The sequence below is a fragment of the Bos mutus genome, chromosome 11, assembly GCF_027580195.1.
Source record: "Bos mutus isolate GX-2022 chromosome 11, NWIPB_WYAK_1.1, whole genome shotgun sequence".
In the NCBI taxonomy this organism is placed as follows: Eukaryota; Metazoa; Chordata; class Mammalia; order Artiodactyla; family Bovidae; genus Bos; species Bos mutus.
In genome coordinates, this window is record NC_091627.1 from 57,709,060 (window position 1) to 57,853,238 (window position 144,179).

Consider the following 144,179-nt stretch of genomic DNA (forward strand, 5'->3'; position numbering starts at 1 on the left):
CCAAGGTTTCTCGCAGCCCATTTCCAACCTGGGCCCCAAACTGCCTGCATGCCTGAATTCAAGGCTCAGATTACAGCCCACATGGGCTTTCCCACCACATGGAGCCTGAGGTCTTGCCTCCTTCTTGCTAGAAAAGCTTTATTTCTCCTCCTGAGGGATTCTTTTGAACCAGGGAATAACTGGAAGAAGCCGATAGCTTCCACAGTCATTAATCAAAACAAACACCAACAGAGCATCTTTAGAGAAATTACAAATAAATGAGTGGCTGTCCTTTTGATCTGAGTAGAGGTCACCTCCCCTGACTTTTGACCTGCCCCTCAGCGAAAGGTCCTTTCACCTTTATCCAGATTCCACATGCCTTGCCTTGGGCCTGTTGGGACACCTCCTTGTCCCCTCGTGGCTCTGTGGCTTGTCCCTCCAACCATCTTGCTGGCTCGACTGTGGGCTACTGGAAGGCAGAGAATAGGTCTGTCTGTCACCACATTGCAGGACAGTCCTAGGCCCTGAGGCCTCAATGTACAGCCTGGGTTGGGAGGGCTCCTTGGGGTCTCTTTGCCCTGGTGAGAAGCTACCAGGTGAGCCCCAAGGGCCCTGCCCATTCCACTCCAGCCCAGGATGTCTGGCAGAGCCCCACAGAGATGCAGGCCAGGGAGGAAGTCTTAACACCGTGAGAGTTCTTAGCAGGAAATGAATAATGAGCGGGAGCCGGATGGAACCCACAGGGAAGGGAAACTGAGGTTCTGAGTTCAGTTCAGAGGGTTTAAGTGAAATGGTCACACCCACAGGCCAAGGTGTGGGCTTTCGTTCCTCCCAGGGCCTGTGTGCCGCTTCCTCCAGGTCCTGAGCCCACTGAGACCCACCCTCTCAGACCTCAAGGCCCCTCCCCATGATCAGGAGGAGTCTACTCTGCCAGAAGCCAGGCCTCTCTCTCCTGTGAGAGCCCACTGGCTTCCGGTGTCTCCTGCTTTCCCCTCCCCAGCCTGGTTTCCTCAGTCCATGGATTCAGGAGGCAGCGCCGTTTCCCAGGCACCCCCTCGGCACGCACAGGTGCCAGGGGTCCTGATGCTGCTTCTCAGCCCTGCTGCTCACTGGATGCTTGACCCATGGCAAACACCTCCCACTGTCTGAGCCTCAGTTCCTCCATTTATAAAATACGTGGTTCATGGACATGATGACTTAGGCCTCTTCCAGCTAGATAATTCTCTGTCCAGAAAATGTCACTCAGCCCCAGGGTGAGCTGAAAATCTGTTTCATTTCTGTTTGAAATTCACCATTTTTAGCCTGCCCTGTCCCTCCAGGCATCACCCACAGCAGGAAGGAAGAGGCATTTCATAGCATCTGCTTTTCTCACTCAGGACAGACCTCCGCTGGCCTCTCCCCAGCAACCCCCGTCCCCTCCACCCCCACCACCCCGGCTCCTCACAGGGCTGTGGCCTTCCTCTGGCCTGGCCCTCGTCAGGGACTCATTTCCTCCTCCCTGCCTTAGCACTTTTCCGAGGAGCCAACACCAGTCCCAGCGTCCTGGAAGCTTCCTCAGAGGCAGGACTGAGATCAGGCCCCACCCGGCAGCTTGGCAAGCACCGACTTGCTGTTGATGGGACTTAATTAACGCAGGGATCCGCTTTCCTCCTAGCCGCCAGCCCTGGGTGAGAGGCGGCCTCCTTGGAACTCAAGGACACAGGGCCCTCTATTGTTCTCCAGAGACAGCCAGCTGCTCCATGCAACGGCTAGTCGGGCTCATCAGCTGCTGTCCTCCGGGTTCTCTTTGCTCTTGTGGTTCTTTCCACTTCCCTGCCCGAGGGGCTTGTACGAGTGCCCACCCTCCGTGACAGAAGTCCTCGGTCAGGGTTGGGCCAGCCCATCTCCTTCAGGATGTTGGTCCTTAGTTCTCATCAGACTTGACCTGTCAGCCAGCACACTGGACACAGCCCATCCGTCCCCCTGTGAAACACAGCCAAATCTCCCTGGGTTGCCCCCTACCTCTCTGGCTACTCCTCCTTAGCCTCCTTTGCTGGTTGGGATGCCCTGGGGTCTGGTCCTCAGTTCCTGCTATCTCCCTCCCTCCCGCCCTCAAGACTGCATGACCCTTGTAGGTTGTTGACTTCCTAATTCTTGTTTGCATCCCCGAGATGGCAAGATCCCACTCAGAGTGAAGCCAGGTCCTTGCAGTGACCTCCAACTGGCCCACCTGCCCCATTACCTCCCTGACTTCACTCTGCTTCTCTGACACAACGGACTCTGTCTGCCCCTTGGCCTTGGCATCAGCTGTTTCCTTACCTGGAATGCTCCACTCCTAAATAGCCCCATGACTTGTTTCCTCCCCTTCTTCAGTTCTTTGATCAAATGCCACCTTCTCAGTGAGGTCTTCCCTGATTGTTCTATTTCAAAGTGAAATAGAACCCTTCCCCCACCCCCCACACACTCTACTTCCCCTGGCATTTTCTCCGTCTTTCTTCCCTGTTCTGTTTTTCTCCATGCTACGTCTTTTAAGTGTATCTGGGGTGGGGGTTGGTTTCCTTTGTTTTTTATTATCTCCTCCCTCTGAAAGGTAAACTCCATGGAATCAGGGATTTTTTTTGTTTTAGTCACTATATTCCTGTGTTTGGCACATAGTAGTTAATCAACAAATATTCATTGAATAAATGAGTGGGTATTTCATTAGATGTCCTTGTATGTATGTCTTTGTGTTCTGTGTTTTGTTTTTTTTTAAACTTTTATAGAGAAGATCCTGGAAGTAGGGTTGTTCTGACAAATGTACACACAGAGTATTTTTAATTTTCATAAACAACTCTAGATTACTTTCCCAAGAGGCTATAGCAGTTTAAGCCCATTGCTCTTACACTTGACTTCATGCCAGTATGCTGAGGGAGGGGAAAATCACCTCATTGTTTTAATTTTCATTTTCCTGACTGATTAGAGAAGAACATGCTTCTTAATTATTTACTTGTGAATTTTCTTGTTTATAACCTTTGCCCTTGTTTTGTTGTTGTTGTTGGAGGTGGGGGAGATTTACCTTTTCTAATGAGTTTGCAGAGGGAACTCTCATTTCTTAAAAGAAAATCCCATACAATTCTGATACTTATGAAAGTGTTGGAGCGATTGTTCTAGAGTGACCATCCTCCTGGTTTGCCACTCCCTGACACACAGCACAGTTCCCCTGTGCATTTTGGAATTAAAGATGTTTTAAAGATTTTTTTTTTCTTGTTGATTTTTTTTTGTCTCTTCTACAATGTACTTGTGTTAGTTTAAAAAAAGATATTAACAAAGGATCATAGGAGAATCCTTGTGTTGTAATGCCAAGTGGAAAAAACATTTACAATTAGGATATACTTTTGATGGCAGCTACAAAAAAAGGCTCTCTGTATATAGAAACTCTAGCAGTGAATCAGCCAAAGTGAAAAGGGTGGGATTATGAATAATTTTTCCCTACTATGGGAGACAGGCAAGTGAGGGGAAACGGGGTGGTAGTGAGTCCCTAGCGGAGAAGAATAAGCTGTTGAAATCATGGTACTTGGTTTACAGCACTCTCCCCTGGGCCTTGGGAGACATCACTAATCATTGCTTCAGTGGTTCCTCCCAAACCCAGACTCAGCCTTAGAACTTTTCTCAATGCAAGAGTCCAGGGAGGGACTAGTCGTAGATCAGAGCTTGCAGGCAGATTAAACCCACTTTCCCATCCTTGTCCAGTGCCGTCAGCATCAGCCCTGCAAAGGCGCTCTTGCTGGGGCAGTAACATGCTCCCCCGTGTCCTCCTGGTTCCATCATGGCTGCAGTCTGGTTGGCTGTACCTCTTCAAAAATGTCCTGAATGAGGTTCCTGGGGTCTTTACAACTTGAATTGGTTTTCAACCCATCACTGATACCAAGCATCACTTTCTGAAATCTCTTTTCCCCTTGTTCCCTTGGACTCATTGGAACTGTGAACACTGTCCTCAGCATGGACACTTAGATGCTTTGCCCACATCCTGGCACATCCCCTTGGGCACCACACCTTGGCTGTTTCCACTTTTGGACTGACTCTTTGTTTTGACTTCTGTTCTAAAGGCATGCCCCCCACCCCCTACTCAGCTGCGATTTCCAGCCCTGGTACTATGACGACTGGCCCATCCTCACTGTCTAACCAGACCTCTGGCCCTGCCCTCCTGCTACCCTGTGCTTGGCTTGCCTCTGATCTGATAGATTACCCAGCAAGTCTCATTGCAGGACACCCAGGAATTTCTCACCAACATTCTTTCTAGACCAGCTTGGGGAGGTGAGTTGATTAGAAAGGATAGCAAGAAATACTGTGTATGGTTTTTTTTTTTTCCTTTTTCTGTTTGGGGAAAAACAGTAAATGATATAGAAAAATGACAGAAATGTATGAAATGACTACCAGTAATTCAATCACCTGGAGAAAACCACAATGACTGGGCTGGCAAATATCCTTTCAATCACCTCTCAGCCTCCGCGCCCATTAAGATCTGCGTCTATCAACTGTCTTGAATGAATTCATGCTGTTATTCGACCTGTGTTTTTCACTCATCCATCTGTCATGAGCATTTTCAAGGATGCCAATGATGAGAAACATGTTTTCCTTTTTCCAAGAACGTAAATTATATTCCACAGCGTTCTTTTTTCCCCCACCAGCGTATCTGTGCATTTGCTTCTTTGGAGGCAGAAACTTTACTCCTGCACCATTTCCCTCCCATAGTAACAGACCACCCATTTTTGGTTGGATGTCCAGCCACTACAACAAAAACGATACATCCCAGCTCCCCTTGACTGTGTGTGGTCATGTGACTGAGTTCTAGCCAACAGGGGGTGAGGAGAAGAGGAATATGTGCAACTTTTTGGATGTGTCCTGTGGCAGTTTCACATGTGTTCACAAATTCTTTCACATTCATTTCATTAAGGTGAAGCCTAATTCCCACCCCTCCCTTAGATATATGCTACACTTAGGAACTTGTGTCTTTTTTTCCCTAAAAAATTTTTTAATTGAATGGAAGATTGTTTGAATTCTATAGTGCTTTACAATTTTCAAAAGTTTCACACACATGATTTCATATAATCCCATAATAACCCTTTTTCCCCCTACCCTTATACTGCCCTTCCCCTCTTCTTTTCCCCACTGGTAACCACTAATTTGTTCTCTACATTTGTGAGTCTGCTTCCTTTTTGTTATATTTATCAGTTTGTCGTATTTTTTAGTTTCTACATATAAGCAATATCATATAGTATTCATGTCTTTCTGTGTCTGACTTGTTCCACTTAGCAAAAGGCCTTCCAAGTCCATCTGTGTTGCTGCAAATGGCAAAATTTCATCCTTTTTTTATGGTTGAGTGTGTGTCCTATCTGTGTGTGCATATATATATATATATATATATATATATATATAACACACATATATATATCACTGCATTTTAGATTTATTTTATTTTTTGTTATTGAAGTACAATAAAGAAATTTCTTTATTGATTTATAGTGTCCCAGTCCCTGCTGTACTGCAAATTGACTCAGTTACACACTTACAGATGTTCTTTTCTTAATATTCTTTTCCATGTGGTTTATCTCTGGAGACTTTGATATAGCTCCCTGTGCTATACGGTAGGACCTTGTTGTTTATCCATTCTAAATGTAATAATAAACATCTACCAATCCCAAACTCCCAGTCCCTCCTTCTCCCTCCCCCCGCTCCCCCTTGGCAACCACAAATCTGATCTCTGTGCGTTTGTTTCTGTTTTGTAGATAGGTTCACTTGCGCCATAGTTTAGATTCCACGTATGTGTGATGTGATATAGTGTTTGTCTTGCTCTTTCTGACTTAATTCACTGAGTATGGTAATCTCTGGGTCTGTCCACATTGCTGCAAATGGCATTTGCTCTTCTTTTTTTTTTTTATGGCTGAGTTCCCTGGTGGCTCAAACAGAAAAGAATCCACCTACAATGCAGGAAACCTGTGTCCAATCCCTGGGTTGGGAGAATTCCCTGCAGAATGGAATGGCAACCCACCCCAATATTCTTGCCTGGAGAATCCCATGGACAGAGGAGCCTGGTGAGCTACAAAGCCTGGGTGGCAAAGAGTTGGACACGACTGAGCAACTAATACTTTCACTTTCAACAATCTATTGTACACATGTACCACATCTTCTTTATCCATTCATCTGTTGATGGACATTTGGATTGCTTCCACACCTTGGCAATTGTAAGTATTGCTTCTATGAATAATGGGGGGCAGATATCTTTTTGAATTAGTGACTTGCTTCTAAAGGGTAGAATATGGCAGAAGTTGTTGTGTGTGACATATGAGTTGAGGAGGCAGAGGGCTTCCTCCTTGTTCTCTCTTGTAATAAGTGCAATGGGGAAGCCAACTGCCAAATCGTGAGGACAATCAAGAAGCACTATGGAACTTCCCTGGTGGTCTAATAGTTAAGAATCTGCCTTCCAATGCAAGGGGCATGAGTTCCATCCCTGGTCCCCACATGCTCAGGGCAGCTAAGCCCGTGCTCTAGAGAGCTCGCATTGCAACAACTGCTGAGCCCATGCACCCTACAGACCGTGCTCTGTAACAAGAGAAACCACCACAATGAGAACCCTGCACACCGCAACTAGAGAGTGGCCCCCACTTGCTGCAACCAGAGAATGCCCATACGCAACGATGAAGACTCAGTATAGCCAAAAATCAATTTTAGAAAAAGAAGCCCTATGGAGTGGCCCATGTGGCAAGCACCGGAGGCTTCCTGCCAACAGTCATACGCCGGAACCGTTTTGGAAGTGGATCCTTAAGCTTCGGTCTAGCTGGCATTCGGAGGACCTTGGTCTTGGCCAGTGCCTCGACTGCATCCTCTGATCTCCTGACTTGCTGAAACTGAGACAATACATGCTTGTTGCTTTAATTAATTAAGTTCTGTGGTAATTTGTTATGCAGCAACTAACACACCCTTAAGAGGATGGCCTCTGCTTCCCCTTCACCCTCTCTCTAGATGGAAGGTGGGTGTGGGGTGTGCCATCCTGGATCTTTCAGATGAGGGCAGTGTGTTAAGGATGGAGGAGCAACAATACAGATGGGGTCCAGGCCTTTGATGGCTTCATAGAGCAAGAGTCAGCATAACAACTCACTCTTCAATCTGACAGGGAAGTGAATGTCTACCTTAATAAACTCAAAGCTTCCCCATCAAAGTTGGGCCTCCCTGGTGTGTGGGTACCAGGTGTGTGAAGCTACTGATGATCTCCATCCTTGGTCCAGTGGAGCTATATACTGGGCTGGCCAAAAAGTTCATTCAGATTTTTCCACACAGCTTACGGGAAAAATCCGAATGGACTTTTTCACCAACCCAATAACTGTTGTCATTTTCCCTGAGTGCCAGGATGGGAATACAATCGAGAAAGCTTTGGATCTTGATCACAACAGCTGAATTTGATCCTAAAGAAGACTCTGCAAAGTGAGCTGATACTGAGTTTGACACGTGCTTCTCTCCTTGATGGGCTCCTGGGTAGCTCAGGCGATAAAGAATCCACCAGCAATGCAGGAGACTCCGCTTTGATCCTGGGTTGGGACAATCCCCTGGAGAAGGGATAGGCTCCAGTCTTCCAGGATACTCCAGTATTCCTGGGCTTCTCTGGTGGCTCAGATGGTAAAGAATCCACCTGCAATGCGGGACACCTGGGTTCAATCCCTGGGTTGGGAAGATCCCCTGGAGAAGAGAACCCACTCCAGTATTCTTGCCTGGAGAATTCCATGGACAGAGGAGCCTGGCAGGCTAAAGTCCATGGAGTCGCAAAGAGTTGGACACAAATGAGCAACTTTCGCTTTCTCTTTGATAAGCCTCACCTCCCCGAGTGGTCATGTCCTGACGGGGTCTCTCAGACCTTGGCAGGAGAGAGCTGGCCCCACATCTGCGCAGGGGGCCGGCTCGGCAAACAGGAATGTCCTCCCTTCCCCGCCTCAGAGAACCGCTCTCAGGTGACTTGACTCCCCCCCCCTCCCCACTGAGCAGTCTCCACACCCCAACCTGACTTCTCTTCAGGCTCAGCTTTTCTCTTTCCTGCATCCTTCTTTTATTTGTCCTTTGTGTGGTGTCTGTCATCAAGTACTGACTGGCAAGGTGCTTCATCCTGTTCTCCTGGATGAGAAGGGGAGCTCCCAGGCTGGAGTCTGAACTGGAAAGATATGTCTCATGGAGTAGTACCATGAGAAGACTCTCTCTTTGGTGATGGGTCAGAAACGCTCACAGTTACCCTCCACTCCCACATTTTGTAAGCCTGCCTAACATCATGCTTTGTTTTTTTTTTCAATATGGCTTCATATTGCTTATTTGATTTAATTCAAACTCTATGATGTAGGCTGGGTGTCAGTAACCCCTTCTCACTCCGAGGAAGCTCAGGCCCAGGGAGGTGATGAGTCTTGCCTGCCCAGGAGGTCAGTGGTGTCATTGAGACTGGATGGAGGCACCAAATCCAGGAATTCTATGACCTCATCAGGTGTCTTGAAGGTATCAAAGGTTTCAGGCTCCCTTGTTGCATCGTCCTGCCTCCTCCTGCCATGAGGGGATTGGATAGAGAGATTAGGTTTAGAGAGCATGGACAAATGGGGAAGAATGAACAGCTCTTCCCATTCCTCAGCTTGTGGCAACTACAACCTTCTTTTGAGCTACCATTAGGGTGAGTCTGGTGCCCTCAAGAGGCCAGGGTGGGAAAATGGGCTGCGTCGCCTTCTGGGCTGCTGCTGCTGCTAAGTCGCTTCAGTCGTGTCCGACTCTGTGCGACCCCGTAGACAGCAGCCCACCATGCTCCCCCATCCCTGGGATTCTCCAGGCAAGAACACTGGAGTGGGTTGCCATTTCCTTCTCCAATGCATGAAAGTGAAAAGTGAAAGTGAAGTCGCTCAGTCGTGTTCGACTCGTCGAGACCCCATAGACTGCAGCCTACCAGGCTCCTCTGTCCGTGAGATTTTCTGGGCAAGAGTACCGGAGTGGGGTGCCATTGCCTTCTCTGCGCCTTCTGGGAACTTAAACCTAAAGCCCTGGGGCTCAGGAAATGTGCATCAAATTTTATTTTCTAGGTACTTCAGAGAGGAGCTAAAGCGAGGATATGGGGGAAGGCCTGTTCAGGGAAGGCCCCATTGGGTCCTGCTCAAGTACATATCCAGTAGCCAGATGTGCCTAACAAGCAACTTAAACGTGGCCATCCAAATGAAGGGGCTTCCCAGGTGGTGCTAGTGGTAAAGGACCTGCCCAGAAGATGTGGGTTCAATCCTTGGGTTGGCAAGATGCCCTGGAAGAAGGAATGGCCACCCACTCCAGTATTCTTGCCTGGAGAATCACCATAGACAGAGAAGATTTAAAAGTCTTAAATCATGACTTGATTTTTGTATCTTTAAAGTAAAATATCATTAATGCATTTTTATATGTTAATATTCTTATTGTCTTTCAGTGAAAACATGCCTAATTTTAATATAGTCAAATTAGAATCTTTTTCTCTATGACTTTGTTTTTGGCATGTTGTTTAAGGAATCCTACCCTGTCTAGAAAATAGACATATTTTCCTATAGCATCTTCTATGATTTAGTTTTGGCACTTATATATATATATTTTTTTTTTTTTAATTTTTAATTGGAAGATCATTAACTCATTTTATATTGATTACATGTTGAAGTAATGATATTTTGGATATCTTGGATTAAATAAAATTGAAAAAGAATAAAGCTATAGGTCTGGAATCCTTCTTCTTACCTGTGTAGCTTGCTTTCCTACAGGAAGTGCCAGTAACTGCAACCTTTTCTGAGAAGGTTTCATGCTCATGGTTGAAACATGATGTGATACAAAGAGAATGCAAGGAAAAATCTTTTCTCACTGCTGTCACCAGCAGCTGGTTCCTTTCTTAGAGGCATCAATATTTTCTACTTTTGTATATCTTTTCTGAGAAATGTTTTATATATATGTGCAAATACATATATTCACATATGTGTGCATGCATACATATGTATATGTAAATATATCTTTGCTTCTTGTTTTATTTCACAAATAATAGCATATTATACATACTGCTCTGTGGCTTGCCCTTCTCCACACTCCCACAATATTTCAGAGTAATAATAATAAATATTTATTAAGCAGTTACCATGAACTGGGTACTGTCCTAAGAACTTGATATCTATTAATTGTCTTAATTTATTTAATCCTCACAAAAACCCCATGAGGTAACGTTATTATTTTTTCAACCCTACACATAATGGAAACCATGCTAACTAAAAAACACTGAGATAGTATTTTTCCTTCATCATGCTATTAAAGATCAAAAAGCTTGCTAACATACCATGTGGGAAAGGGTGTGGGGAAATTGCCAGCCCATAGATTGTTGGCAGGAAATTTAGTAATATTATTCAAAATTATAAAGGCTCATATCTTTGGCCCAGCAATTCCACTTCTAGGAATTTTCCCTGCAGATACACTTCACCAAGGCTGAATGACTTGGGCACAAATTGTTCATATAGCATTGTTTGTGAAAGTTTGGAAACAGCTTAAATGCACATCAGTAGGGACTGGCTAAATAATTATGATATATTGCCATCCATTGAGTGAAATACTAGGTTGTGATTTTAAAAGTGAGCAAACTTAGCTCCCCTGGTGGCTTAGTGGTAAAGACTCCGCCTGCTAGTGCAGGAGACAGGGGTTCCATTACTGATATAGGAAGATCCCACAAGCCGCAGAGCAGCTAAGCCTGTGCACAGCAACTCCTGAACCTGTGTTCTGGAGCCTGGCAGCCTCAGCTACTGAGTCCATGTGCTGCACCTACTGAGGCCTGCACCCCGAGAGCCTGTGCTCTGCAACAAGAGAAGCCACTGTAATGAGAAGCCCGTGCACTGCAACTAGGGAAAAGCCCTGGAGCAATGAAGATCCAGTATAGACAAAAAAAAAAAAGTGTAAAAGGCATCAAAGTGGACTCTACTTATTTAAAAAAAATGAGCAAACTCTTTATGCATAGAGGTGGGTTGCTCCCCAAGAGGGAGAGTGTTTTAGTCTGTTGGGGCTGCTACAACAAGATACCACAAACTAGGTAGATTGTAAACAACAGAAATTTATTTCTCACACTGCTAGAGGCTGAAAAGTTCAAGATCAAGAAGCATGCAGCTTCACTGTCTGGTGAGAGCCTGCTTACAGTTTGATAGGTGGCTGTTTTTCCCCTGTGTTCTCACAAGGCAGAAGGGACTAGAGAGCTCTCTGGGCCCCTTTCATAATGGCACTAATCCCACTCATGAGGGCTTCAGCATCATGACCTAATCACCTCCCAAAGGCCTCAGTTTGAAATACCTTGGCACTGGGGATTAAGTGTCAACAATTGCATTCACAGAGAGGAGGGGCACAAACATTCAGTCTGTAGCAGAGGGGCAAGGCAGTGCAACATAATGGTTAAAAATCCATCTATGAGCTAGGCTCCTAGGTTTTCATTCTGGCTCTGCTGCTTATCAACTGTTCAAACTTAGACTGTCACTTTACCTCTCTTCACCTCTGGTCTGAAAAGTGAATAACAACTTGTGAATAACAACTTGTGATACCCCCAGCCTACTCAAAGACAAATGATGAATAAGTTGTTCAGTTGCTCAGTTATGTCTGACTCTTTGTGACCCCATGGACTGCAGCATGCCAGGCTTCCCTATCCTTCACTATTTCCCAGAGTTTGCTCAAACTCACGTCCATTGAGTTGGTAATGTCATCCAACAATCTCATCCTCTGTCTTCCCCTTCTCCTCCTGCCTTCAGTTTTTCCCAGTATCAGGGTCTTTTCAGCTCTTCCCTTCAGGTGGCCAAAGTATTGGAGCTTCAGCTTCAGCATCAGTCCTTCTAATGAATATTCAGGGTTGATTACCTTTAGGATTGACTGGTTTGATTTCCTTGCTGTCCAAGGGACTCTCAAGAGTCTTCTCCAGCACCATAGTTCAAAGGCATCAGTTCTTTGGTGCTTAGCCTTTTTTTTTTTTTAATTGTCCAACTCTCACATCAGTACATGACTACTGGAAAAACTATAGCTGTGACTATATGGACCTTTGTCAGCAGAGTAATGCCTCTGCTTTTTAATATGCTGTCTAGGTTTGTCATAGATGAATAAGTACTTACAGTTATATGCCACCGGGATTTTGTGGGTGTTTGTTACACAGCATGATTGCAGTAACAGCTAACTGATACAAGCACATGGTGGGTGCTCATTAAATATGCTTAGTAGGAAACCAAGCAGAGAAGGCAATGGCACCCCACTCCAGTACTCTTGCCTGGAAAATCCCATGGACGGAGGAGCCTGTTGGGCTGAAGTCATGGGGTTGCTAAGAGTCGGACACGACTGAGCGACTTCACTTTCACTTTTACTTTCATGCATTGGAGAAGGAACGGGCAACGCATTCCATTGTTCTTGCCTGGAGAATCCCAGGGACAGGAGAGTATGGTGGGCTGCTGTCTATGGGGTTGCACAGAGTCGGACACGACTGAAGCAACTTAGCAGCAGCAGGAAACCAAGCAAGCCCTTTCCTCAGAATGGGGAACTTCACAGTTTACCTGAAGAGTGGCTCCACACAAGACCCAAAGAGGAAGCTCGCAGTTAATATCCAAAGTATCACCAAAGCACTGAGGTTTTATTTATTCAACAGGCTGTGTTTTGAGTACTAGCCACTCTGGAAGCTAAGGTACATACAAATAGAGTAAGGATTGGCCCTTGTTCTCAGAGCTCACAATCTCTGGAAGGAAAGATTTGCAAACAAGTAATTATAAGGGGAAGAGCACTTGCTATAACCAAAGTGTGGACAAAGAATGCAAAAGAGAGAAAAAGCGCATTAGACCAAGGTGAATGGGAGGGTGGTGGTGGCAGAGGCGGCTTAGGAGGGGGATGGTGCCTGGTAAGGAGCGAAGGGATTTAAAGCTGCAAAGGTAAACTGAATCTAGGGTGGGAAGGACCTTGAGGGCTCTGGAAGAGCATCTGAGTGCCATTCTCAGGGTCCGAGAGAAGGCGGTAGGCTCTGGGGCAGAGTAGTGCCATGCTCAGGTTTGTGTTTTGGGGATGGTAACTCTGGAGTGGGTGTGAAGGGGCACCCCTGGATGTGGGGTGCTTAAATCTTCCTGTTGCAGTCGGAACTGACTGGGGACAACTTCTGGGGACTGGATTGATCTGGGGCCATGTAACCTCAGGTGAGGAAAGGGGAGGAACGCAGGGGTTGATAACCAGAAAAAGTCCTTTCTTCCAACTCCCCTGCTAGGAACTGTACCAGATAGGAAGGTACAGGGCTGCAAGGAGCAGGAACCCTGGTTATAGAGGTTTACACACACAGGGGGTCTTTTTCTCATAATAAGAAACCAGGAGAAAGAAATCAGAAATCAGCGATAACATTGCTGTTGTAGCTCAACCATTCTGAGGTTTCTTCTGGCCTTAATTATTTGTTTAATTGATTTACAATGCTTAAGGTGTACTGTAAAGTGATTCAGTTAAATATATGGTTACGTCTTTTTCATATTCTTTTCCAATATAGGTTTTTATAAGATATTGAATATAGTTCCCTGTGCTATACAGTAGGGCCTTGCTGTTTATCTATTTTTATATATAGTGGTGTGTAACTGTTAACTCCATATTCCCAACTACCCCTCCCTGCTCCCTTTCCCCTTTGGTAACCATAAGCTTGTTCTCTAAGTCTATGAGTCCGTTTCCATTTTGTATATAAGTTCATTTGTATCCTTTTTTTGAGTCCACATTTAAGTGACATCATATGATGTCTTTCTCTGTCTGAGTGACTTAGTTCACTTAGTATGTCCATCCATGTTGCTGCAAATGGCATTATTTCATTCTTTTTTTATGGTTGAGTACTATTCTCTTGAATATGTATTCTCATATATACCATATCGTCTTTATCCATTCACCTGTCGATGGACACTTAATTTGCTTCCATATCCTGGCTATCGTGAACAGTGCTGCCATGAACATTGGGGTGCATGTATCTTTCCAAGTTAGCCTTTTCATTTTTTTCTGTATATTTGCCCAGGAATGGGATTACTGGATCATATGGTAACTCTGTTTTTAGTTTTTTTTTTCCAGGAACCACCCTACTGTTCTCCATAATGGCTGCACCAACTTACTTTCCCACCAACAGTGTAGGAGAGTTTCTTCTGGCCTTTTCTTTGTGGTCTTAGATGACTGGTATAGCACCATTTCCCTCTCCAGGGAATCTTCCTGACCCAGGGATCAAACCGGGGTCTCCTCCATTGCAGGTGGATTCTTAATCTACTGAGCCACCAAGGGAGCACCCTAGGTATCATGCCCACATTCAAAACAAAACAGACAGAAAGATGAAAAGAGAGAGGTCACACCAGCTGAATCTGGCCCCTTTTATTAGGAAAGCAGAAGCTCCTGGACTTGACACTGTGAAATCCACCGTGTCTTCCCACTTCTACTCCAGAGACTCGCTGCAGTGGGTCCCAGCTTGTCCCTATCTCCCCTTAGAGGGGCCCTTAGAAGTAGATCCAGCTGCTGTGTGACTTGTGCTAAGCAGCGTGGGGAGGGCTCCCCGGGTCACCTGACACAGCTGCTGAATACCCTGTGGGCCTTTTCCAAGCTGAGCTGGTGCAGAGGGCCTGTGGACTGCTGCCATTCAGAGTCCAGTTTCCTAGGAGCAGAGAGTTCTAGTAGCAATATGCTCTGGGGGCTGTATTGTCCATATAAGTCTGTGGCTTGTCTCCTTTCCTGGCAAGTCCATTGTGCCCTTATGCTGAAGTGAGGGGCCCTCCAAAGTCCGACTTGGTGGCTGTATCAGTCAGGAGAGGATGAGTTAGGTTGTGGTAACAAATGCCCTTAAAAGTGTAATGGCTTAGGGACTTGCCTGGAGGTCTGGGGGTTAAAATTCTGCACTGCCAATGCAGGAGGCATGGGTTCTATCCCTGGTCGGGAACTAAGATCTCACATGCTACAAGGCTCAGCCAAAAACAATTGAAAAAAAAAAGTGTAATGGCTTATAATGGCTTAAACACAAAGATTTATCTTGTTCATTCTAAAAGTCCATCATGAATCCACTCAGAGCTCTGTTCTATTTCTCCCCACTCTGGGATGCAAGGAAATCCAACCAGTCCATCCTAAAGGAGATCAGTCCTGAGTGTTCATTGGAAGCGACTGAACTGAACTGAACTGGGATGCAGGCTAATGAATGGCCACCATTTTGAACTTGCTGGTTGCTGGAACAGAGAGAGAGGAAAGATCTGGAGGGTCCTGAATTTGCATTTGAATACTTTGACTTGGGATAGACTCATATAATTTTTACTCACAACTCACTGGCTGGGACCAGTCACATAAGTCAGTTCAGTTGCTCAGTCGTGTCCGACTCTTTACGACCCCATGGACTGCAGCATGCCAGGCTTCCCTATCCATCACCAACTCCTGGAGTTTACTCAAACTCATGTCCATTGAGTCAGTGATGCCATCCCAACCATCTCATCCTCTGTCGTCCCCTTCTCCTCCTGCCTTCAATCTTTCCCACCATCAGGGTCTTTTCCAGTGAGTCAGCTCTTTACATCAGGTGACCAAAATATTGGAGCTTCAGCTTCAGCATCAGTCCTTTCAATGAATATTCAGGATTGATTTCCTTTAGGATGGACTGGTTGGATCTCCTCTCAGTCCAAGGGACTGTCAAGAGTCTTCTCCAACACCACAGTTCAAAAGCATCAATTCTTTGGCATTCAGCTTTCTTTACAGTCCAACTCTCACATCCATACATGACTACTGGAAAAACCATAGCTTTGACTAGATGGACCTTTGTTGGCAAAATAATGTCTCTGCTTCTTAATATGATATGTAGGTTGGTCATAGTTTTTCTTCCAAGGAGCATCTTTTAATTTCGTGGTTGCATTCACCATCTGCAGTGATGGCCCCACCCAACTACAGAGGGACCCCTGAGGTGTGATTCTACCACATGCCTGGAAGAGAGAGTGGAAATGGCCAGTGAACAGCACTCATGATCAACATAGTAATTTGGGGAAAGCAGTCTAATTTCTCCAAGCTTTCTTTACTTCGTCTAAAAATGGAGCTCCTAAGGCAGAAACTGTGTGTGTGCTCAGTCGCTCAATCATGTCCAACTCTTTGTGACCCCATGGACCATAGCCCGCCAAGCTCCTCTGTCCATGCGATTTTCTAGGCAAGAATAGCGGAGTGGATTGCCATTTCCTTGTCCAGGGCATCTTCCCCACCCAGGGACTGAACCCGTGTCTCCACAGACTAAGATTGTTAAGTGTCAGTTCAAATCACCAAATGAGTTCTGTTCAGTTCAAATGCAGCCCTGAACATCACACATGTGAGAGAGGGAACTGCAGAGCAGAGACTGTGGAGGACAGGCTGAAATCCTCCATGCACAGATACCCATGTGACCCGGGCTGTGTCCACAACAGATTGCTGTGCTCAGGGTGCGAGTGACCCCTGGAAGGCCCCTGACTATGAAGGGTCCTCAGGGATCTCTTTCTGGCCATGAGACACATTCCCCACCCCCCCAACCCCTCCCTCCCCCAACCCCCCCAACCCCCCAGCCCAATGTCACAGCCCCTGGGGATGGGGATCAGACCTCTCTTCCTCAGATGGGCACCCAGCCTGCAGCCCAGGCAGCTCACAATCTCCTGGGACCCTAAGATGCTGAGGCTGGGGCTGGCAGAAGCCTGAGATGGAGCCACACCAGCTCCTTTTCACAGGTGAGGGAACTGAGGCCCAGTGAGGGTGAGTGAGTTGTATAGACACACACAGCCAGTGAGGGAAAGAGACTGAATGATTTCAGACTAAGGTGGAGGTGCTTGGGGGCAGATATAAAAGCAGGGATTGGACAAGGCTCCCCGCCCCCGCCTCGGGTACAGCCTGGACCAGCCCCTCAGTCACGGGGAGCCCTCCCCACCCCCATGAAATGAGAGAGGTTTCCAGCTCATAATTTCTTCCTCCAGGCACCGTGGGAGGGGTGGGGGGCGGTGAAGCTGTGGGTCACGAAGGCAGTCGGCCCTCGCCTCCCGCCATCAGCGCCCCACACCAGGGCTGGGGAGGGGGCTGGGGGGGGGCTGGGGGAGGCTCGGCGGCCCGGGCATGGGCGCCCTCTGCCCCCCAGGGACCCCCGCGGGCGCCCCAGCCCTGTGTGGGCTGCTTTGACTCTGCGCCGGGAGCCGAGCTTAGGCAAACCACGCCGCACTGGACGCCATTCAAGCTTTTACAGGCCCTCAAATTGGGGCTGGAGCCGGAGAGGAAATACTAAAATCCTGTGTACACAACTTCTGTCTGCGCGCGCCGGGCCCAGGCGCGGGACACATTTGCACTGTTTTAAGGGTTCCACGCCTTTCCCCCTGTCCCGCTTTGAACAGGGAGCGGCTGATGTGTAGCCTAAAACCTAGACTACTAGGCATGGACCTGGGGAGGGGTCTGCGGGGTGGAGGTGGGGGTGGGGCGCGGGCGGAGAGGGGCGGAAGGGAGCGGGGAACTGAACTTTTTCTCCTACTCTTGCATTCAGGCCCACAAAGCTGGGCTCAGAATCCCAGGATCTATGAGCCACAGAGACCATGGCCCAGGACCTTTCTCTGGCAGCGGAAAGAGATGGTGGCTTAGAAGGTCCCTAGAACCAGGCAGGTGGGGGAGGGATGAGGAGATATGGGCCGAGTGTTCTGGGCAGGGTGTGGAGCCAGGCTCATTACTTTGCTGCTCTGTGACTGTGACCATCTTTCCCCATCTGTAAAATGGGTGCAGGCATGGTACGGTGATAGTACCTCTGAGGTTTCCTGTGAAGGTTAAAGCGTAGAAGATAGGGAAACAGCTCAGAGTCTGGAGCATCGTATTGCTGCCCAAATAGCTATTGCTATTATTTATATGCTGTAATAGGCATTTGCTAAGTGCTGCACACAGTTGAATTTATTTAATGCTCACAGTAGCCGTCATACTTGAACAACATTTTAGGTGAGAAACTAGGACACCAAGGAACCCGATGACTCACCCAAGGTCATACAGCTAGTGATTGGCTGGGTTGGGACTTGAACCCAGGCAGTCTGGTTCAGAGTCTTAGGTGCTCTGCTGCCCTCCTGAAGTGCTGGTCAGCTGTATGTGCCTGTGGCATCCTCAGCCTGACATGTAGCTCCCCACGCTTGCCCCCTGCCCGCCTTCCCTATTTCATCCCTGACAAGCGCCTTCGAACATTCCCCACCACCACACATTCTCCTGATTCTGAACCCGGGCCCCTCCTCCCACCTCTCCGCCTGGGCTCAGCCCCTCTCCCAGCGCAAGGCTCTGTCTGCTGATCATCAGTCAAGGTGTTAGGTCCTCCCGGGCCCTCCCCACCAGACAGGGTACCCCAACACTCTCCTCACCTTCAGGTCTCCCATCCCCTTGGCCTTGGGTCACCTTGAGCTGTGAATGTGTTCATTTCCCTCATCAAAACCCCTGCACGTCTAACCCAGTCTCTTGTGCAGACAGGGTTTCCCATTTGGGGAATTGAATTTTCACTGATGGTAAATCTGGGCTGCTGGTTGACGTCACATTGGTGACCTCCGAAAGGGAAACAGAAAAGGGCCCGAGCCAGTTTGCTTGGAGGAGATGGGGGACAAGGTGGGCGCCAACTGCCTGTTGCTGCCATCAGTTGCCAACCCAGGATCAGGACAGTGAGAGTGTGGCCTGGGCTCCCCTGCCCACCCCTGCCTTTAATTTCCCTAATTGTCCTGTCATCAGGGCCTCCCAGGAGCCCTGCTCAGCCTCAGGGAAGGACAGACACCTCACAGGGTCTGAGCTGCTTCTGACGGGGCTGCCCCAAACAAGCTGCCTACAGTGGGCATCTGATCTCCAGGCCCGTCCGTGCTCCACATGACGCCAACCTCAGCTTGAGCTATGCCAGCCTGTACCTGCACAGTGCACCTTCTAGACCTCTGCTAGGCAACTAGAACCCGCGCCATCCTGCTTCCCCCAAACAGCCCAACCCCCCAGGACCATGTTCAGGAGACTCAACTCTGTTGTGGAAATCACGTGGCCTTTGGAATCCAAAGAGGTCTGGGTTTCAGTGCAGTTCCATGAGGTCTTGGCAAGTCACTTTGCCTCTCCTGTGTCAGTTTCCCCACAGGATGATGGTCTGTATCTCCTTTCTTTGAGATTAAGTGACATGAGGGGTCTGAGTGGGCCTGGCATACTATGGGAGTGGAATTGATGGTGGGGTTGAGGAGTCACACGGTTGTGGTGACCTGGATCCCCCAGAGAGTCTGGAAGCTGGCCTGAGTGGAGACCCAGTGACCCGGTCCAGGGGATGAGACAGCGCCTCTGAAAGGGGGATGGATGCTGGATAGCACATCTGCTTCCTGCAGCTGTGAGGGCTGGGGGCCTCCTAGAGGTGAGCTGCCGGTCCTGCAGGCTGAGGCAGGAACAGTCTGCATGGCATGGCAGTGCCCTCTGCTGGCCAGACTGGGCTGGCACCGGCTGCTCCTCGGTACAGAGAGTGACTCTGTACCACCTGCAGGGCCTCCAAACCCTGGACTGGGCAGGCGGGCCAGACCCCGGCTTGGAAGGGACCCTGGTAGGTGTGAAACCCATTTCCAGGCGAAGTGAGGTAAATTGCTGTCAAATGGCTGAGCCAGACCTGCCCTGCAGTGCTCTTGTTCTATTGGTGGTTCAGGAATAGAATTCTCAACTCCCACCCTGCAGTGCTCTTCCTCCTACTCCAGGAACAATCATTTAATGTAAATATCACAGGACTCAAACACTGGAAATAGTGCCCTTCCCTATTTCGTTAAAATCAAATTAGACCTGGGGTGGGGGAAGGATAAATTAGGAGGTTGCGATTAACATATACACATTACTATATATAAAATAGATAGCCAACAAGGACCTACTGTATAGCACAAGGAACTATACTCAATATTTTGTAATTACCTATAAGCAAAAAGAGGGACTCCCCAGGTGGCTCAGTGGTAAAGATCCGGCTGCAGTGCAGGAGGCTCAGGTTTGATCCCTTGGTCGGGAAGATCCCTTGAAGAAGGAAATGGCAACCCACCCCAGTATTCTTGCATGGTGAATTCCACGCACAGAGGAGCCTGGTGGGCTACAATCTATCTGGTTGCAAAGAGTCGGACACGACTTAGTGACTGGACACACATGCACACATAAGCAAAAGGTCTCAGAGAAAGAATATATACATAAGAATATATATATATATATATATATATATATATATATATATAGCGACCCCATGGACCGTAGCCCCTTAGGCTCCTCTGTCTATGGGATTCTCCAAGCAAGAGTACTGGAGTTGGTGGCCATTTCCTCCTCCAGGGGATCTTCCCAAACCTAGGGATTGAACCCGGGTCTCCTCCACTGCAGGCAGATTCTTTACCATCAGAGACACCAGATTGTAAATCAGCTATACTTCAATTAAAAAAAAAAATTAAGTTAGATCTGACTTCACCTTGCCAGGGCTGAAGAAGCATTCACTGTTACTTGTTTTTGGAGGTGGGGTTCCTCCTTCCTAGGCCTGTGCAAGCACCCAGGAGCCTAACGGGATGCAAGAAAAAAGGGGAAGGGGAGGCAAGGGAAATATTCAGTGTGTTGGAGCCACTGTGAGAGCTTCACATGTAAGCCTTCAGGAGTTTCTGCTGCTTCTTCGCCAAGATCAGCAGCCCCAGGGCCTGGACCCACACCCACGTGCTCCCCGGACGTCCCACACAGCTTACCCTTCCAACCTGAGGCTCTGTCCCTTCTGGTGGGCACTGCTACTCTGGACCACCACTCTCCCCAAACCACCTCTTTCTCCTATCCCTAAACCCCTAGACCACTTCCCTTAAATTGTTCAAGATCCTGAAAATAAAAGCAGGAAAGGTAGGTTGAATACAGGGAGGAAAACAGATTAAGAACAAAGGGTAAATGATTATCTCGGGAAAAACTCCTGCCCCTCTAAACTCTGCCGGGCAGCAATTTGTGCCTGTGGGAAAATGCTATGTACTTGAGTGACCTTTTTGCTGCAGTTGAAGCCAACAAGACGTGGCTCCATCAGTGAGCAGGTTCTGTTGTGTTGTTAGTCCCTCAGTTGTGTCCGACACTTTGCAACCCCATGGACTGTAGCCCGCCAGGTTCCTAGGTCCATGGAATTCTCCAGGCAAGAATCCTGGCTGCTGCTGCTGCTAAGTCGCTTCAGTCGTGTCCGACTCTTTGCGACCCCATGGACTGCAGCCCACCAGGCTCCTCTGTTCATGGGATTTTCCAGGCAAGAGTATTGGAGTGGGGTGCCATCGCCTTCTCCAGGGGATCTTCCTGACCCATGGTTGAACCTGGGTCTTCTGCACTGCAGAAGAAGATTTTTGAGAGTCCCTTAGACTGCAAGGAGATCAAACCAGTCAATCCTAAAGGAAATCAGTCCTGAATATTCATTGGAAGGACTGATGCTGAAGCTGAAGCTCCAATACTTGGGCCACCTGATGAGAAGAACTGACTCATTGGAAAAGACTCTGATGCTGGTGAAGATTGAAGGCAGGAGGAGAAGGGGACAGCAGAGGATGAGATGGTTGGATGGCATCACCAACACTATGGACACGAGTTTGAGCAAGCTCCAGGAGTTGGTGGACTACAGGGAAGCCTGGCATGCTGCAGTTCATGGGAATGGGGTCACAAAGAGTCAGACACAATTGAGGGACTGAACTGAACTTCTGCATTGCAGAACTTTTACATTTGAGCCACCAGGGAAGTGGGTGAGCAGGTTGACTGAATCCAACTGAAGAAGCCTGGGGGAGGGAGGGACTTCCTTGGTGGACCAGTGGGTAAGACTCCATGCTCCCAATGCAGGGAGCCCGGGTTCCATCCCTGGTTAGGGAACTAGGTCTCACATGCTGCAACTAAAGAGCCCACGTGGTACAACTCAGACCTGGCAGAGCCAAATGAATACTAAAAAAGAAGAAGAAGAAGAAGCCTGATGGAGGGGTCATGAGGAATGGAGCATGTTAACTCATGTTCCAATTAAGCCAATAAAAGTGAAAAACGAGGTTATGGAAAACTGGGTAAAGGGTTAAATGCCTAGTGAGCCTAGGTTGCAAAGCCATTTCTATCTGAAAGGGATGAACTTGGGGGCCTCTGCTTGTCATCTCAGGGTTTCCCTTGTGGCTCAGGAGGTAAAGAAGCCACCTGCAATGTGGGTTTGATCCCTGGGTCAGGAAAATCCCCTGGAGAAGGAAATGGAAACCCACTCCAGTATTCTTGCCTAGAGAATTCCATAGACAGAGGAGCCTGGCGGGCTACAGTGCATGGGGTGACAAAGAGTTGGACACGACTGAGTGACAAACACTTGTCATCTCAAAATATACAAAGAGCCTGGTGGATCCAAACTGCAGCCCTTTGGACTCTGTAGCTTCTAGATCCACAATTCTGTCTTGAAGTTCTGACCAAAAAACATCCACCACTTGGCCATACACTATCAGCCATGTTACCAGTTCCCTGAGGGTGGTGCCCTTGGCCTGCTGGAAGCAGTGCATTCGATTCTTCAAGGGCCCTTTTCCAACCTGGGAAAGTTTAGGTTTAAACATGAAGATGATAAGATAAAGTAAACCCTAAGGATCAAACTATTAAGTTTAGGAGTAACCCTTGTATTTATTGTAGCCCACGAGACTCCTCTGTCCATGGGATTTCCCAGGCAAGAATACTGGAGTAGGTTGCTGTTTCCTTCTCCAGGGGATCTTCCCAACATAAGGATGAAATCCGTGTCTCCTGCATTGCAGACAGATTCCTAACCACTGAGCCACCAGGGAAGCCCAACCCTTGTATCGTGGTTTCTTTAAAGTATTATAATAGTTAAGAGATTCTAGCACATTGAAGACTGATAGATCAGCCTGATGCATTTTAAATATGTAATAGTATTTAGACTTTTGAGTTTCAGTTGGAAAGGGAAAGAAAATTTGATTCCATTTTTGTGAATATTATGAGATTTTAAAGAAAGCTGGTGCTTCACTATATTAATACATCTTATTTCTTAGGCTTATAAGAATTTGTTACTTGGAGATATTTTGCTTTGTTAGAGAACCAAAGCAGAACTGAATTTTCTAGGCAAGAATACTGGAGCAAGTAGCCATTCTCTTCTCCATGGGATCTTCCAGACCCAGGGATTGAACCTGGGTCTCCCACACTTCAAGCAGATTCTTTGTCATCTGAGCCACTAGGGAAGCACCATGGTAATTTATTACTTGGAGATATTTTGCTTTGTTAGGCCACCAAAGTGTTTACAAAGAAAATACAATATATTAAATTTATGAATGCAGTTCAAAGTGTTTAGGGGAATTTAATTAAGTTTGTAAATGAATTTTCAAAAGAGCTTAGTGTCCTCAAGTTAACAGATCATTAGTCAAATAGAATTGAAAGACACTAGACTCATGTTGCCATATTTATAAACAGAATAACAAGATTTGTAAACTGAACATAACAGCTTGAGGATAACTAGGTAATTTCTATGTTATGAAGGGAATATTAATTTAAAATCTAAGTAGTCCTTTGTGGTCTACTGTCAGACTTAAAAAAATAATTCACAGAGATGGCTATTAATGCTAATAGCTAATATTTATGGAGCACTTTACGCAAATGATCTCATTCCATCTTCTATTCCAGATGTTGTTGTTATTCAGTCACTCAGTCCTGTCCAACTCTTCATGATCCTAAGGACTGCAGCGCTCCAGGTTTCCCTGTCCTTCACCATCTCCCGGAGTTTACTCAAACTCATGTCTATTGAGTTGGTGACGCTATCTGTCATCCCCTTCTCCTCCTGCCCTCAATCTTTCCTAGCATCAGGGTCTTTTCCACTGAGTTGGTTCTTCACATTGGGTGGCCTAAGTAATGGAGCTTCAGCTTCAGCATCAGTCCTTCCAATGAATATTCAGGGTTGATTTCCTTTAGGATTGACTGGTTTGATCTCCTTGCTGTCCAAGGGACTCTCTAGAGTCTTTTCCAGCTTCACAGTTCAAAAGCACGAGACCATGGGAGGTCAGGAACTTGCTCAAAGCCACACGTCTAGGAGGTTGTACAGGTTGGACTTGAGTTGTTTCTTCCAGAGGCTACACTGTTAACCACAGTGCTGGATGATCTCTGGGGCCTGGGTTTCCAGGGTCTGCACTGAGGTTCCTGGGGAATGGCTCACACTTCACTAACCTTTATATCAGTGAATGAGAGCTTGTCTGCACCCCCACCTGCCCCACTGCCTTGGTGCTCAGCACAAATAGGGAAGGGGTTTCTTTTTTTTTTTTTAAACATCTATTATTTTTTTTATACATTTACTTCAAGTCCAATTTTCCCTTCAAATGTATGTCTTCAGGATTCTTTTTTAAAGATATTGAGATATAGTTGATGAACAGCATTCTTGCCTTGAGAACCCAGTAACAGTATGAAAAGGCAAAAGATATGACACTGAAAGATGAATCCCCAGGTCAGTAGGTGTCCAATATGCTATTGGAGAAGAGCAGAGAAATAGCTCCAGAAGGAATGAAGAGGCTGAGCCAAAGCCTAAATGATACCCAGCTGTAGATGTGTCTGGTGGTGAAAGTAAAGTCCAGTGTTGTAAAGAACAATATTGCACAGGATCCTGGAATATTAGGTCCATGAATCAAGGTACACTGGAAATGGTCAAACAGGAGATGGCAAGAGTGAACATCAACATTTTTGGAATTAGTGAACTAAAATGGATGGGAATGGGTGAATTTAATTCAGGTGATCATTGTATCTACTACTGTGGGCAAGAATCCCTTAGAAGAAATGGAGTAGCCATCATAGTCAACATAAGAGTCCAAAATGCAGTACTTGGGTGCAGCCTTAAATGTAACAGAATGATCTCAGTTCATTCCCAAGACAAAACATTCAACATCAGAGTAATCCAAGTCTATGCCCCAACCACTAATGCTAAAGAAACTGAAGTTGAATGGTTCTACGAAGACCTACAAGACCTTCTAGAACTAACACCAAAAAAAAAAAAAAAGATATCCTTTTCATCATAGGAAACTGGAATGCAAAAGTAGCAAGTCAAGAGATACATGAAGTAACAGGAAAATTTGGCCTTCAAGTACAAAATAAGCAGGGCAAAGTCTAACAGGGTTTTGGGAAGAGAACACACTGGTCATAGCAAACACCCTCCTCCAACAACACAAGAGAAGATTCTACACATGCACATCACCAGACGGTCAATACTGAAATCAGATTGATTATATTCTTTGCAGCCAAAGATGGAGAAGCTCTATATAGTCAGCAAAAACAAGACAGGGAGCTGACTGTGGCTCAGATCTTGAATTCCTTATTGCAAAATTCAGACTTAAATTGAAGAAAGTAAGGAAAACTGCTCGGTCATTCAGGTATGACCTAAATCAAATTCCTTATGATTATACAGTCAAAGTGACAAATAAATTCAAGGGATGAGACCTGATAGAGTGCCAGAAGAACTAGGGATGGAGGTTTGTAACATTGTATAGGAGGCTGTGATCAAAATCATCCCCAAGATAAAGAAAGGAAAAATGCTTATCTGAGAAGCCCTTTCAAATAGCTGAGAAAAGAAGAGAAATGAAAGGCAAAGGAGAAAAGGAAAGATAGACCCATCTGAACACAGAGTTCCAAAGACTGGCAAAGAGAGGTAAGAAAGCCTTAAGTGATCAACGCAAAGAAATAGAGGAAAAAAATAGAATGGAAAAGACTAGAGATCACTTCAAGAAAATTAGAGATACCAAGGGAATATTTCATGCAAAGAGGGGCACAATAAAGGACAGAAATGGTATGGACCTAACAGAAGCAGAAGATATTAAGAAGTGGCAAGAATACACAGAAGAACTATATAAAAAAGGCCTTAATGACCCAGATAACCATAGTGGTGTGATCACTCACCTAAAGACACACATCCTAGAGTGTCAAGTCAAATGGGCCTTAGGAAACATTACAACGAACAAAGCTAGTGGAGGTGATGGAATTCCAGTTGAGCTATTTCAAACCCTGAAATATGATGCTGTGAAAGTGCTGCACTCAATATGCCAACAAATTTGGAAAACTCAGTAGTGGCCACAGGACTGGAAAAAGCCAGTTTTCATTCCAATCCAAAAGAAGATTAATGCCAAAGAATGTTCAGATTACTGCACAATTGCACTCATTTCACATCCTAGAAGGTTAATGTTCAAAATCCTTCAAGCTAGGCTTCAACAGTATGTGAACTGAGAACTTCCAGATGTTCAAGCTGGTTTTAGAAAAGGCAGACGAACCAGAGATCAAACTGCCAACATCCATTGGGTCACAGAAAAAGCAATAGAACTCCAGAAAAATATCTATTTCTGCTTCATTGACTATGTTAAAGACTTTGACTGTATAGATCACAACACACTATGGAAAATTCTTAAGTAGACTATTCTACTTAAGTACTATTCTTAAGTAGAATACCAGACCACTTTACCTGCCTCCTGAGAAACCAGGACAAGAAGCAACAGTTAGAACCAGACATGGAACAATGGACTGGTTCCAAATTGGGAAAGGAGTACATCAAGGCTGTATATGGTCACCCTGTTTATTTAACTTATATTCAGAGAACATCATGGGAAATGCCAGGTGAAACTCAGCTGGAATCAAGATTGCCAGGAGAAATATCAACAATCGTAGATAAGCAGATGACACCACCCCAATGGCAGAAAGCAAAGAGGAACTGAAAAGCCTCTTGATGAAGGTGAAAGAGGAGAGTGGAAAAGCTGGCTTAAAACTCAACATTCAAAAAATTAAGATCATGGCATCCAGTCCCATCGCTTCACTGCAAATAGACGGGAAAACAATGGAAATAGTGACAGACTTTTTTTTCTTGGGCTCCAAATTCACTGTGGACGGTGACTGCAGCCACGAAATCAAAAGATGCTTGCTCCCTGGAAAAAAGCTATGACAAAACTTGACAGCATACTAAAACACAGAGACATCACTTGGCCGACAAAGGTCTGTATAGTCATAGCTCTGGTTTTTCCAGTAGTCATGTACAGATGTGAGAATTGGACCATAAAGAGGGCTGAGTGCTGAAGAACTGATGCTTTTGAACTGTGGTGCTAGAGAAGACTCTGGAGAGTCCCTTGAACAGCAAGTAGATTAAACCAGTCAATCCTAAAGGAAATCAACCCTGAATATTAATTTGAAAGATTGATGCTGAAGCTGAAGTTCCAATACTTTGGCCACCTGATGCAAAGAGGGACTCATTGGAAAAGACCCCGATGCTGGGAAAGATTGAAGGCAGGAGGAGAAAAGGAAGACAGAGGATGAGATGGTTGGATGGCATCACTGATTCAGTGGATAAGAGTTTGAGCAAACTTCAGGAGATAGTGAAGGACATGGAAACCTGGTGTGCTGCAGTCCATAGGATAGCAAAGAGTTGGACAGGACTGACTGAACAACAACCTCAGCACTGAACCCATGCGCCTAGAGCCTGTGCTCTGCAGCGAGAAGCCTGTACACCACAACTGGAGAGGAGCCCACACACAGCAACGAAGACCCAGGGCAACCAAACAAAAAAAAAATTTTAAATAAACACATTAATTTTAAAAATGTGCCTAAAATAAGAAATGATGATATCAGCATAACAGTATTGTTTCTTTTTTTCTTTATAATACAATGAGCATCCATGTACTTTAAATTTTTAAAAATTAACTAATGTATTTGACCGTGCTAGGTTGTAGCTGGGGCATGCCAGACATTCTACCTTCCTTGTGGCATGCTGGATCTTTAGTTGCAGCCTGTAAACTCTTAGTTGTGGCATGTGGGATCTAGTTTCCCAACCAGGGATTGAACCCAGGCCCCCTGCATGGGGAGTTAGCCACTAGACCACCAGGGAAGCCCCTCCAGGATTGTTTCTAGGTAACAGATAATTCAGGTCAGATTGGTGATTGAACTAGAAGAGAAATTAACGTTGCCCAGAGATGGAGGCAGTGACTAGGGGAAACTGGTTTCTAATATTTTGTGGACAGAGTGAGTGTGTCCACAAAAGTGTGATGATGGTTGCCTCCTGCTGTCAGGGTGTCATGATCACTGCCACTCAGAAGTTTAAATATGGGTTGTACTGGGCTTCCTTCATAGCTCTGTTGGTAAAGAATCTGCCTGCAATGCAGGAGATCCAGGTGTGATTTCTGGGTCAGGAAGATGCCCTAGAGAAGGAAATGGCAACCAACTCCAGTATTCTTGCCTGGGAAATTCCACAGGTAGAGGAGCCTGGCAGGCTACAGTCCATGAACTCGCAAGAGTCGGACATGACTTAGCAACTAAATCAATCAATCATGGATGCTGAGGAGCAAAGAGGTGGGCTATGCTGGGTCACGTGCATTGTCTCCTGATTGCTTGTCTAGACCATCATCTCCACTGCAGGGTCTGGAAATCCAAAAACCGTAGTCCCTGACTCTCCTGCCTTTCTACCTGTGAGGTTCTGGTGATGACGGGAGGCAATGGAGGGAGACTAGAAGGGGAAGATGGGAAAAGCTTTTTGGTGGGGTGGGGGAGCTACTGGGAGCAGCTCTCCAGGGGGCAGTGGTGGTGGTTCTTGTAACACTGTTGCTCTTGCTTCCTGCAGGCATGAATCTGTAAGTAGCTTTAACCTCCACTTTGTTCCTATAGCAATCCAACCCCTTTATCACTAATGCTTTGTGTTCAAGCCCCTCTGTTTAAAATATTTCCAGTGCTTTCCATTTTGCCCATTGGATTGACAAAGGTCTTGTTCTTTGCTTTTTGTGCTCAGCTCTTTGATTTGAAGTTAGATCCATCTTGTAGCATCTACATCAGGTCTGGTTGCCTCTAACTGCTATGTGGTACTTCGTGGGGTGTACATGGACCACACTGGACCCATCTGCTCCTCCAGGGTGGACACCTAGATTGCATCCACCAACATGCTATGATACATATTTTTATACATGTTTATAAATGATGTACAAATGTATAAATGATATACATTTTTATACATGTTTCCTTTTTGGACCTGTGTGAGAATTTATCAGCAATTAAATTATATACCCAGGATTGAAATTGCTTTGTCATAGATCAAAGGTCTCTGCTACTTTTGACTAAGCATTGTAAGATCATGATCTTGAGTAGCACACTTCCCTATTAGATAATATTAGATAATTAGAATATTAGATAATGCTACAGATGTTGCTGTTTAGTTGCTAAGTCATGTCTGACTCTTGTGACCACGGACTGTAGCCCACCAGGCTCCTCTGTCCATGGAATTTGCCAGGCAAGAAGACTGGAGTGGGTTGCCATTCCCTTCTCCAGGGGATTGTCCCGATCCAGGGATTGAACCCAGGTTTCCTGCATTGGAGGCAGATTCTTTACCATCGGAGCCGCCAGGAATTTGTTACCTGTGAGATGTTGCCTATCAGTTGCCTAAACTGAGTCGTTTAGTGGAAAAGCCCTGGAATTTTCTGCATTTGGAGTCTGAGATCCAGACTAGCTGGGGAGGAGGTAATATCCAGCAGGAGACAGACATGCTAGGCTGTGGCTCTGAAGACTTGATGGGGAGGCCCCACTGCAGACCTGGGTGTGGGAGAAAAGAGAGCCAGTGTGACCTGCGAGAGAGGATGATTTCTCAGGAAGAGATTACAATCGAAGGGGAAAAGAAGAGAAGATCAAGAGCAGAGACTTGGAAGGGGGAAGGTGAACCCAAGGAGAAGTGGTCAGAGATAGTGCAGGAAGGAGGGAAGTAACCCCAGCTGAAGAAGAGGCCTGACCTGCACAGGAAGGGGGCCAACCAGGAAGGAGGGAAGTAACCCCAGCTGAAGAAGAGGCCTGACCTGCACAGGAAAGGGGCCGACTCCCTGCTCTGGAAGCCCAGTGCTCTGAGAGCTGCCATACACCATATAGACACAAGGTGGCGAGGTGGCACTGCGGCCCATTCTACCAGCCACTCCTTTTAGTGTTGGGATTTTCTCCCTGTTGGGCTTCCAAGGTGGTGCAGTGGTAAAGAATCCGCCTGCCAAGGCAGGAGGAGACACAGGTTCAAGCCCTGGATTGAGAGGATCCCCTGGAGAAGGAAAATGGAAACCCACTGCAGTATTCTTACCTGAAAAATTCCATGGACAGAGGAGCCTCGGAGGCTACCATCCATGGTGTCACAAAAAGTTGGACGCAACTGAGCAACCACCCACAATTTCTTCCAGGCTACAATCCGTGGAGTCGCAAAGCACTGGAAGTGACTGAGCGACTAACACTTTCAAAGGGAAATTAATGTGTGCTGCCCTCCCCACAACCCTCCCTCCCCATGCCCTCCCCACAACCCGCCCTCCCCATGCCCTCTTTTTTGTTGTTCAGTTGCTCAGTCATGTCCAACTGCAGCACGCCAGGCTTCCCTGTCCATCACTAGTTCCCGGAGCTTGCTCAAACTCGTGTCCATCAAGTCGGTGATGCCATCCAACCATCTCATCCTCTGTTGTCGCCTTCTCCTGCCTTCAATCATCCCCTGCATCAGGGTCTTTTCCAGGAGTCAGTTCTTTGCATCAGGTGACCAAAGTACTGGAGCTTCAGATTCAGCATCAGTCCTTCCAATGAATATTCAGGACTCCTTTAGGATTGACTGGTTTGGTCTCCTTGCAGTCCAAGGAACTCTCAAGAGTCTCCTCCAATGCCACAGTTCAAAAGCATCCTTTCTTCGGCGCTCAGCCTTCTTTGTGGTCCAACTCTCACATCCATACATGATGACTGGAAAAACCATAGGTTTGACTAGACGGACCTTTGTCAGCAATGTTTCTGCTTTTTAATATGCTGTCTAGCTTGGTCATAGCTTTTCTTCTAAGGAGCAAGCGTCTTTTGATTTCATGGCTGCAGTCACCATCTGCAGTGACTTTGGAGCCCAAGAGAATTAAGTCTGTCACCATTTCCGTTGTTTCCCCATCTATTTGCCATGAAATGATGGGACCAGATTCCATGATTTTAGTTTTTTGAGTGTTGAGTTTTAAGCCAGATTTTTCACTCTCCTCTTTCACTCTCATCAAGAGGCTCTTCAGTTCCTCTTTGCTTTTTGCCTAAGGGTGGTGTCATCTGCATATCTGAAGTTATTGATATTTCTCCCACCAATCTTGATTCCAGCTTATGCTTCATCCAGGCTGACATTTCGCATGATGTACTCTGCATAGAAGTTAAATAAGCAGGGTGACAAGATGCAGCCTTGACATACTCCTTTCCCAATTTGGAACCAGTCCATTGTTCCATGTCTGGTTCTAACTGTTGGTTCTTGACCTGCATACAGGTTTCTCAGGAGGCAGGTAAAGTGGTCTGGTATTCCCATCTATTTAAGAATTTTCCACAGTGTGTTGTGATCCACAGTCAAAGTCTTTAGCATAGTCAATGAAGCAGAGGTAGATGTTTTTCTGAAGTTCTCTTGCTTTTTCTATGATCCAATGGGATGTTGGCAATTTGATCTCTGGCTCCTCTGCCTTTTCTAAATCCAGCCTGAACATATTTAACAGATGAGAAACCCAGAAAAGGATGTAGTTTGTCCCAAAGCATACAGGGGTGTCACGGCCAAAGTAGGGCCGAGTTACTCACCAGGCCCAACTCTCCAGCACCACCTACTTTTCAGTCTTACCAGCCGTGAAATCACCTTTCTTGGTTTTTCCCATCCTTTCTGTTTCAGGGTTCCCCACCCAACCCACCTCCATTATCCTTCTACCTGCAGCCAGCCTCTAAGACATGCTTCAGTATAAACTGAAGCAGGTTGAACACACCACGAATACCCTCTGGTGGTTCCATCTCACCCTGATATTCATCCTACCCTGGCCCACAGGGCTTCCTGCCTCTGGAAGCTTGAGCCTGAGTCTATCGATGCTTGCCTTTTGGCTTTGTTCTGATAAAGCTGGTCGTGCGGTGCCACCTCCATCAGTCTGTTTGCTCTGTTTCCTGGCTCTTCCCCTCTCCCCCACCGACCCCTTTGGTCTCAGGCTGACTCCCTGGGCATCCCCTACATTCTCCACAATGCCCTCTCCTCTGCTCTACTGCCTGTGTCGTCATGTTCGGGTCTTTAACGTTTCCTTCCCCTCTAGACTCAACAGTGGGGTGGGAGGCCAGGGTCCATTCTGCAGCCTGTCCGTCAGGGTCCAGTCATGGTGCTAGGAAGGCTGTTGCACTAAGGGTGACTGTGCTGGCAAAGCAGAGATAGCTGGCACCAGGTGTCACAGGACAGGATCATCAGGGGCAAGCCCATTGAGTACTAAGATACAGCCAAGAGCGTCTGTCTGGAACCATGAGCAGAGCATCAGCTGTTTTCAGCATTTGACCAAATGGTGTTCAGTACAGAACAGTCTGCCAGAGTGGTTAGCCAGAGCCACAGAATCAAGTCAGCAGAACGACCCCTCACTGTTGGTCTCACTTTTGTATTCTAGGAGCTGGTATATTTCAGTGTGTGTGAAAAACAAACAAACTGAAACTTGGTTTCAATCCCAAGTTTTGGAGAATTTGGGGCTGCATCTGGAGCAGGTAAGAGTCAACATGGCCTTTGTTCTGACTTGGTCAGACCCTCTCCCAGAGATGGAAACAACAGACCCTTGACCCAGACAATGACGATAATGTGAAAGCATGCCATTGCTTGTGGACACACCAACTTTGGTCTGTTGGCCCATAGGATCAACACTTCAAAATATTTCCCTCTTCTTCCTCTCATACAACAAGGCTGGGAACTTTCCTGGTGGTCCAATGGTTAAGAATCTGGCTTCCAATGCAGGGGATGCAGGTCTGATCCCTGGTCAGGGAACTAAGATCCCACATGCCTCGGCGCAATTAAGCCTGAATTGCACAACTAGAGAAATCCCACACACTGCAACCAAGACCCAGTGCAGCATCGCCCCTCCCTCTGCCACCAAAAAATAAAAATAAAAGAGCTGTATCAATGTGTGTTAATAGAGGTTTTACATTTCCTCAGTGCATAAGCCAGACAGCTGCAGGGTTACCACAACACAAGTTTGTTATGCAAAGGTCATACACAGAGACTTCAAAAAGGCCAAGGAAATAAAAAATGATCTAAATTAGCTTTTCTTCTATTTCATATCTCAATGCTAAATGATATTTAACATTGTTTTTTTATTCTTCCAGAAGTATCCAAAATTGGACAACATAAATCAGACAGTCCTTTGTTTCTACAGGAAGTTTTGACATTTGACAAACAGAAACAAGTCTGTGGTTTTTAAATCTGGCTCCCCACTCCAGGCCAGAAACTCCTCAGTTGTCAGCCCAATTCTGCCAGCTTCCTGAAGAGGAAGGATTCTTTCTAGTTGGAGAGATGCTAAATCAATGTTCAGTACAGGATGTGAACAGGAGGTGGGGTGGGCAGAGGAAAGGGAAGACAGGAAGAAAATCAGGACGAGCTCTTTATAGAGAGAGGTTTGGGGAAAATTCTGGAAAGACTTTGAAGCAGCTGCAGGCTGAGATGCAAGGGTCAGGAGAACCCTCTCTGAAAGTTACTCCAAATGTCTTGGCATCAGTACTTTGTGTGTGTGTATGCTTAGTCACTCAGTTGTATCCAACTCTTTGCAACCCATGGACTCTTGCCCACCAGGCTCCTCTGTCCATGGAATTTTCCAGGTGAGCTACTAGAGCCAGTTGCTGTTTCCTATTCCAGGGGATCTTCCCAACCCAGGGATCAAACCCAAATCTCTTGCATCTCCTACACTGGCAGGCAGACTCTTAACCACTGCACCACCGGGAAGCCCCATAAATACTTTTTAAAAAACAAAAAATAGGTCACAAGGAATAAGTATATAAAACAATGAGTATGGTGATTATACTGTTTAAAGTCAAAATCAGGATATTTGATCTGCTAATTGGACAGTGTAATTGGAACTGAGACTGACCACCCCTTCCAGATGGGGGGCTCCAGGCTGGCATGCATGCATGAACCGGAAATGTTTGGCTGTAGAGCAAAAGGTCAACCAGATGGTTTCCTGTTCCTGATTAGGCTTCCAGATCATGCATGGTGGTGGTGTTGAGAGCAGGAGAGGTTAGTAAGAGGACAGAGGGTCTGTCCTGACTTCTCCTCAGCTCACCCATCAGGACCACAGTGCACACTGTGTCCCTAAATTTAGGTCAGATTTGCTAAGAAAAGTGACAAAAATGAGCCATGGGCAAGACAGTGAGGAAAAGACCGCTGCTGGGACATTCCTCTCAATCTTTTCTTTTGGGACAAGACTTTTGGTTTACACTGGAATCTACAGTTTTGCTTGTTTGGAGTATGTGTATGCATGTATAATCTGAATCTCACTCACTCTTTATACTGAAAGAGGAAGCAGCTCCAGAACAAGACCTGAGTTAGAAAGCACGTTTGTTTTTCTTTTTTTTGGCTGCCCCTCATGACTTGTGGGATTTTAGTTTCCCAGGATTGAGCCTGGGCCCCAGCAGTAAAAGCACTGAGTCCTAACCACTGGACAAACAGGGAATTCCTGTGTCCACCATTATTTTAAAGACTGCCCAGTTCAAAATGCGTCGTATCTTTCGCAATTTTCTTTTTTGTATATATTTATTCATTTGTCTGCCTCCAGTCTTACTTGTGACATGCCAGATCATCATTATGTCATGAAGGATCTTTCACTGCAGTGCAGGGACTCTCTAGTTGTGGTGTGTGGACTCAGTAATTGTTGCTTGCTGGTTTAGTTGCCCCGTGGCATGTGGGATCTTAGTTCCCCAACCAGGAATCAAACCCAAGTCCCCTGCCTTCCAAGGCAGATTCTTAACCACTGGACCACCGGAAGTCACTATCATCTTTTAAAAATAATCTTTATCGAGTAAACCATATATAGTTTGTTTTTTTTTTTTTAAGAGAAATGTGTAGGTAAAATAGAGATGTATTATCTTGGTTTCTAATTTCCATACAATAAACTCATTAAGATTGCCTTGACTGCAAATCATAGAACCTTTGATTCAGAAATTCCTGTTAAGAGTCAGAAACCCCAACCCACACTGTGATATATATCTCTCGGTGGGTCTTTGAAAAGATAAGTTACACAGATTAAACTTCTATTTTAGAAACTTCTGCAATAAATTGGTTTTCAAAAACATATGGACATAATACAGCCATTAAACAGACCTAATAAGCTTTTACATGTTCTTTAAAATATCATTTAAATCGTTAGGATAATTATATAAAGAAAAAGTGATATTATAGAACTCATGTCCAGCTGTTTGATGCTCAAAAATCAATATATGAGGACTTCCCTGGTGGTCCAGTGGAAAAGAATCTGCTCACCAATGCAGGGGACATGGGTTCAATTCCTGATCTGGGAAGATTCCACATGCCACAGGACAACTAACCTGTGCTCCACAACTACTGAGCCCGTGCTCCAAAACAAGAGCAGCCACCACAGTGAGAAGTCTGAGCATCACAACAAAGAGCAGCCCTTGCTCACCGCAGCTAGAGAAAGTTCAAGAACAGCAACAAAGACCCAGCATAGCCAAAAATAGATATTTAAAAAAATCAATAGGCAGGACAGAGTCAAGTGTTGGTAGAAAGGAAAGTTACTTTTAGTTAGAGTGCCAGCCGTCTGGGGAGATGTTGGACTCAATTCCACCCCCCAAACCATCTCCAAATGTTATGCTTGGCCCTGAAAGTTTTTAAAGGGAAAAAGGGAAAGTAATCTCAGTTAATCACTGAGATAGGGGGTCAGAGTCCTTGCCATCCCCCACGGTGTACAGCCTTGTTGACTTCTTGTGATTTTCCTTTAGGTGCTCTCTTGTTCACACAGTCTGTTCTCAAGATTTCTGCTTCTTTGATCAACAGAAAGAACCAACACGTTAGGTTGATCAAAAGAACTGAAAGGTGTGTGAGGGCTTGAGGTGAGAAGAGCATGGGTGGCGCCTGGTTTAAAGTTATTGCCAAGGCACCTCCTGCAGAGAGCTCTTTCCTGCCCAAAGCGCTTACTGTGACCACATTTATTGCATTAATCACCTGTATTTCCCTTCTTTTCAGCATAAAAGACTTCCTTAACCCAGCTTATAGACCGAAGAGTTCACCGTTAACAATCTTAAACCATCAGCTGTCTTCAAATTCCATCCAAGATATCAAATAAAATCAAACGTATTTGGACTTCTCTGTGGCCACTTGACAGTGCAGGGGACATCGGTTCAATTCCTGGTCTGGGAAGGTTCCACGTGCCTCAGAACAACTAAGCCCGTGCCCAACAACTACTGTGCCTGTGCTCTAGAGCCCTCGTGTTGCAACTGCTGAAGCCCATGTGCCTAGAACTCCACAAGAGAAGCCACCGCAATGAAAAGCCTGAGCATCACAACAAAGAGTAGCCTTTGCTAGCTGTAGCTAGAGAAAGCCCGTGTGCAGCAATGAAGATCCAGTGCAGCCATAAGAAAGAAAGAAAAATCTTAAAACATCAAACATATTTAATGCCTACAATAGGCAAGGTCTTCTTGTGGGTGCTATGGTTTAGTCGCTAAGTCATGTTCAACTCTTGAGACCCCATGGACTGTAACTTGCCAGGCTCTTCTGCCCATGGGATTCTCCAGGCAAGAATACTGGAGTGGGTTGCCATTTCCTTCTCCAGGGAATCTTCCCAACCCAGGAATTGAACCCGGGTCTCTTGCATTGCAGGCAGATTCTTTACTGACTGAGCTATGAGGGAAGCCCATTGAGCTATGTGGGTGCTATAGATGGAATAAAGTATAAAATTCTGTCACTAGAGAGTTTATAACTTAGTTCCAGATGTACTCTCAAATTCTCATTGCTTTAGGACTGATAGTCAATTTCTTCCCACCCCAAATGAGTCATCCTGAGAGGATATCTGGATATGTTATAGGTAACAAAATGAAACTACTTTTGAGTTTGACTTTAGTCATTAATTGCTCTTAACTGCACATTCTATCTCTGCTAATTTGTTACCATCTGGTAGTTTAGAGAGGTATTTCATATCAAGGACTTAACCAACATTTTATGGGCTTCCCAGATGGCTCAGTGATAAAAAGAATCTGCCTTCCCATGCAGGAGACTTGGGTTCCATCCCTGGGTTGGGAAGATCCCCTGGAGAAGGAAATCGCAACCCACTCCAGTATTCTTGCCTGAGAAATTCCATGGACAGAAGAACCTGGCAGGCTACAGTCCATGGGGTCGCAAAAAGAGTCAGACAGGACTTAGCAGACTAAACAACAACAAACCAATATTTTAAATGAACTCACTGTCTTTATTGTTTGTTTTGGCCATGCCTCAAGGCTTGCAGGATCTTAGTTTCCGACCAAGGATTGAACTATCACCCTTGGTAGTGAAAGTTCCGAGTCCTAACCACTGGACAGCTGGGGAATTCCCTCTTTGTCTTTAAAACCGATTTTCTTGAAACTGATTTTCTTCGCTAAATATATACATTTATAAATTACATATATGTGTGTGTGTGTGTGTGTTTTGGTTGTAGGTAAATACAGATAAATTCCCTGTTCTGTGAACACAAAAACAGGCTAGAATGGCCTTGGGATGTAGGAAAGAAGAGAAATAGACTGAGAAATTTGGGTCAGGGTGTCTGGCCCTCCAGGGAAGGGCAAGAAGTGCATTGTGTCCTCAGTCCCTTCCCCTGGTGGTCTGTGCTTTAGTTCAAGAGCGGAGCATGTGGTCCTTCTTGAGGGTCAGCATCTGGGAAGCGGGTGTCGGTCCCACAAGCAGCTACCCAGGGACCTTCATTTGTTGTTGTTTGGTCACTAAGTCGTGTCTGACTCTTTGCGATCCCATATACTGCAGCTTGCCAGGCTTCTCTGTCCTTTACCATCACCCGGAGTTTGCTCAAACTCATGTCCATTGAGTCGGTGATGCCATCCAACAATCTCATTCTCTGTCGCCCCCTTCTCCTCCTGCCTTCAATCTTTCCCAGCATTAGGGTCTTTTCCAATGAGTTGGCTCTTTGCATCAGGTGGTCAAAGTATTGGAGCTTCAGCTTCAGCATCAGTCCTTCCAGTGAATATTCAGGGTTGATTTCCTTTAGGATTAACTGGTTTGATCTCCTAGCAGTCCAAGGGACTCTTAAGAAGTCCGTGGCTTGTCAGGAACTGGGCTGCACACAGGAGATGAGCAGAGGGCGGTTGAGCGAAGCTTCATCTATACTTATGGCTGCTCCCCATCACTTGCATCCCCGATCCGTAGAAAAACTGCCTTCCACGAAATCAGCCCCTGGTGCCTAAACGGTTGGGGACCACTGATTTAGAGCATGTACTGCCTGCTAGAAATGAAAAGTTGAGAGGCACAGACCCAGGGCTGACATTCGCTGAAATGAAAGCTGGAAAGTGCTGGACAGACTGCTTCCCAACGCTGGTGCAAGGCAGGGGCACAGGAGATCACACACACCCATAAGGTGGTGCACACAATACTTGGAAAGCAGTCCGAGTGTTAGGCCCTAGCTGCTTCTTGTCTTCTTATATAAACATCTGGGCTGCTTTAGTTTCCCAGCTGGCTCAGAGGTAAAGAATCACTTGCCATTGCAGCAGACACAGGAGATGCGGGTTCAATCCCTGGGTTGGGAAGATTCCCTGGAGAAATGGCAACCCACTCCAGTATTCTTGCCTGGAGAATTCCATGGATAGAGGAGCCTGGTGGCTACAGTCCATGGGGTCTTCTCTAAGTAGCCCCTGAGGATGATGGGGTGATGCATGGTGCAGGCCTGGACCGATCTGAATCACAGGACAGATGCTGAGTCTCAATATTCAAAGCTAAGTCTCACCATTAAATATATATATATATATATATATATATATATTTATATATATATTTGTGTGTGTGTGTGTGGCTGTTGCTGAGTCTTTGCAGTATCGCAGGCTTTTCTCTAGCTGAGGCGAGTGGGGGCTACCCCATAGTTGCAGTGCTCAGGCTTCTCATTGCAGTAGCTTCGCTTATGGGCTCTAGGCGTGCGGGTTTCAGTACTTGCAGTGCTCTGGGCTCTAGAGTGCAGACTCAATAGTTGTGGCACACGGGCTTAGTTGCTCCAAGGCATGTGGCATCTTCCCAGACCCGGGATCAAACCTATGTCTCTTTCATTGGCAGGTGCATTCTTAACCATGGAGCCACCAGGGAAGCACTTAAGTCTCACCATCTAAGGGGTGAGATGTGTCTTAAAGAGTAGAAAGCAAAATCCATAGAAAAATTTTAAGAAAAGACACAAAATCAGAGAAATGCTATTTTGCTACTCGGGCCCTTCTGAGCTTGGCCCCAGGACCCTGGAGATCTGAGGGACTTGTTCAAGGCTATGATCCAGCTCTTTGCCTGGCCCAGGCCGAGGAGCTGGCAGATGTGGGAGCCACTGGCCTTGGCTGGGGGTCAGAGCTGCACCAGGGCTGTGGATGACATGAGAATTGCAGGGGGAGGGGGCAGCAGTACCCAGGGAGCTGGAGAAGAGAGAGACGCAGGGGTAGCGGGAGGTCCCTTCCTCCCCTCTCCTCTGTCCCTATGGTGAGGTCCTGCCCGGCAGCAGCATCCAAGAAGGACATTTTACTACACTTATAAACTTCTTTTCTTAAAAAAAAAATTCAAATTAACTAGCTCGTAAGAGTTCCTCAAAAGCTTTTATTCTTTTTTTTGACCAGCACACTGCCTGGTACACACTGCCAAATAGGCATTCAAGAAAAAATTTTTTTTAAATAGGCAACTTATAACACTGGGAAGACTTCATTTCAGTGTTTCGGAAAACATTCCTAGAAAGAGTTTACTCCCCTATGACTCTGGAGAACAGAGGTTTTGTCCTAATTTTTATAAGCCACCTCAGAGAAGACTGTGGAATAATTTGGATGAACACTTAAGTGTTTGGAAGGGCAAGTTAAAAACTCCCAGAAATCTAAGAGTTATCTTAATTGCAGGGAAGATCGTGGCTTCTGCCACCCAAGGCAGCTTTGCAGAACTCAGAGGACACAGAGAGTGTCTCAGTGTCCCTCCCTGACCAGGGGCCTCCAGTATATTTCTCCTGCTTGCTTCCTCTAAGACTTCTGGCGGAAGGCAGATCAAGAGAGAGGGACCATGAATTCTCCAAGTGGCCCAGGCCTCACGCACTAGCTTGGCCCAACCAGTGGTTTAACTACCGAGCATGTCACCCTGAAAGTGCGTCCGACATTCGTCCCACCAAATAGACTAACAGAGAACCAGAATCAGGCATTCGGGACTGTCATCAAAGGAGTCACCTCCCTTCTTCCACTTAATGACCTGGGATTCTGTGTGCAGTAGACAGGAACAGAGCTTTTACAAATTAAATAACTTCCTTACCATACAATAAAACATCATGACATACAATTCTCTTTGGAAAGTCTTTCCCATTCTCAAAATTAACTTACAAAATTTTGTGCAAAAACACTGGCCTCAAATAAATAGGGGGAGAAAGTGGGAAAAGCAGAACTTTTGTGGTTGCTTTTGTTTTTTAAATTAAAAGTTAAAAAACACTGGCTGCACTTCAAAGTACTTGCAGGATGAGATTCATCAAGAAGGCTGTGAAAAACAGCCCTCTGGGTCAGAGCTGCATTTTTTTCTTTTTTGGCTGTGCCTCACAGTATGCGGGATCTTAGTTCCCAGAATGGGGATTGAACCCGGGCCCCCAGCATTGGAAGCACAGAGTCTTAACCACTGGATGGCCAGGGAAGTCCCCCGGAGCTGCATTTTCAAGTGAGGTTTTTTGGGTTCAAAATTCACTATGGATGCCTCCGCTGAGATCTCTCACCACGCCCTCTCGGACCAGCTTCAGAAGGAAATTGGTCTCTGTGGTCACATTGTGCATGGTCTGAAAGTTCATGGCAGCCATGCAGAGATTGTCGAAGTAGTGCAAAGGGGTTCTGGGTTGGTTGAGGGCGTAGCTGAAGCCCGCCAAACTGACTTCATCGCACAGATGTGTGGCTAAGACGACGGCAATGACACCAATCGTGGGGACATTCTGCAAAGGAGAAGAGACAAAGAAAAAAGGTCTTAGCACAAGTCATTGCTTTCCAGGTTCGCTACATGCTATGCAAAGTAATGCAAATATGTACTCAGGACTGCAACTTTATATATCACACCATTTTACAGATCACCCAATTCTAAAGTCTGACCTGCCATCCAAGTCAGGAATCTGGACTCTAAAACATGGTCTGTGATGTGAATTCTTCTTTTCTAAAGTATTTATTTATTTGGCTGCACTAGGTCTTAGTTGCAGCATGTAGGATCTAGTTCCCTGACCAGGGATTGAACCTGGGTCCCCTGCATGGACTTCCATGGTGGCTTAGATGGTAAAACATCTGTCTACAATGCAGGAGACCTGGGTTCGATCCCTGGGTTGGGAAGATCCCCTGGAGAAGGAAATGGCAATCTACTCCAGTACAATTGCCTGGAAAATCCCATGGACAGAGGAGCCTGGTGGGCTACAGTCCATGGGGTCACAAAGAGTCGGACACGACTGAGCGACTTCACTTTCCCCTGCATTAGAAGCATGGAGTCTTAACCACTGGACCCCCCAAGGAAGTCCCGATGTAAATTCTTTGAACATATCAGCGAAAGGCAGCCTGGCGGGTCCTTTAAGCACCAAGCTAAAAGGTATTCTTTCTCAAACCTTCACCCACCAGCCCTACAAAGGATGACCATAATGGCGAATCAACCTCATGTCCTCTCTTACATGAGAAAAGTCCACATGGGCTGCTCTGGGATAAGTAGCCATAGCCCTTCTTGGGACATGGATTTTGGAGCCCATCCTGTCCTGACTGGCTCCTGGCTCCATACAGCCTCTGCCTGAGAACAGAGGGGACTCAGAACCTGCCCTGTGAAGACTGTGTTCACCCCTTACCTGCAGGTTAAGGCCCCCATCCGTTTTCCCGGCAAATAACGTCCCTAGGTCATTTTCACATGTCCTGTTGCTCAGTCAATTTCTGCTTACTCTCTGATCAAGCAAATACATTTTTAACCTCAAATTATGGGCTTTCACATTTGGGTTTTTTCCCCCTCAAATGTACCCTTACTGGCTTTGGGCTAGAATGCCAAATGTCCAATTCTGAATTCTGACTGTATCGCAGTTCCCTCTTCATGTCCGACATCTTGCCGCTAGTACACCTGGAAGCATGCTCTCTGAATTTCCAATGCAGTTTGTAGATAAAGGTAACACACAGGGTGGCAGACAGGAATACAGAGAGCCCTCCTGGAGGCTACTGCCCATCTACTACTTGATATTCTTTTGCATCTACTAACATATTCATCTGAGCGGAGTCTGTGGCTTCTATAAGCAACTGCCCTTTTCTGTCAACCAGGACAACAGGGAACCCTTCAGAGTTCACAGATGAAGGTGGGATTCGGAAACATCCAGGGAGCCCACCATTCGGTAAAAACCGCTTCCTGGTCCCCAGTGTGCCGTGTCGACTCTCAAGTCAGCCTCCCTTATTATAAAGGAACTCAACAGTCATTTTGCAGGTTTGCAAACAGAAACCAAGGGAAATTGATCCATAGAAAGCCTGCCTCTGGCTTGGGCTTAGGACACTCAGGTGGTGTCCTGTCCTCTCCAACTGCAGCCAGCGCACACCCAGCAGGTCAAGAATTTGTTGTTGTTCGGTCACAGTCGCTAAGTTGTGTCCAGCTCTTTCGACCCCATGGACTGCAGCACACCGTGCTCCTCTATTCACTATCTCCTGGAGTTTGCCAAATTCACATCTATTGAGTCAGTGATGCTATCTTAACTATCTCATTCTCTACTGTCCCCTTCTCCTCCTGTCTTCAATCTTTTCCAGCATCAGTTATCTTTTCCAATGAGTCAGCTCTTTGCCATCAGGTGGCAAAAGTATTGGAACTTCAGCGTTAGTCCTTCCAATGAATATTCAGTGTTGATTTCCTTTAGGATTGACTGGTTTGATCTCCTTGCAGTCCAAGGGACTCTCAAGAGTCCTCTCTAGCACTACAATTAGAAAGCATCAATTTCAATAGGCTATATTAATCCTTGGCTGTTTGACCTTGGCTATGATGAACCACTTAGAATAGCCTTGCAGATTATCTCTAATTTCCTTATAATAAAAATTTTAGAGTCCTTCCTAATTTCCCTATTCATATTTTAAATTGATACATACATTGCCAAACTACCCTCCAGAAAAAGTGCCAACTTAAATTCTACCTACATTCCTGCCAAACAAGGACATTATCAAGCGTTTAAATCTCTGCTAAGAAAACATGCAAAAAATGTCATTGTAGCTTTAATTTCCTTTTATTTGATTACTGGTGAAATTGAACATTTTATCATCTATTCCTTGGCTAAATTAATTTCTTTTGTGAATGTCTGTTCAAATTCCTTTCCCATTTCTTTTTTGGCTCATTGTTCTCTTTTTGATTTAATAAGATCTTCCCTGGTGGCTCAGATGGTAAAGCGTCTGCCTGTAATGTGGGAGACCCAGGTTTGATTGCTGGGTCGGGAAGATCCCCTGGAGAAGGAAATGGCAACCCATTCCAGTACTCTTGCCTGGAAAATTCCATGGATGGTGGAGCCTGGTAGGCTACAGCCAATGGGGTTGCAAAGAGTTGGACACGACTGAGCAACTTCACTTTCACTTAATGTTTTGAGAGTATTTATTCCATTGTTTCTATGATAAATTTCCCCCCACTAACTTTGTTTCTGATACCCCTTTCTATTAGCAATTTCATATTTTATGTAATTAAATTTTTAAAGGTTATTTTTTAAATAAAATCGACCTGAAAACCAACAAATGAGCATTTGCCTGTGCTTAAAAAATACTATGGAGTAAAATAAAGTAAAAATACTCTATTAATACTATCTAATAAAGAAACCAGGCCATTTAAAAGGTACAGAAATCTAGGTATATTTATACTGAAATCTCTTATAACTTAGTTTAAGAGTCTTGCTGCAGTATGTTATCTTTTTTTAGGATAATTGTTTTGTTAAAAGTGATGCCAACAGGTTAAAAATTATAAGCCCACATTCTGGGGGACCGCACGTGCTCTGCATAGGGGAAGCCAGCTAGAGCCAGAGACCTGACAGTCACTGGTAGGGGATGGGGCTGCTTTCCTCTGAGAGGGAAAAGGCACCACGGATCTTGACCATGTTCCTGCAATGGCAGGAATCACATGGCCCTCCTGGGCTCCCCGTGGATGGAGGGCACAGCCCCCGAGGAAAACGGCGGCCTGTGAAGGGAACCACTTCCACCACGTGAACTGTTTCACCTGAGCTGGGTACCCAAGCCCGAGGCTGGAGCCAGAGTCAGATTCAGCTCTTACTGAAGATCCCCCCGAGAAGGAAATGGCTCCCCAGTCCAGTATTCTCTCCTGGGAAATCCCATGGACAAAGGGAGGCTGTAGGCTACAGTCCATGAGATCACAAAGAGTCAAACACAACTTAGCAACTAAACAACAATATTCAGATACTTACTTTCCTTAACAACCACAGAATTCTTAATTTAAAATTTACAAAGTTGTGTTAAATCATCTTTTTATTTAGAATTTGCTTCAAAGGGCAAATGGAAGCTGCTCATCTGTCTATTGGATGAGGACCCTCCGGGTCCAGTTCAGTGTTGCAAATTCCCTCCTGGATCAGTCCCAGCTCCTAGGAGGTATCTCAGGCCCCTGGTGTGGGTAGCAGAACCTCACATTAAAAAATTCCTTGCTCTCCCTTATATATAAATGCTTTGCTTAAAATTCTATTTAAAAATGATTTCCACTGCTTTTACAAAAGTTTTATTTAGAGACACAGGAGGTGGCCCTAGTGGTAAAGAACCCACCTGCCAGTATAGGAAACCTAAGAGATGCAGGTTCGATCCTTGGGTTGGGAAGATCCTCTGGACAAGGAAATGGCAACCCATGCCAGTATTCTTGCCTGGAGAATCCCATGGACAGAGGAGCCTGGTGGGCTACAGTCCCTGGGGTCACAAAGAGTGGGACATGACTGAGGCGACTTAGGACAGATAGTTCTTTAGATTATGAAGAAACAGGTGATAAAGGCATCTCTGACCAGAGCCACACAAGCTGACTGTAGGTAAAGAATCTACTGCAGTGAACCATCTGCAGCACAAAGGTTCTCAGAGTGGGCTGCAAAACAAAACTACCCAGGGAACTTTGAAAATCCCAGTGTACAGACCACAGCACAGACAGATGAATCGGAATGTTTGGGGTGTGGGACTCAGGCAGCAATGGAAAAGCACTGCTCGAGAGCAGGGTTCCCCAAGTTTTTTGGCACCAGGGACCGGTTTTGTGGAAGACAGTTTTTCTATGAACCTGGGGGCTGGGGATGGTTTCGGGATGATTCAAGCATGTTACATTTATTGTGCACTTTATTTCTATTATTATTATACCGGCTCTACCTCAGATCATCAGGCATTAGATTCTGGAGGTTGTGGACCCCTGATCTACAGAAATTGCCTATTTGCCATCACCTATGTATGTGTGCATGTGCATGCTGTCGTGTCCAACTCTTTGTGACCCTACAGACTGCAGCCCATGAGGGTCCTCGAGAGTGATGATAAACGTCAATTTTCTCTTAAGTGGCCTGTAGTGCTAAAATGTAGACAACTTTTCTGGAGTCTTGGAGTAACTTTTTATGGATTCCTGGAATAAGAATACCTTAAATAACATCTCAGTGATCAAAGTGCTAACTATACTAAAGAGATGAACCACTGGGGGTGAAAGGATTAAACAATGGGGAGCCTCTAAGGTCAAGATGTCGAGAGGTAAACATACACGGAACACAATGAGGTGTCATTTCTGGAAGATCCTCCTGGGTCTACAGCTGAGCCTAACTGAAAGGCGTATAGGCGGCTCCTTCCCAACACAAAGAGGAACAGTTATGTATCAGCAGTGACAAAAATACCTTATCGCGGCCCCAGAACCTCGACTGAGGCTCTGAGTATTGAAGGATATCAAAGGCAGTCTCTTTGATAATAACTGGATTCAAAATCCTGAACTGTTTCGGCTGTAGTGGGATTTTTTCCGCCACCTGCTTCCAAAAGAAGAGCCGCACCCAAAATGGCTAAGGAAAGAGAGCAAGCAATCATTAGGGGGAGTTAATCAAGTTATCAGAGGAGGGGGAGAATGTGGCCCCTGCTAATGAGGGCAAAGCTGTGGGTGTGGCCCCACATGGGTTTGTGTTCTGCATTCTGTGGCAAAATCACAGAGCCATGCAATGGTAAGGATCTGATTCAGGAAGGTGGCACTGGACAAGGAAAGGAACTGCAGAAGCAACTCTTATCAGTTTGGGGAAAGAAGTTCTTAAGGTAATAGCCTCAGATGGTAGGTCTTTTCAGGATCCAAAGCCATCATTTTGTCCAGGGAAGATCAAGCAAATAGATTCAGTTTGAGGCCCACTTGTGCTCAGGCCCCACCACGCCCCTGCCCCCAGCCACTTACTCCACTTCCTGTCTGGTGATATCTCTTGTCTGACTATAAATCATTTCATATGTGCTCCATCTTTCAACTAGAAAAACTACCCAGAGGAAATCCAGAGGACCCCAATAAATTTTGGAGACACAAATTCTCCATCATGTGAAGCTTCTCTAAAGAGTTTGATATGTCCTATTAATTTTACAGTCAGCCAGATTGTACAAGTGCATATAAATGCACACACACTCCTTAAAAGTTGACCTCTAAAATTTATTTCAACATAATGGAGGGGGCCTCATAAAGTAGGGTGATAAATTACTGTAAAGAAAAACAAAAGGAATACGGAGCCAGGGCCATCTCATCCACATCTGCCCTTTTGAAACGCTGTGAATTGACTCCAAGAGAACCACCAATCAAAGCACTTTTGGAGACTCTCTTTGAAAAGACCCCTCAGAGAATTTATGGATATTCTTCTGAGCAGCCTTGATAATAATTTATACTCATGCACATAAGTCTAATTTCTGACAACAGCCAGAAGCCATGTAAATTCAAGTCTGGTAAATCAGCTGGGTGGTCAACCTCAATCATAGCAATTTTGGTCCCATGCTTTTCATTTCCACTAAGTAATGATACCGGTTTCCATGTGTGACTTGGGTTCTGAAAGCAATTTCCCAAGGGGAGTTCTGAGGGGCTTCAACAAAAGGAGTAGCTATTTGAAAGACAACACAAAAGCATGGATGTTAACTTAAAATCATTTTAAGTTAAACAAAAAACAAAAAAAACAAAAAACCCTATAATTCCAGTTAGAGAGTCCTTCACTTTTTACAAAGGCACATCCAATGGATGAATTTCTAGTGCTTACCAGGGTTTCATTTTTGACCATTGCCTGAAGCCAGTTGAAGTCAACACTCTTAAATAAAACAGTAACAAACAAGTCACTGGAATAATATTCAAGGTCAGACAGAGGTGCACCTTCTGGATAAGTCATCCTTATAGTGGTTTTATTGCCAACATGCTCCGAATATCCTTCAACTGGTGCATTGTTTAACCTATTAAAGTAAAAAGGACAAAGATAAACTGACATTAACAGCTTAATCACGTGCAAAATTCCTGCAGCATGTTTTCCACATTTTTCAAGGACTGGGAATGAGGGTATGGCTGGGGGTAGGGTGCCTCCCCTCCAGCAGCCCCATCATCCCTCAGCTCTACCCTTTCCAGGTGTTGATGAGCGAAGTCTTCAGTCTGTGAACTAGCAACATCTGCCCGGATCCAATCTATGAATGACAAACAATTCCATCCAGTCCTGCCATGTTAAGCCAACCTAAACACATTACACCGTGTGTGTTCTCTGGGCACTAGTAATGTTTCCTTGAAAGCTTTCCACTGTGCTTGGATATTAGTGGTCCTTGCCAGAATTTCAAAAAGATAATCAGAAAAGAAAACCTAGAAACCACAGCAAAGCAGACACAAACCATAGTTACACAGACAGGGTTGGGCCCAAGGAGGGCACTGGGCCCAAGTGCAAAGTGAAGTGAAAGTCGTTCAGTTGTGTCCAACTCTTTGCAACCCCATGGACTATAGCCTATCAGGCTCCTCTGTCCAGGGTATTCTCCAAGCAAGAATACTGGAATGGGTTGCCATTCCCTTCTCCAGGGGATCTTCCTAACCGACGGATTGAACTAGGGTCTCCTGCATGACAGGCAGATTCTTTACTGGCTAAGCTACCAGGGTGCAACCTGGTCTTAAATTAAAGCAGGAATTTGGGGTACTGACCACTGTTAGATCGATGGAGGCTTTGCCAGTGTGGACGGTCTGGGGGAAACATTAAGAATTCTTTTTAAAGCAGTATCACTCACCCAGGTACATAGTTTTGAAATCTCAAGAAAAGTCTGTTTGGTCTTTTCCCTGTATTATCACATCTGTATAAACCTTTCTTTTCCATTCTACTTCTACTTCCTCTTCTAGATCTCAGATACCTAAGTCCTGGATTATTAAAAGATATTATTAGACATGACAACTAAATGCAGAGTATGATCCTGGACCAGTTATATTCTTTTTCTTTTCCTTTATTTAAAAAAAATTTTTGGCTGTACTGTGAGGCATGTGGGATCTTAGTTCCCCAACCTGGGACTGAACCCGTGTCCCCTGCAGTGGAAGTGTAGAGTCTTAACAACTGGACTGCCAGGGAAACCCCTCCTTTCTTTTTAAATAATGGACACTACTGGAATAACTGGTGAAATCTGAATAAGGATTGTAAATAAGTCTCTCCTGCATCAGTGTTAATCTCCTTATTCTGAATATCATCTTGTAGTTCTATAACAGAATGTCCTTGTTCTCAGGAAATGCACACTGAAGTATTTAGGTGTAAAGAAGGAGCTTGAAATTTGCAACTAACTCTCCAAGGGTTCAGAAAAGAATAATAAAATATAAAGAGAGAAAATTATAAAGCCAGTGTGATCAAGTGTTATCAGCTGGGGAATCTGGGAAAAGGGGAGTTCTTTGTATGACTCTGGCAACTTTTCTGTTAATTGTAGAACTGCTTTAAACCTGAAAGTTACCCACCAAACATTTGTCAACTGATTTCCGTTACAATCGGCTAAGTCTCCCTCCTTAGTCCCCAGCGCTCCATGGCTTCCAGTGCCTACGCATGACGTCCATGCCTCCCAGTCTGGCCCCACCACCACTGGTCATCGAGCCAGCCCCTGTCCCCTCTTGCACTCTCCTCCTGCCAGGCAGGGCTCCTCACCCAGATTTCCCTGCCCTCTTTCTTCAAGGTCAAATCCCATCTTTCTTTTAGGGGCTGTGAACAATGTTGGGGTGAGAGGCGATGAAACTGCTGTTTCTAGGTGCTTCCTGTGAGCCAGACATTGTCACATGCTCTGAATATTCTCATTTTTTGTTTCTTTTTAAAAATTTTTAATTAATTAATTTTTACTTATTTATTGGGCTGCGCCAGGTCTTAGCTGTGACATGTAGGATCTAGTTCCCTGACCAGGGAGCAAACCTGGGACCCCCGGATTGGAAGTGCAGAGTCTCAGCCACTGGACCACCAGGGAAGTCCCTGAAGAGTCTCATTCTTTGCTGAAGCCGTCTCATTAGCCAAATCCCACCTTTCCTCAAGGTCAGCTCAAGGCCGCCCTTCTCTTTCACAGTATCTCTCCCCTGGCCAGAGAGTATACCCCAGTTTCTCACTTTGTCTCCTCCCATATCCCACTCGTGTACCGTTAAGATGGGCACAGGGTCCCGTCTACCTCCTCCAGTGCTGCCTGTGCACATCGCTCAGCTGCTCACACAGAGCTGGGGCTGAGGTTCTGGAAGCCTCAACACTCTGCGTTTGGAGTGTCAGGGTCTGGTCCGAACTCCATGCCCTGTGGTGCCTCCGTGTCCTCATCTCCGACACTAGCTAACAGGATGGCTTCTCCAAGGCTTGAGACACACCAGAGCCCGTGACAGCATCTGGCACACAGGAAGCCCTCACAGGAAGGAAGCAGTTACATCCTGCTTCACCTCAACAACTTCCCCACCCCTGAAGCCCTGACCCCACTCCCATACTTCATACATTTTGCCTTAAAACTTGTTCTTTGTTTCTTCTCTCTCTTGGCCCTTACAAAAAAGTCTGGTTCTTTCCTAGAAACCTCTTATACCCCCTCCCCTTTCTTCCATAGCTCCTCCTCCTTCCTATACATTTTCCAAACATCACTCCTAACAGCACTCTAGTGTTCTTGTTTGGAGAAGGAGGGGCTTCCCTGGCAGTCCAGTGGTTAAGACTCTACACTTCCACTCCATGGACAGAGTAGCCTGGCGGGCTACCGTCCATGTGGTCTCAACGAGTCGGACATGACTGTGTAACTAACACTTTCATTTTTCACTGAGCATCTACTATAAGTCTGACACTGTTCCACATGCTTTACACCTGTTAACTCATTTTGTCTTCACAGTAACCCTATGAGCTCTGTGCCATTATGGCCTCCATTTACAGATGAGGAAATCAAGGCACAGGACAGAAAGGAAACTTGCCCAAAATCACAGCTATTGGTGACAAAGGCATTATGTGGACATATCACCACTTTCAGGCTCAAAATGTCTGAGATGGATCTTGTCATCCTTCGTCACTAGCTAGAGATTTTCCTCAACTATCCCAGTGGTTCCACTAATACCTTAGACCTCAGACTGGAAATCCTGGTGTTTCCTAACATGACTGTCAAACTATCAGCAAATCCTGTAATTCAGGATGACTGCCTATTGCCTGTAGTGAGCGTGATTAGTTGCTTCAGCCATAGTTGATTCTTTGCAACCCTATGGATTGTTGTCCACCAGGCTCCTCTGTCCATGGGATTCTCCAGGTAAGAATACTGGAGTGGGCTGCCAAGCCCTCCTCCAGGGGTCTGGTGTTTAAATGCTTCTGTGTGTTTTCTGGTCCCAGCCAGGGCCACCTCCCAGGTCCACCCACCCCAAGTCCCACTCCTAGAAGCCAGGTGTCCCCTGACTCAAGTATGTCCCCCTTCCCCACACCCTCCTCCGGGCCCTGCCTAGCACAGCCTTCCTCCTTTGCTGGCTTATCTGAATCTACCCATCTTTCCAACCCTCAACTCCACTGAAAAGGTTTTTACCAAAATGAGGGTCAGTACCGCACAGTTTGGAGCATCCAATCATTTCATGTCTTTGTTTCAACTTCTCAAAACATGAGTCCCCAGAAAGCAGGGACATGTGGGGTTGTTCTGGGTGCTTCCTGTTTGTGGTGCTGCCCTGACCCACGGCAGTGAGCTACAGCCTAGAGGACAGAGGCTGGTCTTCAAGCCACCATACCGTATCACGACATCAAACTGGTTCAGGGCATGGCCCAGCTCCAGTCCGTGGAGGATCCCGCCGCTTCCGATGACCACACAATGCTTGCAGCTCTTGGCTCTCAAGTGTTCAGGAAAGTCATGCTCTGGCAAGAGTTCCAAGAGGGTCTGGACTTTCCCAGAGAACTTGCGGAATCCGAAAGGAGGGTCGTACTTGTACTCGGCCTCACTCTCTGCGGGGACCTTCGTCACGAACGGTGGCAGGTCCAAGCTGTACCTGCTCCCAAAGAGCTGTGCCATCGACCTCTTGGCGAACTGGGGCCGGCACTCCTTCTGCAGAACTTGCTGGGCGTACTGCTGGGCTCTCTGGAATGAAGCACACAGACCTGCGTGTCAAAGGCTTCAGGCATTAGAAGTGCACTCTGACAGTGACACTGAGCCCCGTGCTGTTGGACGTGGCTCCCTTGTGGATGACTGACTTGTAACACAAAACAACTGTATTTAAGAGTTAATTGATGGGCCTTTCCTGGTGGCCCAGTGGTTAAGAATCCTCCTGCCAATGCAGGAGATGAGGGTTTGATCCCTAGTCCAGGAAAATTTCACTTGTCAAGGGGCAATGAAGCATGTGAGCCACGACTACTGAGCCCATGCTCTAGAGCCCATGAGCTACAACTATGGAGCCTAAGCGCTGTAACTACTGAAGCCCGTGTGCCTAGAGCCTGTGCTCTGTAACAAGAGAAACCACCGCAATGAGAAGCTCTCGCATGGCAACTAGAGAGAAGTCCCCACTCTCTGTGGTAGAGAGAGCCCATGTGCAGCAACAAAGATCCAGCAAAGCCAAAAATAAATAAACTTTTAAAAATACTTAAAAAAGAGTCAATTTATGCTAGATGTTTGAGAGGAAAATCTAGGAGAACCACATGAAAAGGAGATAAACTCAATTAAGATGTTTCATTGCATGAGTGAAACAGGAAGGCCCTCACCTCCCACCCTTCTGGCCTAGATCATTCAAATAAATCCGGGTTTCAAAAAGGTGTTTAAGATATCATTTTAAAAAAATCTTCTCAGAAGATTTCATGGTTCATAACATCCTGACACATGCTATATAACACAGATGAAACTCAAAGATATACTCATCTAAATAAGCCAGTTACAAAAAGACAAGTACTGTAGAACTCCACTTATAGAGAGTATCTAATGTAGTCAAATTCACAGAAATAGAAAGAACAGACCGGTGATTACTATGGGCTGGGGCGGGGTGGATAGTTTCAGTTTAGCAAGATGGAAATGTTCCAGTGTGAATATATTTAACAGGACTAAACTACATTTAAAAATAATAAATACGGTAAATTTTAAATTAAATTTAAATTTTATGGTGTTTTTTTAAACCACAGTTTAAAAGAAAAAAGATTCCCAGGGACTTCTCTGGTGGGCCAGTGGTTAAGACTCCACGCTCCCAGTGCAGGGGGCCCGGGTTTAGTTTCTGGTTGGGGAACTAAGATCCCACATGCTGTATAGCATAGCCAAAAGAGAGAGAGAGAGAAAAAAAAAAAAGATTTCCTGTTTCAGGTTCCTGTCTAGTGGGATGAAAACAGGATTATCAGTTAGGGTAACGATCTTCACAGCCTGGAATGGAAACTAGGTGTAACCTGCAACTTTGTCCTGTCAACAAAAAACTGCCTTGGTTTTGTATACAATTTTCACTGCAATGTTAATGTTTTGCATCAACAAGAAATGACTGCTGAAGGCCAAGTTCACTAGCCTGGCTGAAGGCAGCGGGACACGGACAAACATGGAATAAATGGCCACTCACCCCACAGTCTGCCCTTTGGCTCAGTCTGGCCAAATGCTGCCTTGGGACCGTCTGGCAGGAAGTTCTCCTTCATTGCTGTGCTCTACGTCCTCATCACTACATGCCACAGCCTTGGCCTTGCCTTATCCCTCCTTCCATCAAACTGTATGTGCGTGTGTGTGTGTGTGTGTGTGGGTGTGTGGTCCTCTATTTGCTGGGATATTTATTTTTAGTATTGAACATGTCTTTTGAACCGTGTCAGTACTATTACGAGGATTATTATTGCTGTATACAGTTCTAACGGAGAAGGCAATGGCACCCCACTCCAGTACTCTTACCTGGAAAATCCCATGGACGGAGGAGCCTGGTAGGCTGCAGTCCATGGGGTCGCTAAGAGTTGGACACGACTGAGTGACTTCACTTTCACTTTTCACTTTCATGCATTGGAGAAGGAAATGGCAACCCACTCCAGTGTTCTTGCCTGGAGAATCCTAGGGACGGGGGAGCCTGGTGGGCTGCCGTCTATGGGGTCGCACAGAGTCAGACACGACTAAAGTGACTTAGCAGCAGCAGCAGCATACAGTTCTAAATATTTGCCTCAATTATGTTTTTTTCTCAAAGTCCTGTCTGATTTTTACATGATAAAATTTTTGTAGAAACAATTCTCTGAATATAGCAGAACCCCCTCCCTATTTTTAAAATCACAGTTTCAAAAAGTTATTAGTACTGGAAAGAGCACATCATTTATATCTTTTATGTCTTGAGGATCTGGCCCCATGCCTGGAGAAGGGAAGTGATGTTCTTGGAGCCTCGGACAACGCTGCAGACATGGTCACAGTCTCAGGTCACCAGCATGACACCTAGGACAGCTGGCAAGACTGTCCTATCTTCACTTTGTGGGCTCAGGGTGGTTCACCCAGAAGGACACAACTGAGCTGGCAGGTCACCTAGTCTGATCGCCTCCCAGGCTCCTATGATCCTAGCCTCTGCCCACAGAGAGCAGCTGACAATCACCATTGAGAGCAAGAGTTTGAACTGGCATCTTTGCAAGGAATCAGTGAGAAAGCCAAGCAAGAAGCCAGCTGTGACCCAAGAAGACCCCGAATGGAGGCTTCACCGTGACCAGGCCTCCAAGTTCAGTGACACTCTGCAACCACTGGCACTTAACACCGGACTGCACGGGCAGGGCACGCACAGGGACCACATATGCTGTACACACTTGTCTCTAGACCCCAGGCCTGAGGGTTATTAATAACAGTTTTTAGAGGACAAAAGGTCTAACTCCTCACTACGGAAGCATATCCCGAGCATCTTGTTTTACAAATCTCCTGGGATAAAAAAGAACATCGGAAAAGTACTAGAAGACGGAAGCCTCATGACTGACTCAGGACCGGAAAGAGAGGTTAGGTGATGGAGTCGGAGACCGGAGCATGACTCTTCTGGCCGCCGGATTTTCTCTTTAATTTGAAAGGAGTGAAATTTCCATTCTGGCAGAGAGTCCCATCTCAGGCTTCAAAGTGAATTTTCTAGACCTTGAGGAGAGCACCTTCTGATGGTGACCCCTCCTGTTCCTCATTCATAGCAGGTGCAATAAATCCATCCCAGTGACAGTGTTCTCAGTGCCACTGGAAATAGCCAAACAACAGCAATCCCTTTTCCTTTTTTGTTTCAATTTGTTGAAACATGTTGTAAAATACCCCACGTTACACGTGTCATTGAACCATGTCAGTACTATTTCGAGGATTATTATTGCTGTATACAGTTCTAAATGTTTGCCTCAACTATGTTTTTTTCTCAAAGTCCTGTCTCGTTTCTGCATGATAATACTTTTGTAGAAACAACAATTCTCTGAATATAGCAGAACCCCCTCCCTATTTTTAAAATCACAGTTTCAAAAAGTTATTAGTACTGGAAAGAGCACATCATTTATATCTTTTATATCTTATGATGGTGACGCTTCCTGTCCCTCATTCATAGCAGGTGCAATGAATCCATCCCAGTGACACGGTCAGCCTCCCTCCTTCCTCTTCCCGGCTTCAAACCTCAGAAGAAAAATGCCCGGGGAGGACAGCTCGCCTTGCAGAGCTGTAGTCAAGACCGGAAGCATCACAACCTTCCTCTTCTCTGCTGCAGACAGTGCCAAAGCTGGGAGCCAGAGCAGGCTGGTGAGGAAGGACACGGTGAGTCTGGCTGACATCCATTCTGAGTGAGGACCACCGCCAAGCAGAGGACTATGGACTCTCTCAAAGACAGAGGAAGCCCCTTTGCTCCTGAATCGACACAGGGACACAGGAGATTCAGTTTCTGAAAGACTTCCAGGCTGAGTTTGATGACTGCCCATGACTGAGAATAAATAGACATCAGGCAGCTTCAGTTGTCAATGACATAGCCATTTGCCATGGAAAACCACAAAGTGAGAATCCACAGAGGGGTATTAAAAAATGAATTTTCTTCAGTAGAATCTCCATGTTCAGTTCTACCCCATAATTTTTAGGACAGTCCTTCTCAGAGATATAGGTAAGTGGCATAATTCTGAGTAAAAGGCAATGTTTTATTTATCGATTTAAACCCAGGACAGGGAACAGCATTTGGGTTGGAGGGGGGTCTGAGGTCTGGAGCTGACCGGAAATGTGTAGGAACCCAACTCGGCCACAGACCACATGAACCAAAGGTATGGGTTACGTTATGAAACTTTCACTTCCATGTTTGTAAACTCTGGCTTAACTCCCATGGGTTAGCTGTCTATAGCTTTTACCTGGTTAAAGGCAGAAAAATCTGAATAACCAAGTCACAGAGAGAGTAGCATGATAAAATCTCAACCACCCAGTGGTTGCCTGGGGCTGGTAGTTGAGGGTAGGGACTGGCCACAGAAGGGGTGAGAGGGAATTAACATGTGATGAAATGTTCTCAATGGGATTGTGGTGATGGAGGTATAACTATAAACTTACTAGATGCTCCTTCTAGAACTAACACTCAGAAAAGATGCCCTTTTCATCATATGGACTGGAATGCAAAAGTAGGAAGTCAAGAGACACCTGGAGTAACAGGCAAATTTGGCCTTGGAGTACAAAATGAAGCAGGGCAAAGGCTAATAGAGTTTTGCCAAGAGAATGCACTGGTCATAGCAAACACCCTCTTCCAACAAAACAAGAGAAGACTCTACACATGGACATCACCAGATGGTCAATACTGAAATCAGATTACATTCTTTGTAGCCAAAGATGGAGAAGCTCTACACAGTCAGCAAAAACAAGACTGGGAGCTGACTGTGGCTCAGATCATGAACTCCTTATTGCAAAATTCAGACTTAAATTGAAGAAAATAGGGAAAATCACTAGACGATTCAGGTATGACCTAAATCAAATCCCTTATAATCATACAGTGACAGTGACAAATAGATTCAAGGGATTAGGTCTGACAGACAGAGTGCCTGAAGAACTATGGATAGAGGTTCGTGGCATTGTACAGGACCATTCCCAAGAAAAAGAAATGCAAAAAGGCAAAATGGTTGTGTGAAGAGGCCTTACAAATAGCTGAGAAAAGAAGAGAAGTGAAAGGCAAAGGAGAAAAGAAAAAATAGACCCATCTGAATGCAGAGTTCCAAAAAATAACAAGGAGAGATAAGAAAGCCTTCCTCAGCGATCAATGCAAAGAAATATAGAAAAACAACAGACTGGGAAAGACTAGAGATCTCTTCAAAAAAATTAGAGATACCAAGGGAACATTTCATGCAAAGATGGGTACAATAAAGGACAGAAATGGTACGGACCTAACAGAAGCAGAAGATATTAACGAATCACCAGTCCAGGTTCGATGCAGGATACAGGATGCTTGGCGCTGGTGCACTGGGATGACCCAGAGGGATGGTACGGGGAGGGAGGTGGGAGAGGGGTTCAGGATTGGGACACGTGTACACCCGTGGTGGATTCATGTTGATGTATGGCAAAACCAATACAATATTGTAAAGTAATTAGCCTCCAATTAAAATAAATAAATTTAAATTAAAAAAAAAAGAAGAGGTGGCAAGAATACACAGAAGAACTATACAAAAAAGACCTTCAGTTCAGTTCAGTTGCTCAGTCGTGTCTGACTCTTTGTGACTCCATGAATCGCAGCACGCCAGGCCTCCCTGTCCATCACCAACTCCCGGAGTTTACCCAAACTCATGTCCATCGAGTCGGTGATACCATCCAGCCATCTCAGCCTCTGTCGTCCCCTTCTCCTCCTGCCTCCAATCCCTCCCGGCATCAGGGAGTCAACTTTAATGACTCAGATAACCACGATGGTGTGATCACTTACCTAGAGCCAGACATCCTGGAATGTGAAGTCAAGCAGGCCTTAGCATCACTACGAACAAAGCTAGCGGAGGTGATGGAATTCCAGTTGAGCTATTTCAAATCCTAAGAGATGATGCTGTGAAAGTGCTACACTCAATATGCCAGCAAATTTGGAAAACTCAGCAGTGGCCACAGGACTGGAAAAGGTCAGTTTTCATTCCAATGTTAAAGAACATTCAAACTACCACACAAATGCACTCATCTCACATGCTAGCAAAGTAATGCTCAAAATTCTCCAAGCTAGGCTTAAACAGTACATAAACTGTGAACTTCCAGATGTTCAAGCTGGATTTAGAAAAGGCAGAGGAACCAGAGATCAAATTGCCAACATCCACTGGATCATTGAAAAAGCACAGAATTCCATAAAAATATCTACTTCTGCTTTATTGACTATGTCAAAGCCTTTGTATGGGTCACAACAAACTGTGGAAAATTCTTCAAGAGATGGGAATACCAGACCTGCCTCCTAAGAAATCTGTACGCAGGTCAAGAAGCAACAGTTAGAACCAGACATGGAACAATGAACTGGTTCCAAATTGGGAAAGGAGTACGTGAAGGCTGTATATTGTCACCCTGCTTATTTAACTTATATGCAGAGTACATCATGAGAAATGCTGGGCTGAATGAAGCACAAGCTGGAATCAAGACTGCCGGGAGAAATATCCAATATCAGTAACACTCCTCCAACTGGGTGCTTAAAAGGAGAAGGAGTAAGTCTTATGGCATGTATACTTTACCAAAAGACACTGTTAGGAAGAAAACAATCAGACAATCTGGATCTAGACCCAGTTCCAGATCTCTTTATCACAGTGTTGTTGCTCAGTTGCTGAGTTGTGTTCGACTCTTTGAAGCATGCCAGGCTTCCCTGTCCTTTACCATCTCCCTGAATTTGCTCAAACTCATGTAAGTGATGCCATCCAACCATCTCATCCTCTGTCGCCCCCTTCTCTTGATCTCAGTCTTCCCCAGCATCAGGGTCTTTTCCAGTGAGTTAGCTCTTCACATCAGGTGGCCAAAGAATTGGAGCTTCAGCTTCAGCATCAGTCCTTCCAATGAATATTCAGGACTGATTTCCTTTAGGATTGACTGGTTGGATCTCCCTGCTATCGTAGTGTAAACTTGGTTAAAGCATTAGCCCAAGGTCTAGGCTTCAGTTTCCTCACCTCTATGAGACTACTGAAGGATGGTCAGGGGAAAAGTAAGGACACCAGGGAGAGAAGGATCAGTTTGGAGGTGTGAATGCCTGGACTGATTCAAAACTCAGCCCAGGGTTACTCTGCTTACTTCATTTTTTATTTATTTTTTGGCTGCACTGTGTGGCATTTAAGATCTTAGTTTCCTGTCAAGGGATCAAACCCAGGCCCTCTGCAGTGGAATCATGGAGTCCTAACCACTGGACCACCAGGGAATACTCTGCTTACTTTAGATATGTGAGTGTGGGTCTATGGAGTCAGAGCAAAGACATAAACTTGGCCTTGATGAACAGCCCAGAATGCAGTCCTCAGGGTGATGATGAGTGGTCTTTAGTTCCCAAGAGAAGGCCAAGCTCAAAATGGTGCTACCATGTGGACCCAACCTAAATTGATGTGACTATGACCTTGTCTCTCTTCAAATATCTCTTAAGTGCGACTTGGCACCTGCACTACACTCAAACTGTCATAGCAACCCTGCAGAGACCACCGTCAGTCTTTTTGCACAAGCTGCATATTAAGGGACATATTTAAATAGAAAATACAAAACCCACAGCAAACACTTGGCCAGATGTTTTTACACACTTCTGCTGTACTCACACTGGCAGAATGTAACCGGATGTTCAGAGTCCAACAGGGCCGCTGGCCTTGCAAGCTGCTGAATGTCGTCAACAAAGCTAACAGGGCCCCACCCACATGACTCTGAGATCTTCTGCTGATATACAACCATAATCATCAGATTCTTTCAAGGGCTCTTGGTAGGATGCGTCAGTCTCCACCAAAGCCTGGACACAAAGATTTCTCTGTAGGGAGCTCATACTGAATACTACCTCCCAGCCGTTCACACCACCTCCCAGCCATTCACAACACCTCCCAGCCATTCACACCAGCCAGTTTCCCATCCACTTCCTCTGTAATGGGGACTTAGAGGGTTTCTCTTCCTGCTTAGTGATGTGGGACCAGATATTAAATTTAGGAGCTGCTCAGAGTCTAGTCAAAGCTATGGTTTTTCCCATAGTCATGCAAGGATGGGAGAGTTGGACCATAAAGAAGGCTGAGGGTTGAAGAATGGGTGTTTTCGAACTGTGGTGCTGGAGAAGACTCTTGAGAGTCCCTTGGACAGCAAGGAGATCAAACCAATCAATCCTAAAGGAAATCAACCTGAATATTCATTGGAAAGACTGATGGCTGAAGCTGAAGCTCTAATACTTTGGCCACCTGAGGTGAAGAGCCAGCTCACTGGAAAAGACCCTGATGTTGGGAAAGATTGAGGGCAGGAGAAGAAGGGGGCAACAGAGGATGAGATAGTTGGATGGCATCATCAACGCAATGGACATGAGTTTGAGCAAACACTGGGAAATACTGACGGTCAGGGAAGCCTGGCACACTGAAGTCCATGGGGTCACAAAGAGTCAGACAGGACTGAGCGACTGAACAACAAGAATGGAATTCAAGGTTTTTCATGCTCTGGTCCTGTCTCCTTTCAGTCTCATATTCTGCTATTCCCCACCCGACATCCTTAGCAGCATGTAACTCTTGCTATTTCTCTCCTTGGCCATACTCACTGAGACACATGCTTTGTGGTACAGTCATGACCACCGTGAGAAGTAGGGCATTTTGACAGAGTCAACAGCGCTAACGTTTTTAAAAGTGTCAAGTAACAGAATAAAAGACACCCCTCATCTCACCATGATTAGAGCAGGTTTTCACTTTCTTACTTTATTAATTTCCAAACTGAGACTTGAACAAACCCATTTGACTTACACAACCACATCCCCATTCCTTCTCCTTTCCACACAATTATGGGGCACTTTCTAATTGGAAAAGATAATGATCTTTTAGAAGTCTTTCAGAACTGGGTTGATGTGGCTGGCCCCTTGGGCTGCCTCCTGCGTCTCCATTTCCTGTCCCTTCTTCATCGGTGTCATCATCCCTTCTCCAGCAGGCAGTGGGGCTTGGGAAGCTGACCCTGCCCATTAGGTACCCTGCCCCCTCCACCTCTGCTCAAGGACTAGTCAGGAATCCTTACTGAAGCCAACTGGGGCAGGGCATTAGCAACCATGAGAGGCTGTTACTGGTTCAACAGTGAACTTCAGTTTAAAACTGGCCCCACCAGCCTAAAGGGGGAATTCATGTTGCATGGCTTAGAGGGAAGAGGAGGGAGAGCTTTTTTCCTGTCTACTGGGAATTATGAAGTCAAAGAGGAGGCATCTGTCTTATTCCTCAAAGGAATATTAAATATAATGTATATTACTGTAGGGGCTTCCTAGGTGGCGATAGTGGTAAATGACCTGCCCACCAATGCCTGAGACGTTAAAGATGCGATTTCTGGGTTGGGAAGATCCCCTGGAGGAGAACATGGCAATCCATTCCAGTATCCTTGCCTGGATAATCCCATGGACAGAGGAACCTGGCAGGATACAGTCCATAGGGTCGTAGAGTCGGACACGACTGAAGAGACTTGGCACACACACACGCATATTACTGTTAAGTCCTCAAAGAATTGCCTGTTCAAACTTAACCATGGATTTTCTGTACAATCTGGAGTTCAAAGAGGAGACGTTGCACTGTGGTTCATGTAACCTCTCTCCTTCCTCTGGAATTTAATACAGCTCAGTAATAAAAAGACAATCCAGCAACCCCACTGCTGGGCATACACACTGAGGAAACCAGAAGGGAAAGAGACACGTGTACCCCAATGTTCATCGCAGCACTGTTTATAATAGCCAAGACATGGAAGCAACCTAGATGTCCATCAGCAGATGAATGGATAAGAAAGCTGTGGTACATATACACAATGGAGTATTACTCAGCCATTAAAAAGAATACATTTGAATCAGTTCTAATGAGGTGGATGAAACTGGAGCCTATTATACAGAGTGAAGTAAGCCAGAAGGAAAAACATAAATACAGTATACTAACGCATATATATGGAATTTAGAAAGATGGTAACAATAACCCAGTGTACGAGACAGCAAAAGAGACACTGATGTATAGAACAGTCTTATGGACTCTGTGGGAGAGGGAGAGGGTGGGAAGATTTGGGAGAATGGCAATGAAACATGTAAAATATCATGTAGGAAACGAGTTGCCAGTCCAGGTTCGATGCATGATGCTGGATGCTTGGGGCTGGTGCACTGGGACGGCCCAGAGGGATGGTATGGGGGAGGGAGGGAGGAGGGTTCGGGATGGGGAACACATGTATACCTGTGGCGGATTCATTTTGATATTTGGCAAAACTAATACAATTATGTAAAGTTTAAAAATAAAATAAAATTAGAGAAAAAAAAATAAAAAAATAAAAAGACAAATAACCCAGATAAAAATCAGGTGGGGAATTTGAATAGGCTTTTCTCCTTAGAAGATCTACAACTTAATTGTGGATTAAAGGGTTTTTTTGTGCCTGATACAGGCAGGGCTGACACAGGGGCTGAAGAGACTGGCAGGAACCAAGTCATGCTGCCGGGATGAATGGAGTCGGCAAACGTCTGAGGACAGAAACAGCAGGAAAGAAAGGCCCCGTGATTAGCAAGACTCCTGAGACACAAGGGTTCTCCACAAGCCATGTGTGCATTTATTAACTACGCTCTTTTCACGTATGTGTTTATACCTGTTTGTCCCACAAAAAAATATGAGGCATTTCCAAGCATATACAGATTAGAAACACATGAGTAAAAACCAGAACTGGAAAAGGGGCTCTGTGCCTGTTATCTTACTAGACTCTGATTACTCCATTTCACAGATGATGTTATCAGTGCCCCACAGCTGAGAAAATGGGGACTCTGGGGTTCAATCTCTGGGTTGGGAAGATCCCCTGGAGGAGGGCATGGCAGCCGATTCCCGTATTCTTGCCTGGAGAATCCAATGGACAGAGAAGCCTGGCGGGCTGCAATGGTCCAAGGGGTCACAAAGAGTTGGACATGACTGAAGCAACTTAGCAGGCATGCACACCAAACAATTAAGTCACTTGCCCAAGGTCTACTGTAATTGAGTGGCATTTAGATTTGAAACCAGGTCAAAGTTGAAGCTCTCTGCTCTCTGCATCACACTACCTATAACTTCTGGCTTCTTCTTTGTGGACACTCTACCCAGGCAAGGAGCAGAGTCATCAGGAGTCTGCACTCTGAAAACACACTGCTGGGTCCAAGCCCTGACTTGAGCACTCAGGTAACCTTAGACTTCATCTGTAAGATGCAAAGAACACTGCATGACAATTAAATATAATTTAATTTATAAAGATAATATATGTAAAGCACCCATATGTGTCAGTCATCATTAATACCATGCTACTTTACTTAAAATCATCTCATCTTTTGTCCAGGGCTGAACATTATCAGATAATTTGCAACTCAATCAGTGGAATTACCATTTAATATGACAATTGATTAAAAAATTAAATACACATTGAAGGAAAAATCCTGAAATACAATGTGAAATCATTAAAACAAAAAAATTAAACACAGAAATGACAAACAATAGGAAAAGAATTTCTTTCTGATCTGCTTTAAGAACATTTATGTTGATAGGATCACAGCATATTAACTTCACGAACCCCCAGGCCATAGGCCAATACCAGTCCATGATCTGTTAGAACTGGGCCACACTGCCAGAGGTAAGCAGCTGGCAAGCAAACAAAGCTTCATTTCTATTTACAGACGCTTCCCACTGCTCGCCTTACTGCTTGAGCTCCGCCTCTGTCAGATCAGCAGTGATATTATAAATGTAATATGCTTGAATCATCCCAAAACTATCCCCATTCCCACCCCAGGCCATGGAAAAACTGTCTTCCACAAAACCCATCCCTGGTGCTCAAAACCTCACCCCACGACTTCAGTGAATGAAGGAAGAACAATGAGGGCAAGGTGGGTGCTTTGAAGTGCAAAGGTTAAATGATTTCCCTTCTGCTTATAACTTTCATGAACATTTACTTATAACACTTTAGAGACGATATTACTATTTCAGTATACACTTGGAAATATTCTAATTTAAACCACACTGATAGAATAGCTAACCTTTATGCGATCGGGATCCATGTAAGGCATTCTTTTCATGTCACATTCTTCAGTAGTATGATTTAGCTTGAGGATATAAAAAAGGATCCACACTCCAAAAAGAAGCAGTGTACACCTAGAAAAAAGATTAATGAGGCACAATGATGCTGTCATGGAATAATCAAGAGAGAACATGTGAAATAACTGAAAACCTAATCCAAATTGAGTTTGTCTGACGCGTGGCAAGAAAGTACAGCCTTTATGATGACCTCGTAGGGCGGCATTTCTTATTTTCCTAACAAGATAAATGAGTCACTTATGACTGTCTTTGTTATAAACAAGTAAAAAATTTTCTTCTGCAAAGGCACCACAGTAAAATCTGAATCACAATAAAGATTATTGGACTTCAAAGAAAATACTGAATTTTGAGCTACAGAATCTCAGCTTTGTTTGCTACTCTAAAATAGCCCTTCAAATTCTGTAAGATTCCACTTACATGAGATGCACCTAGTCAAAATTACAGAAACAGAACCTAAAATGTTGGTTGCCAGGGGCTAGAGGAAGCGGAGGAGGGGGTAGTGTTTAATGGGTACAAAGGATCCAGAGTTGTGGAGGTGGACAGTGCGATGTGTAACAGTGTGAATGTGTTCAATGCCGATGAAACTGTACACTTAGAAATGGTTAGGACCGTAATTCTAAGGTATTTTACCATAATAAAAAAAATTGGGAGAAAATACTGTGAGCTCTTCCATACAAAAAGAAAACAAAATAAATAATCTACTTATTATTCTTCTAAAAAATTATACCCAGAAACGAGACAGAATGAACTAAGGCAGTATCACCAGTCACCTTGAAGACCACCTGTGAAAACAATTTTTAAAACTCTGATAAATTTTTTTTTAAAGACTGATAAATTAAAACTATTCCACAGTTTAAAACACACACACACACACACACACACACACACACACACACTGGGAGAAAAGAACTGAGTTTAGTCCTGGTTCTAGAAATCTCATTCTTTTTGGCCAGGCCATGAGGCTTATGAGATTTTAGTTCCCCAGCCAGGGACTGAACTTGGGGCCAGGCCGTGAAATGACGAGTCCTAACTGCTGGACTGCCAGGGAAGTCCTAAGAAATCTCGTTTTACTAAGCTCCCCAAGGGTTACTGACAAAGTAAAGGTTAAAAAAATTTAAATCAAGTTTAAGAAACACTCCTTTAAATAATTTGTGCTATTGAAAAAACAAAGTGAAGGAATAACCTTAAGGGGAAAATAATCTATTTTTTAAAGAAAGGGACAGTTTAAAAAATACAGCATCTAGCATAGTATACTGTACACAATAGTGTGAAATATTTCCTAGTATCTGAGGATTATGATGCAAGAAAGTATCACTAGGAAGTGGGAGGTGATATACGTATAATTATGGCTGATTTGCACTATTGTATGGCAGAAACCAACACGACATTGTAAAGCAATTTTCTTCCAATTTAAAAACAAATTAAAAACAAGACTTCTTGATTCTCATTTCAACAGAGTCCACCATGAAACCTGAACAAGTATCTTAATTCTTCTGTGGGATCAAATACAGAAGTGAGTGGGATGCAACCATTTGTGTAAAAGTGAGGGGTGACTCATTTGTGTAAAAATGAGTGAGTGGGATGCACCCATTTGTGTAAAGAGGGGTAAGTGAGTGGGATGCAACCATTTGTGTAAAAAACTGAAGGTGTGGGGAGGGAAATACACACACAGAGTACCTGTTACACACACAAGACTGGTGATACCAGTCATCCTCAAGTGGAAAGAGGAAGTGTGGGCAGCAGAGATTCAGATCGGTTTCGAATCTTGTGAAGGCAGTTATTACCTATTCCTTTCTTCAGCCCTCAGTAAAGATATTATATTGAGTGCATTAATAATTCCCTTATTTTGATTAGAAAAGAAAAAAAGGGGGGAATTTCCTAGCAGTCCAGTGGTTAGGACTTGAAGCTTCCAATGCAGGGGATCAGGGGAACTAAGATCCTGTAAGTCATGCAGCATGGACAAAAAAAAAAAAAAAGAAAGAAGAAAAGGTTAATAGCAGGTTCAGTGTCTACAGCACTGATTTTGCTGCACTGTAATTCCTGGCTGTGAGTCTGTCCCATCCACATTGTATGGGGTTCTGGTCCTAGGTCTATCTCCCACTTGGCCAGTACCCAGCACAGGGCCAGGCATGTGGAAGCCTTGATAATCATGGTGACTGCAGCCATGAAATTAAAAGATGCTTACTCCTTGGAAGGAAAGTTATGACCAACCTAGATAGCATATTCAAAAGCAGAGACATTACTTTGCCAACAAAGGTCCGTCTAGTCAAGGCTATGGTTTTTCCTGTGGTCATGTATGGATGTGAGAGTTGGAATGTGAAGAAAGCTGAGTGCCAAAGAATTGATGCTTTTGAACTGTGGTGTTGGAGAAGACTTTTGAGAGTCCCTTGGACTACAAGGAGATCCAACCAGTCCATTCTGAAGGAGATTAGCCCTGGGATTTCTTTGGAAGGACTGATGCTAAAGCTGAAACTCCAGTACTTTGGCCACCTCATGCGAAGATTTGACTCATTGGAAAAGACTCTGATGCTGGGAGGGATTGGGGGCAAGAGGAGAAGGGGACGACAGAGGATGAGATGGCTGGATGGCATCACGGACTCGATGGACGTGAGTCTGAGTGAACTCCGGGAGTTGGTGATGGACAGGGAGGCCTGGCGTGCTGCGATTCATGGGGTCGCAAAGAGTCGGACACGACTGAGCGACTGAACTGAACTGATGATAAAAGGAGATGTTTATTGATATACACTTTCTTTTCTACCCATCTCCTTCCCAAATTAGTAAAATGAGGTGAGAGACTAGATTTCAGGGTTGGATTTCTACCCAGAGACATGAAAAAAAAAGGTAATTTACCACCTGGTTTCGCTGGTATCAAATAAAACCAACAAGATCCCCCCTTTAACAATTCTTTCTCTTATTAATGACTTCCCAGGTGCCTCAGTGGTAAAGAATCTTCCTGCAGGCAGGAGCCCTGGGTTCAATTCCTGGGTTGGGAAGATCCCCTGGAAGAGGGAATGGCAACCCACTCCAGTACTCTTGCCAAGAAAATCCCAAGGACAGAGGAGCCTGAAGGGCTACAGTCCATGGGTTTGCAAAGAGTCAGTCACATGACTGAATGCGCATGCTCACACTCACATCTCTTATTAGGATGGAAGGGTAACCTGGCTGGAATACTTCTCATGCTTTTTAGTGTTTAATGTTAAATGTTATTCAAATGCCTGTAGGGAATTTTAATTAACCGCATTTTTAGACTCACTGGAAATGGCGAAGGGGAAGCCCTCTTTTGTTGGACAGCAGTGGGAAGGGCTGTGACCTGGAAGTTGCAGGGCCTGGAGACCCCTAGGCCAGCACTGCACTGCCACCAAGGACGACCTGATGCAGGCACCTGGGGCACATGTGCTCTGAACCCTGACTCAGACATGCCTTTAAATGACCGTGACCAAGTGTGGCCAAGGGGCTCTCACTGAATTTTTCTCCCAGTTCTGCCCAAATCAGAGGCATCTTGTGGCCCGAGGCCCCAGTCTTACTTGAGGATGTCTTTTAGCAACAAGTTGGGTCTTCGCATCTTGTTCTGAGCTCTGGTGTACCATTGCAGGGAGGGCCGTGAGCAATCCCTTCTCAGTTTCATGCGGCTGTGGTCACTTGGCATTGCTGTGAAGAGAGGAGAGGTAGGAGGAGGGGAAGAGGCAAGTAAGTTTGGTAGATGATGCTTTTAAAGAAACTTTTTTCGCAGGGGTGGGGTTGGGAGGCACATTGTGTGGCTTGCAGAATTTTAGTTCCCTGACCAGGGATTGAACCTGGGGCCTCAGCAGTGAAAGCACAGAGTCCTAACCACTGGACCACCAGGAATTCCCTAAGGAGCCTTGATGTTGTACAGCCGTACCATGTAACACTACTCAGCCAGAAAGAGGAGTGACGGATTGATAGACACAGTAACTGGACGAATCTCGAGCTGAGCCAACACTAAAAGGTTACGCACTATAGGATTTGATTTACATAATGTTCTTGAAATGACAAAATTACAGAAATGTAAACGGATCAGTAGTGGTCAGGAGTACGGGAAGGAAAGGTGGAAGTGGCTGTGGGAAGGCAACATGAGGGGTCCCTGTGGGGATAGAAATATTCTGTTTCTTGACTATATGCCTGCCAATATCCCAGCTTCAATAGCCTACAGTTTTGCTGCCGTTAGGGGGAAGGGCTTCCCAGGTGGCTCTCTGGTAAAGAATATGCCCGCCAATGCAGGGGATGCAGGAGACGTGGGTCTGATTCCTGGATTGGGAAGACCTCCAGGAGTAGCAAGTGGCAACACGCTCTAATCCATTCTTGCTTGGGAAATCCCATGGACAGAGGAGCCTGGAGGGCTACCGTCCATAGGGTCAGAAAGAGTTGGACACGACCGAGCACACACAGACACACACCACTACAGGGGAAAGGAGTAATCTGAGTTATATCTTACAACTGCATGTGACTCTACAACTATCCCCAAATTAGGTCTAATTTTTTTTTTTTTTTGAGCCTTTACCTTTTAGAGATACATATGGAACTATTTACAGACAAACAGGAGACCTGAAAACTGCTTCAAAAAACAGGAAGGGGATAAGTGTGTGTGGGAATAGCTGAAACAAGATGAACCTTAAATTGCTATTGAATCTAGGCAATGGGTACACAGGGTTCACTGTACAATTCTCAATGATATTTGAAATTTTCTACCATAAAAATTTAAAAAGAAAGTGTACATAAAAAAGAAAAGGAATGTACACAGAGGAAGAGGGTTACACTAAGGAAAAAAGAAAACATGCTAATTTTAAAAGAAGTTTTTCTTTAAAAAATATATATGTTCTCAGGCACATAATTTTTTGAATTAATTTTATTCTCAGATTCTCAATTTTTAAGTAACATTCTAATGGGTATTGTAGTAGACATCAAAACATCTCCCCCCATATCAGTTTCCCCCCTCCTCTCAGTTGAACAGAACTCTGGATTTTTAGCTGGGCACATGGCCTCCCAGAATAAAGACTACATTTCCCAGCCTCCCTAGGGGCTCAGTACAGTCTCATGGCTAAGTTCTAGTCAGTGGGAAACAAGCAGAAGTGACTTGTACAACTTGAGGGTGCATCTCTTGGTGTACTCCCCTCTCTCTTTTATCCCTCTTCCTGATGGCTGAAATACTGACACCTGATGAGCCGCTCTGGACCACACAGCACATCACCCAAGAGATGGAGGAGCAATGAGAGAGAAGAGACCTGGGTCTTTGGACCACCCCTACGGACAGAGCCACCAATCCACCTTGGACCACCTGTCTCTGGACTCTTGCATGACAGAAATAAACTTCTGTCTCATTTAAGCAACTGTTACTTAAATCTCAACTAGTACAGGCACCTATAGCATTATGGTATGTTTATATATTAATTTAGGAAATCATATCTTTACTATACTTAGTCTTGTAGCAGGAAGAAGCAACATCTCATTATTCATTTCCCCCATTAGTGTTGTGACATTTTCTTTGAAAAAAACTTCTGAAACTGACATTCAAGTACTTGATGTTTTGCTACCATTAACACTCTCCCCAGTTCTAACCGTGCAGCACTAGAATGTAAGAATTTTCATAGACCTGCTTCACTCCATTTGAATATTTAAAAAAAAAAACATGCCAAGGGCTTCATGAGCAAACTTCTGCTGAAGAATCTATTGAATTCTTTTTAAAGGAGAAATGAGATCAACTGAGACCGTGAAAGGTTTTCAACCACCATAACTCTGTGATTACTTGGACACACAGTCAGCCAAGCAGAGGGTCCCAAGGGGCTGCTTATGATCAAGACATTTATAAAGTGGAAGTTTCTATGATGCCTGTGTTTTTATGACCAGAATGACACTTCACGCCTGAGTGGACCCCTCGAGAACAAAGCAGACAGCGCTATTAGAATCTGGATTCTGCTCTTGCCTTTGGCTGGCACCCTGGACAGGGCTGTGGGCTCTGGCCTCTACTCTCCCACTCCTCTTTCTCATCCTCTCTGCAACTGAGACTGAAACCTGCAAACTGCATTCCTGGACTCTCCACTGTGCCACCCGGCTTCCTGCTGAGTTGCGACTGTGGACCATCTAGGTGTAAGCCTGGAAGGCAAGGACAGGGGGCGGCAGCCCTTTCTTTTCCCTGACTCCATGACATAGGAGCAGAAGAGATGGAGTTGCCCAAAGGTAACTCCAGCAGCAGCTGGGGCTGCCAGCATCCTAGGTTTCTACCCAACAGAGGGGATGGCACCTCTAGTTCTGTGACAAGTACAAGCTTCGGCACAGGGTGACAGTGGCCCCCTGGTCGCTGGCCCCTGCCCTTGCCTTCCAGGCTTCCATCCCAATGGTTGAGGGTTTAGGTAACCTGCATCCTTTAGGCACTCTGGTTTCTGGCCACAGCTTTCCAATCCAACCCCATCAGAGGCCTTTCTTAAATCCTGTCCATGTTCCTTCCTGGGGTCTCTGGACAGGCAGCATCTTCTGGAAGCCCCTTCTGTGCTTGCCCTGTCAGTTTCTGGTCAGGCTCTCTCTCCTGAAAGTGAAAGTGAAGTCGCTCAGTCGTGTCCTACTCTTTGCGACCCCATGGACTGTAGGCTCCTCTGTCCATGGGATTCTCCAGGTAAGAATACTGGAGTGAGTTGCCATTTCCTTCTCCAGGGGATCTTCCCAACCCAGGGTTCAAACCCAGGTCTCCTGCATTGCAGGCAGATGCTTTATCCTCTGAGCCAAATGCCCAGCTTCCTTCATAGGTCTCTCCTCCCCACCGTGACGGCCCAGCTGCTCCTTCACTCAGTCTGCAGACCACATTGGGTGCCTTGGAATCACACCTCCATTCCCACCTCTGCAATCATCAACTCCCCCATGCAAGGCACAGGACTCCAGGGTCCCAGTCCCCATTCTCTGCACCATTTTCTCCTTGCAAAAGTGGAAGCGCTACTCACTCAGTCATGTCCGACTCTGCAACCCTGTGGACTGCTGCCCACCAGGCACTTCTGTCCATGGGATTCTCCAGGCAAGAATACTGGAGTGGGTTGCCATTCCCTTCTTCAGTGGATCTTCCCGAATCAGGGATCGAACCTGGATCTTCCACATTGCAGGCAGATTCTTTATTGTCTGAGCCACCAGGGAAGCTTCTTCATCCTTAAACCCTCTCCTTCTCTGTGAAGCTCATTTTAAATACCATAATCACCCCTGGGCACTCCCCTATCTCTGTTTACCATTATGAACTGAAATTTCCTGTGTACATTTTAGGTTTCCTCTACCCTTTTGCCTGGATGACTGAGCTGCAGGGGTAGGACCTGGCACAGAACAGGACCTTAAGAAACATTCCAGGGATATCCCTGGAGGTCCAGTGGTCAAGAATCTGGCTTCCAACAGAGGGGATGCGGGTTTGATCCTTGGTTTGGGAAGTGATACCCCACATGACGTGGAGCAACTAGGCCCATGTGCCACAACTAGAAAACCTGAATGCTGAAATTTGAAAAGCCTGCATGCCACAACAAAGATCCAGCACAGCCAAAAAAGAAAGAAAGAAACATCCCACATGGAATGAATGTGTTATATGCCTATAGTCTGTCATCAAACATGATAAATTCCCCACCACCAAAATGTACTTTCCCAGTGATATCTAAGATTCAAACTAAAACTGAATGTGAACAGGAATTATAAGAGCAAAGAGTAAATTGTAATTTCTACTGAACTATCTAACATGCCTGCATGCATCCATCCAAGTCACTTCAGTAGTGTCCAACTCTTTGTGACCCCATGGACTATAGCCCACCAGTCTCCTCTGTCCATGGGATTCTTCAGGCAAGAATATTGAAGTGAGTTGCCATTTCCTTCTTCAGGGGATCTTCCAACCCAGGGATCGAATCTGTGTCTTTTAGGTCTCCTGCATTGGCAAACAGGTTCTTTACCTTTTAGTAAAGCACCACCTGGGAAGCCCTTCTAACATGCCTCAGTTCAGTTCAATTCAGTTCAGTCGCTCAGTCGTGTCCAACTCTTTGCAACCCCATGAATCGCAGCACACCAGGCCTCCCTGTCCATCACCAACTCCCGGAGTTCACTCAGACTCACGTCCATTGAGTCCGTGATGCCATCCAGCCATCTCATCCTCTGTCGTCCCCTTCTCCTCCTGCCCCCAATCCCTCCCAGCATCAGGGTCTTTTCCAATGAGTCAACTCTTCGCATGAGGTGGCCAAAGTACTGGAGTTTCAGCTTTAGCATCATTCCTTCCAAAGAAATCCCAGGGCTAATCTCCTTCAGAATGGACTGGTTGGATCTCCTTGCAGTCCAAGGGATTCTCAAGAGTCTTCTCCAACACCACAGTTCAGAAGCATCACTTCTTTGGCACTCAGCTTTCTTCACAGTCCAGCTCTCGCATCCATACATGACCACAGGAAAAACCATAGCCTTGACTAGATGGACCTTTGTTGGCAAAGTAATGTCTCTGCTTTTGAATATGCTATCTAGGTTGGTCATAACTTTCCTTCCAAGGAGTAAGCGTCTTTTAATTTCATGGCCTAGCAACAGGTAATTTGTTGGTAACTTGTGGTATAAATCATATGGAACATTCCCCGTGGCTGTTAAAGCCTTGATATATGAAGCAGAATCTGTGACCACAGCCTCTGCTGAGAAGAAGTTAGACACGTGAAATCTCGGAACTCCTCACCACCCCACACTCCTGTTAAAGCCTTGATATATGAAGCAGAATCTGTGACCACAGCCTCTGCTGAGAAGAGGTTAGACATGTGAAATCTCGGAACTGCTCACCACCCCACACTCCTGCTGCATCATGGGATTCAAATAAACATTTAGTTTGAGAAGCTCTCACTTAAAGTATTCAGTGCCTACATTTATTGACACAGAAAGATACTGTAAGAAAAAAAGCTGGTTTGTAAAATCATATGTATATATACGTGTAATCATGTTCTGGGGTATATGCATTCAAACCAGGAGAATTTGATTACCCATATGAAGTTCCACTTGGGCTGGAATATCTTCTTTCAACTTAGAAGGGACCATTTGGATTCCATGTTCCTCCACACAACAAAAGGAGGGCCAACCTACCCGAGTTGTCTTCACACACTTACAGCTGACATACAGCTAAGTGGGGCTAAGGTGCTCCTTTGGAGAACCCAGGAGTTTATAGTCATGCTCATCTCTATACCATCTGCACTGTGTCCACTCAATTCCTTTGTCTTTAATGTTCTGTTTGGGACTTCCCCGTGATCCAGTGGGTTAATAATTCCACATGTTGTGAGGCAACTAAGTTGTGTGCACCACAACTACTGAGCCCACGTGCCACAACTACTGAAGCCTGTGCACCCTAGAGTGTGTGCAACCAGAAAAGCCACTGCAATGAGAAGCTCATGAACTGCAAGTAGAGAGGAGCCTCTGCTCTCTGCAACTAGAGAAAAGCCTGCACGTGGCAACAAAGACATATAAATGAATTTCTAAAAATGTTCTCTTTGGCGGAAGATGGCAAGCAATTGAAGGTTCCATTAGAACACTTATCATGAGACAAGTTTCTCATAATTTTTTCTTTTGAATAGACATTTCTCTCTTGTCTTTCCCACTAGAATATAGATTCCAAGAGAGTGTGTGTCTTTGCTCACCACTGAGTTCACAGTGCCTAGGATGGTAAGAGGCACATAATAGGCAACTAATACCTATTTACTGAATAAATACTCCATTTCTTACGAGGTTTCAGAGGTGATGGTAGTTTTAGGCATTCCTCCAAGGACGTGGGTTGGCAGGCCACCACCATCTGCCCTGTGGCACTTTCCTGGTTCCCAACTTGTCCATCTCCTTCACGGGCAGCTTCTCCCACTCCTTCCAAGTGCTAAGATCCCAGGACTGATGAATATCTCCCTTCTTTCATTCAGACTGCCAGGGTAAGAGCCTCCACTAATCCCTTCTATGCAGAAAAGACCTGGCTTTCAAAATTACATATTTCCAGTCACATATAAAAATATAATAGCTGCTTCTCAAATGTTTATATATTTGATGAGCAAATCACTCTTATTAAGGCCCCGATGAAGAAACATTAGGGCAAGGTCCAGGCTTTCAGTCCACTTGTAGATCTGGCACTAACGGTTTCAAATTAAGAATTAATCAACCAAGATAAGAGTACAACATATGCTGCAAAGCAGTATGTGAAAAATTGTTGATAAACTATACAGGCAATTGCTGTATAGGGCAATTTAGTGCCCTAAAAGAATAGGGCACTAATTTTATTGGGGGGAATAATCCTACACAAGATATCACTAAATCCTAAATCACTAAAACAAATACTTCATTGAACTGCTATCTGCATTTAACCTGATAAATTTAATCTGCTGAAAGTCACACATGGAGAAGTAGGGGGCTGAGAATTCCAACCGTCTTTATCCATGCCCTTCCACGTGGGGGTTGCTTAGGGAGGGTAGGTATCGGAATAGGTGGGTAGACCTGTATGTGAAGGGTTTTTGGGGTTTTTGTTTATTTTTTAACAATAAAGGCAGGCTTTCCGGGTGGCTCAGTGGTAAAGAATCTGCCTGCAAGTAGGACATCCAGAAGACACCAGTTTGACCCATGGGTTGGGAAGATCTCCTGGAGAAGGGCATGGCAACCCACTTAGTATTCTGGCCTGGAGAATCCCATGAACAGAGGAGCCTGGCAAGCTATAGCCCATGGGGTCGCAAGGGGTAGGACATGACTGGAGCGACTTAACACGCACACACACGCAAGATTATTAAAAACAAAAGCTCGAAGCTGACGAAGCAGTAAATAAAAAGGACATGGTTGGTCTGGGAAGATGAGCAGGTACAGCTTAGATATTAACATGGCAGCCAAAAGAGCATGCCCTTCTAGGTGGGAGGTGTCTGAGAAGGACTGTACAGCAGGACAGAAGGCAGCCTCACCAGGCTGCCAGTGGACAGCAGGGCAGGATGCTGGGTGCTTGAGAGGAAGGGTAGCCTGAGGCACATCTGGGTGAGAAAGAAGACAGGATGAGGACAGACATGGATCAAGAAATCACGAAGACCCGCACCGAAAAGACGCAGGCCAAGACCAATTTGGGTCCCAGTTACGGAAAGAAACAGGAATGGAAGTCAACTTTAGTAGTTTAGTGATGATGGCCACAGGACTGGAAAAGGTCAGTTTTCATTTCAATCCCAAAGAAAGTCAATGCCAAAGAATACTCAAACTATTGCACAAGTGCACTCATCTCACACGCTAGTAAAGTAATGCTCAAACTTCTTCAAGCCAGGCTTCAACAGTACGTGAACCGTGAACTTTCAGATGTTCAAGCTGGATTTAGAAAAGGCAGAGGAACCAGAGATCAAATTGCCAACATCCTTTGGATCACTGATAAAGCAAGAGAGTTCCAGAAAAACATCTGTTTCTGCTTTATTGACTATGTCAAAGCCTTTGAATGTGTGGATCACAATAAACTGTGGAAAATTCTGAAAGAGATGGGAATACCAGACCACCTGACCTGACTCCTGAGAAATCGGTATGCAGGTCAAGAAGCAACAATTAGAACTAGACATACAACAACAGACTGGTTCCAAATCGGGAAAGGAGTACGTCAAGGCTGTATACTGTCAGCCTGCTTATTTAACTTATATCCAGAATACATCATGAGAAACGCTGGACTGGATGAAGCACAAGCTGGAATCAAGATTTCCAGGAGAAATATCAATAACCTCAGATATGCAGATGACACCACCCTTATGGCAGAAAGCAAAGAACAACTAAAGAGCCTCTTGATGAAAGTGAAAGAGGAGAGTGAAAAAGTTGGCTTAAAACTCAACATTCAGAAAACTAAGATCACGGCATCTGGTCCCATCACTTCATGGCAAATAGATGGGGAAACAGTGGAAACAGTGACAGATTTTATTTTGGGGGGCTCCAAAATCACTACAGATGGTGACTGCAGCCATGAAATTAAAAACACTTGCTCCTTGGAAGAAAAGTTATGACCAACCTAGACAGCATATAAAAAGCAGAGACATCACTTTGCTAAAAAGGTCCGTCTAGTTAAAGCTATGGCTTTTCCAGTAGTCATGCATGGATGTGAGAGTTAGACTATAAAGAAAGCTGAGTGCCATAGAATTGATGTTTTTGAACTGTGGTGTTAAAGAAGACTCTTGAGAGTCCCTTGGACTGCAAGGAGATCCAACCAGTCCATTCTAAAGGAAATCAGTCCTGAATATTCATTGGAAGGACTGATGCTGAAGCTGAAACTCCAATACTTTGGCCACCTGATTTGAAGAACTGACTCATTTCAAAAGATGCTGATGCTGGGAAAGATTGAAGGTGGGAAGAAGAGACAACAGAGGATAAGACAGTTAGATAGCATCACTGACTCAATGGTCATGAGTTTGAGTGAACTCCTGGAGTTTGTGATGGACAGGGAGGCCTGGCGTGCTGCAGTCCATGGGATTGCAAAGAGTCGGACACAACCGAGCGACTGAACTGAACTGAACTCATGATGATATGAGGAACTTGAGATGATAAATAACTAGAGCAAGACATCCCAGAGGCAGCTGGAAATGCCCACACACCCCTCCTCCCCCGCTCCCCCCCGGCCGGTGCCCCCAGGCTCCACAGAATACCCACCCTTCCAGCCAGCCTTTCTCAGCAGGTCTGAGAGTGACACCCTGAGCCACTTCATCAACAAGATGAAGTCAATTCACGTCTTTCCTGTGAACCTCAACTGGTACAAGTCACACCCATCCACAGGAAAGCAGAAAAGATAATTACTTGAATTGTGCTTGGGGTTTGTGTTTTAGATACTTGATAAAAGAGGACAGGAGGCAAGATAGAAAGCCTGCCCCAGGAGGAGACGGCTGCTCTGAAGTGTGAAGAGATTAAACATCCCCTGGTGCCAAGGACAACAAACCCAGCTATAGCAGGAGCAGGGGCAGCTGGGTGAGGAGGGGAGACCCACCCTGTGGGCAGAAGGAGCAAAGCAGAAGTCTGGGGAGCTTGGGGAGCAAGTAAGCTAGGTGCAGCTGAGAAAGTATGGCCTGGGTACGGGCACAGGCAGGAGTTAAGGGCAATACTGTGGGTTTGCTGGACATCCCAGGGCTGGCGCCACATCTCAGCTGCAAGTATTGACACAGAACACAACCACCCGCTTCTCCACGGATGTGCGCTCTGTCCCCAGGCAATGACTAACGGAGTACAAAAGGCCTGGGATCACTCTGAGCAAGCAATTCAAGCTCCTTGGGGGACAGCAGAGACCATGATTCCTATTTCAGGCTCTGTTTCTAGGGAACCATGACTCATACAGTAAAGAATCTGCCTGCAGCACAGGATACCAGGGTTTGATCCCTGGGTGGAGAAGATCCCCTTGGAGGAAGACATGGCAACCCACTCCAGTATTCCTGCCTGGAGAATCCCCATGTACAGAGAAGCCTGGAGGGCTATACAGTCCATGAGGTTGCAGAGTCAGACACGACTGAGCAACTAACAGTTTCACTTTCTAGAGAACCTGACCTAAGATAGGCCATTATGTCTGCAGGGTCAATGTATGGATGATGGCAGATGGTCATGGACGATCACGAGAAGAAACCTTGAAGATTTTATTCGGTGTGGTGGTAGGGGGTCATGATATGTGCAAGAGCATCACTGGGGAGGCAGCAGGGATGTGATGGAGGTGGCGAGCCTGAGGCAGGGCTGGCCTCAGCAGCAGACCTTGTGCCCTGGCCGCCATGCTGGTGGCCAGATGGTCAGGAAGGGCTTCCAGCTGCAGAAGAGATGGGTTTGAGGTAGGTCAGATGTGGTGAGCAGGCAGGATGGAAGAGAACTCGAGTGTCAGGGATGTCACAAGAAGGACATGTGAGTCCCCAGGGCCTGTGGGCCATCAGGCTGATAGACTCCATGCTTGGAGCCCTGGGGAGGGATCTGAGCTGGAGTTTCAGCCAAGGCTTTCAGCTAAAAGAGTATATCTTTTTTCTTTTGTTTTTTAGTTGCACCTTGAGGCATATGGGATCTTAGTTCCCTGACTAGGGATCGAACCTGTGCCCCTGCAGTGGAAGCCCACAACCCTAACCACTGAACCCCCAGGGAAGTCCCCGGGGGTGTCTTCTTCTCACAGAATGGGAAGTCCAGGGGCTTCCCAAACAGAGCGGGGCTGGAACATGGCCTCTCAAAGCCGTTGGTGTTCCTGGCTCCCACCAGTATCTGCTCCAAACTCCAGGCTGGAGGGAGATGAGGGATGAACCAGAGAGGAAGGGAAGGCACCTCCATCAGGGGAGGAAAAACTTCCCTGGAAATCCCTGACAGGCTGCCAGTTCTGTCCCTTTAGCCAGAACTGCCTCATGTGACCACCCCCAGCTGCCAGGAAGGTTTCACATGCTGCTCAGGCTGCTTCCTGCATGGAATGAGAATCCTGCCCGTGAGGAGGGTGGAGACAAGGAATATTTCCGAGTCAGCAGTAGGGCCATCGATGCCCTGATAAGGGCACGGAACTGTTTGGATAAAGGCACAATTAAGGCTGCTCTAAAGAGAGTAGATCCCCAAGAGGAAGAACAAAGGGCAGAGCCTTCCAGGGATTGGAGAGAAGAGGAAAATGCTGCTGGAAATCAGACAAGGACACCTTCAGTAAAAATCTGTGACTCTGTGTGACAATTTCAAGCCCATAACACTCCAGAAATTCAAGCATTTAAGAAAGGAGTACAACAGTTCCTAAACAAAATGCATTTTGAATTGCTTTAACCCTGACGGAGGAGCTTGGTAGGCTGCAGTCCATGGGGTTGCTAAGAGTCGGACACGACTGAGCGACTTCATTTTCACTTTTCATTTTCATGCATTGGAGAAGGAAATGGCAACCCACTCCAGTATTCTTGCCTGGAGAATCCCAGGGACTGTGGAGCCTGGTGGGCTGCCATCTATGGGGTTGCACAGAGTCGAACATGACTGAAGCGACTTAGCAGCAGTAGCAGCAACCTAAAAAAGTAACACGTGTCCCCACTAAGCTGACTTAAAACTCAACATTCAAAAAACGAACATCATGGCATCCAGTCCCATCACTTCACTGCAAATAGATGGGGAAAAAATGGAAACAGTGACAGACTTTATTTTCTTGGGCTCCAAAATCATTTCAGATGGTGACTGCAGCCATGAAATTAAAAGACCCTTGCTCCATAGAAGAAAAGTTATGACAAATCTAGACAGCATATTTAAAAGCAGGGACATTGTTTTGCTGTCAAAGTTCCATATAGTCAAACCTATAGTTTTTCCAGTAGTCATGTATGGATGTGAAAGCTGGACCATAAAGAAGGCTGAGTGCTGAAGAATTGATGCTTTCGAACTGTAGTGTTGGAGAAGACTCTGGAGAGTCCCCTTGGATAGCAAGGAGATCAAACCAGTCAATCTTAAAAGGAAATTAACCCTGAATATTCATTGTAAGGACTGCTGCTAAAGTTGAAGCTCCAATACTTTGGCACCTGATGTGAAGAGTCGACTCATTGGAAAATATCACGATGCTGAGAAACATTGAAGGCAGGAGAAGGGGCTGATAGAGGATGAGACAGTTGGATGGCATCACCAACTCAATGGATATGAGTTTGAGTAAGCTCTGGGAGATGGTGAAGGACAAAGGAAGCCTGGCATGCTGCAGTCCATGGGGTCACAAAGAGTCGGATGTGACTGAGTGACTGAACAATGACAACCACCACTGTACACACAAAAAGGATGACTTCTAATTTCATCAATGCCTCCAATGTGCTCTGGGGGAGACTGAGATGAAATGAAGGATTGAGGGACTTCCCTGGTGGTCCGGTGGTTAAGACTCTGCTTTCCACTGCAGGGTGCACAGCCTCCATCTCTAACCTGAGAACTAAGATCCCATATTCTGTGCAGTTTTGCCAAAAAAAAAAAAAATGAGAGAGAAATGAAGGATTGAGACGCCGCTTTGCAGAAACCCAAGGTCCAGGGAAATGACAAGACTGTGACTAAATGGTGTGGGGAAAGTAGTGGGAAGGAGGCTGTTGAGAGGTGTGGTGCCTGACACACAGCACAGACACAGACATGGTGTGGTCTTACCCAAGCCCATCCACGGGCACTGTCACAAAAGCCACGGGGCTGGGATCCAGAAGCTGAGAAGCAGTAGGTGAGAATGAAGCTCTAAACTAAACTTCCTTCTATCCTGACCCGACTGGGAGGGGAAGCTGTGGGAGGAGGGGTAGGTTAAGTTGGAAAAGCTCAAGAGCACACCAGCCAGTGTCTTCGCTGGGGCTCATGGAGTCTTGGTGACTTGTGCCCCTTGTCCAACCAAGCAGAATGCCATCTTCATACAAGCTAGGAGGCTAATTCCAAACAAGTTTCAGTTGTGGAATTTTTTTTTTTTTTTTTTAAACAGGAATGCCCATTTTGAACCCTAAGATATAACACAGATAAGACACTGAGTTGATCTTTTGCAGAGTTTCTCTGGCTCAGCACTGCTGACATTTGAGGCCGGGTAATTCTTTGCTGTCGGCTTCCCTGGTGGCTCAGTCAGTAAAGAATCTGCCGGCAATGTAGGAGACACGGATTCGATCCTTGGATTGGGAAGATCCCCTGGAAAAGGAAATGGTAACCCACTCCAGTATTCTTGCCTGGGAAATTATGGACAGAGGACAGAGAAGCCTGGTGGGACAGTCCATGGGGTCGAAAGAATCGGACACGACTTAACAACTAAACCACCAATTCTTGCTTTAGGTGGCAGGAGGTTGTCTTGTGCACTGTGGGCTGTTTCATAGCATCCCTGGCCTCTACCCACTAGAAGCTGCTAGCATCTCTGGTCCTCCCCTCTCCCCCAGCTGTGACAATCAAAAGTGTTTCCATTGTCTGCTGACTACCATTGGGATAAAGTCTCTCTATATATTAAAACCTCAACACTGCTGTATTTGTTATTGTTGTTGTTTGTACTTATTTGTTTTTCCGCTGCTCTGGGTCTTCAGTGCTGCACTCAGGCTTTAGCTAGTTGTGTTGAGTGGGGGCTACTCTCCATTGCCCTGCTCGAGCTTTTCATTGCGGTGGCTTCTCTCGTTGTGGAGCACAGGCTCTAGGCACATGGGCTCCAGTAGTTTCAACATGAGGACTCAGAAGTTGCAGCCCGCAGACTCTAGAGCATGGGCCCAGTAGTTGTGGAGCATGGGCTTAGATGCTCCACATGCATGTGGGATCTTCCTGGACCAGGGATTGAAACCGTGTCCCCTGCACTGGCAGGCAGATTCCTATCCACTGTGCCACCAGGGAAGTCCCAAAACTGCTGTATTTTTGAAGTATTTCAGGTAATGAAGCAATGCAAAATCTGAAGATCAGTATCTAATCGTTTTCTAGATTTGGTTTGGGTTGCATAATCTCAAGAAATCTTAACTCATCAAGGTATGGGGTGCTGTTCTCAGCTGTTTCATGGGACAGGAACCAACTGGCAGGCACAGACAGGCTTGTATTCAGATACCAGCCTGCAGAAGTGGGGTTCACAGGTGTGCGTGGGTTGGTGGGGAGAAGGACTGCTTTCACTCCTGGATCCATGCAACTTAATCATCTCACTGCACTCCCACCAGCAAAGGTGGGAATGGGAAACCTCTGTTTTATGGGACTTTCCTATTTCTGTTGGGTAGGCAGTGGCTCAGTTCTATTTTAGGAATGTGAAACTTAACTCATGAGGTCAAAACCACAACAAACCTGCTGGTGAGAGCATGGATGCTGCAATCATGCTCAATCATCATCCCATATCTTCTAGTCTTCGTTCAATTTAAATGTTCAGTGCCTCCACCCATCTCAGCCTGTGATCCTCCAACCGACCAGTGCAGGAGAACCACTCACTGCTATAACACACACAGATTCCCAGACCTCATCCCCAGACCTTCCTGCCTGGCAGGACCAGGTGAGAATACCAAATGTGCTTTTTAAGCAAGATCCCTCCAGGGTATGAGGATGGGTGCGGCTGTTTGGGAAACTGCTCACCAGCAAGTCTGCACAGCTGTGAATAACAATAGAGTTTAGCCTAAAGAATTTCCAATCTGCCGGCAAACTGTGTAAAAATTATGAGGACCTGTCTTCTAAATAGAAAATAAAAGTGTTGCTCTGTGAATAAGTAGTCTGCATGCGTGTGTGCTCATTCGCTTCAGTCATGTCCAACTCTTTGCAACTCTTTGCAATCCACAGGATTCTCCGGGCAAGAATACTGGAGTGGGTTGCCATGCCATCCTCCAGGGGATCTTCCAGACCCAAAGATCAAACCTGAGTCTCTTATGTCTGCTGCATTGGCAGGTGGGTTCTTTATCACTAGCGCCACCTGGGAAGCCCGAATATGTAGTCTATACACTCTAATTTTGACCACCTACCAAGATGTAAACACTCGCAAGACGATTGAGGTATGCTTTGTAATCTACTTCTAATTAACTGGTATACTTCAATGATGAGAATACATGACGACTATCATTTAATTGCCTGCTTTCTATAGGTTTAAAAGCATTAAAGGAAGTTAAGTCTGAGCCCTTGGACTACATAAACATTTTCCAAAATGAGAACATGCCTGGAAACTTCAGATGTTGTTCCTTCAAGGTTTCACTGAAGTGACAAAGATGTTAAGAAGACAGCAACTCTTGCAGGGACAAATCCATGGCCCTCCTGCACCATCTTTATCCTGGTTTTTATTCAAAAGTTGCCTCCTTGATCACCCTCTGTAGCATTGCATTCCCACCCTAAGCCCATTGATTCACTTTTCTGCTTCATAAACTCATCACAACTCATCCATATTTGCCTACTTTCTGCTTTCCCCACTAAAACATAAGATTCCTAGAGAAGGGACTGTCAATGTTGTTCATTGCTGTAACCTCAGATTCTAAAACAGTGCCTAGCATCACTTTTCACTTTCATGCACTGGAGAAGGAAATGGCAACCCACTCCAGTGTTCTTGCCTGGAGAATCCCAGGGATGGGGGAGCCTGGTAGGTTGCTGTCTATGGGGTCGCACAGAGTCAGACATGACTGAAATGACTTAGCAGCAGCATGTAAAAGGCACTTACTCACTGAATTGATGAATACTTCATACACTTATCAGGATTCATCTGTGTTCGCCTACTTTCTGCTTTCCCCACTGAAGCACAAAATTCCAAGGGACTGTCAATGTTGTTCACTGCAGTCACCTCAAATCCTGAAACAGTACCTAGCATGTAAAAGGCCCTTAAATATTTGTTGAACCAATGAGCCACTGAATACCTGAATGCGCTGATCAGCAGCCTGCAGCCAGATCTACACAGAAAAACTAACCCAAACTCAGCAAGATCCTAACAAGAGGCAGACATGAAGATCAGATCCTTCCATGAGGTTGGCTGTGCAGTGTCCAGAGCACATGGAGAACACTGATGGGAATTCTTTTTCCATCAAGAATCTCTGTGTGTGTATGGTGAGGAAGAGGGATACACATAACCCAATGACTGTCCCACCCACCAACACGGAAATAAAAGAGCAACTGGAATCCCACATACAGGTGAACTCTAAAAAAGCAGGATTCACAGAAACAGAGAGTAGAGCGGATGCTACCGGGGCTGGGGAGTGGCAGCAATGTGGAGGTGTCAGTCCCCAGTTGTAAGTTCTGGGGATCTATTGCACAGCATGATGGTTATAGTTAATAACAGTGTATTGCACACTTGAAAGTTGCTAAGAGAATAAATTTTAAGTGTTTTAACCCCCGCCCCCCCCACACAAAAGATGATAATTATATGATGTAATGGAGGTTTAAGCTAAGGCTATGGTGGTAATTATTTTGCAGCAAATAACTGTATCAAGTCAATATGTACACCTTCGATTTATACATGTTACATGTCAATTCTATCCCAATAAAGCTGAGGGGGAAAAACAACTTAAAAAAAAAAAAAAAAGCAACTGGTTCTGTTTTTCAAGAAAAAAGAGAGAAAATACCTAACTGTTTGGCTGTTGCCTGTTACATGGTGGCCAAGTCAGCTCTCTGAAGATGTTTGCTAGTATGTTCAAAGCAGGTTGGGTGATAAAGTGAAGTTACACTCTGCCTAGGAAGTCTCCTTGGCAGGAACAGCTGTAGGTCTAGTCTCAACCAGGCAAATGTGTGGATTGGAGCTGGCTGACCAGATACGCAGGGGAGAACAGCAGGCATGATGCCTTCTGGGACAGCAGTGGTGATGACAGCAACAGGAAGTGAGGGAAAGAACTTCCTGTCAGGTGAAGCCACACTGAGTGGTCTCCAACCCATCTTCTACAAAACCAGTTCTGAAGAGAGCTCAGTGTTGCTGGAAATGGTTTCAGCAGTGACCCTGGAAAGGACAGCCACCAAGAGCCCTGGCCTCTGATGCTACAGTGGCTGCAACACCACGACCCGGAGGTTTTCAAGCTTTTAAACTTTATTTTTTGACATAACCTCAAACACACAAACAGACTGCAAAAAGAGTACAAAGAATTTGCCTCGCTCAGACAACCTGCTTGTTACCATTCTACCACATTGGTTTGGTGATTCTATTTTATGATATCCATACTACATTTTTTAACCACTTGAAAGTAAGCTGAGGACACAATGACATGCAACCCTAAATATTTTAGTATTTCCTAAAAAGGACACTCCCAGACACACCGAAGTATGATGATAAAAATCAGGAAATTATTATTGTTTTAATACTATTCTCTACTCTGAAGACGTCAGACAAATCTCTTTAGCAGTCCCAATAATGGCTTCAGAGCAAAAACAGGAACACACGTCCAGAACCGCATGTGACATTCAGCTGTCATATCTTTTTAGCCTCCTTTAATCAGAAACAGTTCCTTTATCTTTCGTGACCTTGGCATTTTTTGAAAAGTACAGCCTTGTTGTTTTGAAGAATGTCCCTCAGTGGAGATCTGTCCATTTCTTCATGATTAGATTCAAGGTACACATTTCAGGCAGGAATTTCCCAGAAGTGGTGCTGGTCCGTCCAGGTGTGTTTTCTCAGGAGACCCCTGACATTGCTTTGTCCCAATACCACTGATGTTAAATCAGTTGGTCAAAGTTGTGTAAGGCAAGTTTATCCACTATCAAGTTACTATTTTCCCTTTGTAGTTAATAAGTAACTTGATGGGAGATACTTAGAGACTAAGTAATTACCCTGTTCCTCATCCCATCTACTGATTTCAGCACCCAGCATATGGATAAAATTCTGTGTGAGGTCAAGTAAGGTCAAACTTCAGAGAGAGAAAAAAACAAAACAAAACAGAGCTGGTTGAAGCAACAGCTGATGAGCCAGAACAAGCATTGAGACTCTTGTCTCAGACTTAATTTGAATAACGCCAGGGTATGTTCAGTCCTAAAGGAAATCAATCCTGAATATTCACTGGAAGGACTGAAGCTGAAGCTCCAATACTTTGGCCATCTGATTTGAAGAGATGACTCATCGAGTCATCGAAAAAGACCCTGATGATGGGAAAGACTGAAGGCAAAAGGAGAAAGGGGTGGTAAAGGATAAGATGGTTAGATAGCATCACCAACTCAATGGACATGAATCTTAACAAATTTCGGAAAGTACTGAAGGACAGAAGAGCCTGGGGTGCTATAGTCCATGAGGTCATGAAGAGTCAGACACAACTTAGTGACTGAACAGCAACTAATGTTCACTCTTAGCTGTTAAGAAAAATTAGCTCTAGATTTGCTTTTGAAAGTATTCTATAAGTACCCATTACTATGCTAGTTTCTCTTACGGTGAATCATGCCTGCTTGACACAGCCCTTCATTTACAAAGTGCATAGTGGCAACACCCAAGTTCAGAGGTCTGACAGCTAGTCACCCTCACTCAGAGGCCTGGCTCTCCAGGGACATGGCTAAAGGGTCAGTTCAGGGATCCACTATTGGTGGATTGGTTCACTACTGGTGCGTGTGTGCTAAGTCGCTTCAGTTGTGTCTGACTCTGTGCAACGCTATGGACTGTAGTCCACCAGGCTCCTCTGTCCATGGGGATTCTCCAGGCAAGAATACTGGAATGGGTTGTGAATAAGCCAAACTGGAGCTCCTAAACCTGGCCGTGCCTTACTATAAGGCAAGGCAAACTCGGGATTTTGTTTTTAAATGTAGTTCCCATAGTGGACCTATATTTAAAAACAAAGCCCTAACTCTCCATTAAGCTGAAGCTCTAATACTTTGACCACCTGATGCGAAGAACTGACTCATTGGAATAGATGCTGGGAAAGATTAAAGGCAGGAGAAGGGGACAACAGAGGATGAGATGGTTGGATGGCATCACCGACTCAATGGACATGAGTTTGAGTAAGCTCCAGGAGTTGGTGATGGACAGGGAAGCCTGGTGTGCTACAGCCCATGGGGTCCAAAAGAGTGGGACATAACTGAGCGACTGAACTGAACTCTCCATTGCCTTATAGTAAGGCACAGCCAGGTTTAGGACCTCCAATTTGGCTTATTCAAAAAACCTTTTTTAAACTTTGTTACCATAAAGTTAAACACTTCAGAAAGAACATATTGAAATCACACACTGGTTGTTACACTACAACACAGTGATGTCCACCTCTAACACTATGCTCTATATTGCATCTGCCTTTCCTCTTGGCATATGTCTATTTTATCAGGATTGGGATCATATTACTTATACTAGATATCTTCAGGCTGGGTTCCACTAGAGATTAAGCCCTACAGAAAAGGATTTATGTGTCTATTTTCCTTTTTTTAAAAATTTTAATTTTATATTGGAGTATAGCCAATTAACAATGTTTCGATAGTTTCAGGTGAACAGCAAAGGGCCTCAGTCACACATACACATGTATTCATTTTCCCTTAAACTCCTCTCCCATTCAGCTGCCACACAACATTGAGCAGAGTTCTCCATGCTATACAATAGGATTGAGTGTCTATTTTAATTTTCTCAAGGATGGTCTATAATTCAAATCACTCCAGAAGCATGGGAGAGAAGTTAATTCATAATATATTGGGGTTGGCCAAAAAGTTTGTTTGGGCTTTTCTGTAAGATATAATTGGAAATCCCAAATGAACTTTTTGGTCAACCCAATATCATGGTGGCCTTAGAGCATTCGGGCTTAATCCTCTTGTAGAGCCCCAGCTGAGGAGGGCTGGTCTGTACTGTTGTATAATTTGCTTTGTTCACCTAATGATCCTTAAAACAGACATGTAATAAGCATATATCAGGCACTGGGAATATAAAGAAAACTAAGACATAGCCTTTCTCTTGAAACGAAAAATCCAGCCAGGGAAAACAAAAATACCTAAATATTCAAAATGCCAAAAAGCAGAGGCGTGGCAGTGACATTAGATGAAATGTCACTGCCTGGGGTGTCCCAGGCAACGGAACACTAGTGACATTAGATGAAATCAGGGAAGCCTCCTTGAGGAGACAAAGTGTAAATGGGTCCTTTAAGGATAGACTGGACCTCAGAGCCACAAAGGAGAGAGACAGCAGGTATTCCGGATGGGAGGACGGGCATGCCAAGATGCCCAGGGATGGCTGCTCCAGCCAGGTCACAGGGGATCTGGGGGAAAGTGGGAGAAGATGTAGCAAAGAAGGAAGCATTAGACTTCCATGGTGGTCCAGGGGCTAAGACTCTGTGCTCCCAATGCAGGAGGCCCAGGTTCAATCCTGGTCAGGGAACTAGATCCCACGTGCTGCAACTAAGAGTTCACATGCCAGCTAAATATCCTTCGTGCTGCACCTGAGACCTGGCACAGTCAAATAAATAAATAAATAAACATCAAAAATTTTAGAAAAGAAGGAATGAGGGCCTCCAAACTGGCCCCAGAGGAGGAGGTGACCCTAAGTGGTCCTTAGGCAGGAGGGATGTAAGAGGCCACCGGAGGGATGGTCAAGGGGCTCTGATGACCACCGCAGCCAGGGCTGATGGAGCAGGGGAGACGGAGAGGGACAGAGACATGGGGGCCGACAAGAGTGGTGAAGGAAGAGGCCACAGAACTTGGTGACTGAGCTGGCAGCGGCTGTTCTTTTAGCACCCAGCCTGCTGAGATCCAACCTGCATAACAAATTCAGGCTGCTAATAGGAAAAAAAAAAGCAAAGCATGCAAGAAGGCCCCACCAGCTGCCACCGTTCCACTATGCACTGAGATGATTTCACGGCCGAGGTAGGGGTAACAAAGGGGGATAAGAGGAGGAGGCCAGAAGGGATAAGACAGGACACTGGAGTAAACTGAGGTAACTGCCTGGAGAACTGCCCAGGTTCCCTCCAAGCTCTAACAAAACATCTTATGTAATATCTCTTGGGCAGTGGGCCCCCGTGTGACAGCAAATTAGACATGCAGAAGATGCTACAGCAGAACACATCTGTGGCACTCTCCTGAATGCCACAAATAAAGCAAAATCTAAAAGCTTCCTTTTCAGTGGAGGATCTCCCTCTTCATCTAAAGGGAATACAAGTAGTCAGGCTGCATAAATAATACTTAATAGGAAAAAGTGAAAGTCAGTAGAATGAACAGTTAACAACAGCAACTCTGGGACTCAACATGAACAAGCTCCAACATGGGGATCTTTCCCTAAACTGGAGTATAATGGGCGAGTGAGTGTGCAAATTCTAAAATAACCAAGATCCCACCTCCCAAAGAAAGAGTCAGGGTATGGGTTCTTATGCTTTGAGATTATGAAGAGACGTCACCAAATAGGACCTTAGCAATATTCCTCAGGGAGCAGACAGCTGCTAAGTGGGGAAGGGAAGGTGGAGGATTCGGTAAGCAGTTTATGTAGTAATCTGGTATAGTGGTCCCTTGATATCTACAGGAAATTGGTTCCAGGACCACTACCACTTCTTGGATACCAAAATCCATGGATGCTCAAGTCTTTTATATTAAATGATGCAGTATTTGCATATAATCTACGTACATCTTCCCGTATACATTTTAAATCAGCTCTAGATTACTTTTAATACCTAATACAACATAAATGCTATGTACATAGCTGCTGGCACGCAGAAAACTCAAGTTTTGTTTTCTGGAACTTTCAGGAAATGTTCCTTTTTGAATATTTTTGATCTGCAGTTGGTCAACATGGAGGGCTGACTATATTCAATAACACTTTTTGTCCTTAGGAACAGAAGAACCAAAATAGTCATATAAAATGACAAATCAGAAAGTGATAACAACCCCAGAAAAGGAACTGGAGGAAAAGTGACTGGGAACAACCCAAAGGTTGACAGGCCCTGGCTGTTGAGAGCCTGAAAGAGAGGGAAAAACCATAGGAGACAAAGGAAAGTTTTGTTTGAGTCGTTTTAAGCTCAGAACAAGTTAAACATGTTTGAAAACCGACAACATGTATTCAGGTCTGTGAGAGGCATCACTAAAACATACAATTTCCTTTTATGCCTAAATCACACATCCCTTTTACTCTCTGCTCCAAAAATTTGGAAAACCAGCTCCTGGGCAGAATCCCAAACAGGCATACTGTCATTCACATAACCTCATTTTTAATTAGGCAGGGAGTATGTGCCTGGGGATACAGCAAGAAGCAACACAGATATAGCCTCTTCTTCAAAGAGCTCTCATCTCATTTTTAAAATTAGACGAGTAGATCCATCACCAATGTTAATATATTCCTCATTTTTCTTGTTAACTTATTCTACATTGGATATGAGGGCAGTGTTAGGAGATATTTTACATTTGGGGGACATGGGTGTACTGTGTGTTTGGGAAGGAACTTAGAAAAGCCTCCCCCCACTTCTGGAAGGAATAATGGATAGGACTTGGTGGGGGTTGGGGAAGCAGGTGCCCCTGAGCAGGGACACTTGGCACTGAAGTGAGTGTTTGAAGGTCCAGCCCTGGAGGGAACAACATACCAAGAGGCTGCAAAAGGAAGCAGACCATGCCATGGTGGGTTGGCATTTCATCCTAAGACAAAAGAAGCCAACTGTGGGAGGGAGATTTAAACTGGAACTGGATTTTGGAGAGACCTCTCTTGAGGTAGGACTGGAGATGGGGAAGTCCTATTGTGAGGCAGGACCAGTGAGGAAGTTGCCATGGAGACCCGGCAGAGTGAGGATACTGTGCCTAGAAATGCAGGAACTTGGACCAGGGACCACCTCAGATCATTCTCTCAGGAATTTTGATGGGAGCTCTTCTGATGGGTGGGGTGTGAACGTGCAGAGTGCTACAAAGACAGAGATGCATTTGTCTCATCCACCACCTCCAGGTCAGTTTGCCTGAGTCTGAATCCCTGCTCTGTCCCCTACAGTTTCTTGACCTCCCTGAGCCTCAATGTCCTAAAAACATATTTGAAAAGTTAAATTTGAAAGTATTTAGATTTGAATGATCAAGAAGTAAGAGCAATGAAAAAAGATATGTCAAAATTTGTAGAATGAATTGTACACCTAAAGCTTGCGGGTTGCAACTAAATTAGGTAAGGGAAATATGTGGTCTTAAGAGCTTCAGGACCCAGATAATCACGATGGTGTGATCACTCACCTAGAGCCAGACATCCTGGAATGTGAAGTCAAGTGGGCCTTAGAAAGCATCACTACAAACAAAGCTAGTGGAGGTGATGGAATTCCAGTGGAGCTATTTCAAATCCTGAAAGATGATGCTGTTAAAGTGCTGCACTCAATAAGCCAGCAAATTTGGAAAACTCAGCAGTGGCCACAGGACTGGAAAAGGTCAGTTTTCATTCCAATCCCAAAGAAAGGCAATGCCAAAGAATGCTCAAACTACCACACAATTGCACTCATCTCACACGCTAGTAAAGTAATGCTCAAAATTCTCCAAGCCAGGCTTCAGCAATATGTGAACCATGAACTTCCTGATGTTCAAGCTGGTTTTAGAAAAGGCAGAGGAACCAGAGATCAAATTGCCAACATCCGCTGGATCATGGAAAAAGCAAGAGAGTTCCAGAAAAACATCTATTTCTGCTTTATTGACTATGCCAAAGCCTTTGACTGTGTGGATCACAATAAACTGTGGAAAATTCTGAAAGAGATGGGAATACCAGACCACCTGATCTGCCTCTTGAGAAATCTGTATGCAGGTCAGGAAGCAACAGTTAGAACTGGACATGGAACAACAGACTGGTTCCAAATAGGAAAAGGAGTACGTCGAGGCTGTATATTGTCACCCTGCTTATTTAACTTATATGCAGAGAACATCATGAGAAACACTGGACTGGAAGAAACACAAGCTGGAATCAAGATTTCCGGGAGAAATATCAATCACCTCAGATATGCAGATGACACCATCCTTATGGCAGAAAGTGAAGAGGAACTAAAAAGCCTCTTGATGAAAGTGAAAGTGGAGAGTGAAAGTTGGCTTAAAGCTCAACATTCAGAAAACGAAGATCATGGCATCCGGTCCCATCACTTCATGGGAAATAGATGGGGAAACAGTGGAAACAGTGTCAGACTTTATTTTTCTGGGCTCCAAAATCACTACAGATGGTGACTGCAGCCATGAAATTAAAAGACGCTTACTCCTTGGAAGGAAAGTTATGACCAACCTAGATAGCATATTCAAAAGCAGAGACATTACTTTGCCAACAAAGGTCCGTCTAGTCAAGGCTATGGTTTTTCCTGTGGTCATGTATGGATGTGAGAGTTGGACTGTGAAGAAGGCTGAGCGCCAAAAAATTGATGCTTTTGAACTGTGGTGTTGGAGAAGACTCTTGAGAGTCCCTTGGACTGCAAGGAGATCCAACCAGTCCATTCTGAAGGAGATTAGCCCTGGGATTTCTTTGGAAGGAATGATGCTGGAGCTGAAACTCCAGTACTTTGGCCACCTCATGCGAAGAGTTGACTCATTGGAAAAGACTCTGATGCTGGGAGGGATTGGGGGCAGGAGGAGAAGGGGACGACAGAGGGTGAGATGGCTGGATGGCATCATGGACTCGATGGACGTGAGTCCGAGATAAACTCATATGGGTCTGTGAACATTAAAAGACATACATACATATATGTCTATATATACATAATATAACATGTATGTGCCTGGGGGCATAGAAAGCAGCAACGCATGACCTATACTTATACATATATAACATGTATATAACATGGTTTATACATATATATATAATATGTCTAAAACAGGTAAGGATATAGTGAGTCAGTACATCATTTATCTTTATTTCTGTCCTATATTTTATAGTATGTGGGTTTGTTGTAGAGAGTAGTATATAAGATTTTCAAAAAGAGTCACCCTCTGCAAACCACAAAACACTCTTAGATTCTCATGAATCTCGATTCTCTTGGCAGATAATTGAACCCCTTTACTGTTAGCTCTGATTGTCCTCTTTATCACCATAAATACCTTCAATGTTTATAGGAGGCAAAGATACCATGAGCCACATGTGGCTGCTGAGTAATTCAAATATGGCCCGTCCAAACTGAGATATATTCTCATGTAAGATACACACAAGGCTTTGAAGAATTAAGTTTGACCAGAAGAATGTAAAATAGCTCAAAAACAACTTTTATATTAATTTAATAATATTTTATACATATTGGTTTAATGAAAATAAATTATTAAAATTAATTCACCTGACTAAAAAAAAAATCCTTCTAATCTCTTGGGTTTAATTGCTAAGTTCCTAACTTCTTAATTTAGTTGACTGGGTTATTAATTTTTGCCTGTTTTCTTGCAAATATGAGTCATTAAGACCACATATTTCCCCTACCTTATTTAGTTGCAACCCACAAGCTTTAGGTGTACAATTCATTCTACAAATTTTGACATATCTTTTTTCATTGCTATTACTTCTTGATCATTCAAATCTAAATACTTTCAAATTTAACTTTTTAAATATGCTTTTAAATTATATTTTAAAACTGATACATAATTTAGCTTCACTGCATTCAGAGAACTTGGTCAATATGATACTCATTATTTTAAATATGTTAGAACTTACTTTATGACCTGGTGTATGTTCAATTTTTGTAAAAGTATACTCTTTACTTGCTGGAACTATGTATTCTATTTAATTGGTTTGATCAAGCTTATTAATTGCTTTGCTTCTTAATCCCTTACTGGTTTTTTGTTAGCTTGTTCCATCAGTTACTGAAATAGATATGCTAAAATCTCTCATTATGTTGTCACATTTGTCAACTTTTTTTTGTCATTCTGTCACTTTTTACTTTGTATAGTTTGGAGCTGTATTTTTAGGTGCATACAAGTTTAGTTTAGTCCTGTTTTGTTTTGTTTTAATTTTCCTGGGAAACCAAAACTTTGATATTATATATATATGGCTTGGGTTATAGTTCTACTGGACTGAGCCACTCCAAAGGAAGAATAAACAAGAAAACCAGATACCAAATCCTGGGTGACTAAGGACTTGATTCCAGAAAATGACAAGCAAAGCACAGAGAGTATTGGTAGCCCTATTTGAAAAAAAAATAAGTACCACTACTCTGGCTTCCTCTTTTGTTGCTGGAGTCTAGATTGGAAATGAAAACAAGATGTTTGTGAAAAGCAGAAATGATATAGAGAACAAGATAGAAGAGAATATAAAAGTAGAAGCTGAGGGGAGAGAAAGGACTAGAGAAGAAGGAACACTACATGAATAACAGAAAAACTGCTTCTGCTTTGAACTCAACACATGTAAGCCTTTAATTATGAAAATGACACCTCGTCTTAAAGGCAGACTTCATGTTCAAAAGACAACGTCCTATTCCATCAAAACAGACTTTTCAAATGTGTTATTTGTATCAATTTTTTCCTCTTTAATCATATCACATCACATGAAGCAGAACCATTAATTCCAGATATTTAAAACTTGAAAAGGGGAAGAATTCATGGGTATAAGGAGGTGATGAACCATCCAATATTACTTAATTCTGTATATTTTTCCACACGCTAAAGGGGAACAAAAATGTCTTGCATGGCCTCTAAAGATCAAACAAGAAATAAGCTTTTCCTCTAGGACGTGGGGGAATTCTTCAGTAGAAACCCAGAGGTACAGGGAACACAAGTCACATAACTAAAAACAAAGCAGAGAAAGTGCAGTGTTAGAAAAGGTAAGGAGACGTTCCCAGGGGTGTCTGTGGCAGTCTGGAAGAGACAACCACTCCCTGACCACAGAGGCTCATGGAGCTGAAGTGCTCCTCAGGGTCAGCCTGTCCTGCTGCCTGACCTGGGGCGGCCGTGGCCTAGAGGTGACCGCACTAGCTGAGAATCTATAGCGCACAGCCACGTGGTAACTCATCGTGGCTCCTGGCACAAGTCCTTCCTCGGTCTCCCCGGTTCAAAGCCAATGTTGAGCTAATCAGTTAGTAGTAAGGAACTACCCATGCAAAGCTGAACATACACATACCCATGACCCAGCAATCTCACCCCTACCTAGACTCTCATCAGAAATGCACATACAGGGGCTTCCCAGGTGGCATTAGTGGTAAAGAATCTGTATGCCAACATAGGGGATACAAGAGACACAGGTTCGATCTCTGGGTCTGAAGATACCCTGGAGTAGGAAGTGGCAACCCACTCTAGAATTCTTTCCCGGAGAATTCTATGGATAGAGGAGCCTGGTGGGCTACAGTCTATAGGGCCATAAAGAGTTGGACACGACTGAGTGACTGAGCGACTGAGCACACAGATGGTCCAGTGGTCAAGACTCCATGCTCCCAATGCAGGGGCCCTGGATTCAATCCCTGGCCAGGGAACCAGAACCCAAATGCCATAATAAATTAAAAATTAAATAAATATAATATTTTAAAAAGCTGTTAAAAAGAGAAATATGCGTGCACCCACACACACACACACAAGCCAGGTATGAAAACAGTCATGGCATCACTAACTGTAATAGCCAAACCTGCCACCTGCCCAAGTGTCCATCAACAGTGCACAGACAAAGATATAGTATATTTTTCACCCACAGGCCCAATCAGCAATGAGTGAGCACCCTACAGCGAGAGGCAGCATCTGGAGTGAGTCTCAGAAACCCAAGTCCGAAGGAAAGAAGACAGACACTGCAGAATTCCAGTGATACAAGCTCGAGAGTCAGCAGGGGTTCTCTTCCAGGATGCAGTGACTCAAAGGGGACCCACGGGTGCTCCTGCTTCTTGATCTGAGAGCATGGTATGCTGAATTTGTAAAATCTGTTGGACAGTAATCCACTTATGCCTACCTTCCTAGCATGTATGCTATACTTAGAAAAACAAGATAACGCTCTTCTAAGTAAGACAAGCCTGGTCATGTCCTTGTACCTCTAACCTCATTTTTCTTCTGCTCGCTACATCTTCCTTGCTCCCCCTCTGCACGTGTGCTCAAGCTGGGTCTCTCTTCCTGCTGCTGCTGCTGCTGCTGCTGCTAAGTCGCTTCAGTCGTGTCCGACTCTGTGCGACCCCATAGACAGCAGCCCACTAGGCTCCTCTGTCCCTGGGATTCTCCAGGCAAGAATACTGGAGTGGGTTGCCATTTCCTTCTCCAATGTATGAAAGGGAAAAGTGAAAGTGAAGTCGCTCAGTCGTGCCCGACTCTTAGCGACCCCATGGACTGCAGCCTACCAGGCTCCTCTGTCCATGGGATTTTCCAAGCAAGAGTACTGGAGTGGGGTACCATTGCCTTCTCCAGGGTCTCTCTCCCTAATGGCCTGCATGTCACCATCCACAGTGATGGTTTCCTCCCACAATAAGCCAGTGATTCACCCACTTCTGGATGCCTTTGCTAACACCCCTCATACTGATCCAGCCCCTTGCTGCTGCTTCTCGGCAGTTAGGGAGTGCGTACCATTGTTAATGTGTGTATACTTCCAGTTGCTTTAATTCTGCCAAGGCTTCCCAGATGAACCAAAAACACAGAGCATGCCCTCTGGGAGCGTCTCCACAGGCAATTCAGATTAAATTGATTAAACCGCTTCTCAGGAACTAGAAGGGTGTGCAAAGGGAGCCGTGACCCTTCTTCCAAGACTCTCCCTTCTGCCCCCAGCACCTGGATGAACTCCCATAGAGGACTTGAAACCTCTTCTATTGTCTCTTTCACCTCCCAAGAGCCAACCTGCTAGACAAACTCCTGCCAAACAGACCAGCAGGGCAAATAGGGGAGGACTGGAGGAGACACATCAAAGAACAAAGGGTTTTTTCTTATCCTGCCTTGAACATAGTCTTAAAATTCAACACTATTACTCAGCCAGAAAAAACCAAAATAATGCCATTTGCAGCAACATAAATGGACCTAGAGATTGTAATACTGAGTGACGCAAGTCAAAGACAAATATCATAGGATATCGCTTTTATGTGGAATCTAAAAAAATAGTACAAATGAACTTATTTACAAAACAGAAATAGAATCACAGATGTAGAAAATAAACTTATGGTTACCAAGGGGGAAAGAAGAGGGAAGGGTTACTTGGGAGACTGGGATTGACATATACACACTACTATATATAAAACAGATAAACAAGAAGAACTACTGTATAGCACAGGGAACTCTGTTCAGTACTGTATAACGAATGGCCTATATGGAAAAAGAATCTAAAAAAAAAAACATATATATATATATGGCTTCCCCAGAGGCTCCACGGTAAAGAATCTGCCTGCAATGCAGGAGATGCAAGTTCAGTCCCTCGGTTGGGAAGATCCCTTGGAGAAGGAAATGGCAACCCACTCCAGTATTCTTGCCTGGGAAATCCCATGGACAGAGGACCCTGGCAGTCTACAGTCTAGCGTGTATGCAAAAGAGTCGAACACGACTTAGTGACTAAACAACAACAAATACATATTTATATATAACTGATTCACTTGGCTGTACAGCAGAAACTAACACGACATTGTAAACCAACTATATTCCAATAAAAACTAATAAATTAATTCCAAAAAATTCAATACTAACCTATCATGGTAATATGAAACAATCTGGCAGTTTAAGCCAAAATTATAAGCATTTTCAAAATAGGCAGTCATTAATGTGCATGTTTATCATTGATGCCTGTCAGCCCTCTCCCTCTCTCTTCCACAAACACCTTCATGCCTTCCCACCTCACCCATTTTTTTTCTCGCCTAAAGAAAGACCCAACAACTAATCATAACCAAGATTCATTTTATCTCACAGAAATAGCGTCCCTCAGACAACAGACAGACCTATGAAGAGGTTCACTATACTCTGGTCACAGGGCTCTGCCAGTTTACATCAGTCTCTCCTCGTCCAAGCCCTGGCTGGAATTCAGGTGATTCCTGGCTCTACGACTAGAAATGTAAGACATTCTGCTAACCTGTCAAGCTTTCAGGATTAGGTGAATGAAACCACAACCCATCCTGACAGTTTCTGCCTCTGTGCCCCTTCACTCAGCAGACAGGATTCCTCCCCAAGGTTCCTCTCTTCTGTGGAAGCAGATTACCAAGAGCAGGGCTCAGCTTAACACCAGAGGGCAGGAGCCACATCTCCTTCCTCTTTGTAATCCCAAAGTCGGATCCATGCTTGGCCTGATGAGCAGGTAAACCAAAGGGGCTGGCAGGTAAAAACCATTTTCCCTTTTAAACAGACTGATACTTAATGAAGCAAAGGCCACAGACATGAACTAAGATATGAGGACATAAAATGTCTTTCCAGTGAGTTAGTGATTCTGCAGGACCCTCTTCATTGGTGAACACATTTGCCATCAGAACCACAGAACCAGGGGCCTGAAAGGGATCTTGGCCATCTGCAGGTCAAGCCTCCCACTACAGATCAGGAGATGGAGTCTTACAGGGGGATCAGCGTTGGCCAAGGTCACCCACCTCTTGTGGGGTTGGGCAGGACCTAGCTTCTTTCTATTCGAAGATGCTCTCAGAAAATCTTGTATTACTTAACACACTAAAGGAGCATATAAAATCCATGCCCATGTCAAGCCACTCCTTACAACTCAGGAAACACCAAAGGTCACCACAAAACGTGTCTCTTCCGCAGGGCTGGCCGCACAGAGTGGGCACGAAAGGTCACTGGCGAATTTCTACCTGCAGACACTGCACATCACGCCTTCCCGATGGATGCGAAAGACAGCCGCCGGAGCTGCTAGTCACCGAGGGTCCTTCCATCCTGTCCCGGGGAAATGAGTTAACTGGGCTCTCCTGGCTCGGAAGCTTCGAGCAATGAATTAAACCCCAAGTCGCTGCGGAACACATAAGGGAAAGGCACACCGCGCCTGGAGCGCACATCCCGGCCGTTCACCCCTCCGTCTCCACCGCGTCCACACTTGCGCGGGCCGCGGCGTACCCAGCCGGTCCGCTACGCGCGAGGCCACGACTCCCAGCCCGCGCCCCCGCCAGGCGCATCTGGGGGAGCCGTGCCCTGGGCGCTGCCCGTAGGAAGCTGGGGCGGAGCCGCCGGGCCCAGCCACGCGGGGGCAGGGACCGATCGCCGCCGCCGCCCCCGGCCAGCGGCCCCGTTACGCCGAGGAGGGGGCTGCGCCACGTACCTCGGCCGGCAGGTGCCGCCGCCGCCGCCTCGGTTCGCGGCTGCAGGGGACGCCGCTCCGCGCCACCCGCCGCCTTCTTTCGCATATTAGGGAGCGGGCGCCAGCCTGCCTCTAGTCCCGGGCCCCGCGCCCCGGCCCGCCCCCAGCGCCGCGCTAGCGCCCATTCAGTCCCGGACCGAGCGCTCCCCGGCTCGGATGCGGAGGAGGGGCGTGGGGCGGGGCCTGGAGTCACGAGGACACGAGAACCAATCAGAGCGCGCGAGGGCTCCCGAGGCTGCCTAGCTCCCTGGACTCGCAACCCTCCCCACCCAGCGGGCCTAGGGGAGCCGGGCGCCCCCAGCTGGACGCGCGTCGTACTGTGTGCTGGCGCTGGCGGGGTCCGGGGCACTCGCAGCCCTCTAGATCCCTGCGCGCGGTTAGATGGTGAAGGAACAAAAGGTGTTTGGACTGAGTATAGGACTTTACTGCGCAGAGGACTCGTAGACGCGGAGCTGCTGAATGAAGGGGCTTTATGGAGTCACGTGCTTTATTCTCTAGGATGGACCCGCAGACAACACTGGATTGGAGTTCCTGGGGCCCTGGAGACAACAACGAGAGCTGCCTGAGTGTATCTGGAAATTTGCTGAACAGTTTTATGTTGTTCCAAGTATTGGAGAAAAGTGAGAGAGCACTAATTTCGCGGATGGGTTATTGAGACTCAGCAGAAGTGAGTTACACTAAATCTTTTAGTGGCAGAGTATGAATGCGAACCTGCGTTTGGAGCGCTCATTTCCGTATCTCTGGAGTCACCCTTGAATCTGGAGAGGAAATGGCATACAGTTTTTAAAAGCGTGAATATTCGTGAATCCCCAAGTTCAGGAATTAAAAGACTTGAAAGCACGGATATGTTGTTTCTTTAATACAGCCAGGTGTGCGGTAGGACTTGTTGACTCTTCAGTAAGGTCGGTGAAGTTGTTCTGGTTTCAGAATATCCTTTGGGGTTGGCGAACACAGGGCATCGCAGTCATGTGCCTGTGATGTAGGTTTTGGTTCCACTTTGAAAAGCAGGATCCTAGACAGGGAGCCAAATATATTTGCATAAACGGGAAATCTTGTCACTTTTTTTTGTTTGTTTTTTGCAACAGTTTGCACACGGTTTGCACAGTTACAAACAAGACTTGGAGTTTTCTGTCCTCTTCCCCAGCTGGGGGCAAGGGGACTGGGGGGAAAATGTGGGGTCTTGGGTAATAAAGATCAAGAGGGAAAACTTGGAAAGGAAAGCGTGGAAAGACTGCCTTCACACCTTTCAAAAGGATTTTGTCCTAAAAGTGTTTCTTGATTATTTAAAGTTGAGGACATGTAAGCATTTTTAAAATATTGGAGGAAAAGTTATCACTGCTGCTACTGCTGCTAAGTCGCTTCAGTAGTGTCCTACTCTCTGCGACCCCATAGACGGCAGCCCACCAGGCTTCCCCGTCCCTGTGATTCTCCAGGCAAGAACAATGGAGTGGGTTGCCATTTCCTCCTCCAATGCATGAAAGTGAAAAGTGAAAGTGAAGTCGCTCAGTCCCCATGGACTGCAGCCTACCAGGCTATTCTGTCCGGAGATCTGAATCCTGAGTGTTGGCCAAGGCTGGCTAGCAGAGCCGAGGCCTAGCTCTCTGGGGTCAGTGACAGCTGCAAGGAGAATACTAAGTACCTCAGCCCCTCTCTCTTGGAGATAAGCAGAGGCCTGCCTTATCAGACGCTCTACTTTCATCTGCCTCAGCTGCTCTTCCACTTTTCTCCCAGATATTCTTTATTCATAAAGCCAGACCTCATTTAGAAGTATTTTTTAAAACGGGTACAGCTGATCTTCCAGTCAATCCACCACTAGCATTATCATTGTTGTTGTTTAGTCATTCAGTCACTCAGTTGTATCAGACTGTGACCCCATGGGCTGTAGACATCCAGGCTCCTGTGTCCATGGGATTTCCCAGGCAAGAATACTGGAGTGGGTTGCCATTTCTGTATCCTGCATTGGTTGGCAGATTCTCTATCGCTGAGTCACCAGGGAGCCCAGCAGAACCATGGTGAGGCCTTATCACCCCCATTCTCCTCTCCTGTGCAGGGACCTCATCCACCCACCTCCACATTTCAGCTGCCCCGAGGCAGGCAAGAACCAGATACCCTTTATGGCTGGCATGAGGCTCAGCAGTACCCTGGCTTGGAAGGCTGTGAGAGAGACTGACTTTCTGTGCAACAATACAAGCCGTGCTCTTAGTACTCCTTCCACTAAGCTGCAGGGCCACCTTTAGTTACTTTTGGCCACAATGCAGAGCACGCAAAATCTTAGTTCCCCAAGGAAATCAACACCAAGTACTCTAAAGTGGAAGCGTAGAGTCTTAAACACTGAATGGCCAGGGAAGTCCCCACCACCATTAGTTACTGTTCAGGGTTACGACAGAGATCCCCAAACAATAGATGAAGATCAGCCACTGGATCTCAAAGCCTCATAGGTATGTGTGTGTGCTCAATCATGTCTGACTCTGCAACCCAATGGACTATGGCCCACCAGGCTCCTCTGTCCCATGGGATTTCCCCAGGCAAGAATACCAGAGCAGGTTGCCGTATCCTACTGAAGGGGATCTTCCAGGCCTAGGCATCAAACTTATGTCTATGGAGTCTCCTGCATTGGCAGGTGGACTGTTTACCTTTGCTCCACCTGGAAAGACCTCAAGGCAGATACTGGTCTCAGAAAAGCCTTTGGACCTTGGCTAGCAAAATGGTGGGGCTGTTTGTGAATCTGGGACAGCATCCACGATTTTGTAATTTGTTCATTACTTTATGCTCATTACTTTGGTCATTCTCATAGCACATACTGTGATTGCTTCCAACAGTCACTTCATCTTCCCCCTTCTGTGATGCAACATACAGTTAAGGTAAGCCTGCCCCACTCTTAGCTCTATGAATGGGCTCTGATTGGTCCAAGTCAGTGGTTCTCAAAGTATGGTCCACAGACCCCTGGTCAGGGGTGTCCCTTTCAGACGACCTTTCAGGGGTGGCCTTTCAGAGAAGAAGTCAAAATTATTTCATTATCATCTAAGACATTATTTTCCTTGTTACTGATGGTGCGAAAGCAAAGGTGTGCAAAAGGTGTTCTGGTGCTTTCCCAGAGGAAGGGCAGCCAACTGTAGTAGTGTTTTCATCACTACACACTCATGGTGGGAAAAAAGAAATTACATTTGAGAATTTTCTGGACGGAGCAACAAAAAGGTGATTAACTCATTAAAAGCTCAGTCTCTCTTGTAAATATTTTACATGGAAATGGCACATAAAACACTTGCTGCAAACTGACATGTGATGGTTGTGCAAGAAGAAGCACTCGTGCAATCGTTTGAGTTGCAAGCTGAAATAGCTGGTGGGTTTTTTGTTTTGTTTTTTCATGGAGCTCCATTCGTACTTGAGAAAACAACCGACAAATTATGGTTATCTCAACTTGGGTGTTTGGTAGACTTTTTCTTGCAAATGAACTAAGCAAGCCTGTCTCTTCAAGGAAAATAATTGACTACTTGTTGCCAATCTTGAAAAACTTCTGGATTTCAAAAGAAATTTGGAATTTTGGAAAACTTGTGTTGCCATCGACTTGACAGCTTTTCAGTATTTATATAAATAAAGAAATAACCTCCTGTAGAGTTTTGGTGTACTATCAAAGAAGAATATCCATAATATTCCTGAAAGACTATTAGAGTACTTTTTGCTTTTCCAATTTTGTATCAATGTGAAGCAGGTTTTCTTCACATAATTTAACCAAAACAACTTGTAACAGATTGAATGCAAAAGCAGATATGAAAATCCAGCTGTATTCTATTAAGCCATACTTAAAGAGACTTGCAAATATATATTTTTTTAAAAAAAGCATTCTTCTTACCATCTTTTTGTTTTTGAAAACATTGGCCTTTTTGTCAACATGTTAACATGCAATTTTATTATTATTATTATTTTTTTTTTTTACAGAAGAGGTTGTTTTCAGTTTATTACATAAAAACCTTTTTAGGATCATATGAGAAGTCATAAATACATCAATGTATCCTGCTACGGACAGTTTTCAGTGTCTTGTGTCGAGTCTGTCCACGTATTTTACTCACTATAATTTTACACGCTGTAATTAGGAGGTTTCCGTATCTCTGGAACTTGTCCTTTTCAGGCAGTAAGTTTCCTACTCCATCACTTTCTTCCTGAGCTTTTTCACTGATTTTTTTTTTTTTTTTTTGTAAATGAAAGATTTTCTCTGTTTGCTTTGAGATTCCAGTAGCCATTAGAAATATTCAGCCCTTTCTGGGTCAAATGGCTATAATTTATTGTTAAGTGGCTTTTCCATTTTGCTGGAGCTGTTGCTGCATTTGTAAGTTGTTCGCCTCAAACGAAGCATAGTGCACTAGGATGACTTGGATTATCAACATGTGTAAAATCCATTGTGGGGTAGTTTTCATTGTAAAGAGTTTTTTTTTTTTTTCCTTAGGCCGTTTTTTTTGCAATGGTGCAGTGGAATGACTCAGAAGATTGTAATTCTTCATCATTTATCAGAATTGCGCATAGGGCTCAGCCTAGAACTCTCCTCTTCCATCTCACACCTTATCTTCAAAAATCGCCAGTAACATACAAATGCTAGTAAAGTGTAAAACAGAATGAGAGAATTGCAAGAGACAGAAAAATCCACAGTACAATTCAGTTCTTTTTTTTTTTTTTTTAATGTTTATTTGGCTGCACTGAGTTTTAGATGTGGAATGCGGGATCTAGTTCCCTCACCAGCGATTGAACCCAGGCCCCCTGCATTGGGAGTGTGAAGTTTTAGCCAATGGACCACCAGAGAAGCCCCCTCAACCCCAGTTTTCTTTAATATATATAGGTACAATTCACTTCCAGGCTACATAATCCAAGTTTTGTGACATTTGTAACAGCAAACCTCTTGTAGGGCAGCTGGGGGACATGAAAATGTCTTCTGATTTTTTGTTAACCCTGTAGAGCTCCTTGCAATTTTATTATTTTTATGAATTATTTTATTATTTTTAAAGAATTTAGTTTTTTCTTTCAGTTTTATTGAGATATAATTGACATACAGCACTGTATAAATTTGAGAGGTACAGCATGATTTGACGTACATACATCATGAAATGATTATAAGTTTAGTAAACACCCATCATTTCATCTAGATACAAAATTAAAGAAATAGAAAAAAGTTATTCCCTCATGTAAGAACTCTTAGAAAATACTCCCTTAGCAGTGTTCACGTGTAATACACAGTAGTGTTGACTATTCTTATGTTGTACATTACATTCCTCGTACTTATTTATTTCACAACCAGAAGTTTGTACTTTTTGACTGCCCTCATCTAATTCTCCTCCCGCCATTCTCTGCCTTTGGTAACACAAATCTGATCTCTCTTTCTGTGCACCTGCTTGTTTTTTGTTTGCTTGTTTTTAAAGTCTAATTGACCTACAACACTATGTTAGTTCCTGTTACACAATATAGTGGCTCAATATTTTATACATTTCAAAATGATCGCCATGATGAGTCCAGTTACAATCTGTCACCAAAGGTATTACATAATTACTGACTTTAAACTCAACATGCAAAAAACTAAGATCATGGTATCTGGTCCCATCACTTCATGGTAAAAAAATAGGGAAACAATGGAAACAGTGACAGACTATTTTCTTGGGCTCCAAAATCACTGCAGATGGTGATGGTAGTCATGAAATTAAAGGACCCTTGCTCCTTGGAAAAAAAGCTATGACCAACCTAGACAGCATATTAAAAAGCAGAGACATTACTTTGCCAACAAAGATCCATATAGTCAAAGCTATGGTTTTTCCTGTAGTTATGTATAGATGTAGAGTTGGACTATAAGGAAGGCTGAGCGCTGAAGAATTAATTGATGCTTTCAAACTGTGGTGCTGGAGAAGATTCTTGAGAGTCCCTTGGACTGCAAGGAGATCCAACCAGTCAATCCTAAATGAAATCAACCCTGAATATTCATTGGAAGGACTGATGCTGAAGCTGAAGCACCAATACCTTGGCCACCTGATGCTAACAGCCAACCCACTGGAAAAGACCCTGATTCTGAGAAAGACTGAAGACAGGAAGAAAAGGGGGAGACAGAGGATGAGATGGTTGGGTGGCATCATTGACTCAATAGACATGAGTTTGAGCAAACTCAGGGAGATTGTGAAGGATAGGGAAGCGTGGTGTGCTGCAGTCCATGGGGTCACAAAGAATTGGACAGGACTGAGTGACTGAACAACAATATTCCCCACACTGTACCTTACATAATGATCGCTCATTTATTTTGCAAATGAAAATTTGTATCTCTTAATCATCCTCACCTATTTCTTTCCCCCTTCACTTCTCTCCCCTCTGGCAAAAACTTGTTTGCTCCCTGTATCCATAACTCTGTTTCTGTTTTGTTATGTTTATTTGTTTTGATTTTTAGATACCACATCTAGGTTAAAGGTTAAATCATACAGTATTTGTCTTTTTCTATCTGACTTATTTCACTTAGCATAGTACCCTCTAAGTCCATATATGCTGTTACAAATGGCAAACTTCCATTCTTTACAGTTAAGCAGTATTCCATTGTCTATATATACATATATATGTATATATAAAACATCTTTACCAATTTATCTATTGATGGAGACTAAGGTTGCTTCCATATCTTGGCTATTATAAGTAATGCTGCAGTGAACATAGGGGTGCATCTATCTTTTTGAGTTAGTATTTTTATTTTCTTTAGACGAATACTCAGGAGTGGAATTGCTAGATCATATGGTGGGTCTATTTTTAATTTTTGGAGGAATCACCATACTATTTTCCATAGTGGCCACCACAGTGCACAAGGGTTCCCTTTTTTTCAACATCCTTGCCAACACTTGTTATTTGTTGTCTTTTGATGATTCTAGCAGGGTTGAGGTGATATCTGTTTGTGGTTTTGATTTGCATTTCCCTGATGATTATTAATGTGGAACTTCTTTTCACGTGCCTGTTGGCTACCTGTATGTCTTCTTTGGAAAAATGTCTATTCAGATTCTCTGCCCATTTTTTAATACATTGTTTGTTTTCTGGTTGTTGAGTTGTATGAGTTCTTTGTATATTTTGGGTTTTGAACCCTTACTGAATATATTGTGAACAAATGGGAGAAGAAATATCTTCTCCCATTCAGTAGGTGGCCTATTCATTTTGTAGGTAGTTTCATTTGCCACGCAAAAGCTTTAGTTCGATGCAGTTCCCTTTGTTAATTTTTGCTTTCAATCTCCTTGCCTAAGGAGACATATCCCAAAAATATTACTTATGAGGCCAAAGAGCATACTACCTGTACTTCAGGTCTTACATTTAAGTCTTTAATCCATTTTTACTTTACTTTTGTGCATGTTGTGAGAGAATAGTTCAGTATGGCTCTTGTGCATGTAGCTGTCCAGTTTTCCCAACATCATTTACTGAAGAGCTTCTTTCCCCCATTGTATATGCTTGCCTCCTTTGTCATCGATTAATTTCTCATGTAAATATGAGCTCATTTCCGAGCTCTCTGTTCTGTTTCATTGATCTACGTGTCTGTTTTTTTGCCAGTACAATACTGGTTTGACTACTGAAGGTTTGTAGTTTGGAATCCTCCAGCTTTGTTTTTCTTTTTCAAGATTGTTTTGGATACTTAGGGTCTTTTGTGTTTCCATATAAATTTTGTAATTATTTGTTCTAGTTCTGTGAAAAATGCCATTGGCATTTTGTTAGAGATTGTGTTGAATCTGCAGATTGCTCTGCATAGCATGGAGACTTTAACAATATTAGTTCTAGGCCGTGAGTATATCTTTCCATATTCAAAAGAATCTTAAGAGTTTTCCAAGTACAGGTCTTTAATCTCTTTTGTTAGATTTATTCCTAGGTATTTTATTCTTTTTAATGTGACTGTAAATGGGATTGTTTCCTAATTTCTCTTTCTGATAATTCACCATTAGTGTAAAGAAATGAAATAGATTTCTGTGTATTAATTTTGTATCCTATAATTTTACTGAATTCATTGATGAGTTCTAGTATCTTTGGGCGGCATCTTTAGGACTTTCTGGGTATAGTATCATGTCATCTGCAAACTTCTTCCTTTCCAATTTGGATTCTGTTTCTTTCTAAAATATATATATATATATATATATATATATATATTTTATTGACATATAGTTGACTTAAAATGTTTCAGGTGCACAGAAAGATGATTCAGTTATACAAATATACATATATTATTTTAAAATTATTTTCCATCATAGGTTATTGACTGTAGTTCTGTATGCTACAAAGTAAGCCTTTGTTGCTTGTTGCATATCTATTTTATAATTAGAAATATAGAATTCTATTCATACTAAGTCAAACAAGTGGAATCAAAGTGTCATAAAATTTTAGTTAGGCAAAAATTCATGTTTTCTAAAATATATATATTATATATATTTATATATACAAGTATATAAAAGCTTTTCTATTACACTTGATAAAGGCTTGAGAAAGAACATAAAAATAAGAAGAGATGGAGAAACTAGAGAACATAAACTAGATGAAATGGGAACACTGAATATGAAATAGAAAAAGTGAAACAAACTAAATAAAAGTAAAAGATCATCATATAGTCCAGTTGTTTTTAAACATGACTGCTCATTAGAAACATATTTGGAGCTCTGGAGAAAAAAAGCAATACCTGAACATTTGTATTTTTCAAAAAATTTCAAGATAATTCTGATATGCATCTGGATTTTAAAAAGTGATTGCAGATTTTTCTATTAGATCCTAGTTTTGGTGATATAGAGTTCTATTATTTTTCTGTTGACCGATCATGATACAATGGTATTGAGTAATAGTTACATAATCACAATAGTAAAAGATGTTTATCAATTTCATAATCAATAGCCAGACAAAAAAGATATTTACAGTTACAAGCCATAATAGGAACATGATTAACTTAACAATATAAAATAATTACACACAATTTTGGCGGGTGTCGAGTAGAGTGATGTTGTAAGAGGAAGTACATATATGCATATATTTTCATCCACCCAGCCAGTCTATGTCTTTGGTTGGTGCATTAAATCTATTTACACTTAATATAATTATTGATATGTATGATCCTATTTGGAGAAGTAAATGGCAACCCACTCCAGTATTCTTGCCTGGAGAATCCCATGGACAGAGGAGCCTGGCAGGCCACAGTCTGTAGGGTCGCCAAGAGTCAGACACAACTGAAGTGACTTAGCACACGCACATGATCCTATTACCATTTTCTTAATTGTTTTGGGTTTATTTTCTGTAGGTCTTTTCCTTGTGTTTCTTGCCTAGAGAAGTTCCTTTAGCATTCATGGTAAAGCTGGTTTGGTGGTGCTGAATTCTCTTAACTTTTGCTTGTTTGGATAGCTTTTGATTTCTCCATCAAATCTGAAGGAGAGTCTTGCTGGGGTAGAGTATTCTTGGTTGTAGTTTTCTTCTCTTTTATCACTTTAAATATATCATGCCATTCCCTTCTGGCTTGTAAAGTTTCTGTTGAGAAATCAGCTGATATCCTGATGGGAGTTCCCGTGTATGTTATTTGTTGTTTTTAATATTTTATCTCTGTCTTTAATTTTTGTCAGTTTGGGGACTATATGTCTCCATGTGTTCCTTCTTGGGTTTATCCTTCCTGGGACTCTGTGCTTCCTGGACTTGATTGACTATTTCCTTTCCCATGTTCAGAAAGTTTTCAGCTATTATCTCTTCAAATATTTTCTCAGGTCCTTTGTCTCTCTTCTTCTGGGACCCCTATAATGTGAGTGTTGGTGCATTTAATGTTGTCCCAGAGGTCTCCTAGGCTGTCTTCATTTCTTTTCATTCTTTTTCTATATTCTGCTCTGTGGCAGTGATTCCCACCTTTATGTCCTCCAGGTCATTTAACTGTCCTTCTGCCCCAGTTATTCTGCTATTAATTCCTTGTATTGTATTATTCATCTCTGTTTGCTTGTTCTCTAGTTCTTCTAGGCCATTGCTAAATATTTCGTGCATCTTCTCAATCTTTGCCTCCAATCTTTTCCTGAGATCCTGGATCATCTTCACTATCTTATTCTGAATTCTTTTTCTGGGACATTGCCTATCTCCATTTCATTTAGCTGTTTTTCTGGGACTTTATCTTGTCCCTTCATCTGGGACATAACTTTCTGCTTTTTCATCATGATTAACTTTCTGTAATATGTTTTTTGTATTAACTGCTGTGAGACTGTTCTTTTTGCTTCTTCTGTCTGCCCTCTGATGGATGAGGCTAAGAGACTTACTTAAGCTTCTTGATGGGAAGGACTGGCAATGGGAAAAACTGGGTCTTGCTCTGGTGGGAAGGGCCTTTCTCAGTAAAACTTTAATCCAATTATCTGCTGATGGATGGGGTTGCACTCCCTCCCTGGTAGTTGTTTGGCCTGAGGCAACCCAGCCCTAGGCTCTATGGTAGGGTTAATGGCGAACTCCAAGAGGGTTTACACCAAGGAGGATCTTCCAGTGCTGCCATCCCTGTGGTGAGGCCCTGCCAACCCACACCTCCACAGGAGGCCCTCCAACACTAGCAAGTGTTTTGGTTCAGTCTCCTGTGGCGTCACTGCTCCTCTTCTCTAGGTCTTGGTGCATGCAAAATTTTGTTTGTGCCCTCCAAGACTGGAGTTTGTGTTCCCTCAGTCCTCTGGAAGGCCTATAATCAAATCCCACTGGCCCTTAAGTCCAGATTCCCTGGGGACTCCCGGTCCCTTTGTTGGATCCCCAGGCTGGGAAGCCTGATGTGGGGTTTAGAACCTTCACAATAGTGGGAGAACTTCTCTGTATTATTGTTCTCCCACCCAGCAGGTATGGGATTTGATTTTATCATGATTGCATCCCTCCTACCATTTCGCCACAGCTTCTTCTTTGTCTTGGAATGTGGGGTATCTTTTTTTTGGTGGGTTCCAGCATGCTCCAGTTGATGGTTATTCAACAGCTAGTTTCAATTTTGGTGTTCTCACAGGAGGAGATAAGCACATGTCCTTCCACTTTGCTCTCTTGAACTGGAAGCCTGGATTCTGTTTATTTCTTTTTCTTATGTGATTGCCATGGCTAGGACTCCTAATACTATATTGAATAAAAATTGTTAGAATGAACATTCTTGTTTTACTCCTCATCTTAGAGGAAATGCTTTTAGCTTTCACCAGTGAGTGTAGTGTTAGCTGTGGGCTTGTCATACATGGTTTTTATTATGTTCAAGTATGGTCCCCCTATCCTGGAGAAGGAAATGACAACCCACTCCAGTATTCTTGCCTGGAGAATCCCATGGACGGAGGAGCCTGGTGGGCTACAGTCCACAGGGTCACAAAGAGTCGGACACGACTGAGTGACTTCACTTTCACTTTCATGGTCCCCCTATACCATCTTTGTTGACAGTTTTATCATAAATCAATGTTGAATATTATCAAAAGATTGTTCTGCATCTATTGACATGATTGTATGATTTTTATTTTTCAATTTGTAAATGTGGTGTATCACACTGATTGATTTGTGGATATTGAACCATCCTTGCATCTTTAGGATAAATCTCACCTCACCATAATATATGATCCTTTTAATGTATTACTGAATTCAGTTTGCTAATGTTGGCCTCATAGAATGAGTTTGGAAATATTCCTTCTCTGTAATTTTTTTGCATAATTTAGAAAGGATAGGTGTTAACTCTTCTCTAAATGTTTGGTAGAAATCATACATGAAGTTTTTTCTGGTCCTAGATTTTTGCTTGTTGGTAGCTTTTGATTACTGATTCAGTTTTATTGCTGGGAATTGGGCTGTTCATATTTTCTGTTTCTTCCTGGTTTGGGCTTGGGAGATTGTACATTTCTAGGAATTTGTCTGTTCCTTCTAGGTTACCTGTTTTATTGGCATAAAATTATTTGTTGTAATCGCTCATGATCCTTTGTATTTCTTCTGTGTTGATGAATTTACTTTCTAATTTGGTGAGTATTGATAGATAAAATCTCCATTTAAAGGATTCTTTGGGCTCCTCATTAATTTCTGTGAGTGTAAAGGAGTCCTGAGACTAGAGTTGAAGACTTACTGTTTTCAACCACGCATATTTTTCTCATCCTCCTTGCCAGTAGGATTGGTTCATGGATGGCCATAGGAACCAGACTGTTCCAATCACAGGAGACTGTGGGAATTTATCAAATCATATGAGAGAGATGTTCTCATACCCTGCTAGACAAGGACCAGGCAATGTGTAGTCCTAGAGGTTACTGATAAGGCCTCCAAGTAAGAAGAACTTACCTTAGGAAGACAATAATGTTGTGGAGAAAATACAGAGAGAGATTAGAAAGAAACCATTCTTTTTTGACATTTTTGAGCCACTTGATCAAACCAGACCTGCAGTCCATCCTGCCCCTACATATTGCAGTTTTATAAGCCAATGAATTCCACTGTGGTTAAACTAGCCAACCTTAGGTGCCCCCAGTTAGTGCATTATGTACCTTTTTGTGTTTTGGTTTTTTTTTTCCTCAACAGCTGCCTAAGGCCTCAGGATAATACGCTTTCTTGGGTTTACTCATTCAGTTGTAATCACTACAACACAAATTAGCTTCTAAGGTGAATTTGGAAGGCATAGGAGGTTCTGGGAGGTAAAAAACCTAACACAGATGAGTGGCATCAAAAGTGCCAACAACATTTTTGAGAGGAACAAAGAATCGTGGCATCTGATCTTGACTAGCAAGATTACAACAGATTTTTACTTTCTTTTGTTTTCATGTATGCTCAAATTGGATGACATGAGCATGTATCACTTTTATGTTGAGAAAAAGTAGAACTAGGTTCTTATTTTTCTTAATAGCTCGCTGAATGGGGGCACAGACTCAGAGCAGGTTGGAAATGGAGTGCAGATTGCTCCCTTGGTGAGAGAACTCAGGCTAAAATTGCTAGCAGGGAAGAAAGAAGATCTGTAAGGCATGCAGATGGGCTTAGAAAACAAACTTCCTTTCATTTCCAGTGTTGCCCAGAGCCAGCTTCAAAGATTCAAGGGAACGAATAACGTCCTGAAGGGGTAAAAAATCATTAATTACGCTTCAATCAAATTGGCTGGAATAGTTTCAGTTAAAAAACAGAGAGAGAGATCAATGTGAAGATTATTCCAACACTGAAAAAGGTTTAAGACATAACATTAAATGGAAACAAACAAAATTTGTATGCAAATTTTTCCATGTGGCCCAAAACGGGAAGATAACTTGGAAAAAGAAACCAGTTATGGGATAAGGGTGATGGTGAGTAATCTTCCTTCCTTTTTTAAGAAATGTACTTCAATGTTACTAAATGTTATTTTTTACAATAAATAAAAACAAGGAAGTCATTGGTTCAAATTACGGAGGTCTCAGGGGTATGGTTTTTCCAGTAGTTATGTATGGATGTGAGAGCTGGACCATAACGAAGTCTGAATTGATGCTTTCGAATTGTGGTTTGGAAAAGACTCTTGAGAGTTCCTTGGACTGCAAGGAGATCAAACTAGTCAATCCTAAAGGAAATCAACCCTGAATATTCATGGGAAGGACTGATGCTGAAGCTGAAGCTCCAATACTTTGGCTACCTTATGCTAAAGAGCTGACCCACTGGAAAAGACCCTCCTATCCCAGTGGGGATGATTGAAGGCAGGAGCAGAAGGGGGCAAAAGAGGATAAGATGATTAGATAGCATCACTGTCTCAATAGACATGAATCTGAAAAAACTCCTGGAGATAGTGGAGGACAAAGGAGCCTGGTGTGCTATAGTCTGTTAAGCTGCAAAGAGTCAGACACGACTTAGTGACTGAACAACAACAATAACAGAGGCCTCTCCAGACGCTCTATTTTCACCTGCCAAATGACTATCATCTAACACCAAGACAGAAGCTGCACCTTCCCCAGGGACTGGCATCCTTGAAGCTGCTAGGGATGATGCTGATGTGACTATTTTGTAAGCAGCCAGAAAGAAAGGAAGGAAGGAAGCTGTAGCAACCAAGACTGAGGATGTATGTGAGTTGGGGGCTCAGGAATCCCTCCCCTTCCACCACTGCCTCGTGGGGGTTCTGGCCCAGGGATTGTCTTCACCTTTTACCCCTGGTGGGTTTCACCTTGTGTTAGACTCCCATTCAAGTCCTCTGGGGACTCTCTGCTTCCCTCAGTCCCCAGAGGCTGGAGCACAGCTGCAGCCAACAGAACACAGACTCTGTCTGCTGCCCTGAAGCACAAAGGAAGTTGGTCCCTTGAGGTTTTTCTAGGAATGTTTCCTGTGAACAATCAAGGGAGACGAGGGAGTAAAACAAACAAGGGAGGGAAAGAGACAGTACAAAAGCATCAGGGGAGACTGTTGGCAGAGGGCAGTTTATTGAGGAAAGAGTTCTGCAGAGACTGAATCCTTTTGGAAGCTATGGGACGTGCCTTCACACACTGAGATTCAAGCAGGCCCTCATTCCATCCATCATTCCAATATTCATTGCACAAACATTTGCCAAGTGCCTGTTATGTGCCATAAGTATTATTAGCATATGGTATTATGCTAATCAAGATGTTGAGCTGCATTTTATTTTCACAGCTTCCCTTTGAGGGAAGAGATATCTTGTCTAAGGAGAAACTTAGGGAAAGAAACTACCCAAGATCATATGGAAAAGTAAGAACCCATCAAGATCACATGGCTAAGAAGTAGCAGAATCAGGGTTTGAACCCAGGCCATCAGACTCCAGAGTCCACCTAAGACACTGGTCCTTGCTTCAGGACCTTTAAGACCTTCTGGACCAAATGGTCTAGCTGAAGAGAAAGACACTTGAGAATACATAAACAAACAAAGTCGGTCACACAGTGAGATATAAGAGAAAGACAGTGAACAAAGCACCAAGGGAGCCCCAAGGAGACATGTCTGGATCTGCCTGAGGGCTCAAGAACATCTCTTAGAGGGGTGAAACTTGAATGTGGCATTGAAAACAAAGGTAAATATACTGGTAGCTACATTAATTTGGGGCTGTATTAGCTTACTGTTACTGTATGACAAATTACCATAAACCAGATTAAAACAACACAAATTTACTATCTCACAGATTTTGGGGCGGGGTGGGGAGAATACATTATGCACCATATGGCATGCAGAATCTTTGTTGACCAACAGGGATCCACCCCGTGTCCCCTGCGTTGGCAGCACAGAGGCTTAACCACTGGATCACCAGGGAAGTTCGTACTATCTCCCAGTTTAAGTTCAGGCACAGCGTGACTGGATTCTCTGCTTAGGATCTCATGTGATTGAAATCAACGTGTTGGCCTTGGCTGCAGTCCTCATGTGGGCTTGGGATCCTCACTCGAGCTCATTGGTTTTGGGGCACAATTTATTTCCTCATAGTTATGGGCTTGCAGTCCTTGTGTTGTTTGCTCACTGTTGGCCAAGGAACCAACCCCAGCTCCTAGGGGCTGCCCATAGTTCCTTGCTTTGTGGCCCTCTAGGAGGTCCCATGGACAGCAGAGCCTTGGTAGGCTAAGAGTCAGACATGACTGAGCGACTTCCCTTTCACTTTTCACTTTCATGCATTGGAGAAGGAAATGCCAACCCACTCCAGTGTTCTTCCTGGAGAATCCCAGGGATGGGGGAGCCTGGTGGGCTTCCGTCTATGGGGTCGCACAGAGTCGGACATGACTGAAGCGACTTAGCAGCAGCAGCAGCAGCAGGAGGTTCACAACACAGATGTTTGCTTTCTTCCAGGCCAGCCAGAGCAGAGCTCCATGACTTTCTCTTTTGTTACCAGTCGAACGAAACTTTGTGCTTTTAAAAACCTCATATGATTAATTCAAGTCTACCCAGAATAATCTCCTTATTTTAAGATCAACTGACTTGTGACATCAATTACATTTGGAAAACCTGTTCACAGTAACCTAGATTAGTGTTTGATTGAAGAACCAGGAGAAAGTGTGTGTCCACCAGAGGCTTGGGATTTGGGAGCTGTTTTAGAATTTTCTGCCCACCACAACTGTTGTTCTTATTCAGTTGCTCAGTCCTGTCTGACTCTTTGCAGCCTCATGGACTTCAGCTCGAAAGGCTTCCCTGTCCTTCACTATCTCCCAGAGATTGCTCAAACTCATGTTCACTGAGTCGATGATGCCATCCAACCATCTCATCCTCTGTGGCCCCTTTCTCCTCCTGCCCTCAATCCTTCCCAGCATTGGGGTCTTTTCCAATGAATTGGCTCTTTACATCAGTTGGCAAAATATTGGAGCTTCAGCTTCAGCATTAGTCTCTCCAATGAATATTAAGGGTTGATTTCCTTTAGGATTGACTGGTTTGGTCTCCTTGCTCTCCAGTAGGACTTAGCAAATGGAGAAAATGAAGAAGATCAATCCAGGAAGAGAAAATAGGATGAGCAAAGGATTCTAAGAGACTGTTGGGAAATGAAGATAAAAAAATGAATGCCGCACTCCAGCAATATGGCAGGCTAGCTGCTGGAGAAATCTGCCAAAAATCGCAAGCTGCTGAGGAAACTATCAAAAGCGTATTTCTACAGGAAGGCTGAGTTGCCCCTCTGAGGCAGAAACAATGAAAAAATGTGACTACAGAGAGATGAGCAGGAGTCAGAATTGCCTTGGATCCATCTGTTAATTCTGGCCAGGTAGATCAGAGATGGAGACAAAACTGTTAGATTAAATGAGAGATCCTTCAGATCAGATCAGATCAGTCGCTCAGTCACGTCCTACTCTTTGCGACCCCATGAATCGCAGCACACCAGGCCTCCCTGTCCATCACCAACTCCTGGAGTTCATTCAAACTCATGCCCATCAAGTCAGTGATGCCATCCAGCCATCTCATCCTCTGTCGTCCCCTTCTCCTCCTGCCCCCAATCCCTCCCAGCATCAGAGTCTTTTCCAGTGAGTCAACTCTTTGCATCAGGTGGCCAAAGTACTGGAGTTTCAGCTTTAGCATCATTCCTTCCAAAGAAATCCCAGGGCTGATCTCCTTCAGAATGGACTGGTTGGATCTCCTTACAGACCAAGGGACTTGCAAGAGTCTTCTCCAACACCACAGTTCAAAAGCATCAATCCTTTGGTGTTCAGCCTTCTTCACAGTCCAACTCTCACATCCATACATGACCACAGGAAAAATCATAGCCTTGACTAGACGAACCTTTGTTGGCAAAGTAATGTCTCTGCTTTTCAATATGCTATCTAGGTTATAACTTTCCTTCCAAGGAGTAAGCGTCTTTTAATTTCATGGCTGCAGTCACCATCTGTAGTGATTTTGGAGCCCAGAAAAATAAAGTCTGACACTGTTTCCACTGTTTCCCCATCTATTCCTTATGGGTACACAAAACCCTCAAAGGGGGGAAATTTCAACAGATGGAGTCAGATCTCACTTCCCAAGGGAAACAGTGGGATACTCACCATAGATAATTACTAGCCTTAAGATACCTTCTTTTGAGCTTCCCTGTGGCTCAGCGTAAGTCCAGCAATAAAAGAATCTGCCTGCGATGCAGGAGCCACAGGAGATCCGGGTCTGATCTCTGAGTCAGGAAGATCCCCTGCAGGAGGGCGTGGCAACCTACTTCAGTATTCTTGCCTGGAGAATCCCCATGGACAGAGGAGCCTGGCGAGCTACAGTCCACCGGGTTGCAAAGAGTCAGACATGACTGAAGTGACTGAACACACACACACCTACTTTTATTTCAGAGTGGAACCAAAATAAAGAGAAAGTTTCCTTAGAGAATTCCAACCAAAAGCCAACACTCATGCAGGTTTGGGGCTGGAAATCATATCATTTTTGGAACCAAAATCCTTTTTTAATTTATCTTTAAATATTTATTTATTCATTTAGCTGCGATTGGTGTTGGTTGCAGCACAGATCTTTTTGTTTTAGTGGCATCATGTGAGATCTAGTTCCCTGACCAGGGATGAGGCTTGGGGATCCCCTGTATGGATACCACTGAGTCTTAGCCACTGGACCACAGGGAAGTTCCCCTAAAACCTTTGAAAATGGTCGAAGGTTGGTGGTTTTCTCAGATGCTTGTAAGAAGCAGATCACCTCTAGGGACATGGTTCATAGACCCAAGCCAAAGACCATTCCCACAAAGTTCCTTTGATCATCAGGGGCACACCACCCAAAGAGACAATTCATCCTTCGTGGCCATTTTACTAGGATCAACGAGGGAAACATCACAACTTTTCCATTTTCTATACATATAAATTAAAATTTTTTACTAGGAGACCAATCAAGAAGATCAAAAATCACAAATGTACAGCTCAACGAATTCTGTCTCAGTGAAGACACCATGTCAAGAAAGAGAGTTGGAGAAAGAAATGGCAGCCCACTCCAGTTTTCTTGCCTGGGAAATCCCATAGACAGAGGAGCCTGTGGGCTGCAGTCTCTGATGTCACAAAGATTCAGACGTGACCTAGAGCCTAAACAACAACAATAGTGTGTACACAGCCTGGTACATAGTACATGCTCAATAAACAGTAGTCTTTGTGATGGTGGAACACGGACATGAACGTGCTGACCCTGGCAGATAGTAACTCTGCCTCCATGTCCTCGTTAATGGAACAGAAATCAAATGTCAGCTCTGTAGGCTTGTTGGAGGGTTGTAATGTGTTGGAGAAGACTCTTGAGAGTCCCTTAGACTGCAAGGAGATCCAACCAGTCCATTCTAAAGGAGATCAGTCCTGGGTGTTCTTTGGAAGGAATGATGCTAAAGCTGAAACTCCAGACTTGGCCACCTCATGCGAAGAGTTGACTCATTGGAAAAGACTGATGCTGGGAGGGATTGGGGGCGGGAGGAGAAAGGGACAACAGAGGATGAGATGGGATGGCATCACCGACTCGATGGACGTGAGTTTGAGTGAACTCCGTAAGTTGGTGATGGACCGGGGGGCCTGGCGTGCTGCAATTCATGGGGTCTCAAAGAGTCGGACACGACTGAGTGACTGAACTGAACTGAATGTGTAAGAGCCTGGTACATAGAAAGTGCTCAATAAACAGTAGTCATTGTGGGGGGTGGAGAGGTAGGCAGGGGGAGGAGTGTTGCCTACATTCCCAAAGCAAGCCTCGTGCTCCTTGTGGTCACCACCCTCACTCACCCTCCTCCCTGCAATGGTAGCCACTCTTCTGATTTCTACCTCAAAGATTTGTCTAGCCTGTTTTTGAACTGTTTACAGAAGAAATCCCACTGTATGGACTCTGTGTCTGGTTCCTTTCATTCAGTGTTGGGTTGGTGGGTTTCATCTATATAGCCACATGCAGCTTAAATGTGTTCATTTTCATTGCTGCCTAGTATGGATATATAACAATTTTTTTTATCCCCTTGATTGATATTTGGATTGCTTCCAGTTGGAGACTATAACAAGTAATGATGCTGTAAATGTTCTTGTTCATGTGTTTTGGTTTGTGGTTTTTTCTTTATTTTTTCCTCCTGATTCCTTTATAATTATTTCTGAAGCAATCGGGCAATACTCTTAAAATATGCTTGTGGGCACATAAATAGACACAACTTTTTTTTGAAGGCATTCTAATTACAACAATAATAGCAATTTAAAAAATAATAGTAACAATTTAAAAAACAGTAATGGGAAATGTTATGATTCTCATGACAACCCTAGTCGGTGAGTACTGTTATTATCCCCATTTTATTTTTTTTATTGATTTTTACTGGTGTATAATTGCTTTACAATGTTGTATTAGCTTCTGCTGTGCAGCAAAGTGAATCAGCTATATATTTACACGTACCTGCTCTTTTTTGGATTTCTTTCCCAGAGCACCAAGTAGAGTTCCCTGTGCTACACAGTAGGTTCTCATTAGTTATCTATTTTATACGTAGTATCAATAGTGCATATATGTCAGTCCCAATCTCCCAATTCATCCCACCCCTTACCTTTCCTCTTTGGTATTCATAGTGTGTTCTCTGCCTCTGTGTCTTATGCTTTTCTAACCTTCAAGAAGAGGAAGAATGGACTTCCCTGGTGGTCTGGTGGTTCAGAGTCTGTCTTCCAGTGCAGGGGACACAGGTTTAAACCCTTGTCTGGAAAGGTCCCACATGCCACTGGGCAACTAAGCCCATGGACCACCACTCAGTCCACCCTCTGGAGCCTGGGAGACTCAACTACTGAAGCCCTTACCTCATACAGCCCATGCTCTGCAGTAAGAGAAGCCACAGTAATGAAAAACTCTTGCAGTGAGAAGCCTGTGTGCCACAGGGAAGAGTAGCCCCGCTTGCCACAACTAGGGAAAGCCCACGAGCAGCAAAAACCAGCGCAGCCAAAAACAAATAAATAAAAATTTTTAAAAAATCTTCCAACTTAAAAAAAGAGAAGAAGAGCAAGAACAGTCTTAAAAGATACTCAATACTTAAAAGAGTATTGAAGTCACTAGAAGCCCAGTGTCATCTCACCTTGTTAAATGATCATAACATTTAACTGAACCTAGCCCTGGGATTTCTTTGGAAGGAATGATGCTACAGCTGAAACTCCAGTACTTTGGCCACCTCATGCGAAGAGTTGACTCATTGGAAAAGACTCTGATGCTGGGAGGGATTGGGGGCAAGAGGAAAAGGGGACGACAGAGGATGAGATGGTTGGATGGCATCACTGACTCGATGGACGTGAGTCTGATTGAACTCCGGGAGTTGGAGATGGACAGGGAGGCCTGGTGTGCTGCGATTCATGGGGTTGCAAAGAGTCGGACACGACTGAGCGACTGATCTGATCTGATCTGATCTGAGATTACCTGAGATAGTTCTTGCACTCAGTTATGGGTACACGGAGACACTTAGAAACTCAGAGTCAGAGAGAGAAGAAATCTTATATATCATCCAGCCCAGAATTTCCCAAACTTCAGTTGTAGAAATGCCACCTCTGTGATTTTTGGCATATTTTTGTACTACCTTACCATCACTTAATATTTTCTCTCAACCATCTAATGTTTTATCCCTGAAAGATCTGCTCCAGCTTTTCCCTGCTCAATGACAGCTGTGAATGGATGGATGGTTTTGATGTGCTAGCTATATTCTCTCTATTACACATGAAAATAAACACATAGCTATTTCATTTGTCAGCCTGCTACCTGTGTGAGACATTTTCCACACCTCCTTCAGGCCCGTCTCCACCTTGCTCTGAGAAGCTGAGACCTGAAGACCACCTCCAGCTGCTCCCTTGCTCTCTGGCTTTTGCGTGTATTCAGCTGAGAGGCACGGAGCTGCAGGTCAGGGTGCTCACGCCTCTGGCCTCTGACCTATTCTTCCCCAGTTGTCAGTGGCCATATTCTCTATTGAAGGCTACAGGTTTGGTCCTGCTGACCCTCTCTCACAGCTAATAGTTTCATGTTGTCAGAAAAGCAATTTTTGTCTTCTTCTGAGTTGCTGCCTGGGTAGTTTACAGTATGATAATTTTGCTCACACTCAGAGTCTGGACATTTTAGTTCAGCCACTCAGTCGTGTCTGACTCTTTGCCACCCCATGGACTGCAGCGTGCCAGGCTTTCCTGTCCTTCACATCTCCCGGAGTTTGCTCAGATTCATGTCCATTGAGTCAATGATGTCATCCAACCATCTCATCCTTTATCAACCCCTTCTCCTGCCTTCAATCTTTCCCAGCATCAGGGTCTTTTCCAATGAATTGGCTCTTGGCCTCAGGTGGCCAAAGTATTGGAGCTTCAGCTTCAGCAGCAGTCCTTCCAATGAATATTCAGGGTTGATTTCCTTTAGGATTGACTGGTTTGATCTCCTTGAAGTCCAAGGGATTCTCAAGAGTCTTCTCCAGCACCCTAGTTTGAAAGGATCAATTCTTCAGCACTCAGCCATCTTTATGGTCCAACTCTTACATAGACTTGAGTTTAGGATTCCTGCCCTCAGGATTCCTGCTTTATGAGGTAGCTTTATTTATTTATTTACTTGTGTGCTTACTAATTTTGTCTGCATGGCATGCAGGATCAAACTCAGACCCATAGCAGTGGAAGTGTGGAGTCCTAAGCACTGCACCGCCAGGGATTCCCAGGGGCAGCTTTAAAATGACCATTTAGGACTTCCCTGGTGGTCCAGTGATCAGAATTCACTTGCCAGTGTAAGAGACATGGGTTTGATCCTTGGTATGGAAAGTTCACACTTGCCACAGAGCAACTAAGCCCCTGCCCCACAAGTTCTAAAGCTGTCGCACCCTAGAGCCAGTTCTGTGCCAACAAGAGAATCACCGCAATGAGAAGCTTGGTGCATGAAACTAGAGAGTAGCCCCTGCTTGCTGCAACTAGAGAAAAGCCTGCATGCAGCACAGCCAAAAATAAATAAATAAATATTTTAAAAAAGAACCACTGAGAGTTAAGTGCTAGAAAACTTAGTAACCTCCACATGCACTATCGTATAAGTATCAGGTGCTTGCTGCCCTGCTCTGTCTGTCCTGCTCACTCATGACCTTTCGTTGGATGACTGGCCTTCTCCCAGCTTACTGTGCCCCACCCTCTTCCCCCAGCTCTTAGAATCTTGACAGTAATAAATTTTATGACTCTACTTACTTTGTGTAGGTGTATTGAAAAAAGGTGCCTTCAATCAACATGACCCCATGGGTTTCATTTCCTCAAAGTGGAAGTTCAGATGCTGAGGGAGCTCTGTCCTGTGCACCGCCCCCCACCCACCCCCACGTAAGTGGCTCTGCCTCTGCACTCTGCAGGTCATAATCAGCACATTATTAATTAAGAACACCAGCTTCCAGTTTCTCAACATATCCCTTCAGGTCAAGGAGTGATAATGGCTTCCAGATGTTGCAAGTCTCTGGCATTTTACCGTCTCCTTTTGGCTCCCTTAATTGGGCTTCTGAGGTGGTACTAGTGGTAAAGAACCTACCTGCCAACACCAAAGACTTAAGAGACGTGGATTTGATCCCTGGGTCAGGAAGATCCCTTGGAGGAGGGCATGGCAATCCACTCCAGTATTCTTGCCCAGAGAATCCCATGGACAGAAGAGCCTGGTGGACTACAGTCCATAGCGTCGCACCGAGTGCAACATGACTGAAATGACTTAGCATGCATGCACCTGGTCAACAATTCCTTCACTGAGCTGTCCTCAGCTTCCCCCTTTCATGGGCCATCTGCTTTCTTCTAGGAGGGATGTGATGTCAAGCATCACCAATGGAAAGCATTCATTTCTTCCACCTATACAGGAGCTAGCTGATACCCAGGAGGGAACCCACTCATCCAAGGTCCCTTGGCTATGAGTGCCAGAGTTAGGAATGGTCTTCTTGGTTCAATGCACTTCTTCTTTTTAAATCTTTCTTTCTTTTGCTGCACCGGGTCTTACAGCATTTGGAATCTTTGGTCTTCATTATGGCATTTAGTTGCAGCATTGCAGTATGTGGGATTTAGCTCCCCAACCAGGGATCAAACCCAGGCCCCCAGCATTGGGAGCCCAGAGTCTTAGCTGCTGGACCATCAAGGAAGTCCCTGATTCAATGCCCTTCTCACCATAGATGTTATTTCTCAGGGGAGAAACCGGTCTGTTCTGATAACAGTGCCCAAGTGTTCCTTGTTGCTTACTAATCTCTCTCTTACACTCCCTTCCCTGTCCTGCTCCACTTGTTGCTGGGCTACCTGGCCCAAGGTAGATGGCTCATTCCTTCTCTCCCCTAACTCAACACTCACATCTGTCCTATATCGCCCTTCCAGAGTGCTCGCCTTTTCTCAAACACACAAGTACATTACCTCTCTGCTTTGATCACAAGCCCTTCCCAGCAGAGGCCCAAAGGTCTAACCAAATACCTCTTCCTCTCTCAGCCCGGTGCCCAACTTTTCTCCTCTATCCAGAAAGAATGGTTGCCTCCCCTGTTCTTCCAAAACTTTAACTTAACACTGGCCTGAATGGCCACTAGTGGGTATGTGTTTTCCTGATGATGCTGCGATTGCTGCTTTGAATGCTCATGCAGTATTCCTCTTTCTGACTCAAATAGTCCCTTCACTGTGCTGTGTTGAATTAAATTGCATTCATTGGGCCATCAAGAGCATTCAGATGTGAAAGATACTCTGATGAGTCACAGATGAATGCCTATCATGGTCATTTTAAGCAATTCTTTATGTATTCATTTATTCATTCATTCATTTATATTTGGCTGTGCTGGGTCTTCATTGCTGTGTGTGTGCTTTCTCTAGTTTGTAGCAAGCAGGGGCTACTCTTTGTTGCAGTGCACAGGCTTTTCAGTGCGGTGGCTTTTGTGGTGCACATGGATTCTAGGGCTTCAGGAATTGTGGGTCCCGGGCTCTAGAGCACAGGCTCAACAGTTGTGGCACATGGGCTTAGTTTTACCTTGGCATGTGGGATCTTCCCAGATCAGGGATTGAACCTGCATCTCCGGGATTGGCGGGCGGACTCTTTACCACTGAGCCACCAGAGAAGCCCTATTCTAGACATTTTTAATGATTATTTATTTTCAAATGATATATTGATGAGATGGTCTGAGTCAAGGGTGGAGTCCAGGTGGGGGATGGGGCTCTTGCCAGTCTCTAATTTTTCCCCTGAGGTCTGAGGTAAAGGGGTGAGGAAGCAATCATCCAGTTTTATTATGGGTCCTGGGTCCTCTAACCAAGGTCCTTAGATGGGCAGCATTGGCCCTATAAACCCCAGTGATCCCTTGCAAACTGTCGAGTGAGGGTGTACCTTGGGGGAGTGGGGATGAGGGGAGGGACAGGGAGGAGCCTAAGAGCTCTCCTTGAATTCCCAGAGGGACTCAGCTCCAAAGAACACTTTGGCCTCCTTCATTCCTTCCTTCCTGTGGCCTTGACAATGAGTGCAGCCTTGCTGAGCTCCACATTGGATTGGGTCAAAGCTTCTGCAAGTTATCTGCTGTTCTTGCTGGGTTTTTCCTCTCTGAAAGGATCTGCCATGGGGATCCTGAGGAAGGGTAGCACTGGCTTCATTGCTGTTGTTCAGTTGTTAAATCATGACTGACTCTTTGCGACTCTATGGACTGCAGCACACCAGGCTTCCCTGTCCTTCATTATCTCCAGAGTTTGCTCAAACTGATGTCCACTGAGTCAATGATGCCATCTAATCATCTCATACTCTGTCGCCCCTTCTCCTCTTGCCCTCAGTCGTTCCCAGCACCAGGGTCTTTCCCAATGAATTGGTTCTTTGAATCAAGTGGCCAAAGTATTGGAGCTTCAGCTTCAACAACAGTCCTTCCAATGAATATTCAGGGTTGATTTCCTTTAGGATTGACTGGTTTGATCTCCTTGAAGTCCAAGGGACTCTCAAGAGTCTTCTCCAGCATCACTGTTCAAAACTATCAATTCTTTGGCACTCAGCCCTCTTTGTGGTCCCGTTCTCACATCCATACATGACTACTGGAAAAACCATAGCTTTGACTAGACGGACCTTTGTCGGCAAAGTGTTGTCTCTGCTTTTCACTATGCTGTCTAGGTTTGTCATGCGTGTGTGGCCTAAGTCCTTTCAATCACGTCCAACTCTTTGCGACCCTACGGACTATAGCCCACCAGTCTCCTCTGTCCATGGAATTCTCCAGGCAAGAATACTGGATTGGGTTGCCATGCCTTCCTCCAAGAGATCTTCTAGACCCAGGGATCAAACGCATGTCTTTTACATCTCCTGCATTGGCAGGCGGGTTCTTTACCACTAGTGCCACTTGGGAAGCCTGGGAAGGTTTGTTATAGCGGCAGCTTATTTGGGATTATTTGAATCCAGAGTCATGGCCATGTTTTTGCCTCCTTCAGATGTAGTTCCTATGAATGTCCATCCAGGACCTGAGCTTGGGAGGCAAAGTCCTTTCTGGAGAATGTCTGGAGCCACCTCCGTGTTTATCCATCTTGGTGGGCTGTTCTACTGGCAGTCAACTCCCACCTCTGAGCACCTCAGGGACCTTGGACTGTGAACTAAAGTGATCACATGTCAGGAGGACAGAATTCCCAGAAAGGGCCATGTTTTCAGGCAGAAATCTTGGCTCTTGGAGGGAAATCTGGAGCGGGTAGTGACTGTAGGGCTGGCTCTCCAGAACCTTCTCCCACAGAGGAACAAAGAACTGGAATGGAGATGTGGGTTTCAGGATTGATGGGTGGTCTGGGTTTTACTGCCCATGATTCTCTTCTTCCCTTTTTTCTATCTCACTCAGAAGGAAGAGGCCTTGGCAGTGAGTGAAATTTATGGGAGCCTAATGTGGCTTCAGGGCTTCCCTGGTGGCTCAGTGGTAAAGAACCCACCTGCTAATGCAGGAGACAAGGTTCAATCCCTGGATCAGGACGATCCCCTGGAGAAGGAAATGGCAATCCACTCCAGTATTGTTGCCTGGGAAATCTCATGGACAGAGCAGACTGGAGGGCTGCAGTCCATGGAGTCACAAAGAGTCAGACATGAATTAGGGACTAAACAAACAATATGGCTTCAACCCTAGAAGGTGGTGTTGTGCCCAAGGTCCTCTGGATGTCCTGCCACCTCACAGAACCCTGGAAGGGTGCCCCAGACTGTCCACCTCCACACCTGCTCTGCCAGTGCCAGCTCCCTGTGTGTTCTTGGGCAAGTCACTGAACTTCTCTGAGTCTTGACTCCCTCAGCTGTCAGAGGGAGATGATACTCCTACAAGGCCCTCAGTGTTACTCTGAGGATCAAGATGATGACTGTGGATGTCTTTAATTTACTCTCAAGTGTGATCAGTATGAATTATTATTTATCCTGGGACGCCTTCCTTCCTTTGGGCCCTGCTACATGAACCAAGGTGTAAATGGTTAGTAATGAACATTTTGTTTCCCTTTTCGAACCACTATTTGCCCTTGTAACCAAGACCTCCATGCCTTTATTCAGAGAAAAAAGAAGGCGATCAATTTCAAGTTTGCAGGCAGGTGGGGAAATACAACTTCTGAGTTGGAGGGGAGGATCCTGTTTCCTTCATGGGCTACTTTGCTGGCACTGCCACCTCTCGTCACAGAAGGATGGACCTAGTAATCACCTACGTTGTCAGGGAAGTCCCATGCAGAACGCTGAGGGGAAAAGAATCTCCAAGGACAAAACACTTGCTGGGAAAGTCAACTTCCCAAACTTCCTCTATTTGTAAGCTGCTTCAAACAAGTTAATGCTTCCACAAGGCTGTTTTCAGTTGGAAAGCTGAAAAGAGACCACATCAGTGGAAAAGGGAAATGAGTCTTTCCTGGCATTCCTTGTTAGGCTGGTTAAAGGGGAGACAACTGCCAAAAAAGTTTAGTAACATTTGAAGTCTCCTGTCGAGTTCAAGGTGTTTGTTTTCATCCGATGGGCTGGCAGCTGCTTTCTCTCTCTCTTGCTCAATCCTTTCTCCTGCATTCCATCAGAGTTCTTGTTTCCTGTCCAAGGGGCTCAATTCCTTTTTGAGCAATTTCTGTTTTGTACTCTGATCTCTTCTTCATCCTCTAAATATGGACACTGATTCATCCAAGAGTTTCCCAGTTAACCTTGGTGTAGCCCCACATCGCCTTCCTCAGCATCTGGCTCATAAATTAATTCGTCTTTCAAGTCTAACTCAATTCTGTACGTCACTTTCCTGTTTGCAAACTTTTCATCAGGCTCCTTATTATCTACTAAAATAGCTTTCATCTCCTAAGCTTGGTCTTAAGGGCCTTCTTCCATCTGGTCCCCAGGGCAACAACCAGCACAGACTTGCAGATGAACCCGGTTGCTCCTGCTCACTCATCCCTTTGTCAGACACCTGTTGATCCCAGACACCCTTTCCAACCTCATCTCCCATTTCTCCCTACTCCTGCCCTGCTCCCTGGCCCAGTTCCCATTCACCCCCTTTCTCCAAGGCCTCACCTTTCCTGTGTCTGCATATTTGTTATACTATTCCTTCCACCCCAGCTCTTTAACTTCCCTCTTAAAACCTCCCAAGAGCTATCTCAGATGGCACTTCCTCATCAGTCCAGCCTGTGTGGATGGAGCCTGACCATATTGTAGGAGATCTGGGTGGGCAGTTTCCCACATAGCCCAGAGCTGCCCAGACTCCTAGAGGAAAATCTTCCAGGTTCCTTCCTGAAAGGTGGGTCAGGCTGCCAGCATGTTCTGAACCTTGAGTGGCAAGAAGAGTTGAAAGTCCTTGAATTTATAAATTAATGGCATGAATCCTCCATCATTCTGTTCTACAATCCACATATTCAGTCTTTTGGCCCTCAATCCAGAGACCCACTCTGTTACCCTCTGCAGAGAGTGAAAGAAACTCCAGATTTCTACTGCAAGAGAGGGATATGTGCCTAGTGGAATCAAAAGGGTCTTAAGGGACCTAGAAAAGACATTAACAGTAGATACTCATAGATTGTTTACCAAGCGCAAACATTGATTTTGGTGAGCGCAAGGTAATTTACATAATCCTAGCTTGGTTTGCATCTATAAACATATATTTACATTTATTGTTGTTGTTTGTTCTTGTTGTTCTAGTCACTAGGTTATGACCTACTCTTTGCGACCCCATGGACTGTAGCCGGCCAGGCTCCTCTGTGGGATTTCCCAGGCAAGAATTCTGGAGTGGGTTGCCATTTCCTTCTCCAGGGGATCGTCCCGATCCAAGATCGAAACTGTGTCTCCTGCATTGGCAGGCGGGTTCTTTACCACTGAGCCACCTGGGAAGCCCACTTACATATTCTGACTACTCCTCAGACAGTGCTTCTCCTAGTCCTCACCCAATTAACCACACAACTCCTGCTTGCTGGACCCAGAAGTTCCTGCAGCTCCAGTTTCCTCCCTCTGAGGAGTCTGTGGAGTGAAACATTTGCTCTATCTGTTTCCAAGTCATACTTGGGATTGGGTTCGAAAGGCCGTTCAGCCAGTTATTCTACCTTGGTTTGCTTTCCTGCTTCCAAAATGTTATTGCTATTATTTCTTCCTCAGATTCTTCCACACAAAGTATCTCTGTAATTACGCTAGTGGGCCAAGAGATGTTTATCTCTATGGAGAGAGTTTCCCACACCTCTGACTTGCCACTGCCAACTCCCCACACCTGCATCCTGCCGGAGGCCACACCATGAATCAAGCGCAAGGGACAGGCCTGTGTGCATTCAGGGCACCTACTTGGCCGTGCTCTTGAAACAGCAAATAAGCCATGCAAAAGGTGATGATAAGTGGATGGACTCACCTCTCCCTTGTACCTCACATGGGCAGACACAAAACTCAGCGGTCTCAGCCGCCTGAGTGGAGGAGCCGAGAGCATCAGGCGCTCTGCCTTGGATACCCCCAGCCACGTCAGCAGCCTGAAGTCATTTATACTCTTATATGTGACCGTAGCTCTGCCATTCAGGAAGGAACACTGCTCAGCTCCACGTGTGCGCTCTGAGCCTTGTCCTTGTGGCTGAACTGGGCCATCTCTCCTCCTTTGCAATTGGGTGACCCGGCTTTAGAGTTTCCATGTATGTCCATTTCTGGGCTTCCCATAAACAGGTCTCCCCACGACCTGCCACTCCTTAGGACTCTGAAGAAAGGTAAATGAGGAAAGGGCTTTTTTTGCTTGCTGTAGTTGTTTTTAATTTTCGTTTATTTATTTTTGGTGGTGCTGGGTTTTCCTTGGCGCGTGTAGACTTCCTCTAGCGTCGGCCAGAGCGGGCTACGCTCTAGTTGTGGTGCACTGGCTTCTCGTCACTGTGGCTCCTCTTGTTGTGGAGCACAGGCTTTAGAGCACAGACTCAGTAGTTGTGGCACACAGGCCCAGTTGCCTGGGGCATGTGGAATCTTCTCAGACCAGGGATCAAACCCACATCCCCTGCACTGGCAGGCAAATTCTTAACCACTGTACTACCAGGGAAGTCCAGGGTTCATTCTTTGTGCTGTATAGTCTATGGGCTTTGACAAATGTATGATAATATGGATTGACCATTAGAGTATCATATAGAATATTTTCACTGCCCTAAAAAAAAATCCTCTGGCTATGTTTAGTTTTGGCGGGGGGCTTCCCAGGTAGCGCTAGTGGTAAAGAGCCAATGCTTGCCAAGGCAGGAGATTTAAGTGACACAGCTTTGATCCCTGGGTTGGGAAGATCCCCTGGAAGAGGAAATGGCAACTCACTCCAGTATTCTTGCCTGGAGAATCCCATGGACAGAGGAGCCTGGCAAGTATAGTCCATAAAGTCACAAAGAGTTGAACACGACTGAAGCAACTTAACATGTTTAATTTTTAAATCTTGAACACTCTACTTAAAAGTTGATGTACCCATCATATCCACCTCTGTGCTCTTCTTCACTGGGATGGAGTGGGGAGGGGGTGAAGGGGTTGGGAGCTTCCAGAGGAGGCTGCATTTCTCAGCGCTTTGTTCTTTTCTTCTGCTCACACAATACCTCTCCGGGAAGGAGGTAATTGCCACAAATCAGTAAAAGTTGAACCTTTGTATTTTCCTTCCCTTCCTCTTTCTTGAGCTGCATCACCCCAGATCCAGCAGTGAGAGGCAGTTGGCACTCACTTAAGAAATCCATCTGATGGCGGCGCTGGAGACGGGGCGCTGAGCTGTTGGGTATGAAGTGTAACAGAACAGACTTTACCACCTGAAACTGCTGCTTCAAGTTCAGATCAGGCAGGGAACAAACCTCGAAACAACCAACAAGACCAAAGAAGAGTACACTTAAGTTGAAGACACAACACTTGATCTGAAACAAGAAGTTTGTGCCTACTCAACAGCTTTGAAAGAGCACTTCCCAACGCTGCTAGTAGTCTTTGTTTTCTTCAGTGCTGTACTGTGAGATTGCCCGGTGCAGCAGCAGTTGTATTCTTTATTAGCTTGATAGATCGTTTTCTCTCGCTCTTTTTTTTTTTTTTAAATACTAGCAACTTTCATTCTTTGAAACGTCTGCTGAAAAAGAAGAATCAGCAAATACTACTGAAAGTGCAATATTTGATTATCACTGTGAGATGAGCTTTGATCCAAACCTTCTCCACAACAATGGACATAATGGGTACCCCAATGGTACTTCAGCAGCACTGCGTGAGACTGGGGTTATTGAAAAACTGCTAACCTCTTATGGATTTATTCAGTGTTCAGAACGGCAAGCTAGACTTTTCTTCCACTGTTCACAGTATAATGGCAACCTGCAGGACTTAAAAGTAGGAGATGATGTTGAATTTGAAGTATCATCTGACCGGCGGACTGGGAAACCCATAGCTGTTAAACTGGTGAAGATAAAACAGGAAATCCTCCCTGAAAAAATGAATTAATGGACAAGAAGTGTTTTATCTGACTTACACCCCTGAAGACGTTGAAGGGAATGTTCAGCTGGAAACTGGAGATAAAATAAACTTTGTAATTGATAACAATTTGATAAAATTGTTAAACAATTGATAACAATTGTTTACATACTGGTGCTGTAAGTGCTCGTAATATTATGCTGTTGAAAAAGAAACAAGCTCGCTATCAGGGAGTAGTTTGTGCCATGAAAGAGGCGTTTGGCTTTATTGAAAGAGGCGATATTGTAAAGGAGATATTCTTTCACTGTAGTGAATTTAAGGGTGACTTAGAATCCTTACAGCCTGGAGATGACGTGGAATTCACAATCAAGGACCGAAATGGTAAAGAAGTTGCAACAGATGTCAGACTGTTGCCTCAAGGAACAGTCATTTTTGAAGATATCAGCATTGAACATTTTGAAGGAACTGTAACCAAAGTCATCCCCAAAGTACCCAGTAAAAACCAGAATGACCCATTGCCAGGACGCATCAAAGTTGATTTTGTGATTCCTAAAGAACTTCCCTTTGGAGACAAAGATACAAAATCCAAGGTGACCCTGTTGGAAGGTGACCACGTTAGGTTTAATATTTCAACAGACCGTCGTGACAAATTAGAACGAGCAACCAACATAGAAGTTCTATCAAATACATTTCAGTTCACTAATGAAGCCAGAGAGAGGGGTGTAATTGCTGCCATGAGAGATGGTTTTGGTTTCATCAAGTGTGTGGATCATGATGCTCGTATGTTCTTCCACTTCAGTGAAATTCTGGATGGGAACCAGCTTCATATTGCAGATGAAGTAGAGTTTACTGTGGTTCCTGATATGCTCTCTGCCCAAAGAAATCATGCTATTAGGATTAAAAAACTTCCCAAGGGCATGGTTTCATTCCACTCCCATTCATATCATCGTTTTCTGGGCACTGTAGAAAAAGAGGCCACTTTTTCGAATCCTAAAACCACTAGCCCAAATAAAGGCAAAGAAAAGGAGGCTGAGGATGGCATTATTGCTTATGATGATTGTGGGGTGAAATTGACTATTGCTTTTCAAGCCAAGGATGTGGAAGGATCTACTTCTCCTCAAATAGGAGACAAGGTTGAATTTAGTATTAGTGACAAACAGAGGCCTGGACAGCAGATTGCAACTTGTGTGCGACTCTTAGGTCGTAATTCGAACTCCAAGAGGCTCTTGGGTTATGTGGCAACTTTGAAGGATAATTTTGGATTTATTGAAACAGCCAATCATGATAAGGAAATCTTTTTCCATTACAGTGAGTTCTCTGGTGATGTTGATAGCCTGGAACTGGGGGACATGGTCGAGTACAGCTTGTCCAAAGGAAAAGGCAACAAAGTCAGTGCAGAAAAAGTGAACAAAACACACTCAGTGAATGGCATTACTGAGGAAGCTGATCCCACCATCTACTCTGGTAAAGTCATTCGCCCCTTGAGGAGTGTTGATCCAACACAGAATGAGTACCAAGGAATGATTGAGATTGTGGACGAAGGGGATATGAAAGGTGAAGTCTATCCATTTGGCATAGTTGGGATGGCCAACAAAGGGGATTGCCTACAGAAAGGGGAGAGTGTCAAGTTCCAGTTGTGTGTCCTGGGCCAAAACGCACAGACTATGGCCTACAACATCACACCCCTGCGTAGGGCTACAGTGGAGTGTGTGAAAGATCAGTTTGGCTTCATTAACTATGAAGTAGGAGATAGCAAGAAGCTCTTTTTCCATGTGAAAGAAGTTCAGGATGGCATTGAGCTACAGGCAGGAGATGAGGTGGAATTCTCAGTGATTCTTAATCAGCGCACTGGCAAGTGCAGTGCTTGTAATGTTTGGCGAGTCTGCGAGGGCCCCAAGGCTGTTGCAGCTCCACGACCTGATAGGCTGGTCAATCGCTTGAAGAATATCACCCTGGATGATGCCAGTGCTCCTCGCCTAATGGTTCTTCGTCAGCCAAGGGGACCAGATAACTCAATGGGATTTGGTGCAGAAAGAAAGATCCGTCAAGCTGGTGCGATTGACTAACCACATCCACAAAGCACATCATTAATCCACTATGATCAAGTTGGGGGAATTCTGGTGAAGGGTTCTGAATATCTTCCTCTTCATCCCTCCCAAAATCTGGAATACTTATTCTATTGAGCTATTACACCAGTTTTAACACCTTCCTCGTGTTATGTTTAAAAAAATAAATAAATTTAAGAAAACCATTTTAAAATTATGCACAGTTGCAGCCTGGAAAACTTAAGGTGGCGCCTTATAGTATCAATTTTAGGAGCTTTATTTGGTGCATTTAACGCAACTGGTAATCGCAAAATCCACTTCGCCTGTGTAAGAGAAAAATATAGACTGTTAACTTGTTGGCCCTATGAAATTCTGCACTTGATATTTAGTATATACTCTACCTTCATTACTTCTGGCAAGATTTCTGCCTTAGCACTCAGTTGCATTCTTTTTCCTTTTCTGTTTATTATGCTTTAATTCTGAGGACCATATGAGGGTAGAATATATTAAAAATTACCAAAATTTGTATAGGCAAACCATTTCCTTAAGTTGATGGCCAAATGTTAAAATGTTATTTTTCATATCATTTATAATCTTGTCACAGTCCACTTAACGAAGTTTGGTTAGATTTCAGTGAAAATTATCTTCCAGAGTAGTTTTTTTTTTTTCCTGGCGTGGGGGGTGGGTAACTTTACTAAAATTAGTATGTATGGTGCAGAATTTCATGCAAATGAGGTGTGCCAGCAGTGTGATAATTTAAACGTATTTAAACAAAAACAAAAAGACGAATGCACAAACTTGCTGCTGCTTAGATCACTGCAGCTTATAGGACCCAGTTTCTTTTACTGATTTCAAAACAAAACAAAAGAAAAAATAATAAAAAAGTTGTGCCTGAAATGAATCTTGTTTCTTTTATAAGTAGCCGCCTGGTTCCTGTGTCCTGTAAAAACAGGCACTTGACCCTTGGTGTAGCTTCTGTTCGACTTTTTATCACGGGAACGGATTGGTCTGATTTCTTGGCCCTCATCTTGAATTGGTCATATACAAGGTCCCTGGCCAGTGGACTGAAGGCTTTGTCTAAGATGACATGGGTCAGCTCAGGGGATGTGGGGGAGGGTGTTTTATCTTCCCCGTTGTCGTTTGAGGTTTTGATCTTCTCTGGGTAAAGAGGCCATTTATCTTTGTAAACACATAACATTTTGCTTTCTCCAGTTTTCTGTTAATGGCGAAAGAATGGAAGCGAATAAAGTTTTACTGATTTTTGAGACACTAAAAAAAAAAAGAAAGCCATCTAATGAAAACATAAGTCCTTTTATTTTTGTGGTGACCTATTATGAGGAGTTTATAAATGCACATTTTACTCTTTTGTCAGAACATTGATACAAAGCACCTGCCTTGGTTTTCTGGAAAAGTTCACATGCTAAAAATAGCATTGGGTGATATAATTGTGCCCTGTGTAATTTGGAGTTTCTGATAATAGAGTCAAGTCATGTTCCTTCAAGGAAAACAAGCAGGCTTGTCCTGTTTGGGCATCAAGGAGACACCCACATGGGCAGGATGACTGTCAAAATATGTAAGACTTTATAGAATATCGATACATATTGGTCTTCCCAGGTGGCTCAGTGGTACAGAATCTGCCTGCCAATGCAGGAAACACATGAAACTCAGGTTTGATCCCTGAGTTGGGAATTTCACAGAGGAGCCTGGTGAGCCACAGTCCATATGGTTGCAAAGAGTTGGACATGATTAGACTGAACATCCAGCATTGGTATGTATTTGTCAGGATGCACCAGGTTGCGGGCTTCCCTGGTGGTCCAGTGGTTAAGAATTCATCTTGCAATACATGGGACGCCGTTTCGATCCCTGGTCGAGGAAGATCCCACATGCCTTGGGGCAACTGAGCCCCTGCTCCACAACTACTGAGCCCTTGCTCTACAGAACAGTAACTACTGAGCTCATGTCTGCAACTACAGAAGCCCACACACCCTGGGGCCCATGCTCCACAAGAGAAGATGCCCTAATGAGAAGCCCACGCACTGCAACTAGAGAGTAGCCCCCCTCTCCACAACTAGGAAAAGCCTGTGCAGCAATGAAGACCCAGCACAGCCAGAATTTAAAAAAAAAAGATGCACCATTTTATGTTGTAGTAACAATCAACCTTCCATCAGTATCTTAAAACAGATTTATTTCTTGCTCACACTCCCTGCTCCTCCTGCATTGGTGGCAAGGCGGGAGGCAGGAGACGTATTCTGCCAACTACAGTTCATCAGAAGGATGCTGGCTGTGGAGCTGGACAAGATCCTGGAGGTGCCAGATGTGCCAGGATCAGTTCTTTCCTGAGATTGTGAGGCAGTATGGAGGGGTCCCAGACAGGGCTGGTTTCGTGGTCATGTGACTTGTGCAGCCTCATAGACTGGCATGTGCTCAGAAGAGTCCTATGCTTGCTTTAATACTCAGGTGACTCTGTCTTCAAACCTTCGATAATTTTTAAACAAGGAGCCTTGCATTTTTACTTTGCACAGGGCTCTGGAAATTATTGTAGGTAGCCTTCCTGGTCTAGTGGAAGGGCTATGAAATAATAGTAGAAGCACATTCTAGAAATAGGAAGCAGCAATTTTTTAACCAACCTGTAAGAAATGTTTGGGGCTTTTCCCAGATGGTGCTAATGGTAAAGAACCCACTTGCCAGTGCAGTAGATGGATGTAAGAGACACAGGTTTGATCCCAGGGTCGGGAAGATCCCATGGAGGAGGAAATGGCAACCCAATCTGGTATTCTTGACTGGAGAATCCCATGGACATAGGAGCCTAGAGGGCTATGGTCCATAGATCACAAGGAGTCGGACAGAACTGAAGTGATTTAGTACTAGTACTATGAAGTGTTTGATTCACTTAACAATTTGTATGGCAACTAGTGCATATCAGCCCAGAGTAGGTTGATATGATATTCCTTAAGAGGACCCACATCCACTAGGAGAGCTGTTTGGGTGTAGAAGTGATTCCTTAGCTTGGAAACCAGAATGTGGTGGGAAGGAGAGGCACTTCCATCTCTCTCTGAGTCTCTCTCTCATAAGGCTAGATTTTAAGGAGGAGAAATTAAAAGATATGACCTCCTGGGTGGTACAAGTTAAACATGGTACCCGCTACTTGGCCTTAGGATGGGAGCCAAAGTGCGATTAGATTTGTGTGTTCTAACAAGCAGTCTTTGCAAACAGTATTATCATTTTTATTACTCTGAGGTTATTCCCTATTGGGGCTTTTGGGTTGCAAAGAGTTGGACACGACTGAGCGACTTCAGTTTCACTATTCCTTTTTAAAATTTTTATCCCTTTATCCCTAGCAAGTACCTGTATGATCTCGCCTTCCCCTTTCAATCCTCTTCTATGCCAAAGTTGGCATGCATGCATGCGTGCTCAGTCACTAAGTTGACTCTTTGTGACCCCATGGACCATAGCCTGCCAGGCTCCTCTGTCGGTGGGATTTCTTAGGCAAGACTACTGGAGTGGGTTGCCATTTCCTCCTCCAGAGGATCTTCCACGATGCAGGGATCAAACCCGGGTCTCCTGCATCTCCTGCACTGGCAGGAGGATCTTTACCACTGAGCCACCTGGGAATTCCACACGACTTGTGTGCAATCATACCACTTAATCGTATCACTCCTTCCAGTTGATCCTGGATGTGGCCTCAGAATATCCTCCCCAAACCATGCATAGCACTCTATGTCGTCACTGAAATCATGGTAGGTAGGGACCCAAGGAAAATCCTAACCATCCCACTGCTCGCCTTTAGTCAGGCCCAAAGTAAATGTTTCAGCCTGTGACAACCATGTTATAGGATATCATTGTATAATAATTTATCTGGTCTTTGTCCTGGACTCCTGGAATGCTGTTTCTAAACTCTTGGCATTTCCTGACTGATAGGAGTATCTTTGTTATTTGCAGGGGGCACTGGGGCCACACCTGAGTTCATGCTGATGAGGTGACTTCTGATTGGCCCTAGAGAGCTTCAGGCTGGCCAAGAGCTTCAGCTTCTGGCCAAGCCAGAGAGACCAACTGTGTGACTACAGAGCTGGGGCTTGAGTCAGGTGATATTGGTTCAGAGGGGTTGGGGGGGCTGAAAGATTGAGTTAATTATGTGGCTTGTGATTCCATTAATCAAGCCTGTGTAATGAAACCCCAAGAAAAACTCAGGACACTGAGGCTCGAGTGAAGTCCTGTCTAGTGAACACATACATGTGCTGGGTGGGCGATGTACTCTGGAAAGGAAACAGGAGCTCCTAGTGTGGGACCCTCCTGGACTTTTCCCTATGTGCCTTTTCAGTTGGCTGGTCCTGATTTTTGTGTGTGTGCACGCTAAGTCACTTCAGTCCTGTCTAACTCTTTGCAACCCCATGGACTGTAGCCGGTCAGGCTCCTCTGTCCATGGGATTCTCCAGGCAAGAATACTGGAGTGGGTTGCCATGCCCTCCTCCAAGGAATATTCCAAACCCAGGAATTGAACCTGCATCTCTTATATGTCTCCTACATTGGCAGGCAGGTTCTTTACCACTAATGCCGCCTGATTTGTATCCTTTATAATAAAATTGAAATCGTTAAGTCTAGTACTTGCCTGAGTTCTGAGTCACTCTAGTGAATTATCAACCTGAGCGGGTAATGGGATCCCCCAAATACCTAGCTGGTTATTCAGAAATCTGGGTGGCTTGAGGACCGCCTCCACCCCCACCCCAATGCAAATCTGTGGCTTGCTTGTGGTACAAAGGCAGTCTCATCGGAGACTGTGCCCCTAGCCTGCAGAGTCTGAGCTAACCCAGATCCCATATTCTGGGATGGGAGTTACATTGCAGGAATGCAGATGTGAAAAGCAAAGAGGAAGCCACACTCCCCTGAGGCTGCCATGGTAGCAAGCGCTGGAGATGAGGAAATCTCCAAGGGCAAAATGCACCTTTACAGACCTCACCTGATCTTGCAAGCAGGAAATGTTCCTCTACTGCCAACGTGAGAGGAGCTGGGCTTCAGCTCAAATTCGCATAATGAAGTATGCAAATTTCCTCAGGCCCTGTAGGTACAAATGAGGTCACATTCATGACCTTGTTTCTCAAGTTCTTGCCAGCATCCTCCCCTGCAAAGTGCCTGTGCCCCATGAGAATTTCTGGGAGCGCCTGGGGGGTGTACTCATGAACACGCAAAGGTCTACTGGATGCTGTGCTTCCACCGGACCACACTGTGGTAGGTGTCTTCCACTTGCCCCTCCAGACCACCTCCCCACCCTCCGGCCATGCCCAGTGTCCTGCAATGCTGACCTTTGTGAATGGGCTCATCCAAGGCTACTTTGCCCTGACTTCTGGTCAGGTTCAGCCAACGGAAGGCACTGGGAGCAGGAAGTTATTGCTTCCTCGAACTTGCAGTGAGTTGTCTAATTCTCCTAACAAAGGCTGCAGCTCTGACCAGGTGGCCGTATTCTAACCACTTCAGCACTTGTGCCTTCAGGTCTAGGAGAGATGAAGCCTGCTCACCCTGGGATTCCTCACCACTTGTAAGTTTCCCTTCATACTGCCCATGTGCGCTTAGTCGCTCAGTCGTGTCTGACTTTTTTGCGACCCCATGGACGGTGGCCTCCCAGACTCCTCCGTCCAGGGAATTTCCCAGGCAAGAATACTGAAGTGGATTGCCATTTCCTCCTCCAGGGGATCTTCCCAACCCAGGGATCAAACCCATGTCTCCTGCATTGGCAGGCAGATTCCTTACCACTGTGCCACTTGGGAAGCCCCTCACACTGCCCACATCTTTGTACGTGGTCCTTCTTCAAACTCTCCTCAGTTTGAGATGCATTTGCTTCCTGTTAGAACCCTGACCACTGCTGTTTCCACTGGATATACGTCCTCAGAACCACCCCACCTCCCTATGGGCATCACCAACAATTCTACCCAGCCCTGCCCAGTCTAGTGCCTACAGCAGCACGGGAGAGAGGCTGTGCCCTACTCTGTCCCTCTGTTAAAGTGGGTCTGAGCAATGTACCTCTTGCACTCCAATGTCTTCTAGAATTTTAAGTTGAAATAGCTCTTTTTTGACCTGCATGAGGCTGGAGGAGGAGTCCTGAGAGGTCTGAGTCTGGGAGCTGGGTCTGCTACTAAATGGCTCTGTGTCCTTACGAATGTCACTCTCATATTTAGCTCTCAGTTTCCTCATCTGTAATACAAGAGTTGGACTTAGTGTTCTTTTTTTTTTTTTTTGCATTGCTCATTTTCTCTCTTTTTAAAAAATTTTATTTATTAATTTTAAAATTTATTTTTGGCTGTGTTGGGTTTTTGTTGCTGTGTAGAGGCTTTCTCTAGTTGCAGAGCACGGGCTGTAGAGCACAAGGGCTTAAGTAGTTTCAGGACGCAGGCTCTGTAGTTGTGGCACATGGTCTCAGTTGCTTTGAGGCATGTGGGATCTTAATTTGATCTCACATGATCTTGAGCAGGGATCAAACCTGTGCCCCTTGCATTTGTAGGCAGATTCTTAACTACAGGACCACCAGGGAAGCCCCTGGTCATGGTCATTTTCATTTATTCATTTTTTGGTTTTTAATTGAAATGAAGCTGTGTTCGTATCTGATGTATGGCAAAGTAATTCATATATGAATATGAACATACATATTTTTTCATTATAGGTTATTATAAGATATTGAATATAGTTCCCTGTGCTATACAGTAGGAACTTGTTGCTTATCTGTTTTATATACATAATAGTTTATATCTGATGAAATTAAAAGATGCTTGCTCCTTGGAAGAAAAGCTATGACCAACCTAGACAATGTATTAAAAAGCAGAAACATTACTTTGCCAACAAAGGTCCATCTAGTCAAAGCTCTGGTTTTTCCAGTAACCATGTATGGATGTGAGAGTTGGACCATGAAGAAAGCTGAGCTCTGAAGAACTGATGCTTTTGAACTGTGGTGTTGGAGAAGACTCTTAAGAGTCCCTTGGACTGTAAGGGGATCAAACCAGTCAATCCTAATGGAAATCAATCCTGAATGTTCATTGGAAGGATTGATGCTGAAGCTGAAGCTCCAATACTTTGGCCACCTGATGGGAAGAAGTGACTCATTGGAAAAGACCCTGACGCTGGGAAAGATTGAAGGCAGGAGGAAAGGAGACGACAAAGGATGAGACAGTTGGATGGCATCACCGACTCAACAGAAATGAGTTTGAGCAGGTTCCAGGAGTTGGTGATGGACAGGGAAGCCTGGTGTGCTGCAGTCCATGGGGTCGCAAAGAGTTGGACCTGACTGAGCAACTGAATTGACTGATATCTGATGATCCCAAACTGTTGATTTATTCCCTACCCTAACTGTTTTCCTCTTTGGTAATCACATATTTGTTTTCTGTGTCTGTGTGGACTCAGTGATTCTTTAGCTGCCTTGGGCCTTCAATATCACTTTAGCCAGAGTGTTTCCTGTTTGATCTATTTTTAGAATTTGGGCTTTCATGAAGATTTCCTTTAAAGCAGGGGTCCCCAACCTCCAGGCCTCGGACTGCTACCTCCAGTCAGATCAGCGGCAGCTTTAGATTAGAAATAAAGTACACAATAAATGTAACATGGTTGAATCATCCCAAAACCATCCCCCCACCCAGCCCTGGTCCATGGAAAAATTGTCTTTCACGAAATCTGTCCCTGGTGCCAAAAAGGCTGGGGACCACCATTTTAAAGCGTGAATTCCAAGGCTTTAAAAATGCTTGACAAAAAAAGTGGACTAGATAACTCTAAGATTCCTTCCAGTCTCAACATTTTTTTTCAGTCATGTCATGCAGCTTGTGGGATCTTAGTTTTCCAACCAGGGATTGAATCCTTCCCTCAGTAGTGAAAGCACAGAGTTCTAACCACTGGACTGCCAGGGAATTCCCAGTCCCAACATTTTTGAGCATAAAAATCAACCTTTCCTTCCTCACCACTGTGCCACAGAGGGTCTGGTTCCAAGAATTAATGGAAAACTGATGGTTAAAGGCCCATCTCCTGCCAGGCTGTGTCATGGCAAATCGACCATGACCCTGTAAATGGTTTGCTCCCATCCCATCCATCTTTGGCATCTTCTCACTTACTTCTTGTTTACTTCTGCCAATATTCCTAGGCAAAGGGGGAAAAAACTGATTTAAAACCAATTGCATAAAATGCAAACCAGCCCAGCAAACACAAATGTGGAAAAGATGGCAGCTTTAAATGAACTGGCTGCCGAGGTTTGCAAAGGCATGGTCCACAGCAGTGGAAGCTGGCACTCCCTCGGTGGTTTGTCCCAGACATGTGGTGCTGGAGAGGATTATAGTGCGGTGATTAATAGTTTGTGTAGCATCTGAGCCTGCTTCCTGATTATGGGGAATCTGCTCTTGCGTGAGGGTCTGGCTCTGGAGCCCAAAGGGGTGAAAAAGCTCCCCTTGAACTCTGGTAGGGGGAACAAAGACACATGAACTAAGAACAACCCATCAGAACCTCACTTGATATTTTCAATCCAGGCTGAACGATGTAATGGAAATTCCTTCTGATGGGACTGATGGCTAAGGCATTCAGTGTCTGGTGGCATTGGTAGTACCCGGGCTAGCAGCGGCCACAGTGCAAGCAGAGGGTCTAGCATCCAGTTACCTACAGTCCGTTTTGAAAGAGGCCAGATGTTACAGATGATGTGAAGGGATGTTAGTTTTTCCAGAGTTTCTGCATCTTGCCAGCCTATGCCTTTTCCAACATTCCCCTTCTTTCTGTGGTTTCTGAGTTTCCTTGACATTCAATCTCCTTCAAACTCTCCCAAGGGATTCCCCTCTCAGGCTCTTCTCTCCATCTTCTCAGCAGATGTTTAGGCAGCTCTTGTTGCCTCTCAGAAGAGCAAGCAACACCTCTTGTGCCTTTCTCCCCACCTGCATCTTTCTACTGCCCATTTTATGCCCCCAACTGTGCCCATACAGAGCAGTGGGTACTCTTATCTTGCAAATGAATCTCCCAGAGTGAGCCTTCTTGTCACACATGTGTGTGCTGGTGGTGAAGACTGATTCATCTTACATGAAGAAAAAAGGCGTGGGACCTCCCTGGTGGTCCAGTGGTTAAAAATCTGCCTGGCAATGTAGGGGACATGGGTTCGATCCCTGGTCCGGGAAGATTCCACATGCTGCAGGACAACAAAGCCCTCGTGCCACAACTACTGAGCCTGTGCTCTAGAGCCCAGGAGCCTCAACTACTGAAGCTCGCACACTTTTGAGCCCGTGCTCCACAACAAGAGAAGCCACTGCAATGAGAAGCCCGAGTTCTACAACTGGAGAGTAGCCCCGTTCACCACAATGAGAGAAAACCCTGATGCAGCTGTGAAGAGCCCCGTGTGCTGCAACGAAGACCCAGCACAACCACAAGGAAATTAAATAAATAAACGAGAAAGTGGAAAAAAATTTTAAAGAAAAAAAGACCTCTGAGTGACCTGGCAAAGATAAGCTTTCATTCATTTCCTTTTCACCCCCTTTCTGAACATCGCTGCTCCAGGTCTGCGGTAGACCTCATGGGGATACTGAGAAATAAATGGGTGTGTAAAATAAGGAAAAGGATGTGGGACTTTGAATTGGGAGACCTGGGCTGGGACCCTGGCCCCCAGGGTCACTCACACTCTATAAGAATTGGGTAGGTTCCCTAACCTCACTGAGCTTCAGTTTCCTTATCTATAAAGTGGGCTCATCAATGCACATATTCTATGGATTGTGGGGAAATTTGTTAGATGCATCTAAGCATTCATCAAATTTACCAGTTTGTAGGAAAACACCCATACATGTGTGTTGCTGCCAACTGAAAACCCCGCAGATGATGGAGGGGCTTTCCACCTCTAATCACCCTTAGTGGTGGGGGAGGCACACTTGGGAGTTGGCTACCTGGCAATGTGGGGAAAACTATTTGCAATTATGTCATATGTTAATTTATATCAGCCAAATATCTTCTTATATTTCTTGACAAGAATGCTTGTAAAATAGAGTGGGCAGGGATGCTGAACAACTAGGACAGTTGACAGAAGAGAGGGTGGCCAGAGGGAAGAGAGTGCCAGAGGAGAAAGGATATGGTCTTATTCCTCAGGATCCAAAATATCAGCTGGAGCTCCAGCCATTATATCCTTGTTCCAGAGAGCAGGATGCAGAAAGGGATAACCATTGCATGTCGTTGGCCTTCAAAGAAAAGTCTCAGAAGCTACCACACAACACTTCTACTAGAATCTCATCGACCATAACTCAATTACATGACCATATCTAGTTGCAAGGAAGGCTGGGGTATTTAGCTTTATTCCAAAGAGCCAGTGAAAACTTTGTGACCCCACAGATTGTAGCCTGTCAGGCTCGTCTGTCCATGGGATTCCCCAGACAAGAATACTGGAGTGGATGGCCATTTCCTTCTCTTGGGAATCTTCCCAACTCAGGAATCAAACCTAGGTCTCCTGCATCACAGGCATTTTCTTTACAGTGTGAGCCATCAGGGAAGCCCAAATGAAAACTGGGATTTGCCTTACTGTGAAAGAAGAGGAGAGCAATATTAGTGTTATGCATCAGTCGGCAAATGCTATAATAATTCTGCATAACAAATCACACAAAACTCAATGGCATACAACAACAAACATTGATTTTTTTCTCTCAGATCTGTAGTTTGGCTGGGAAAGCTCTGCTTGAAGCCACAAACCTCCCTGGCGCGGATTAAGCCTTCAAATTGGCTTACATCCACCTTCCTCATTTTCCTTGGACTAGCCCTGCCAGGGCACGTTCCTTTCATGGCAAGTGGCAGGAGCCCAGGAAGTTGAGCAGAGACCCTTGATGCCTCCTGAGGCCTCGTGAGTACCTCTTGCCCACACTTCATTGATTAAAACTGGTCACGTGGCTATGCCAACATCAAAGGCAGAAGTATATTTCCTTCATGCTAATGTGTACCACCGCAGAGTCACGAGTTAGGATGCAAGTATAAAACTCTAATACGTGAAGGGTCTGAAACACAGTAAACAATGATTCATCCCATGACAGAGAACAACTAACATTGCCAGGAAAGGCAGTATCCGTGGTTTTGGTCCCCTGAGACCTCCCAGGAGCCTACTGATGCTGCTGTTTCTCTAACTGTGGTTTCATGCTCTACTTTCCTACTTCTGACGGCCCCGCTTTGCAGGTGGGAGAACAAGTCCAGCCTCTCGTATAAGCTTTCCTGGCCACACTTCCTGGCTCCCCACCTCACCAGCTACCCTGTAGTTGTTTGCTTGGAGGTCTTGCAAGAGAAGCAGGGTCTCCACGGGGTTCAGGACTCCCCTGTGTGGGATGCCATCATTTTCCCTTACTCCAGTTCCCAAGGGGCCAGCCAACATCAGATCCATTTCTCCTGTTTAGTCCCCCAAATGCAAAAGCTTCCTAGAACTGCTGTCTCATAGAATAAGGGTTGACAGTACATCTGGCAGACAGTGAAGGCCCAGTTATCCAAACCCTCAAATCACAGAAAAGCTTGTTTATCTTTCCTGGGGTAAGACGGAATCTACAGAAGTGAAAATTTAGAACTCAGATGAGCTTTTCAAAGTGTGACCTTTCCAGAGTTTACATTCTCAATAAATCAACCTGCTAAATTGTAATTGGTTGGGCTTAAGGCAAAATTCTGAAAGGTTTGGTCAACATTTTGGCACAAATAACCTTCTGTGTATCTCAGTATTGCCACTCTACTTAGTCCATTTCCATTAGTAATGTGAACAGCATTTTCTTGAGTACAGCCCAAAGTTAGCGCATATTCGGGAGTTGGTTAAAACAGCCATTTTCCATAAAGGCTGTGACCTCTCTCTTACCACCTTCTCCTTGTAGAGACTTTTTTGATGTGGTTTTTGCAAGCTGATTTCTAAACGTCCCTTCACAAAAGTTATCTAAAAAACAAGCCATATTTTTATTGTAAAGTTAAATATCCACCTGCTTTATGGCCCAGTAGTTCTACTCCTAGATACTTTTACCTTAGATAAACAAAACTTATATCCAGCCCACACAAAGAAATCTGTGTAAATGTTTATAGCAACTTTATTCTTGGTAGCCAAATGCTGGAAAAACCCAATGATTCATCAATGGATGAATGGATAAACAAATTGCGGACTATACACACAATGGGAAACTCTTCTGCAATATAAAGAAAAGGATTACCAATATATTAAACAACATAGATGAATCTCATAGACATTATGCTGAGTGAAGGAAACAAGACACAGAAGATTAGGTACTGTTTGATTTCACTTATATGACAATCTTGATTCGTCTGGGCTACTATAACAGAATACCACAGACTGGGTGACTTAAAAACAGCAGAACTTTATCTCTTATAGTTTGGAGGCTGGGAAGTCCAAGGTCAAAACACCAGCAGTTTTGGTGTCTGGTGAGGGCTTTCTTCCTGGTTCATAGAGTTCCCATGCTCTCACTGTCTTACATAGTGGGATGGGTGAGGGAATCTCTTCAGAATCCCTTCTATACGGGCACTACCATTCATGAGGGCTCTACCCTCATGACCTGATCATTTCCCAAAGACCTCATCTCCTAATACCATCAACAGATGAATTTTGGAGGGACATAAACATTCAGTCTGTAATAGACACTAGAAAAAAGAAAAAAACAGTTTATGGTGATAGAAGTTAGAAGAATTGGATTGACTGGAAAAGAACAAGAAGGAATTTTCCAGGAAATAGAAATGTTTTATGTCTTCATTGGTGTAATGGTTCCACTCTGTAAATATACGTCAAAACTCATCAAACTCTATAGGTTAGATCTGAGCATTTCACTGTGTGTAAATTATATCTTGATAAAAAAGATTTTTTTAAAAAATCAGGCTATTCCTCAAATGGTCTAAGAGTGAACTTGGGAGAACTGTGTCCTGAACATTTACGGAGACATCAAAGACCTTTGAGCTGGAGAGATGGTTGAGAACGTGGTCGGCAACCAGCTGGAAACATTTTCATTTTATATCATCAGTTAATCATTTAGGAAAGGGTTTTCCAAAAATGGAGAATGAGGCCCATTCAATTAGTTTCTTAAAATAATTCTACAAGTGAAAGTGTTAGTTACTCAGTTGTGTCCAACTCTTTGTGACCCCATGGACTGCAGCCTGCCAGCCTCCTCTGTCCATGGAATTCTCCAGGCAAGAAGAGTAATGGAGTGGGTAGCCATTCCCTTCTCCATGGGGTCTTCCCAACCCAGGGATTGCACCCAGGTTTCTTGAATTGTGGGCAGATCCTTTACCGTCTGAGCCACCAGGGAAGCCCCTAATTTTACAAGTGGACCTCAGTAAGCTCAAATGTCATTACTGGTGACTTTTATGTCAAGGCCCCAT

General features: G+C 44.7%; 2 protein-coding genes and 1 non-coding gene across 6 annotated transcripts; 1 reads left to right on the forward strand and 2 right to left on the reverse strand.

Moving 5' to 3' along the window:
* Positions 1 to 39,436: 39,436 nt before the first annotated feature.
* On the reverse strand, positions 39,437 to 97,898 carry ST3GAL5 (ST3 beta-galactoside alpha-2,3-sialyltransferase 5). Of its 4 annotated transcripts, XM_070379429.1 has the most exons (8): positions 97,699 to 97,803; positions 97,238 to 97,392; positions 66,908 to 67,031; positions 63,326 to 63,440; positions 51,017 to 51,360; positions 47,073 to 47,259; positions 45,702 to 45,860; positions 39,437 to 40,811 (listed from the first exon to the last, which is right to left on the reverse strand). In XM_070379429.1, exons 3-8 carry the CDS (start codon positions 67,027 to 67,029, stop codon positions 40,563 to 40,565), a joined length of 1,176 nt encoding a protein of 391 aa, XP_070235530.1. In that variant the 5' UTR covers positions 67,030 to 67,031; positions 97,238 to 97,392; positions 97,699 to 97,803; the 3' UTR covers positions 39,437 to 40,562. The 4 variants fall into 4 exon arrangements, with proteins under 4 accessions (XP_070235530.1, XP_070235529.1, XP_070235531.1 ...); XM_070379428.1 differs by lacking the exon at positions 97,238 to 97,392 and having other exon boundaries at positions 97,699 to 97,897; XM_070379430.1 differs by lacking the exons at positions 45,702 to 45,860; positions 97,238 to 97,392 and having other exon boundaries at positions 97,699 to 97,898.
* Positions 67,157 to 67,229, reverse strand: TRNAE-UUC (transfer RNA glutamic acid (anticodon UUC)). Its single transcript has one exon. It is a non-coding gene; the product is annotated as a tRNA-Glu (tRNA).
* A 30,220-nt stretch (positions 97,899 to 128,118) lies between the features above and the next one.
* LOC138989893 (cold shock domain-containing protein E1-like) lies at positions 128,119 to 131,756 on the forward strand. Its single transcript, XM_070379432.1, is given in 3 exon segments — positions 128,119 to 128,838; positions 128,840 to 128,943; positions 128,978 to 131,756. Coding segments are annotated over 3 exon segments (2,304 nt in total). The 5' UTR covers positions 128,119 to 128,541; the 3' UTR covers positions 130,881 to 131,756.
* Positions 131,757 to 144,179: the final 12,423 nt, after the last annotated feature.

What these genes read in the sequence shown, in the direction of transcription:
- ST3GAL5 (XM_070379428.1), bottom strand. Translation starts at nt 97,783, where the DNA reads ATGCGAAAGAAGGCGGCGGGTGGCGCGGAGCGGCGTCCCCTGCAGCCG. An exon ending in CAGTTTGATGTCGTGATACG is followed by an intron (nt 47,260 to 51,016) that starts GTATGGTGGCTT and finishes TTACTTTAATAG; the next exon opens with GTTAAACAATGCACCAGTTG. An exon ending in TGGTCAAAAATGAAACCCTG is followed by an intron (nt 45,861 to 47,072) that starts GTAAGCACTAGA and finishes CTCTTTCCTTAG; the next exon opens with CCATTTTGGGTGCGGCTCTT.